We start from the raw sequence: 144,179 nt of genomic DNA, 5'->3' as shown, positions 1-144,179 counted from the left end.
GCAATATGTGTAGGTTTGATTTTTTTCCTTATTGTTTTATTTTGAATGGGGCGAAAGGGGGGTGATTTAAACTTTTATATTTTTTTATTTTATTTTTTTCATATTTTTTAAAACATTTTCTTTTAACTTTTGCCATGCTTCAATAGCCTTAATCCCCAATCCCCACAGTTTTAAGCGTGCCCTAAAAACGCATTTGTTCAGACTGGCCTACCGCCTCAACGCATTAACCTAACTATCCCTGTGTGGCCTAATAAAAAAAAAACATAATCAGGTTCCTCGCATCATGTTCTCATACACTTTATGCAGTCAATAGCCTCTGTGTCTGTACTGCTACATACTTAGGCTGTTAACTGGTTCATGCAGCTTTACATGAACACCCAAGCCTTACACTATGGCTGGTCCAAATAACTAAAGCAATTGTTACCATCCACCTCTCGTGTCTCCCCTTTTCCTCATAGTTTGTAAGCTTGCGAGCAGGGCCCTCATTCCTCCTGGTATCTGTTTTGAACTGTGATTTCTGTTATGCTGTAATGTCTATTGTCTGTACAAGTCCCCTCTATAAGTTGTAAAGCGCTGCGGAATATGTTGGCGCTATATAAATAAAATTATTATTATTATTATTATTAATAGGCTCCATGGGAGGCTAGAAGCTGGCACAACTCGATCGGCTCAGCTACATAGCAGCGATCATCAGATCGCTGCTATGTAGCTGAATTGCAGGCTTGCTATGAGCGCCGACCACAGGGTGGCGCTCACAGCAGGCTGGCATCAGTAACCATAGAGATCCTTGAGACCGTTTTCTAGTACATGACATGCTGAAACCAATGATGTCGTTGAAAAGTGCAACTTGTCCTGCAAAAAACAAGCCCTCACATGGCCATATTGATGGAAAAATAAAAAAGTTATGGCTCTGGGAAGGAGGGGAGCAAAAAGCGAGAGCGCAAAAGCGGAAAAGGGCAAGGTCGTGAAGGGGTTAACCTGCGATTTCTGAGGCTGGTGACTCGGATAAACTTATCCTCAGAAGCAGAGGTGACTCTTGGTCTTCCTTTCCTGAGGCGGTCCTCATGTGAGCAAGTTTCTTTGTATCGCTTGATGGTTTTTGCCACTGCACTTGGGGACACTTTCAAAGTTTTCCCAATTTTTCGGACTGACTGACCTTCATTTCTTAAAGTAATAATGGCCACTAGTTTTTCTTTACTTAGCTGCTTTTTCTTGCCATAATACAAATTCTAACAGTCTATTCAGTAGGACTATCAGCTGTGTATCCACCACTCCTGCACAACACAACTGATGCTCCCAACACCATTTATAAGGCAAGAAATCCCACTTATTAAACCTGACAGGGCACACCTGTGAAGTGAAAACCATTCCCGGTGACTACCTCTTGAAGCTCATCAAGAGAATGCCAAGAGTGTGCAAAGCAGTCATCAAAGCAAAAGGTGGCTACTTTGAAGAACCTAGAATATAAGACATAATTTCAGTTGTTTCACACTTTTTTGATAAGTATATAATTCCACATGTGTTAATTCATAGTTTTGATGTCGTCAGCGTGAATGTACAATTTTCTTAGTCATGAAAATACAGAAAAATCTTTAACCCTACTAACGAGAATCCCTCAGTCTGTCCACTATTTCATCTTTCTTCTCCACTAGATTTCTGAAACTTAACATGGACAAAACAGAATTCATCATCTTTCCCCATCTCACGCGACCCCCCCAACGAACCTATCCATTACAGTACATGGCTGCCCACTCTCCCCAGTCCCACAAGCTCGCTGCCTCGGGGTAATCCTTGACGCTGATCTCTCCTTCAAACCACATATCCAAGCCCTTTCCACTTCCTGCCGACTTCAACTCAAAAATATTTCACGAATCCGTACATTCCTCAACCAAGAATCTGCAAAAACCCTAGTCCATGCCCTCATCATCTCTTGCCTTGACTACTGCAACCTCCTGCTCTGTGGCCTCCCCTCTAACACTCTCGCACCCCTCCAATCTATTCTAAACTCTGCTGCCCGACTAATCCACCTGTCCCCCCGCTATTCCCCGGCCTCTCCCCTCTGTCAATCCCTTCACTGGCTCCCCATTGCCCATAGACTTAACTACAAAACCCTAACCATGACATACAAAGCCATCCACAACCTGTCTCCTCCTTACATCTGTGACCTCGTCTCCCGGTACTTACCTACACGCAACCTCTGATCCTCACAAGATCTCCTTCTCTACTCCCCTTTTATCTCCTCTTCCCACAATTGTATACAAGATTTCTCTCGCGTATCACCCCTACTCTGGAACCCTCTACCACAACACATCAGACTCTCGCCTACCATCGAAACCTTCAAAAAGAGCCTGAAGACCTACCTCTTCCGACAAGCCTACAACCTGCAGTAACCACCGATCAACCAAACCGCTGCATGACCAGCTCTATCCTCACCTACTGTATTCTCACCCATCCCTTGTAGATTGTGAGCCTTCGTGGGCAGGGTCCTCTCTCCTCCTGTACCAGTTATGACTTGTATTGTTTAAGATTATTGTACTTGTTTTTATTATGTATACCCCTCCTCACATGTAAAGCGCCATGGAATAAATGGCGCTATAACAATAAATAATAATAATAACCCCTTTCTGACCTCGGACGGGATAGTACGTCCGAGGTCAGAAGCCCCGCTTTGATGCGGGCTCCGGCGGTGAGCCCGCATCAAAGCCGGGACATGTCAGCTGTTTTGAACAGCTGACATGTGCCCGTAATAGGCGTGGGCAGAATCACGATCTGCCCGCGCCTATTAACTAGTTAAATGCTGCTGTCAAATGCAGACAGCGGCATTTAACTACCGCTTCCGGCCAGGCGGCCGGAAATGATCGCATCGCCGACCCCATCACATGATCAGAGGTCGGCGATGCTTTAGAATACTAACCATAGAGGTCCTTGAGACCTCTATGGTTACTGATCCCCGGCAGCTGTGAGCGCCACCCTGTGGTCGGCGCTCACACCACACCTGCAATTCTGCTACATAGCAGCGAACAACAGATCGCTGCTATGTAGCAGAGGTGATTGTGTTGTGCCAGCTTCTAGCCTCCTATGGGAGCTATTGAAGCATGGCAAAAGTAAAAAAAAATGTGAAAAAAATAAAAAATAATAAGTTTAAATCACCCCCCTTTCGCCCCAATCAAAATAAATCAATACAAAAAAAAATCAAAGTTACACATATTTGGTATCGCCGCGTTCAGAATCGCCCGATCTATCAATTAAAAAAAGCATTAACCTGATCGCTAAACAGCGTAGTGAGAAAAAAAATTTGAAACGCCAGAATTACGTTTTTTTTGGTCGCCGCGACATTGCATTAAAATGCAATAACGGGCGATCAAAAGACCGTATATGTACCAAAATGGTATCATTAAAAATGCCAGCTCGGAACGCAAAAAATAAGCCCTCAACCGACCCCAGATCATGAAAAATGGAGACGCTACGAGTATCGGAAAATGGCGCAAATTATTATTTTTTTTTAGCAAAGTTTGGATTTTTTTTCAGATAAAAAATAACCTAGTCATGTTAGGTGTCTATGAACTCGTAATGACCTGGAGAATCATAATGGCAGGTCAGTTTTAGCATTTAGTGGACCTAGCAAAAAAGCCAAACAAAAAACAAGTGTGGGACTGCACTTTTTTGCAATTTCACCGCACTTGGAATTTTTTCCCCGTTTTCTAGTACACGACATGGTAAAACCAATGATGTCTTTCAAAAGTACAACTCGTCCCGCAAACAATAAGCCCTCACATGGCCAAATTGACGGAAAAATAAAAAAGTTATGGCTCTGGGAAGGAGGGGAGCGAAAAACGAACACGGAAAAACGGAAAATCCCAAGGTCATGAAGGGGTTAAATGAGAAGGTGTGTCCAAACTTTTGGTCTGTACTGTATGGGGAGTTTCTGTTGTTCTGGCACCTGATGGGCTTGGCCAATGTGACATGGCACCCTCAAACCATTCCGGCAAAATCTGAACTCCAATATGGCTCCTCTTCCCTTCTGAGCTTTGCACTGTGCCTGAAAAGTAATATTCTCCCACATATGGGTTATCGACATAGAAAATGCGCAACAAATTGACGTCCGCTAATGATTCCAGGAAATTTTACATTCAAAAAGTGAAATGATGCTCCTTCCCTTCTGAGCCCTGTTGTGCGCTCAAACAGTAGTTTTCTTCCTCATATGGGGCACCGGCATGCTAAGTAGAAATTGCACTACAAATTGTATGGTGCAATTTCTACTGTAACCCTTATGAAAATGAAAAATTTGGGGCTAAAATAACATTTTTGTGGGGAAAATGTGATTTTTTTGTTTTCTTTTCACGGCTCAACATTATAAACTTCTGTGAAGCACCTGAGGGTTTAAGGTGATCATCACACATGTAAATACATTCCTTGAGGAATCTAGTTTCCAAAATGAAGTCAGTTGTGGGAGTGTTCCACTGTTTAGGCACATCAAGGGCTCTCCAAACGGGGCATGACGTCCACTAATGATTCCAGGAAATTTTACATTCAGAAAGTCAAATGACGCTCCTTCCCTTCCCAGCCCTGCCGTGTGCCCAAACAGTAGTTTCCTCCCTCATATGGGTTATCAGCGTACTCAGGAGAAAATGTAATAAAAATTGTATGGTGCAATGTCTCCTGTTACCCTTTTTAAGATGCACCTGAGGGTTTAATGTGCTCACCACACATCTAGATCATTTATTTGAGGGGTCTACTTTCTAAAATGGTGTCACTTGTGGAGGATTTTCACTGTTTAAGCACATCAGGGGTTCACCAAATGCAACATGGTATCCGCCAATTGTTCCAGCAATTTTTGCATTCAAAAAGTCAAATATCGCTCCTTCCCTTCCAAGCTCTGCTGTGCACCTAAACAGTGTTTACTTTCCCTCATATGGGATATTGGCATGCTCAGGAGAAATTGCCCAACAAATTGTGAGGTCCATTTTTTTCTGTTACATGTGTCAAAATACAAAAAAATTGGATCTGAAGTAAAAATTTTCGTGAAAAAGTTCATTGTTATTTTTTTCACATTCCAAAAATTCCTGTGAAGTACCTGAAGAGTTAATAAACTTTTTGAATATGATTTTGAGCACCTTGAGGGGTGCAGTTTTCAGAATGGTGTCACTTTTGGGTATTTTCTATGATATAGACCCCTCAAAGTGACTTCAAAAGTAATGTGGTCCGTAAAAAAATGGTTGTGTAAATTTTGTTGGAAAAAGGAGAAATTGCTGGTCAACTTTCAAACTTTTCAAACTTTATAACATCCTAACGAAAAAAAATTTTTTTAATAAGTTGTGTTAATGTAAAGTTGACAGGTGGGAAATGTTGTTTATTAGCTATTTTGTTTGACATATCGCTCTGATTTAAGGGCACAAGAATTCAAAGTTTGAAGATTGCAAAATGTTTCACATTTTGGCCAAATTTCCATTTCTTCACAAATAAACACAAGTTATATCGAAGTAATATTACCTCTATCATGAAGCACAATATGTCATGAAAAAAGAATCTCAGAATCAGTGGGATCCGTTGAAGCATTCCATAGTTATTACCTCATAAAGTGACACTGGTCAGAATTGTAAAAATTGGCCTGGTCGTTAACGTGCATACCACTTTGGGGGTATAGAGGTTAGAGTTATAGAAAATTCCTCAACAAATGTAATTTTTAAATTTGGGAGGGAATGTAAAGTCAAGATAAGCCAAGGATTAAAAGCAGCTACAAATTTGTCTTATACTGCCTTTGAGACTGCCATGATCTCCTAAATACCCTAAGTGTAATATCTACCAATACTACAGCTGTTATAGATGGAGGTCACGTGCCATTTCATAGGTGTAGAAGTACAATGCATGCTACTACAAGTAGAAATCTGATGAAGTTTCAAGAGAGCACCCACAGAGAACCTTGGACCATAGAAAGCACAGCACAGTAGGTTGATTTTGTATTTTAAGGCCTCTATTAAAAGCATTGAGATCTACTATCATCGTCCAAAATGTTTGTAGAACAGAACATTTCCACCATATATTTATGATGGTGCCATGACCATGACCACAATGCCAACAAATGTAAGATACAGGTGGAAGTGTGCAATGTAAGGTTACTGGCGCTTTGTACCATCTCATCAGGATTTTATAATTTTTTTTTGCGTTTTGCTAGAGATACAGATACAGCATGGTGGCTCAGTGGTTAGCACTTCAGCCTTGTAGCGCTGGGGTCCTGGGTTCAAATCCCACCAAGGACAACATCTGCAAGGAGTATGTATGTTCTCTTGTTTGCGTGGGTTTCCTCTGGGTTCTCAAGTTTTCTCCTACACTCCAAAGACATACTGATAGGGATTCTAGATTGTGAGCCCCAATGAGGACAGTGCCAATAATGTTTGTAAAGCTCTGTGGAATTAATGGCGCTATATAAATGAGTAAAATAAATAAATAAATTATGACAGAGTAAATGCCTTAGCCCAGTTTGTAGAATTGAAGACACAATTGAGTTTTCTTTCATAGCTTACTAGAAAGAAGGGTAAACTTTGGTTAAAAAGTCAAGGGACAAGTTATATATAAACAAGATCACTCTCACTGGGGTTCTCTTATCGACATACAATTGCTCAAAGGAGGTCATCTCTTAGTGCAAAGAAAGTCATATTTTGTTCTCATAGAAGTTTTATAATTGAAGATAATCTAAGAGCCTACACACGGAATGAGTAGACTTGGATTCTGACTTGGATTTCAAACAGGACAAATCTAACTAGCCAGGATATTGAAGTTAAGGGCAAAAGTTGCTTGAAATTGTTGTAATTTGACCTATATCTTTTAGTTTTGATGGTGGAACCAGTCCACAACTTTGGCAGACACATAGTAGAGTAGGGAGTCTGTATAAGTCAGGCCACCATTTTGCTTTTTTCTTTGAGAGAGATTTTTGGCAAGTTTCCGGAGGTTTCAGTGCCCACATAAATGTGGTAAACATTCTTCTAAGCCTGTTTAGAAAAGACATATGGAATTGTTTGAAATAGAGGAGAAGTGGAAGAATGTTCATTGTTAGCATATTGATTGTCGCCAGCCAAGAAAAATCTCTGCATTTCTATTTAGAAAGATCTGAATTAATGATTGTAATATAGGAGTGTAGTTTAAGTACCAACACTAAAAAATAAAAAAAAAACTTTTATTAATGGATGTCTAAAACCATGTTCACATTTGAACCACTCTTGTAGTTTAAAAGCATAATGTACTGTACATAATGAAGGTTATACACAGGGAAACACAGTGGAGACTAACCTACCCTGATAAGCCGTATGCAACTGTTAGCCTACCTAACCGCAGAGGTTGGCACCCTAATTAATTCCCACTCAAAGACTGCAGTTCCGGGAGACCCTAGTGCTATTCAATTCATATACACAACGTGTATATATATATATATACATATATATATATATATATATATATATATATATATATATATATATATATACCATCTACGGATCTCAAATTCAGATGGTGGCCACATGAAGGAATCACAAGAAATAATAATCATCTATCTTAAAATACACACATGTCCTCCAAAATACATATGAAATATATCTTGTTTAACCCCTTAACGTCCGCCGATACGCCTTTTAACGGCGGTAGTTAAGGGTACTTAAACCACAGCGCCGTTAGTTAATGGTGCTGTGGAAAAAGTGTATAGCGCCCCCCAGAGTTGCATTTTTTCTGGGGTCTCGGCTGCCGGAGATAGCCGAGACCCCAGAGAACATGATTTGGGTCGGTTTCTAACGACCTCGGTTTTGCGATCGCCGGTATTAATCGTTTACCGGTGACCGCAAAAAAAGTCCGATGTGCCATTTAATTTCTCTCTCCTCTGATGTGATCGCACATCAGAGAGAGAAATAGGGTCTCCGATCCCCCGGTGCTCCTTGGCCCTCCTGCCCCCCATATTTTCCCAGAAAAAAAATGGCACAACGCATGCGCCCGCTGAGATCTGCTGGCCGGTACCTGGCAGATCTTGGGGTCTCAGCTGCCAGGGGTAGCCAAATCCCCAGAGAATATAATTCGGGTCGCTTCTTATCGACCTCGGTTTTGTGATCGCCGCTACTAATCGTGTAGCGGTGGCCACAAAAAACAGTCCGATGTGCCATTTAATTTCACCTCTGATGTGATTGCACATCAGAGGAGAGAGAAATAGGGTCCCCGATTTCCCCCCGTACCTCCCGGTGCTCCTCAGCCCTCCTGCTTCCTCCGGTGGGCGCCGCCATCTTCATCTGGGAAAAAATGGCGGAAATTTCCTTTCCTTTTTGTTAGGCACACCCCACGGCTACTTCTAGTTGCGGTGTTAGTTCAGGATTTGCGGTCAGTACAGGTTCCACCGACTCCAGAGAAAGTTTTCATGCGGCTCCAAGGTCACCGGATCATAACAGTACAACTGGCCAATAATGAGTTAAATGCATCTCAGAAGAAGGGAAGAAAGGTGTTGAGCCATTTTTTTTTCTGCAGTCTGTTTTGTCTTCTCTTCCCTCTTTATTTATGGGTGGCTGAGGAGTCTTGTGCCAGCATGGATGTTCAGGAATTAGCTTCTCGTGTAGACCAGCTTGCTGCTAGGGTACAGGATATTTCTTATTATATTGTTCAGACTCCTGCTTTAGAGCCGAAGATTCCTACTCCTGATTTGTTTTTTGGTGATAGGTCCAAATTTTTGGGTTTTAAAAACAATTGTAAACAGTTTTTTGCTCTGAGACCGCGATCCTCCGGTGATTCCATTCAGCAGGTTAAAATTGTCATCTCCCTGCTGCATGGCGATCCACAGGATTGGGCATTTTCCCTGGAATCTGGGAATCCGGCCTTGCTTAATGTAGATTCCTTTTTTCAGGCTTTAGGATTATTATATGATGAACCGAATTTTGTGGATCAAGCGGAGAAAACCTTGTTGGCCCTGTCTTAGGGTCAAGAGGCGGCAGAATTGTATTGTCAGAAATTTAGAAAATGGTCTGTGTTGACCAAATGGAATAATGATGCTTTGGCGGCAATTTTCAGAAAGGGTCTTTCTGAATCCGTTAAAGATGTTATGGTGGGGTTTCCCACGCCTTCCGGTCTGAGTGATTCTATGTCTCTGGCCATTCAGTTTGATCGGTGTTTGCGGGAGCGTCAAACTGTGCGCGCTGTGGCGTCGTCCTTAGAGCAAAGTCCTGAGCCAATGCAGTGTGATAGGATTTTGTCTAGAACGGAACGACAAGGATTCAGACGTCAGAATAGGTTGTGTTATTATTGTGGCGACGCTTCTCATGTCATTTCAGTCTGCCCTAAGTGGACAAAAAGGATCGCTAGTTCATTTACTATCAGTACTGTACAACCTAAATTTCTGCTATCGGTGTCCTTGATCTGCTCATTGTCATCATTTTCTGTCATGGCGTTTGTGGATTCAGGCGCCGCCTTGAACTTAATGGATTTTGAGTTTGCCAGGCGTTGTGGTTTTCCTTTGCAGCCTTTGCAGAACCCTATTCCTTTAAGGGGGATTGATGCTACACCTTTGGCTAAAAATAAGCCCCAGTTTTGGACACAGGTGACCATGCACATGGCGCCAGCCCATCAGGAAGATTGTCGATTTCTGGTGTTGCATAATTTGCATGATGTTATCGTGCTGGGTTTCCCGTGGTTGCAGGTACATAATCCTGTGTTGGATTGGAAATCTATGTCTGTGACTAGTTGGGGTTGTCAGGGGGTTCATAATGATGTTCCTTTGATGTCAATCTCCTCTTCTTCCTCTTCTGAAATTCCAGAGTTTTTGTCTGATTTTCAGGATGTATTCGATGAGCCCAAGTCCAGTTCCCTTCCACCGCACAGGGACTGTGATTGTGCGATTGACTTGATTCCAGGCAGTAAGTTTCCTAAGGGCCGACTTTTCAACCTGTCTGTGCCTGAACATACCGCCATGCGGAGTTATGTTAAGGAGTCTTTGGAGAAAGGGCATATTCGGCCATCTTTTTCACCGTTAGGAGCAGGTTTTTTTTTTGTTGCTAAGAAGGATGGCTCCTTGAGACCTTGTATTGTTTATCGCCTCTTGAATAAGATCACGGTCAAGTTTCAATACCCTTTACCTTTGCTTTCCGATTTGTTTGCTAGGGTTAAGGGGGCTAGTTGGTTTACGAAGATTGACCTTCGGGGGGCATATAATCTTGTTCGTATTAAGCAGGGTGATGAATGGAAAACTGCGTTTAATACGCCCGAAGGCCATTTTGAATACCTTGTGATGCCATTCGGGCTCACTAACGTTCCATCTGTTTTTCAATCCTTCATGCATGATATCTTCCGGACTTATATTGATAAATTCTTGATTGTATATTTGGACGATATTTTGATTTTTTCCGATGATTGGAAGTCTCATGTGGAACAGGTCAGGATGGTATTTCAGATCCTTCGTGACAATGCTTTGTTTGTGAAGGGTTCTAAGTGTCTGTTTGGGGTGCAGAAGATTTCTTTTTTGGGCTTTATTTTTTCTCCCTCATCTATGGAGATGGATCCGGTTAAGGTTCAGGCCATTCATGATTGGATTCAACCCACATCCGTGAAGAGCCTTCAGAAATTTTTGGGTTTTGCAAATTTTTATCGCCGGTTCATTGCTAACTTCTCCAGCGTGGTTAAACCCTTGACTGATTTGACGAAAAAAGGCGCTGATGTGGCGAATTGGTCCTCTGCGGCTGTCTCTGCCTTTTAGGAGCTTAAACGCCGATTTACTTCTGCTCCGGTGTTGCGCCAAACAGATGTTTCTCTTCCGTTTCAGGTTGAGATTGATGCTTCTGAGATTGGGGCAGGGGCCGTTTTGTCTCCCAGGGATTCTGTTGGTTCTTTGATGAAACCGTGTGCCTTCTTTTCCCGCAAGTTTTTGCCTGCTGAACGCAATTATGATGTCGGCAATCGGGAGTTGTTGGCTATGAAGTGGGCGTTTGAGGAGTGGCGACATTGGCTTGAGGGAGCTAAGCACCGTATTGTGGTCCTGAACCGATCATAAGAATTTGATTTACCTCAAGGTATTTTTGGTACCAGAGATTTGGTTGGTAGGTCCTTTTGGTGGCCTTCGTTGTCACGTGATGTGCGTTCTTTTGTGCAGTCCTGTGGGACTTGTGCGTGGGCCAAGCTTTGTTGTTCCTGTGCTAGTGGGTTACTTTTGCCATTGCCGGTCCCTGAGAGGCCCTGGATGCATATTTCTATGGATTTTATTTCTGATCTTCCGGTTTCCCAGAGGATGTTGGTTATCTGGGTTGTTTGTGACCGGTTTTCTAAGATGGTTCATTTGGTGCCTTTGCCTAAATTGCCTTCCTCTTCAGAGTTGGTTCCGTTGTTTTTTCAGCATGTGGTTCGTTTGCATGGTATTCCGGAGAATATTGTGTCCGACAGAGGTTCCCAGTTTGTTTCTAGGTTTTGGCGGGCCTTTTGTGCTAGGCTGGGCATTGATTTGTCTTTTTCTTCTGCATTTCATCCTCAGACAAATGGCCAGACCGAGCGAACTAATCAGACTTTGGAGACTTATTTGAGATGCTTTGTGTCTGCCGATCAGGATGATTGGGTGGCCTTTTTGCCATTGGCCGAGTTTGCCCTTAATAATCGGGCTAGTTCGGCTACTTTGGTTTCGCCTTTTTTTTGTAATTTTGGTTTTCATCCTCGTTTTTCTTCTGGGCAGGTTGAGCCTTCTGACTGTCCTGGTGTGGATTCTGTGGTTGACAGGTTGCAGCAGATTTGGGCTCATGTGGTGGACAATTTGGTGTTGTCTCAGGAGGAGGCTCAACGTTTTGCTAACCGTCGTCGGTGTGTTGGTTCCCGGCTTCGGGTTGGGGATTTGGTTTGGTTGTCTTCCCGTCATGTTCCTATGAAGGTCTCTTCCCTTAAGTTTAAGCCTCGGTTTTTTGGTTCTTATAGGATTTCTGAGATTATTAATCTGGTGTCTCTTCGATTGGCGCTTCCGGCCTCTTTTGCTATCCATAATGTCTTCCATAGATCTTTATTGCGGAAATATGTGGTGTCCGTTGTTCCCTCTGTTGATCCTCCGGCCCCTGTTTTGGTTGATGGGGAGTTGGAGTATGTGGTTGAGAAGATTTTGGATTCTCGTTTTTCGAGGCGGAGGCTTCAGTACCTTGTCAAATGGAAGGGTTATGGCCAGGAGGATAATTCTTGGGTTTTTGCTTCTGATGTCCATGCTGCTGATCTGGTCCGTGCCTTTCATCTGGCTCGTCCTGATCGGCCTGGGGGCGCTGGTGAGGGTTCGGTGACCCCTCCTCAAGGGGAGGGTACTGTTGTGAATTCTGCTTTTGGGTTCCCTCCGGTGGTAGTAGGTGGTAATGCAGTTGTCCCTGGGTTGCAGTCCTGGTCAGGTGTGTCTGCTGATTGCAATTCTGACTGGGGTATTTAGGTGTGCAGGATTCATTAATCCTTGCCAGTTGTCAATTGTTGTTGGGAGGTGTAGGACCTCTGCCTGGTTCCTCCTGTCAGTCTGCCAAATCAGCAAAGATAAGTGTCTGGTTTTTTTTTCCTGTGGCACACATGCTGTGTGCTTCACATTTCAGTGCTATTCTTTGTGTTTTCTTGTCCAGCTTAGATTGTGTCAGTATTTTCTCAGTCTTGCTGGATTCTCTGGAGTCGCAGATATACATTCCATGTCTTTAGTTAGATTGTGGAACTTTTGGTATTATCTGTTGTGGATATTTTTGGAAGGGTTTTAATACTGACCGCCTAGTAATCTGTCCTATCCTTTCTTATTTAGCTAGAGTGGCCTCTTTTGCTAAATCCTGTTTTCTACCTGCGTGTGTCTATTCTTCTCCTACTCACAGTCATTATTCGTGGGGGGCTGCCTATCCTTTGGGGGTCTGCTCTGAGGCAAGATAGCATTCCTATTTCCATCTATAGGGGTATTTAGTCCTCCGGCTGTGTCGAGGTGTCTAGGGTTTGTTAGGCACACCCCACGGCTACATCTAGTTGCGGTGTTAGTTCAGGATTTGCGGTCAGTACAGGTTCCACCGACTCCAGAGAAAGTTTTCATGCGGCTCCAAGGTCACCGGATCATAACAGGGCGCATGCGCAGTGCGCCCGCCGAGATCTGCCGGCCGGCATCCGGCAACAATAGGAAGATTTTTCCTATTGGTTAATTTTGATCACTGTGATAAACTCTATCACAGTGATCAAAATATAAAAAAATAGTAAATAAACCCCCCTTTATCACCCCCTTAGTTAGGGAAAAATAATAAAATGTATTTATTTCCATTTTCCCATTAGGGTTAGAGTTGGGCTAAAGTTAGGGTTAGGGTTGGGGCTAAAGTTAGGGTTAGGGTTGGGGCTAAAATTAGGGTTAGGGCTAGGGTTGGGGCTAAAATTAGGGTTAGGATTAGGGTAAGGCTTCTTTTACACTTAACGTGGTTTTGCATCCCGTTTTTGCAGTCCCAATAGAATTCTACGGGGCCGCAAAAACGGGCCGCAATAATTCCATGGAGCGCTGTACGTCGTATGGCCGTGAGGGCCGTATTCACGGCTGTGAAAAAATATCGAGCCTGCTCGATATTTTTCACGGCTTACGGACACGGCCCCCATTGCAATTCAATGGGGCCGCAAAAACAACAGAAGGTTGTTTTTGCGGTCCACTGTGACTTCATTTTGTGGACCGCCATTTTTTTCTTCAATACCTTTGCCATAGTATTGCAAACCTGAAAAACGGCGATCCGCAAGTTTTTTGCGCTCCGTTATTGCGGCAGACTGTGAAAATTGCAGCAATACAGCTTGCAAAAAAGGCCCGCAGTAACAGGCCGCAAAAAACCCAGTAAGCGTAAAAGAAGCCTTAGGTTTGGGATTAGGGTTAAAGTTAAAGATGGGATTAGGGTTAGGATGAGGGTTGGGATTAGGGTTAAGTTTGGGATTAGGTTTAGGTTTGGGATTAGGGTTAGGATTAGGGTTATGGGTGTGTTGGGATTAGGATTAGGTTTGTGGTTAGGGTTATGGTTGTGATTAGGATTATGGTTAGGGGAGTGCAGGGGTTAGGGTTGGAGTTAGAATTGGGGGTTTCCACTGTTTAGGTACATCAGGGGGTCTCTAAACGCGACATGGCTCCACCATTGATTCCAGCCAATTTTGCATTGAAAAAGTCAAATGGTGCTCCCTCCCTTCTGAGCTCTGCCATGCACCCAAACAGTGGTTTACCCCCACATATCAGCGTACTCAGGACAAATTAGACAACTTTTGGGGTCCAGTTTCTCCTGCTACCCTTGGGAAAATAACAAAAATTGGGGGCTAAAAAATCATTTTTGTGAAAAAAGTTTTTATTTTCACGGCTCTACGTTATAAACTTCTGTGAAGCACTTGGGCGTTCAAAGTGCTGACCTCAATCTAGATAAGTTCCTTGGGGGGGTCTAGTTTCCAATATGGGGTCACTTGTGTTTTTTTTTTATTGTTTAGGCACATCAAGGGCTCTGCAACACAACATGACGCCCGCAGACTATTCCATCTCAGAACAAATTGCAGAACAACTTTCATGGTCCAATTTCTCCTGTTACCCTTGTGAAAGTAAAAATTTGGGGGTGAAAAGATCATTTTTGTGGAAAAAATATGATTTTTTATTTTCACGGCTCTACGTTATAAACTTCTGTGTAGCACTTGGGGGTTCATAGTGCTCACCACACATCTAGATAAGTTCCTTATGGGGTCTAATTTCCAAAACGAGGTCCCTTCTGGGGGATTCTACTGTTTAGGCACATCAGGGGCTCTGCAAACGCAACATGAAGCCCACAAACCATTCTATCAAAGTCTGCATTCCAAAACGGCGCTCCTTCCTTTCCGAGCTCAGCCACGCGCCCTAACAGTGGTCTCCCCCCCACATATGGGGTATCAACGTACTCAGGACAAATTGCACAACAACTTTCATGGTCCAATTTCTCCTGTTACCCTTGTGAAAGTAAAAAATTATTTTTGAGGAAAAAAAAGATTTTATATTTTCACTGCTCTACGTTATAAACTTTTGTGAAGCATTTGGGTGTTCAAAATGCACACCACACATCTAGATAAGTTCCTTAAGGGGTCTAGTTTCCAAAATGGTGTCACTTCTGGGTGGTTTCCACTGTTTAGGCACATCAGGGGCTCTCCAAACGCAACATGGCGTCCGATCTCAATTCCAGCCAATTCTGCATTGAAAAAGTCAAACGGCGCTCCTTCTCTTCCAAGCTCTGCCATGCGCCCAAACAGTGGTTTACCCCCACATATGGGGTATCGGTGTATTCAGGAGAAATTGCACAACACATTTTGTGGTTGATTTTCTCTTTTTACTCTTGTGAAAATAAAAAAAATTGGTTCTGAAGTAAAATGTTTGTAAAAAAAAGTTAAATGTTAATTTTTTCCTTCCACATAAAGTATTAATCAAATTCTTGAATGTGGTTTTGATCAGCTTGAGGGGTGTAGTTTTTAGAATGGTGTCACTTTTGGGTATTTTCTGTCATGAACACCCCTCAGAGTGACTTTAAATGTGAGATGGTCCCTAAAAAAAGGGTTTTGTAAATTTTTTTGTAAAAATGAGAAATCGCTTGTCAACTTTAAACCCTTATAACTTCCTAACAAAAAAATTTGTTTCCAAAATTGTGCTAATGTAAAGTAGACATGTGGGAAATGTTATTTATTAACTATTTTGTGTGACATAGCTCTCTGATTTAAGGGCATACAATTTCAAAATTTGCAAAATTTTAAACATTTTCGCCATATTTCCGTTTTTTTCAGAAATAAACGCAAGTAATAGGAAGAAATTTTACCACTAACATGAAGTACTATATGTCATGAAAAAACATTCTCAGAATCATCGGGATCCATTAAAGCGTTCCAGAGTTATAACCTCATAAAGTGACAGTGGGCAGAATTGTAAAAATTGGCTTGGTCATTAAGTGGTTAAGGTGCACGTACATCCAATTTTCAATACGATTCACAGTTTTGGTACTTATACAGTACTTTATACAGTGGGGAAAATAAGTATTTGATTCACTGCCTATTTTGCAAGTTTTCCCACCTACAAAGAATGGAGAGGTCTTTAATTTTTATTGTAGGTAACTTCAACTGTGAGAGACAGAATCTTAAAGCAAAATCCAGAAAATCGCATTGTATGATTTTTACATAATTAGTTTGCATTTTATTGCATGAAATAAGTATTTGATACAATAAAAAAGAGAATTTAATATTTGGTACAGAAACCTTTGTTTGCCATTACAGAGGTCAGATGTTTCCTGTAGTTCTTGACCAAGTTCGCACACACTGCAGCAGGGATTTTGGCCCACTCCTCCATACATATCTCCAGATTTTTCAGGTTTTGGGGCTGTCGCTGGGCAACATTGAGTTTCAGCTCCCTCCAAAGGTTTTCTATAGGGTTCAGGTCTGGAAACTGGTTAGGTCACGCCAGGAGCTTGAAATGCTTGTTATGGAGCCACTGCTTAGTTGCCTTGACTGTTTGTTTTGGGTCACTGTCATGCTGGAAGACCCAGACACGACCCATCCTGTGACCATGAAAATACAGAACAATCCGCAGGCATTATGATATACAACAGGGACAGTGAGTAGATTGATAAATATAATTTTGTGAGAAAGGATTCAGTATAAAATTATTTTTCTTAATTTAATCCACTGTTTTTTTCTGGGATTTTCCATCCAGTGCATGGCCCTACCAGTGACTGACAGCTACTTTTGTACAGTTATACAAAGCTATCAGTCACTGATAGGACTGCACACTGGACTGAAAATTCCAGAAAATTCCAGAAAGAGCCTAGGTTTGAATAAAACAGTGGTAATATATTGAATCCTTTCTCACAAAACTATATAGATACTGGCAATCAGCCAGCACAATGTAAGCTACAAGCATCTGCCTGAGATTTGAATTAGGCTATGTGCACACGCTGCAGATTTTGCTGCGGATCCGCAGCGGATTGGCCGCTGCGGATTCGCCGCTGCGGATTCGCAACAGTTTTCCATTAGTTTACAATACCATGTAAACCTATCGAAAACAAAATCCGCAGTGCACACGCAGAAACGCTGCGTTGTTTATTCCGCAGCATGTCAATTCTTTGTGCGGATTCCGAAGTGGTTTACACCTACTCCATAATAGGAATCCGCAGGTGTAAAACCGCAGGTGTAATCCACACAAAAACCGCAAAAAAACGCGGTTTACCTGCGGATTTACCAAAATCAGTACGGAAAAATCCGCACAATTTTCCGCAACGTGTGCACATACCCTTAACCCTGTGATTGCTCCTGCTGGGAGCTAGTACTTGGTTACAGATAAAGCAGTACAGGAAGGAACCTGCTACATTTGACTGCACAGTATTGAAGTGGGAATACACTGTTTTTTATGTCACTCTGACATCTGTCCTTTTACTGTCTGACCTAATGCTGCAAAACTTTGGTTCACCCACTTGGAGCTCTTTTTTCTACATATATACAGTACAGACCAAAAGTCTGGACTCAACTTCTCATCTAAAGATTTGTCTGTATTTTCATGACTATGAAAATTGTACCTTCACACTGAAGGCATCAAAACTATGAATTAACACATGTGGAATTATATACTTAACACAAAAAAAGTGTGAAAAAAATGAAATTACTGTATGTCTTATATTCTAGGTTCTTCAAAGTAGCCACCTTTTGCTTTGATGACTGCTTTGCACACTCTTGGCATTCTCTTGTTGAGCTTCAAGAGGTAGTCACCAGGAATGGTCTTCCAACAATCTTGAAGGAGTTCCCAGAGATGCTTTGCACTTGTTGGCCCTTTTGCCTTCACTCTGCGGTCCAGCTCACCCCAAACCATCTCGATTGTGTTCAGATCTGGTGACTGTGGAGGCCAGGTCATCTGGCGTAGCATTCCATCACTCTACTTCTTGGTCAAATAGCCCTTACACAGCCTGGATGTGTGTTTGGGGTCATTGTCCTATTGAAAAATAAATGATGGTTCAACTAACCAAACCGGATGGAATAGCATGCCGCTGCAAGATGCTGTGGTAGCCATGCTGGTTCAGTATGCCTTCAATTTTGAATAAATCCCCAACAGTGTCACCAGCAAAGCACCCCCACACCATCACACCTCCTCCTCCATGCTTCACGCTTCACGGTGGGAACCAGTCATGTAGAGTCCATCCGTTCACCTTTTCTGCGTCGCACAAAGACACTGGTTGGAACCAAAGGTCTTAAATTTGGACTCATCAGACCAAAGCACAGATTTCCACTGGTCTAATGTGCATTCCTTGTGTTCTTTAGCCCAAACAAGTCTCTTCTGCTTGTTGCCTGTCCTTAGCAGTGGTTTCCTAGCAGCTATTTTACCATGAAGGCCTGCTGCACAGAGTCTCCTCTTAACAGTTGTTGTAGAGATGTGTTTGCTGTTAGAACTCTGTGTGGCATTGACCTGGTCTCTAATCTGAGCTGCTGTTAACCTGCGATTTTTGAGGCTGGTGACTCGGATAAACTTATCCTCAGAAGCAGAGGTGACTCTTGGTCTTCCTTTCCTGGGGCGGTCCTCATGTGAGCCAGTTTCTTTGTTGCGCTTGATGGTTTTTGCCACTGCACTTGGGGACACTTTCAAAGTTTTCCCAATTTTTCAGACTGACTGACCTTCATTTCTTAAAGTAATGATGGCCACTCGTTTTTCTTTACTTAACTGCTTTTTTTTGCCATAATACAAATTATAACAGTCTGTTCAGTAGGACTATCAGCTGTGCATCCACCAGACTTCTGCACAGCACAACTGATGGTCCCAACCCCATTTATAAGGCAAGAAATCACACTTATTAATCCTGACAGGGCACACCTGTGAAGTGAAAACCATTCCCGATGACTACCTCTTGAAGCTCATCAACAGAATGCCAAGAGTGTGCAAAGCAGTCATCAAAGCAAAAGGTGGCTACTTTGAAGAACCTACAATATAAGACATATTTTCAGTTGTTTCACACTTTTTTGTTAAGTATATACAGTAATTCCACATGTGTTAATTCATAGTTTTGATGCCTTCAGTGTGAATGTACAATTTTCATAGTCATGAAAATACAGAAAAATCTTTAAATGAGAAGGTGTGTCCAAACTTTTGGTCTGTACTGTATATTTTTTAATAAACTGTAATTCCTGTCACATGAGGTATAGTGTGACAACCCTATGTCTTGGTAACTCCTGAGTTTTTCACCCTTCTTAAATCCCTGTGATTCCTCCTTATGTTACTGGGGACTGGATTTTTACACATCATTTCTCCTATGTGCAACAAATTCTGTTGGCAGTGCACCCCCGACTTGATGAGTTCAACCTGAAGTTCCTCCACTACTGAGAGACTGAAAGAATTTGCCAGTCATATTACACGAAAAGGGGCATGCAGCTGGAATTATTTCCCAGCTCACCTTTCCCCTTGGCCTTTGCTGTGAAACGTGCTTATAAGAAACGTGCCAAACCTCCTACTTTGGGGGCACCCCCCAGAGCACTCTTGGCCAGATTCCAAAATATTGTTGCCGTGCACATTAACCTCTTACAATCCGTGTATCTGATGGTCAACATGTCTGAAACGTTTATTTATTTGGATTTTCTGCACCAAATAAAATTATTTACTACATTTACTATCTGAGTGCTAAGTCATGTACATTATAACTATATTGCATGGGATGGGATCCTACTTGAGCACCATCCATAGGAGTGCCATGTTCTGCTATTCTATTCCTTTAAAAAGAGATGCTACAAGCTGCGCTAACTTCAGTTGTTTTATAATGGCTAAGATACGTTTCTTATCAAGGAACATAAGGGGCTTGGGAACACCTAGGAACAGGGTTCAAGTCTTTTATTTCCTCTGTAAATGTAACCCCCAGGTGGTGTGCATTCAGGAGACCCACCTCACCCCAAACACAAGTAGTGTCTTGCTGAAGCTCTGGGTACTGGGGTCCCTAGACTTCTATCACACATTTATTTTAGGGGAGTCTCAGTTCTTGTGCCTAACACCCTTAGGTTGAAGGTAATATCTTCACGGTCTGACACCGAAGGTCCCTATATTTTAGTTTGTGCATACCTTGAAGGTTCACCCTTTGTTATCCTAGCTATATGCAACCCCACTCCGGCTAATCCGGAATAGGCTAATATATATGTAGCTACATATCCCTCTTCCCTAACATTCAGTTTAGGGGACTTTAACTTGTTAATGGAGCCTCAAAATGATAAACTGTTGGTTAACATTATGCAACATGGTGCCTTCACGTCTACAGGCTTTTGTGGGTGAATTGGGGTGGCTAGACCTCTGGAGAGTGAGAAACTGTGATTCTAGAGTGTTCTGTTGTCATACTCTCCCTAGAAACACATTGTCCAGAATTGACTATGTGTTCGGAAGTGTGGAGACACTTCAGTTGGTGTCACACCTGGAATATACTCCTATAGGCACTTCAAATAATTCCCCAATATTATAGGAGCAGATCTCTCTCCCACCTGAAATGTGTAGTAAATATAGGATACATCCCTTCCGGTTGACGCTAATTGGGGAAAATGATAAAATAACTGGCCAGTTTCAAGTGTTTTGGGAAGCCCAAACTGGGGAGGGAGATGTGACAGTGATTTGTGAGGCCTATTTGAAGGGATGTTTAAGGTTATATGTCCACGTTCAGGTTTGCTTCAGGCTTTGGTCAGGATTTTATGCAGGTAAAATCCTGACCAAAAATGCACCTGAGGTCACTGGCAGGTCACCTGCGGTGTTCCTGCGTGTTTTGCTCATTGTAGCAACATGCTGCGTTCTGGAAAAACGCAACGCATGTGCGTTTTTGCGGGAAAAACGCATGCGTTTTTTAATGCACAGTGGAGACGGGATTTCATTAAATCCCCTCCACTGTGCTGTAACATCTGGGCGCTGCATTTTTGATGCTGCGGCACAGCGCTGCGTCAAAAACGCAGCGTTTCCTGAACGTGGACACATACCCTTAGATCTACCATCTCCTATATTAAAAAATCCTCTCGGAAGGAGTAAGACTCATGATGTAGGTCAACAGAGGCTGCTTTTGTGGCTTACCCCTCTGACAAAAATAAACTCAGTGGCCTGAAACTGGTAGACAGTATCTTCAACTATTAGGGTATGTGCACACGTCAGGATTTCTTGCAGAAATTTCCTGAAGAAAAACGGAAATTTTCTGCAAGAAATCCGCTTTTTTTTTTTTTTTTTGCGTTTTTTTCCCGTTTTTTTCGCATTTTTTTTAGCATTTTACAAGCGAAATTAGCTTGCAGAATGCTAAAGTTTTCCAAGCGATCTGTAGCATCGCTTGGAAAACTGACTGACAGGTTGGTCACACTTGTCAAACATAGTGTTTGACAAGTGTGACCAACTTTTTACTATAGATGCTGCCTATGCAGCATCAATAGTAAAAGATAGAATGTTTAAAAAAAATAAAAAAAATGGTTATACTCATTTGCAGACAGCTGATCTCCTCAGCGGCATCCGTTCTAATTTCGCTTGCAAAATGCTAAAAAAAACCGCAAAAAAAACGCAAAAAAAAAAAAGCGGATTTCTTGCAGAAAATTTCCGGTTTTCTTCAGGAAATTTCTGCAAGAAATCCTGACGTGTGCACATACCCTTAATGAACATGTTGCTTTTTTTCCGCGATGCGATTTTTTCGCGGAAAAAAATGCAACATTTGCACAAGAAATGCGGAACACACTGTAAATAATAGGAGGCATATGTAAGTGTTTTTTTCGCGTTTTTATAGAAAATAAACGCGAAAAATACTGAACGTGTGCACATGGCCTTACAATACAAAGCAGATAAACATATACTCTTTACCAGACAGACCTTTTGAGCTTGGCAGAGAGGGCGTCTGCCGGTCTGTATCATTAACCGTAAAGCTACCTCTCCTCCAGTCCTTCGGTTTAGTGATCCTGAGGGGGAGGGGGGTGGTTTCCGATTGTCGTGAGAGTCTGTCTGTGTTTTTTGACTTCTACCGGAATCTATACTCAGGCTGATTACCAGAGGAGACTTACACAAATATATGGACAGTACTGTATATATCTCACAATCCTCTGAGAGGAGAATGCTGCAGTTCTAGAGACTTTTATTACTGAAGAAGAGATAATGGAAGCGGCCAGAGGTATGGCAAGGGGAAGTCTCCGGGTCCAGATGGACTCCCTCTGGAAGTCTATCGAATATATTTATGCCAATCCTCCTGAAGATGGTGCATCATATAGACCCATATCCTTATTAAATTTAGCTTATAAAATATTAACCAAAATTTGAGCGAGCTGACTAAATAGAGTATCAAGGCATTAAAGTGGGTTCCCATGAGGACTGCTTGGGGTTACATGTGCATGATTTAATCCTGTTTATGGCCAAAGTTACACTGTCTTTGGTAACAGATCTAATTGATGACTTTGTCTGGTTTTCCGGTCTAAAAATAAACTGGCAGAAATCCATGTTAAGTTTAATCACTATGAGATGTAAAGTAAGTGCTGAATTCTGTAGGCTAAGATGAGTATCCCACTTTAAATATTTAGGTATACATATAGAAAGAAATCATAGTTAACTAAATATATGCCCTCTTTTGTCATGTCTGCTGGAGAAAATTAATGGGATGCCCTCCCTGTGTCAGTAGCTGGGAGAATCAACATCATTAGAATAATATTCCTCTCTAAACTCTTACAAGTTCTGGAACTTTGACCCTCCAAAGTCTCGCAAAAGGTCTTTACCTTTGGTCAACTCCCATTTAGCATCATTCATATGGGGCTCAAAATAACACAAACTGAAACTGACCCCTCTTCAGAGACTTAGGGATGAAGCAAGTGTAGAAACCCCAGACTTCTTTTTATACTACTCAGCTGGCGGGGCCGGCTCCAGGTTTTTGAGGGCCCCGGGCGAAAGAGTCTCAGTGGGCCCCTTTAACACATACCATGATTTATGATGCACAGATACGGCAGAGAAATATAGGTATAGTACAATGCCAGATTTCACTTCTTACATGAGTGATAGCTATTGTAAATTCTGCAGTGTATATATACAGGACAGGAGGAGTGGTACTGTGCAGTGTATATATACAGGAGGAGTGGTACTGTGCAGTGTATATATACAGGAAGAGTGGTACTGTGCGGTGTATATATACAGGAGGAGTGGTACTGTGCAGTGTATATATACAGGAGGAGTGGTACTGTGCAGTGTATATATACAGGAAGAGTGGTACTGTGCGGTGTATATATACAGGAGGAGTGGTACTGTGCAGTGTATATATACAGGAGGAGAGGTACTGTGCAGTGTATATATACAGGACAGGAGGAGTGGTACTGTGCAGTGTATATATACAGGAGGAGTGGTACTGTGCAGTGTATATATACAGGACAGGAGGAGTGGTACTGTGCAGTGTATATATACAGGACAGGAGGAGTGGTACTGTGCAGTGTATATATACAGGAGGAGTGGTACTGTGCAGTGTATATATACAGGAAGAGTGGTACTGTGCGGTGTATATATACAGGAGGAGAGGTACTGTGCAGTGTATATATACAGGAGGAGAGGTACTGTGCAGTGTATATATACAGGACAGGAGGAGTGGTACTGTGCAGTGTATATATACAGGAGGAGTGGTACTGTGCAGTGTATATATACAGGACAGGAGGAGTGGTACTGTGCAGTGTATATATACAGGACAGGAGGAGTGGTGCTGTGCAGTGTATATATACAGGAGGAGTGGTACTGTGCAGTGTATATATAAAGGACAGGAGGAGTGGTACTGTGCAGTGTATATATACAGGACAGGAGGAGTGGTGCTGTGCAGTGTATATATACAGGACAGGAGGAGTGGTACTGTGCAGTGTATATATACAGGGCAGGAGGAGTGGTACTGTGCAGTGTATATATACAGGAGGAGTGGTACTGTGCAGTGTATATATATATACAGGACAGGAGGAGTGGTACTGTGCAGTGTATATATACAGGAGGAGTGGTACTGTGCAGTGTATATATACAGGACAGGAGGAGTGGTACTGTGCAGTGTATATATACAGGACAGGAGGAGTGGTACTGTGCAGTGTATATATACAGGAGGAGAGGTACTGTGCAGTGTATATATACAGGACAGGAGGAGTGGTACTGTGCAGTGTATATATACAGGAAGAGTGGTACTGTGCGGTGTATATATACAGGAGGAGTGGTACTGTGCAGTGTATATATACAGGAGGAGTGGTACTGTGCAGTGTATATATACAGGACAGGAGGAGTGGTACTGTGCAGTGTATATATACAGGACAGGAGGAGTGGTACTGTGCAGTGTATATATACAGGAGGAGTGGTACTGTGCAGTGTATATATACAGGAAGAGTGGTACTGTGCGGTGTATATATACAGGAGGAGAGGTACTGTGCAGTGTATATATACAGGAGGAGAGGTACTGTGCAGTGTATATATACAGGACAGGAGGAGTGGTACTGTGCAGTGTATATATACAGGAGGAGTGGTACTGTGCAGTGTATATATACAGGACAGGAGGAGTGGTACTGTGCAGTGTATATATACAGGACAGGAGGAGTGGTGCTGTGCAGTGTATATATACAGGAGGAGTGGTACTGTGCAGTGTATATATACAGGACAGGAGGAGTGGTGCTGTGCAGTGTATATATACAGGACAGGAGGAGTGGTGCTGTGCAGTGTATATATACAGGAGGAGTGGTACTGTGCAGTGTATATATACAGGACAGGAGGAGTGGTGCTGTGCAGTGTATATATACAGGACAGGAGGAGTGGTACTGTGCAGTGTATATATACAGGACAGGAGGAGTGGTACTGTGCAGTGTATATATACAGGAGGAGTGGTACTGTGCAGTGTATATATATATACAGGACAGGAGGAGTGGTACTGTGCAGTGTATATATACAGGAGGAGTGGTACTGTGCAGTGTATATATACAGGACAGGAGGAGTGGTACTGTGCAGTGTATATATACAGGACAGGAGGAGTGGTAGTGTGCAGTGTATATATACAGGACAGGAGGAGTGGTGCTGTGCAGTGTATATATACAGGACAGGAGGAGTGGTACTGTGCAGTATATATATACAGGACAGGAGGAGTGGTACTGTGCAGTGTATATATACAGGAGGAGTGGTACTGTGCAGTGTATATATACAGGACAGGAGGAGTGGTACTGTGCAGTGTATATATACAGGAGGAGTGGTACTGTGCAGTGTATATATACAGGACAGGAGGAGTGGTATTGTGCAGTGTATATATACAGGAGGAGTGGTACTGTGCAGTGTATATATACAGGACAGGAGGAGTGGTACTGTGCAGTGTATATATACAGGACAGGAGGAGTGGTACTGTGCAGTGTATATATACAGGAGGAGTGGTACTGTGCAGTGTATATATACAGGACAGGAGGAGTGGTACTGTGCAGTGTATATATACAGGAGGAGCGGTACTGTGCAGTGTATATATACAGGACAGGAGGAGTGGTGCTGTGCAGTGTATATATACAGGACAGGAGGAGTGGTGCTGTGCAGTGTATATATACAGGACAGGAGGAGTGGTACTGTGCAGTGTATATATACAGGACAGGAGGAGTGGTGCCGTGCAGTGTATATATACAGGACAAGAGGAGTGGTGCTGTGCAGTGTATATATACAGGACAGGAGGAGTGGTACTGTGCAGTGTATATATACAGGAGGAGTGGTACTGTGCAGTGTATATATACAGGAAGAGTGGTACTGTGCGGTGTATATATACAGGAGGAGAGGTACTGTGCAGTGTATATATACAGGAGGAGAGGTACTGTGCAGTGTATATATATACAGGACAGGAGGAGTGGTGCTGTGCAGTGTATATATACAGGAGGAGTGGTACTGTGCAGTGTATATATACAGGACAGGAGGAGTGGTACTGTGCAGTGTATATATACAGGACAGGAGGAGTGGTGCTGTGCAGTGTATATATACAGGACAGGAGGAGTGGTACTGTGCAGTGTATATATACAGGACAGGAGGAGTGGTACTGTGCAGTGTATATATACAGGAGGAGTGGTACTGTGCAGTGTATATATATATACAGGACAGGAGGAGTGGTACTGTGCAGTGTATATATACAGGAGGAGTGGTAATGTGCAGTGTATATATACAGGACAGGAGGAGTGGTACTGTGCAGTGTATATATACAGGACAGGAGGAGTGGTACTGTGCAGTGTATATATACAGGACAGGAGGAGTGGTGCTGTGCAGTGCATATATACAGGACAGGAGGAGTGGTACTGTGCAGTGTATATATACAGGACAGGAGGAGTGGTACTGTGCAGTGTATATATACAGGAGGAGTGGTACTGTGCAGTGTATATATACAGGACAGGAGGAGTGGTACTGTGCAGTGTATATATACAGGAGGAGTGGTACTGTGCAGTGTATATATACAGGACAGGAGGAGTGGTACTGTGCAGTGTATATATACAGGACAGGAGGAGTGGTACTGTGCAGTGTATATATACAGGACAGGAGGAGTGGTACTGTGCAGTGTATATATACAGGACAGGAGGAGTGGTACTGTGCAGTGTATATATACAGGAGGAGTGGTACTGTGCAGTGTATATATACAGGACAGGAGGAGTGGTACTGTGCAGTGTATATATACAGGAGGAGCGGTACTGTGCAGTGTATATATACAGGACAGGAGGAGTGGTGCTGTGCAGTGTATATATACAGGACAGGAGGAGTGGTGCTGTGCAGTGTATATATACAGGACAGGAGGAGTGGTACTGTGCAGTGTATATATACAGGACAGCAGGAGTGGTGCTGTGCAGTGTATATATACAGGACAAGAGGAGTGGTGCTGTGCAGTGTATATATACAGGACAGGAGGAGTGGTACTGTGCAGTGTATATATACAGGAGGAGTAGTACTGTGCAGTGTATATATACAGGACAGGAGGAGTGGTGCTGTGCAGTGTATATATACAGGTCAGGAGGAGTGGTACTGTGCAGTGTATATATACAGGGGGAGAGGTGCTGTGCAGTATATATATACAGGGGGAAAGGTGCTGTGCAGTGTATATATACAGGGGGAGAGGTGCTGTGCAGTATATATATACAGGGGGGAGAGGTGCTGTGCAGTATATATATACAGGGGGAGTGGTACTGTGCAGTGTATATATACAGGGGGAGAGGTGCTGTGCAGTATATATATATATATATATGGGGAGAGGTGCTGTGCAGTATATATATATACAGGGGAGAGGTGCTGTGCAGTATATATATACAGGGGGAGAGGTGCTGTGCAGTATATATTTACAGGGGGAGAGGTGCTGTGCAGTGCATATATACAGGGGGAGAGGTGCTGTGCAGTATATATATACAGGGGGAGTGGTGCTGTGCAGTATATATATACAGGGGGAGAGGTGCTGTGCAGTATATATATACAGGGGGAGAGGTGCTGTGCAGTATATATATACAGGGGGAGAGGTGCTGTGCAGTATATATATATATATATATATATATATATATATATATATATATATACATACAGGGGGAGAGGTGCTGTGCAGTGCATATATACAGGGGGAGAGGTGCTGTGCAGTATATATACAGTGCCTACAAGTAGTATTCAACCCCCTGCAGATTTAGCAGGTTTACACATTTGGAATTAACTTGGCATTGTGACATTTGGACTGTAGATCAGCCTGGAAGTGTGAAATGCACTGCATCAAAAAAGAATGTTATTTCTTTATTATTATTTTTTTTAATTGTGAAAAGTTCTTTCAGAGGGTCATTTATTATTCAACCCCTCAACCCACCAGAATTCTGTTTGGTTCCCCTAAAGTATTAAGAAGTAGTTCAGGCACAAAGAACAATGAGCTTCACATGTTTGGATTAATTATCTCTTTTTCCAGCCTTTTCTGACTATTTAAGCCCTCCCCAAACTTGTGAACAGCACTCATACATGGTCAACATGGGAAAGACAAAGGAGCATTCCAAGGCCATCAGAGACAAGATCGTGGAGGGTCACAAGGCTGGCAAGGGGTACAAAACCCCTTCCAAGGAGTTGGGCCTACCTGTCTCCACTGTTGGGAGCATCATCCGGAAGTGGAAGGCTTATGGAACTACTGTTAGCCTTCCACGGCCTGGACAGCCTTTGAAAGTTTCCTCCCATGCCGAAGCCAGGCTTGTCCGAAGAGTCAAGGCTAACCCAAGGACAAGGAGCTCCGGGAAGATCTCATGGCAGTGGGGACATTGGTTTCAGTCAATACCATAAGTAACGTACTCCACCGCAATGGTCTCCGTTCCAGACGAGCCCGTAAGGTACCTTTACTTTCAAAGCGTCATGTCAAGGCTCGTCTACAGTTTGCTCATGATCACTTGGAGGACTCTGAGACTGACTGGTTCAAGGTTCTCTGGTCTGATGAGACCAAGATCGAGATCTTTGGTGCCAACCACACACGTGACGTTTGGAGACTGGATGGCACTGCATACGACCCCAAGAATACCATCCCTACAGTCAAGCATGGTGGTGGCAGCATCATGCTGTGGGGCTGTTTCTCAGCCAAGGGGCCTGGCCATCTGGTCCGCATCCATGGGAAGATGGATAGCACGGCCTACCTGGAGATTTTGGCCAAGAACCTCCGCTCCTCCATCAAGGATCTTAAGATGGGTCGTCATTTCATCTTCCAACAAGACAACGACCCAAAGCACACAGCCAAGAAAACCAAGGCCTGGTTCAAGAGGCTAAAAATCAAGGTGTTGCAGTGGCCTAGTCAGTCTCCTGACCTTAACCCAATTGAAAACTTGTGGAAGGAGCTCAAGATTAAAGTCCACATGAGACACCCAAAGAACCTAGATAACTTGGAGAAGATCTGCATGGAGGAGTGGGCCAAGATAACTCCAGAGACCTGTGCCGGCCTGATCAGGTCTTATAAAAGACGATTATTAGCTGTAATTGCAAACAAAGGTTATTCCACAAAATATTAAACCTAGGGGTTGAAGAATAATTGACCCACACTTTTATGTTTAAAATTTATAAAAATTTAACTGAGCAACAAAACTTTTTGGTTTGTAAGATTTATGCATCTGTTAATAAATCCTGCTCTTGTTTGAAGGCTCTAACTTATTTGCATCTTATTAAACCTGCTAAATCTGCAGGGGGTTGAATACTACTTTTAGGCACTGTATACAGGGGGAGTGGTGCTGTGCAGTATATATATACAGGGGGAGAGGTGCTGTGCAGTATATATATACAGGGGGAGAGGTGCTGTGCAGTATATATATATATACAGTATATATATATATATATATATATATATATATATATATATATATACAGGGGGAGAGGTGCTGTGCAGGGCATATATACAGGGGGAGAGGTGCTGTGCAGTATATATATACAGGGGGAGTGGTGCTGTGCAGTATATATATACACGAGGAGTGGTACTGTGCAGTGTGTATACTTCAGCATCTCAGCTGCAACCTGCAGCCGCCCAGCTCACCCAGAACCCCAGAATACAGGGATATCATTGCACTCACTCAGGCGCCGGTAGGAGCTCCTCCAGAATCTGCAGTTTAGCAGTGCAGCCGCCAGCCAGGGGCCAAGAGCAGAGCAGGAGAATGTGCTCTCCGCCCACAAACAGTCACGCTGGCTGCTTTCTTAACCCCTATGTGCCTGCCTGGCTGCACTGACCGAGTGAGAAGATGCTTGTGCTGTATCTATGACAGCGTGAGTGGGCCCCCCCCCGTCTCGCCAGGGCCCCGGCACTTGCCCGGGTGCGCCGGGTGCTGACGCCGGCCCTGTTAGCTGGTCAACTTTGCTTTCTACAACACTGGATAGCAAAATATTTGCCTACTTCTGAACACCACCTTGCGCACTGTTGAGTCTTCAAAGTCCATAAGGGGTCTTTGAGGCACCAGAGCAGTACTCATGCTTCTTGCCAATGCACAGACTTGTGGTTCAAATGTGGAGAGCCACCAAAAAAAAAATTTCTTATCAAGGGCAGAAATTGCAACATTCTCCTGATGCACAGTTTTGGTCAAACTATCTGAGCCAGTGTCTTGACCTTTTTAATCAATGTCAACAGCTCTATCAAACCTTGAGACATACTTTATGTCCAGCTAAGGCATGTCCTAAATACCCAGTTCCCAGACATTGGAAATTCTCTCACATCCTCATACCCTGATTGGGATTGCAAAGAGCCCAGGGACCCAAGGGGTTGATCTCCTTTTTATACATCCAACTAAGCAGTAGATGCTTCTGATTGCCATTGTAGGTTGAGGCCAAATGAAGGACAGTCATAACCTCCCTGTCAGAGGATTGAAGTGAGGCCTTGATCTCCCCACAATGTTTCACCAGCAATTAATAACATAGTAACATAGTTAGCAAGGCCAAAAAAAGAAACTTGTCCATCCAGTTCAGCCTATATTCTGGCAGAATAAATCCCCAGATACTTCTAAAGAACCTAATAACTGTAAGATATAATAATGTTACGCTCCAGGAAGACATCCAGGCCTCTCTTGAACCCCTCGACTGAGTTCGCCATCACCACTGTTGTGAAATTGGATTTTGGGCTCCCCCGGTGGCCACTGGTGGAATTGAACTGGTGTGCATCATCCTCTCTGTTCACCTGTTTCCATCAGGATGTGGGAGTCGCTATTTAGCCTTGCTCCTCTGTCACTTCCATGCCGGTCAACATTGTAATCAGAAGCCTTTCTGTGCATGTTCCTGCTGCTAGACAACTCCCAGCTAAGTTGGACTTAGTCCTTGTTTGTTTTTGCATTTTGTTCCAGTTCACAGCTGTAGTTTCGTTTCTGTGTCTGGAAAGCTCTTGTGATCTGAAATTGCCACTCTGATGTTATGAGTTAATACTAGAGTCTTAAAGTAATTTCAGGATGGTATTTTGATAGGGTTTTCAGCTGACCATGAAAGTGCCCTTTCTGTCTTCCTGCTATCTAGTAAGCGGACCTCAATTTTGCTAAACCTATTTTCATACTACGTTTGTCATTTCATCTAAAATCACCGCCAATATTTGTGGGGGCCTCTGTCTGCCTTTCGGGGAAATTTCTCTAGAGGTGAGCCAGGACTATATTTTCCTCTGCCAGGATTAGTTAGTCCTCCGGCCGGCGCTGGGCGTCTAGGGATAAAACGCAGGCTACGCTACCCGGCTACTGTTAGTTGTGCGGCAGGTTTAGTTCATGGTCAGTTTAGTTTCCATCCTTCCAAGAGCTAGTTCGTATGTTTGCTGGGCTATGTTCTCTTGCCATTGAGAACCATAACAGTTTGACCGGCCTAAAAGGGTTAAATTAATTGACAGAGAAAGGAGAGAAAAGAGAAGTCTGCTGAAGATTTTTTTTTTTTTTCTCAGTTCTGAGTGTGCTTGTAATTGAATCTCTTGCAAGTCTGCCTATATTGCAGCCTTTCTCTCTCTCTCTCCTTCTAATCCTGGAATGGCTCTGTGTTCACCTGTTTAAAATGGATATTCAGAGTTTAGCTGCAGGTTTGAATAATCTCACCACGAAAGTTCAAAACTTACAAGATTTTGTTGTTCATGTTCCTATAACTGAACCTAGAATTCCTTTGCCTGAATTTTTCTCGGGGAATAGATCTTGCTTTCAAAATTTCAAAAATAATTGCAAGTTGTTTTTGTCCCTGAAATCTCGCTCTGCTGGAGATCCTGCTCAGCAGGTCAGGATTGTGATTTCTTTGCTCCGGGGCGACCCTCAGGATTGGGCTTTTGCATTGGCTCCAGGGGATCCTGCGTTGCTCAATGTGGATGCGTTTTTTCTGGCCTTGGGGTTGCTTTATGAGGAACCTCAGTTAGAACTTCAGGCGGAAAAGGCCTTGATGTCCCTATCTCAGGGGCAAGACGAAGCTGAAATATACTGCCAGAAATTCCGTAAATGGGCTGTGCTTACTCAGTGGAATGAGTGCGCCCTGGCGGCGAATTTCAGAGAGGGTCTCTCTGATGCCATTAAGGATGTTATGGTGGGGTTCCCTGTGCCTGCGGGTCTGAATGAGTCCATGACAATGGCTATCCAGATCGATAGGCGTCTGCGGGAGCGCAAACCTGTGCACCATTTGGCGGTGTCTACTGAGAAGACGCCAGAGAATATGCAATGTGATAGAATTCTGTCCAGAAGTGAACGACAGAATTTTAGACGAAAAAATGGGTTGTGCTTCTATTGCGGTGATTCAACTCATGTTATATCAGCATGCTCTAAGCGTACTAAGAAGCTTGATAAGTCTGTTTCAATTGGCACTTTACAGTCTAAGTTTATTCTATCTGTGACCCTGATTTGTTCTTTATCATCTATTACCGCGGATGCCTATGTCGACTCTGGCGCCGCTTTGAGTCTTATGGATTGGTTCTTTGCCAAACGCTGTGGGTATGATTTGGAGCCTCTTAAAACTCCTATACCCCTGAAGGGGATTGACTCCACCCCATTGGCTAGCAATAAACCACAATACTGGACACAAGTAACTATGCGGATTAATCCGGATCACCAGGAGATTATTCGCTTTCTTGTGCTGTATAACCTACATGATGTGTTGGTGCTTGGATTGCCATGGCTGCAATCTCATAACCCAGTCCTTGACTGGAAAGCTATGTCTGTGTTAAGCTGGGGATGTAAGGGGACGCATGGGGACGTACCTGTGGTTTCCATTTCATCATCTATTCCCTCTGAGATTCCTGAATTCTTGACTGAATATCGTGACGTTTTTGAAGAACCTAAGCTTGGTTCATTACCTCCGCACCGGGAGTGCGATTGTGCCATAGATTTGATTCCGGGTAGTAAATACCCTAAGGGTCGTTTATTTAATCTGTCTGTGCCTGAACATGCTGCTATGCGAGAATATATAAAGGAGTCCTTGGAAAAGGGACATATTCGTCCTTCGTCATCTCCCTTAGGAGCCGGTTTTTTCTTTGTGGCTAAGAAAGATGGCTCTTTGAGGCCGTGCATTGATTATCGGCTTTTGAATAAAATCACGGTTAAATATCAATATCCGTTGCCACTGCTGACTGATTTGTTTGCTCGCATAAAGGGGGCCAAGTGGTTCTCTAAGATAGATCTTCGTGGGGCGTATAATTTGGTGCGAATTAAGCAGGGGGATGAGTGGAAAACCGCATTTAATACGCCCGAGGGCCACTTTGAGTATTTGGTGATGCCTTTTGGTCTTTCAAATGCCCCTTCAGTCTTTCAGTCCTTTATGCATGACATTTTCCGTGATTATTTGGATAAATTTATGATTGTGTATCTGGATGATATTTTGATTTTTTCGGATGACTGGGACTCTCATGTCCAGCAGGTCAGGAGGGTTTTTCAGGTTTTGCGGTCTAATTCCTTGTGTGTGAAGGGTTCTAAGTGCGTTTTTGGGGTTCAAAAGATTTCCTTTTTGGGATATATTTTTTCCCCCTCTTCCATCGAGATGGATCCTGTCAAGGTTCAGGCTATTTGTGATTGGACGCAACCCTCTTCTCTTAAGAGTCTTCAGAAATTTTTGGGCTTTGCTAACTTTTATCGTCGATTTATTGCTGGTTTTTCTGATGTTGTTAAACGATTGACTGATTTGACTAAGAAGGGTGCTGATGTTGCTGATTGGTCCCCTGCTGCTGTGGAGGCCTTTCGGGAGCTTAAGCGCCGCTTTTCTTCCGCCCCTGTGTTGCGTCAGCCTGATGTTGCTCTTCCTTTTCAGGTTGAGGTCGACGCTTCTGAAATCGGAGCTGGGGCGGTTTTGTCGCAGAGAAGTTCCGATTGCTCCGTGATGAGACCTTGTGCTTTTTTCTCGCGTAAATTTTCGCCCGCCGAGCGGAATTATGATGTTGGGAATCGGGAGCTTTTGGCCATGAAGTGGGCTTTTGAGGAGTGGCGTCATTGGCTTGAGGGGGCTAGACATCAGGTGGTGGTATTGACTGACCACAAAAATCTAATTTATCTTGAGTCCGCCAGACGCCTGAATCCTAGACAGGCGCGCTGGTCGTTGTTTTTCTCTCGGTTTAATTTTGTGGTGTCCTACCTGCCGGGTTCTAAGAATGTTAAGGCGGATGCCCTTTCTAGGAGTTTTGAGCCTGACTCCCCTGGTAATTCTGAACCTACAGGTATCCTTAAGGATGGAGTGATATTGTCTGCCGTTTCTCCAGACCTGCGGCGGGCCTTGCAGGAGTTTCAGGCGGATAGACCTGATCGTTGCCCACCTGGTAGACTGTTTGTTCCTGATGATTGGACCAGTAAAGTCATTTCTGAGGTTCATTCTTCTGCGTTGGCAGGTCATCCTGGAATCTTTGGTACCAGGGATTTGGTGGCAAGGTCCTTCTGGTGGCCTTCCCTGTCTCGAGATGTGCGAGGCTTCGTGCAGTCTTGTGACGTTTGTGCTCGGGCCAAGCCTTGTTGTTCTCGGGCTAGTGGATTGTTGTTGCCCTTGCCTATCCCGAAGAGGCCCTGGACGCACATCTCGATGGATTTTATTTCGGATCTTCCTGTTTCTCAGAAGATGTCTGTCATCTGGGTGGTGTGTGATCGTTTCTCTAAGATGGTCCATTTGGTTCCCCTGCCTAAGTTGCCTTCTTCTTCCGAGTTGGTTCCTCTGTTTTTTCAAAATGTGGTCCGTTTGCATGGTATTCCGGAGAATATCGTTTCTGACAGAGGTACCCAATTCGTGTCTAGATTTTGGCGAGCATTCTGTGCTAGGATGGGCATAGATTTGTCTTTCTCGTCTGCTTTCCATCCTCAGACTAATGGCCAGACCGAGCGGACGAATCAGACCTTGGAGACATATTTGAGGTGTTTTGTGTCTGCAGATCAGGATGATTGGGTTGCTTTTTTGCCTTTAGCGGAGTTTGCCCTCAATAATCGGGCCAGTTCTGCCACCTTGGTGTCTCCCTTTTTCTGTAATTCGGGGTTTCATCCTCGATTTTCTTCTGGTCAGGTGGAATCTTCGGATTGTCCTGGAGTGGATGCTGTGGTGGAGAGGTTGCATCAGATTTGGGGGCAGGTAGTGGACAATTTGAAGTTGTCCCAGGGGAAGACTCAGCTTTTTGCCAACCGCCGGCGTCGGGTTGGTCCTCGGCTTTGTGTTGGGGACTTGGTGTGGTTGTCTTCTCGTTTTGTCCCTATGAGGGTTTCTTCTCCCAAGTTTAAGCCTCGGTTCATCGGCCCGTACAAGATATTGGAGATTCTTAACCCTGTGTCCTTCCGTTTGGACCTCCCTGCATCTTTTTCTATTCATAATGTTTTTCATCGGTCATTATTGCGCAGGTATGAGGTACCGGTTGTGCCTTCCGTTGAGCCTCCTGCTCCAGTGTTGGTTGAGGGCGAGTTGGAGTACGTTGTGGAAAAAATCTTGGACTCCCGTGTTTCCAGACGGAAACTCCAGTATCTGGTCAAATGGAAGGGATACGGTCAGGAGGATAATTCTTGGGTGACTGCCTCTGATGTTCATGCCTCCGATTTGGTCCGTGCCTTTCATAGGGCTCATCCTGATCGCCCTGGTGGTTCTGGTGAGGGTTCGGTGCCCCCTCCTTGAGGGGGGGTACTGTTGTGAAATTGGATTTTGGGCTCCCCCGGTGGCCACTGGTGGAATTGAACTGGTGTGCATCATCCTCTCTGTTCACCTGTTTCCATCAGGATGTGGGAGTCGCTATTTAGCCTTGCTCCTCTGTCACTTCCATGCCGGTCAACATTGTAATCAGAAGCCTTTCTGTGCATGTTCCTGCTGCTAGACAACTCCCAGCTAAGTTGGACTTAGTCCTTGTTTGTTTTTGCATTTTGTTCCAGTTCACAGCTGTAGTTTCGTTTCTGTGTCTGGAAAGCTCTTGTGATCTGAAATTGCCACTCTGATGTTATGAGTTAATACTAGAGTCTTAAAGTAATTTCAGGATGGTATTTTGATAGGGTTTTCAGCTGACCATGAAAGTGCCCTTTCTGTCTTCCTGCTATCTAGTAAGCGGACCTCAATTTTGCTAAACCTATTTTCATACTACGTTTGTCATTTCATCTAAAATCACCGCCAATATTTGTGGGGGCCTCTGTCTGCCTTTCGGGGAAATTTCTCTAGAGGTGAGCCAGGACTATATTTTCCTCTGCCAGGATTAGTTAGTCCTCCGGCCGGCGCTGGGCGTCTAGGGATAAAACGCAGGCTACGCTACCCGGCTACTGTTAGTTGTGCGGCAGGTTTAGTTCATGGTCAGTTTAGTTTCCATCCTTCCAAGAGCTAGTTCGTATGTTTGCTGGGCTATGTTCTCTTGCCATTGAGAACCATAACACACCACCTCCTCAGGCAAGGAATTCCAGATTCTCACTGCCCTAACAATAAAGAATCCTCTTCTATGTTGGTGGAAAAACCTTCTCTCCTCCAGATGCAGAGAATGCCCGCTTGTGACTGTCACCTTCCTTGGTATAAACGGATCCTTGGAGAGATATCTGTATTGTTCCCTTATATACTTATACTTGGTTATTAAATCGCCCCTCAGTCATCTTTTTTCTAGACTAAATAATCCTAATTTTGACAATCTCTCTGGGTATTGTAGTTCCCCCATCCCCTGTATTAGTTTTGTTGCCCTCTTTTGTACTCGCTCTAGTTCCATTATATCCTTCTTGAGCACCGGTGCCCAAAACTGTACACAGTACTCCATGTGCGGCCTAACCAGGGATTTGTACAGAGGCAGTATAATGCTCTCTTCATGTGGTGTATCCAGACCTCTTTTAATGCACCCCATGATCCTATTTGCCTTGGCAGCCGCGGCCTGGCAGTGGCTGCTCCAGGTAAGTTTATCATTAACTAGGATCCCCAAGTCCTTCTCCATGTCAGGGTTTCCCGTTCAGTGGGTAATGGTGATATTCATTCTTCCCATGTGCATAACCTTACATTTATCATTGTTAACTTGGCCCAAGTTTCCAACTTTTCCAGAACCATCTGTAGCAGAATACTATCTTCTCTAGTATTGACTGCTTTACATAGTTTTGAATCATCTGCAAATATCGATATTTTAATGTGTGAACCTTCTACCAGATCGTTAATATGTTGAAGAGAATAGGTCCCAACACCGACAACTGCAGTACCCCACTGGTCACAGCAACCAAGTTAGAGAATATACCATTTATAACCACCCTCTGCTTTAACCGCTTCATGACCTTGGGATTTTCCGTGTTCATTTTTCGCTCCCCTCCTTCCCAGAGCCATAACTTTATTTTTCCGTCAATTTGGCCATGTGAGGGCTTATTTTTTGTGGGACGAAATGTACTTTTGAAAGACATCATTGGTTTTACCATGTCATGTACTAGAAAACGGGAAAAAAATTCCAAGTGAGGCGAAATTGCAAAAAAAGTGCAATCTCACACTTGTTTTTTGTTTGGCTTTTTTAGCTAGGTTCACTAAATGCTAAAACTGACCTGCCATTATGATTCTCCAGGTCAGTACGAGTTCATAGACACCTAACATTAATAGGTTATTTTTTATCTAAGTGGTGAAAAAAAATTCCAAACTTTGCTAAAAAAAAAAAAAAAAAAAATTTGTGCCATTTTCCGATAGCGTCTCATAGCGTCTCCATTTTTCATGACCTGGGGTCGGTTGAGGGCTTATTTTTTGCGTGCCGAGCTGGCATTTATTTTAATGAAATAAAGACACAGGTTGTTGTAAAATTTTATTAGACTCTTAATCCACCTGAAGACCATCGTTCTGTAACAAAGTTAAAAAAACAAACAACAATATTCCATACCTTCCGTTGTTATGTCCCACGATGTAAATCCATCTGAAGGGGTTAAATCATTTTACAGCCAGGAGCTGTGCTAAAGCACTCGCTCGTGCCTGTAAACCCCGGGTACTGAAAGGAAAGCTGGGTGATCTGTAGTTACCTTGAGTTGCGGTGATGCGCCCTCTGCTGGATGTCCTCATGAACTGGAGCCTTGGAAAAGTTCCCACGGAAGATATGGAATATTGTTGTTTGTTTTTTTAACTTTGTTTCAGAACAATGGTCTTCAGGTGGATTAAGAATATCTAATAAAATATTACAACAACCTGTGTCTTTATTTCATTAAAATACTTTGTAATAATGTGTGTGTGTTTTATTAACCATTTCGTACTATTGGATTAATAATGGATAGGTGTCATAATTGACGCCTCTCCATTATTAATCTGGCTTAATGTCACCTTACAATAGCAAGGTGACATTAACCCTTCATTACCCCATATCCCACCGCTATACGGGAGTGGGAAGAGATTGGCCAAGTGCCAGAATAGGCGCATCTTCCAGATGTGCCTCTTCTGGGGTGGCTGGGGGCAGATGTTTGTAGCCGGGGGGGGGGGGGGGCAATTACCATGGACCCTCTCTAGGCTATTAATATCTGCCCTCAGTCACTGGCTTTACCACTCTGGCGGAGAAAATTGCGCGGGAGCCCACGCCAATTTTTTCCGCCATTTAACCCTTTACTTTACAAGCTACAGCGCCCAAATTTTGCACATACACACTACTAACATTAGTAGTGTGGAATATGCAAAAAAAAAAGGGATATGCGATGGTTTACTGTATGTAAACCATGTCTCATATCCTGTCGGGTTTGGGAAGGAGAAATGAAAAGCCGGCAATTGAATTACCGGCTTTTCACATATATCGCGCTGAATTAAATATAAATACAGAATATATATATATGTGTCTCAATGACATATATATATATATATACTGTATATATGTTTTAACGAACATTTGAGCACATAAATCCATTAGATGTCGGTTTTGCAAGCCTGCGAGAAAATATTGCAGTACGGATGCCATACGGATTACATACGGAGGATGCCATGCGCAAAATACGCTGCCACACCCTGCCTACGGATGACTATCGGATCACTATTTTGGGGACTTTTCTGTGTATTACGGCCGTAAAAAACGGACAGTATTTACATACGCTGATTGTGACGCCGGCCTTATTGAGATAATCCAGAAAAACAAGCTTGTCCAAATGTATATAGTCCATCAATGCTACCTGACACATAGCAAGTTATATAAAATGGGTAGATCTACCACTGCATATTGCCATAGGTGTGGGGAGGAGGCAGCAGATTTTATACACCTGATGTGGTATTGTCCTCCTAGAGCAGACTTTTGGAAAGAGGTCCTAGATATCCTCATGGAGATCATACATTCCCCTGTACCACTCTGCCCTAAGGTGCGTTTATTAGGAATCCTTGATGAGAAGACCTGGCCTCACTTCCCTTGCACTCTTGGGAAACATTGTTTTTGCTAACAAGTGTGATGGATGGATAGAAGACCACCGTGATTTCACCCTGGGTCAATATGGTAAATACTGCAGCTTCCTATGAGAGGGTGGTATATAAACATACACATTGTCCTAAAAAAAAATTTAAGGTATGAAAACCTTGGTTTTATTCCCTCTTGACTCACATTAGTCTCCAGGCGATGAGTGGTATTCTCCCTTTATTAAAGTATGTGATATTTGGTACCTGACATGGGTGTCTTATGCTTTTGGTTAAGATATTAGACTCATAGTAAGTTAAGGGCAGGGTTAACTTTGCCAGACAGTATTAATGAGCACTGAGAAATTCTGTTTGTTCTTTGATGTAACCTTGTATAATCTTCAATAAAACGAGTTTTAAAAAAAATGAAAGGGGGTAAGATGAAGTCAGTAAAATATTAGGTAAGGCTAGTATTACACATGTAGTTTTCAGTACAGGTTTCTATAGTCAAAGCCAACAGTACGTTGGTCCTAAGAAAAGGAAATATAGGAAGAACGCTTAGCTTCTATTATTTTGTACCCACTTGTGTTTGACTTGAAAGCTGCATAGAGATTTGCATGTGTGAATCCAGCCTTATACAGTAGAAAACCCTGCTGCAGTCTGTAAGAGCTGAAAAGTAGGATTTGTTTTTCTAGAATTAGTTGTACCATATCTTCCATCTATAATCAGCCTATTTCAATGCATTATCAATTCTAATACCTCATAAATAGCTGCAAAGTAACCGAGCTTGGCACAATACAACTACAGACGAAAAGCTTGGTAATACTCTGTCAACAGACTTGGAAGAAATCATATTTTCGTGAGAAAAGTAAAAACAAGATTTCTGATGTACACCCCTGGAGACGATATATGCTTTTGGGGAATCTAATTTTAAAAGAAACTTATCTAGTGCAAGCAGTTCTAGTATTGGTTGGTGCAAATACAGGATGAAATGGAAATGCTATCGCTGTTGGAATAAAACATACAGTGGCGTAAAAGGTACAAGAAAAGGAAACTGTTGTACCAACACTAAATGTAGTCTGAAAAATATTGCCTGAGGGACATGGCCTGATCTGCTAATGCAGCGCTAATAACCCACAGAACAGTATAAGGCTATGTGTACACGTTGCAGATTTGCCTGTGGAATTTTCTGCGCAGATTCTTCCTCTCTTGGCAGAAAACTCAGATGAAAATCTGCGCGGAGTTGATGCGTTTTTGATGCGGATTTTCATGCGGGTTTGTATGCGTTTATGTAAGGTAAATAAAGATCTACAATTTAACACAAAAAAAAGAATTGTTATATCATTTCTTTGTCCAACCTCTTCTTTTACATACTCCACTAAATACCATATCATCACATACCATGTTCAAATATAATGTTTACACACGCAAAACAAATATCAGTGAATATCTATCTATAGATCTACAGTATCTATATATAGATCTATATATCGATCTATCTTTAGAAAGATCTATAAGTATATCTATCTAGATAGATAGATCTCTAGATAGATATATCTCTAGATAGATATAGAATACCAAGCCTGATGTTTAGTAATGAACATAATAAAATGGTACCTAAAAAGTTAAATAAAGGCACACACACACAAAATCTGTGTTAGGCCGGAGCGTTCAGCTGCATAGAAATACATGCAGCCGCACACTCCGGTCCCGAGTGTCAGCAGCAGTGCCGGGTATTGAGGTGCGAGACTCGTGGGAGTTTCTCACAAGTGTAACCCCGGCTTAAGGCCGGGATCACACATACGAGAAACACGTCCGTGTCTCGCATGTGAAACCCAAGCTCTGGCGCCAGCACTTGGGAGCGGAGCGTGCAGCTCCATGTGTTCCTATGCGGCCGCACGCTCCGCTCCACAGTGCCGGCGCCAGAGCTTGGGTTTCACATGCGAGACACGGACGTGTTTCTCGCATGTGTGATCCCGGCCTTAAACACAGTATCTGTTTAACTTAAAAAAAGAAAAAAAGGCAAAAAAAAATGGCATGGGCTCCAGCACAATTTTCAAAAACAGAGAGGGAAAGCCAGCGACTGGGGGCCAATGTTTATAGCCTGGGAATGGGGCAATACCCATGGTGCTTCCATTAATATCAGCTCACAGCGGTATATTTTGCCTTTATTTGCCATTAAAATAGGGGAGCCCCCCAAAAAATGAAGTGGGGTCCCCCTATAATTAATAACCAGAAAAGGCTATTCAGACAGCTGCGAGCTGATATTCATAGCCTAGGAAGGGGCCATGGATATTGCCGCCCCCCGGCTACAAGCACCAGCTCTCAGCCGCCCTAGAAATGGCGCATCTCTAAGATGCACCAATTACAGCACTTAGCCTTGCTCTTCCCACTTGCTCTGTAGCGGTGGCAAGTGGGGTAATAATTGTGGGGTTGATGTCACCTTTGTACTGTAAGGTGACATCAAGCCAGGCTTAGTAATGGAGAGGTGTCGATAAGATGCCTATCCATTATTAATCCTATAGTTGTTATAGGGTAAATAAAGACACAGCCAGAATAAAGTATTTTAATGAAATAAAACACTAAACACAGTTTGCCATCTTTATTATCCAGCTAATCCATGCGACGCTCTCGATCTCCTGTATTAAAAATAAAAAACCGACACAAATACTCCGTTCCGATGTAATCCATTTAATAATGAGTGTCCCACGACGATCTCCTATGTAGAGCTGTCACATCAGGAGATGTGACCGCTTTACAGGGGGCCTCTGATGATACACTGACCGGAGATAATGCTCCCGCACTGTACTTCATCGGCGTTCGTGCTCTCACTCTACGGCACTACGGTGCTGCAAGTGACAGTATGAACTCCGGTGACCTCTAGGCGGCGGAGTGATCCACTGCGGGAGGATCACCTCCGGTCACTGTATCACCGGAGCCCCTGTAGAGCGGTCACATCTCATGATGTGACAGCTCTATAAGGCCTCATTCACACATCAGTATTTATTTTTTGATCACTATTTGTATGTCAAAACCAGGAGTGTCTCCAAAACACAGGACAAGTGTCAATCCTTCACTTACAGTTTTTCTCTGTAAGTTCCACTCCTGGTTTTGGCATTCAATTACTGATCAAAAAATACTGACGTGTGAATGAGGCCCAAGGGAGATTTTGTGGGACACTTGTTAATAAATGGATTAAATCGGAACAGGAAGTATACTGTTGGTTTATTATGTTATTTTTGCAGGTGATCGATGGTGTCGGGGATTAGCGGTTTGGTGAGTATGTACTTTATGTGCATATGTGTTTTATTTTTTTCTTTACTATTCAACACAGTAGCCGGATGATGGGAATACTTCTGTCCGAACATTGGCTAATGCTGTCACTGTTCATAGCTGGATGGGACTAGTAGTCCCATCAGACGATGCCTGCCTACACACAGACCCGCACAAGCACACACACACAGCCATGCACACACCCGCAGACACACAGACACCGGCACACAAGACACGTACATCTTCTCCGCACACACAGTCTCCACCCACACACACACAGTCTCCGCCCACACACTCTTCCTCCTCCCTATCTGCATCATCTTTCGCAGGCACATCTGCAGCAAATCCGCAAATCTTTTTACACCTGCGGTTTTGCTGCGGATTTGACTGACTCAATGGAAGTCAATGGGTGCAGAAACGCTGCAGATCCGCAAAAAGAAAAGACATGCTGCGGAAAATAAAACGCTGCGAATCCGCGCAGATTTTTCTGCAGCATATGCACAACAATTCTAGATTTCCCACTGACTAACATTGGATGTGCACTACACTGCGGATTTGATGCAATTCCGCACGTCCAAAAACGCTGCAGATCCGCATCAAAATCCGCAATGTGTGCACATAACCTAAACTGAAAAGAAAAGCCATGTGATAGGGTGACACGCAATAATAAGTCAATGCTCTCTCCTATTGGCAGATAATACTTTTTAATGGAACCGATGAAACTTTCACATACAGAATTTGTCATCGAGCATCGGAATGAGTGCAAAGCACGGAACATGCAACTTTCCTCTTCTCTCTCCACAAGTCTCAGACTTTATTTTCAGCAAAAAAAATAATAAAAACACAAAAGATAACAAAAGCTTTAAATTAATACTTGCAGCAGGAAAAAAAATACACATTCCGTTTTATATTTTACCAAGCAAGAACTCGACAAATAGCATTACTGTGATTTACAGTATACTTGTTTGTACAAAGGGGAGTGGCTTGACACAAAGACCAGAAAGGCATATCAGGAATAAAAAGGGAAATAACAAATAGTATGATATAAATATGATAAAAAGTTTTCTAGTAATGAGGGATTAAATATTCCCAAAAGCTATACAGTACATCAGGCACGGTTAACATTCTCTCCTATTCAACAAAGGATTTGGCGCTATGGTCTGTGTACACGCAACTTGTGCCCTGTGGGGAGTAAAAAGAGGGGCGAGTATCCTGTGCACATTGGACCATGGTAACTGATGACTGTGTATTAATAAAGAGGGTACAGTGTATAGAGAGTGGGGTGCGCTGTGTCCTGTGTACTCGGAGGCTGTGATATGTGTGCATAATGGATGTTGTTTTAGTTTACCATTAAAGCATGTCTGGTACCTACAGCTTTTTCACAAAGCTTAGTCCTATATAATTACAACATGAACAGTGCTGTACTATGACACAGAGTCCACATGGCTTAGTTTGCAGCCGCAATGCAACACATTTACACCGCAATCAACTTAAAAGAATACTAATGCTAAATGTTCAGTCTGACCTGCACAGAATGCTGCAGCATGCACAGATTGTACACGGAAACATATATGAATGTGTGTCCTGTAGGTCATCATGAAAACAATGTTATATGGATAGTCACACTAACGACACTCACTAGGATGTTGCACTGCTTGGCGGGGATTAGGGCTTAGGGCTCTGCTCATCACTAGACTACAGTGTCAGTGGCACTAGCGGCACACTTTACTACTTCTGCTCTGCTTCGTCCAGGCAGACCTTGCTGATCAGAGATTGTGAAATGTTTGTAATGTCTTTTATGAGACAAATAACATATATATCAAGAATCGGCAAGATAAACTGCCTTATGGGCTACTTAAATTCACGTTTTCATAATTCATTTAGATAACATGATAAACTCTAGAAAAAAATTACAGTTTTCTTTGCAGGATTACGTTTGGCTTTTCCCACAAGCTGATTATATGAAATATACATGTTTTTGTCTCCCAAAATGATTTGAACTAAATCGAAGTTTTAAAGAGGATGTGTTAGCTCTGTTCTAGCTAATAATTACATTCGTAAAAAAACAAACAAAAAAAACCTTTTGGAATATTTTTTTTGCTGTTTTCATTAAAATGGAATATGTAAAAATGTAAAAGTAACCTCTACAAACCTTTACTTTGACTGTTGTTAGTCAGTGCAATATATAGCATGCATCTTTTAACAGCGACCTTTACTTTAGCATTAGAGTTCCTTTAAGAACACTCCCAGAAAGTCTCAAAAATAAAAACACCAGGTACTGAAAACTTGGAAGAAATTGCTGCAAATTGTATTATGAAAGCATTCTCAGAATCACACAGGAAGCCAGTCCCTGCTTCGATTGCATGAGAACACTAATTACTCTAATTACTAGAGGATAAGGATAGGTAAACAGAACTCAGAGCTTGGACCTCGCTTTGTAGGATATCTGTTTTGGAAAGGGAATAGGGCACTTGGGGAAAGTCATGGAAAGGACAGTAGACCAGCTACACAGAATAAAGGGATTCTTTTTGTGGCCTTGTGTGCTCCAGCAAACTGTATGCTAGGGAAAGTGGTAGAAGGAAGTCTAAGAACTAGGGTGGAAGCAGAGTCCATCCTCATCCTGATCCATTTAATCCTTCCAGTGCTGCAATATTCAGCAACGAAAGGGTTAAACCCCTGTCCCATGACAGCTTGCAGTCCAGCTTCTTCTGTTCAGCCAAGGGACTTGCAGGAACGGATGTTTACCTGGGCCAAAGAAAAACAAAAACCCTCAGAAATGGTGGGTTGAACTTGCACAAAATAACACTTAAGGGTCCTCTATGTCGAGGAACTCCTGTTTTGGTGGGGCAGTTCCCCGATACCAGGAGCAGGATCCATCACTACGCTTAATGCAGGCATAATGTTTTGCCTGCCGTCCATTTATGCTCTTCTCTGTCGTCCAATCTGTCCAGAGACATTCATCTTGGGAATAGACAAGACAGGGGATGGAAGGACAACGTGAGATCTGAGGAAGCAAAGTAGATAGACAACAATCAGAAATAGTTGCTAGACTTTTTACTACATGGTGAAAGCATTGGTTAAAGTTATAAGATCACACTAGGGAGATCGATACTCATGATGGAGTCAACATGAACACTACTTATTTCTTATGGATATAAGAAATGTATCTGCATACAAAGCACTGTGTATTATATTGACAATGCTAAAATAAACCTCAAAAGAGTTCAAAGGCTGAAAATATTTTGAAGGTTAAAAAAAAAACAAAAAAAAAATGTTTCATGGAAACTTTGTTAATATGATATTGGCTATGGTAAGGCACAATATGGGTTGAGTGGGGGGTTGATATCCAGCATCCCCACCGAACAGATATTATTAGCTCCAAAAATGGCAAGATGAGGAATGGAGCTGGACTGCGCAGCTCCACTCAATGTTTGCAGCCGCTGGCGAGTACTGCTCATCAACTCTTAATCTCTTTGATAATTTTATTGTGTATATTTTTACAGATGTGGAAATAGCAAACAGGGCATCAGGATAATGCCGACAGGTCTATTAGGGAAGCAAGATGGTAGATCTGAGGGTTATTGTTAGAACTCTGGATGCAATAGCGATCTGTCAGCACCCCCTGATCATGTTGGGTTGGGGTTGTGATGGGTGGACTGCATTTAAGGAGCAAGTAGTCAGGAATGGAGTTTTTCATTGTAGCATTTCAAATAATGCATATATGACATAACACAGGTCTTTATCAGATGTAAGAATTGCATGTGATTGAACAGGAACCAAGAACAAGCAATACACACTGCCGACTGTCACTCCCCCGCAGTGTGTACTCTCTACTTGGTTTCTGTTCATTCAGGTGCAATCTGTATGTCTGATGAAGTTCTGAGTTATAAGACCGAAGGGTCATATGTATTATTTTGGATTGCTACAAATAAAACTCTCAGCATTACTATCTGTATTGCCAACTTCTTTTTACATTAGACTACGGGGTTGGTACCCTACTTGAGCACCCGGATTCTTTCTGAGTGCCATATATATCTACTTTATCATCATACAGCCAGGAATGGAGCTATATCTGACAACACCAGGATTAAAAACGCATGGATTTTAATGCAGTTTTAATAAAGGATAGGATTTTAATCATTGGATTGAGCTGGGTCATATTTAATTGCTTCTCTGAAACTCCTATATGCCTAGCAAAGGTGAGGATCTTCAGAACTATCACAACTAAGAAGATGGGTGAGCTGGTACCTTTACTACATGTATTAATTGTTTCTGACCCTAGAGTAAAGTAATGACTGTCCAGTACAGCCAGCACCTACAAGTAATGACATGGGCACAGCTCATGCCTCCCTACTTATCACCATGACATAATATTAAAGGCGTTGTCCACTGGACAACCCCTTATTAAAGGGAACCTGTCACCCCGTTTTTTCAGTATGAGATAAAAATACCGTTAAATAGGGCCTGAGCTGTGCTTTACAATAGTGTATTTTTTGTCCCCTGATTCCCCACCTATGCTGCCGAAATACCTTACCAAAGTCGCCGTTTTTGCCTGTCAATCACGCTGTTCTGGTCAAAAGGGCGTGGTGAAATGGCTGTTTCTCCCCCACCTCTTGCTTATCTTCCCGGCGTTGGCGTAGTGTTTTGCGCATGCGCAACTGCCGAATGCACTGCGCAGCGGCAAAAAGCGCAATCTGCGCTATTCACCGGCTTTTCCGTGGCGGCGGCCATCTTCCTGAGGCCGCGCATGCACAGATGGAGTGCTCTGCTGCCCGGGGCTTCAGGAAAATGGCCGCGGGATGCCGCGCGTGCGCAGATGGAGATCACGGCAGCCATTTTCCTGAAGCAGAGATGCGAACTCGGCTTCAGGAAAATGATCGCCGCCGCGATCTCCATCTGCGCACACGCGGCATCCCGCGGCCATTTTCCTGAAGCCCCGGGAAGCAGAGCACTCCATCTGCGCATGCGCGGCCTCAGGAAGATGGCCGCCGCCACGGAAAAGCCGGTGAATAGCGCAGATTGCGCTCTTTGTCTGCCGCTGCGCAGTGCATTCGGCAGTTGCGCATGCGCAAAACACTACGCCAACGCCGGGAAGATAAGCAAGAGGTGGGGGAGAAACAGCCATTTCACCACGCCCTTTTGACCAGACCAGCGTGATTGACAGGCGAAAACGGCGACTTTGGTAAGGTATTTCGGCAGCATAGGTGGGGAATCAGGGGACAAAAATACACTATTGTAAAGCACAGCTCAGGCCCTATTTAACGGTATTTTTTTATCTCATACTGAAAAAACGGGGTGACAAGTTCCCTTTAATCTAAATATTTGGCCCCAATAAAATAAAAAAACCTTCACTCACCTCCTGTGCTGGCGCTGTTCCAGCAGTGTCGGCACTTACGGTCCTGGGGCAATCGTGCGGTTGTTGAAATGTGATCTCGGCACCCAATCAGCGCTGGCGTCACTGTACCCACCACCAGACATATTGAACATGAAGAGGAAGTACGGGCTGCAGCTGATCTCTCACTTCCTCTTCATGTTCAATTTGACAGGAGGCGGGGACAGTGACGCCAGTGCTGACCGGGCACCGGGGTCACGTGTCACAACAACATCACGGGAGCCCCAGGGAGAGCGAATGCCGACAATGAGGGAACAACGTCAGCACGGGAGGTGAGTATAAGCTTTTTTATTACATCAGGGCCAAGCATGGGGTATGAGAAGAGGTTGTCTAAGTAGTGGGCAACTTCTTTAAGTTCAATTGGAGAGACTAAATTGTTCCAAAGGTATAGCAGTACATCAAAGGGGTGGGAAGAGGTTACGTAGTGTCAGCTCATTTTGTTGTAATTTGATGATAACCTTTCTGTTAACAAGTTATACCTCCCTCTAGACATGTAGCATGGTTTTGGTCACCCTATGCCTATAATTTGCCAAAAACTTCAGATAATGTCACAAAAAGATTCTTTTATCCAAGCATCATTTATGGCCTGAAATAATGGAACAAGGATTTGATGTAAAGTTACTGCATTTTGTCCTCATACACTGTTGTAGAGATTTTGCCAGATGTAGCACTTTGAACTCAGAACGAAATGTTCCAATTTTGTCTCGCCTGACCACAAAACCTTTTATCACATGCTAACAGTTAAATGGTTTGTTGCAAATTCTGTGTGTAATGTGAGATTCTGCCCTCTTAGTAATGGCATCCATTTTTTGCTATGGAGCATTATAAAGCTGCATTATACATGTGTTGGGTAGTGTTGACTCATCAACAATTTTTTCTACCTAAGGTTTTAATAAGATTCATACCCTATGTATACTTCCTAACATTGCACAGGAAGACACACATGGGCCTATTTTACTAGGTTGTGTAAAATTAATGTTTTCCTGACTGCAGTCACTGCCAAAGTCTTACAATATCAACAAACAGTGTTACAGTCAAGGGCATTCAGATTAAAATCACTAATTATCTACGATTTCTCGAAAAGCACGAAGACATTTGGCTTCTCAACCAATAAACTTAACACATGTATTTCTTCATGAAGGAGTTGTCCAGCCTTAGGCTAAAAGTGACTGCACCCCTGTGTATTCTCACATGGTGCGCACTGCATGTTGTGAGGAGTCTCCAATGTCGGCAGTTACGTGACCACAAGTATGCAATTTGCATACTTCCGGCCACATCCCGACTAGACTTCCCCAGTCTCGCTTAATACTCTTGCATGTATTTGACGATCCCCCAATGCCAGGAGCGGCGGGCACCTGATTACAAGTATGTGACTTGCATGATTGTGGTCAAATGCCGACTAGATGAGATGGGCACAGACTCCCTCTATACAAGTGTACTGAGGGGTGGACGGACACAGAGCTAGATTCTCCTGCATGCTGGAAGTTTGCATTATATCTTCAGGCATTGGTGCTTATACAATATGTTTTTTCCTTGCTCTGCATGCATGTACTTTGTTTAAATACTATGTGCACTTTTTGATTCAGTACAAATACATATATATAGTATATACATGAGTATAAACCGATTTTTTCAGCACTTTTTTTATGCTGAAAAAGCCCCCCTCGGCTAATACTCGAGTGAGGGTCCCAGAAGATGGTGAGGGAGCTGCAGAGGCAGGAGCTGGCTGCTGCGGCTAAAGCTTGTGCCTGCTTGTAAAGAGAAATTAATATTCAGTGCAATGGCAGTGAATACAAATTTCTGTTTAATAGTGGTACAGTAGTTGCAGCCCCCGTCTTCCTGCAGCAGCGGGGGGGATCACGTGTGCCCGCTACCTATGGGAATGAATATTCACTGCCCTCCACGCCCATAGGCATGAAGGGCAGTGAATATTCATTCCCTTAAGTAGTACAAGTAATTTCTTGTAATTTGTACAAACAGGGGGAGCTAAGTATTTTATCTATATAGCTTCCTATGGATGGGTATCTCAGTTGAGGCCCTGTTTTGCTTTGCCTGTAAGACACATGGTAAAGTTGTAATACTAGACAGGTTAGGACCGTCCCGATGGGTACACCTTCTCGCAGTCAGTTCTCATCCACTGTGCGGTGTCACCGATCATGTATGGCCAGTTTGTAGCAGCCAATATGGAATAAAATGTGTATGACTGTGTATATGTTTTAAAGAATATGTGAAGATATGTTATCTAGATATCTTCACATATTCTTTAAACAACAGAGTCACACACATTATTTTGCATAAGTATCATGTATGAATTCAAATCATGTTCTTTGATATTCTGGAGGAGTTTGTTGTCAGGCTCTGCTTGGTTCTGACTTATAGCCACAAATCTGAATTCTTATGCTTTTTTTTTTACAAAACTATATGCCTTGATAAAAACTGCATAAAGACAATCAAAGTATAAAGTACGGAAAAAGATAGTTCTGAGACTTAGGATGTATACCATTCATGTGCATACAATTTTATTTGAGATTCTGAAAGAAAATAATGACAGTTCCACTTTCTACTGTCAAAAATTCAGCCAATGACTTACCTTACACTCACAGCCCATCTCATATCTCTGATTAAGACTTTTCTTTTGGGTTTGAGTGAGAGATTCCCATGGCACAATGAAGTCACACAGTGTGATATGCATTTTCCCATTTCCCTCTGCCTTACCTGAAAAACAAGAAGCAGTGACAATGCTTACAGGGGCTATAGCAGAATGTAATGTTTTGATGTAAATCCGAGTACCTGAATAGCTGTTATGCCTCTTGCCTTGTTTTACATGTTTCCGTTCTCCCATTGCATTGCTATGAAGCTGACTGTCAATTTAGACTGCAAAACTTTGATTCTCCTTCCTGCTCCTGAGTTGTCCCATTCCTCTCCTGTGCTGCGAATGCTAAACACAGAACAGTCTACGGACCCTCAAACATTCCCAGCCCCCCATTCACTCCTTTCACTCATATAGGATGCAGTGATATGTTGTAGAGTGCAGACAGCCTTATTCTAATTTAGTGAGAAGCACTTGTAGTATATCATCAAAAAGTGAAACTCATATTATATAGAGCCATTACAAACAGAGTGATCTATTTCAAGTGTTTATTTCTGTTAATGTTGATGATTATGGCTTACAGCCAATGAACACCCAAAAGTCATTATCTCAGTAAATTAGAATACTTTATAACACCAGCTTGGAAAATGATTTTAAAATCTGAAATGTTCACCCACTGAAATGTATGGTCAGCAAATGCACTCAGTACTTGGTCGAGGCTCCTTTTGCATCAATTACTGCATCAATGCGGCATTGCATGGAGGCGATCAGCCTGTGGCACTGCTGAGGTGTTATGGAAGCCCAGGTTGCTTTGATAGCAGCCTTCAGCTCGTCTGCATTGTTGGGTCTGGTGTCTCTCATCTTCCTCTTCACATTACTCCATAGATTCTCTATAGGGTTAAGGTCAGGGTAGTTTGCTTGCTAATTCAGCACAGTAATACTGTTGTTTTTAAACCAGGTATTGGTACTTTTGGCGGAGTGGACAGGTGCCAAGTCCTGCTGGAGAATTCAATTTCTATCTCTAAAAAGCTTGTCTGCAGAGGGAAGCATGAAGTACTCTAAAATTTCCTGGTAGACAGATGCGCTGACTTTGGTCTTGATAAAACACAGTGGACCTACATCAGCAGGTGACATGACTCCCCAAACCATCACTGATTGTGGAAACTACACACTAGACCTCAAGGATTGTGGCCTCCCCACTCTTCCTCCAGACTCTGGGACCTTGATTTCCAAATGAAATGCAAAATTTACTTTCATCTGAAAACCACCCCTTGGGCCACTGAGCAACAGTCCAGTTATTTTTCTCCTTGGCCCAGGTAAGACACTTCTGGTGTTGTCTATTGGTCATGAGTGGCTTGTCACAAGGAATGCGACACTTGTAGCCCATGTCCTGGATACGTCTGTGTGTGGTGGCTCTTGAAGCAATGACTCCAGCAGCCAGCAGTCCACTCCTTGTGAATCTCCCCGCAATTTTTGAACAATCCTTTCAAGGCTGCGGTTATCCCGGTTGCTTGTGCACCTTTTTCTACCACAACTTCTTTCTTTCCACTCAACTTTCCATTAATATGCTTGGATACAGCACTGTGTGAACAGCCAGCTTCTTTAGCAATGACCTTATGTGTCAAAGACTGCCTTCTAGACATCTGTCAAGTCAGCAGTCTTCCCATGATTGTGGAGCCTACTGAAACAGACTAAGGGCCCCTTCACACTGTGCAATCAAAGTCTGAACGAGCGTTCGATTTGTGACGTTTATCCGTCCTCGTTCCGAGGTTGCAAAGTGTGACATGGCGTTACGATTTGCGACGCAGCCCAGCATCGTACGATGTGAAAGAAAGAGCAGAACTTTCTTTCGTCGTAAATGTCTCGCTGTGGCGGTCGAAATCGTAGTATGTGACGGCGGTCATACGAGCTCGTAATGCGACTACGTGGGTTGGGCTTCCGCATACCTGTCTCCTGATTGGGCGTGACGTTTTAGCACGCCCATGCTGGTAATACGTCACGCTCGGAGTCGTAGGACTATGGCGGTGTGAAGGGTAGCGTAAGGGGACCTTTTTAAATACTAATAGGAAGCCTTTGCACGTGTTTTGTGTTAATTATTCTAATTTACTGAGATTATGACTTTCGTGTTTTCATTTCCTGTAAGCCATAATCATCAACACTAACAAAAATAAACAGTTGAAATAGATCACTCTGTTTGTAATGTCTCTATATATGAGTTTCACTTTTTCTATTGAAGAACTGAAATAAATTAACTTTTTGTTGATATTCTAATTTAGGGAGAAGCACTTGTATATGCCAAGCTCAACTGTTACAGGGTTACATTAGGCCTAAGCCACCATTACAATCCTTCGATTTTATAAAGGGGGAGTTGTGTGATGTCTAATTGCTTATATGCAACGGTCAATGTTGATCTCAATATTTATGGAGTTAAACAGCTGGATTTAGAGTTAACTCAGTTCCCAAATGTTGCAGCTACCAACTAGGTCAAGGGCCTAGTCTTACTCCATAAACTTCCTGGTTCCACTGTTGTAAAAAAGGTTAACACTGCAATGTAAAACCTGTTTTTCATAATACCTTTATAATCACCATAAAGTAAAGCATATAAATAAAATGTACATGGTGTTGATTTTATCCAAATAATGACCAAGCGTGCGTCATCCTGGCATGTAACGCCGTGCCATTGTAAATTCACAGCGCAGGAGTAAATTCCTGCTCCTATGTTCTACCAAGGGCAGGTCTGGTCTCCGGCTGTCTAACATATGTGGTGCTGTGTAGTGTACAGAGGTATCAGTATCGCCTTTCCATCTGTAGGACCTGATGATCAGGCAATTGCCGGATACTGCCTGCCATAGCAGTGCTGCTGAGTCCTAACAGACCCAGATCATCTCTGCCTTCTACCACAATGAGAATCCTATGAATGCATCATTTACAGTGGAAAAAATGAGTCATAAAGAATAATAAATATATTCCACAGAAATCTTTTATGATCTCTTGGAGGAAAAATGAAGTTCAAAATATATGTATGTATAAAACATCTGGAAAAATAAAAAAAAAAGGAATAAAAAGTCCCCAACACAAAAAAATATATATAAAATAACAGCGACCTGCTGCAGCCTTTGCTATTTTAATAGAGCAAACGCCAGCTTTGATGAGCCGATGTAGTGTCATGTGACCCGCTGAGAATAGCAGAGCTGAAATTGCTGGAATGGCGCCACTGTAGGAGGTAATTATACACTGCTTTCATATTTTTTTACAGAGCCCTGAAGCACTTAAATTGGTTCTCCAAGAATGAGATAAAATGAAGTCTCTGATCTAATTAAAACTGCAGCCCATCCTAGCCATGTGGCAGTATGGGCTGCACACTAAAGACTGCATTTTGTCTCCCGATGTAAAAAAATCTGTTCTGATCCTTCCTTATTAGGTATTTTTTATAACATTAATTATGTTAATGCACAAATGTCTTTGTATTTACATACATATATTTTTATTTTTCTATTTTTTGTGATTGTTTTTATTCTCGTTATATATTCACCTGTTTGCTAAATCAATTAAGCTGAGGAGCAGGTGTAAATCGCTGTGGAATCCGCACATAGAATTGACATGCTGCGGAAAAAAACCGCTGCATTTCCGTTCGTTTTTTTCCACAGCATGTGCACTGCGGATTTTGTTTTCCATAGGTTTATATGGTACTGTACAACACATGGAAAACAACTGCAGATCCCCAGCGTCAAATTCGCTGCGGATCCGCAGCAAAATCAGCAGCGTGTGCACATAGCCATATTGTTGGAAGAGTACTACAGCCGCGCACTGGACAGGTAAACTGATTTGTGCTCCTTTCTTAAGACTAAAGATAAGCAGCCCCCAAGACTTGTGCCTCAACTGACAAGAGCTGTATCACACAGCCAGGAGCATGGCTGTGATATGTGTAGAAATATGTTTTTACCCACACTGTATTTGGCGAGAAGACCTCCAGCTTCATAGACATCCTCTTCCTCTACCAATTTTACTGCTTTATAGCCCTTACTATACCCAAATGGAAAACATTGAGCAGGATGAAGATCAAGTTAACCCCTTATATGCTCAACTATGAAGTGATATATTTCTTCACATATAACAGCCGTGCTCCCGGCTGCCGACTCAGGTATGTGTGACACAGCTGTTGTCACACAGGTCTCTTAAGTCTTTTAGTCTGCAGCTAGTGCTGACACGTGACTAGGACGGGAATTATATCAGGGATGCCATTTTATCGCATTCTCAAGGAGATCCCCCTTAAGCAAGGGCTGTCAAAATTTTTTGATCATTTACATGATTTTGGAATGTGTTATAAGAATATCCACTTTTGTACTTGTAGGTATATATTATATGTTAGCCATTTCCACCTGTCTTACATAAACATGAATGTGCAATGTTTCCTCAATTTAAAAGGAAATGGGGCCATAACCCAATGATCTGAAGTAATAATCTCCTGAAATTTACATCATAACTGGTTAATGTTTTGTCAAGAGCTAATTGAGAAACACTTACTCAAAGTGGAAATAATCCATCGGTAAACAAACCCAATCTAGTTAAATGCCGCTGTTAGCGTTTGACAGTGGCATTATTGCGGACACATGTCAGCTGTTCAAAACAGCTGACATATCCTGGCTTTGATGCGGGCTCACCGCAGGAGCCCACATCAAAGCAGGGGATCTGACCTCGGACGTACTATCCCGTCCGAGGTCAGAAAGGGGTTGTCTATACATACTCTTCATATGACTGGCCTGTGGTGTAGGAAGGTAAGACTAGAGCCTTTTTTTTTTTTACAAAGAAAACAAAACATCAAAGCCTGGCTATGTTTTACCAAAACCTATGTCAAGTCAGTCTTAGGGTACTGTCACACTCTGCAACTTTCCAACGATCACGACCAGCGATACGACCTGGCCGTGATCGTTGGAAAGTCGTTGTGTGGTCGCTGGGGAGCTGTCACACAGACCGCTCTCCAGCGACCAACGATGCCGAAGGCCCCGGGTAACCAGGGTAAACATCGGGTTACTAAGCGCAGGGCCGCTGGTTACCAGCGTAAAAGTAAAAAAAAACAAACAGTACATACTCACATTCCGGTGTCCGTCAGGTCCCTCGCAGTCTGCTTCCCACTCTGACTGAGTGCCGCCGTAAAGTGAAAGCAGATCACAGCGGTGACGTCACCGCTGTGCTCTGCTCTTACTTTACGGCCGGCAGTCAGTCAGAGCGGGAAGCAGACGGCTAGGGACCTGACGGACACCGGAATGTGAGTATGTACTGTTTGTTTTTTTTTACTTTTACGATGGTAACCAGGGTAAACATCGGGTTACTAAGCGCGCCCCTGCGCTTAGTAACCCGATGTTTACCCTGGTTACAAGCGACCGCATCGTTGGATCGGTGTCACACACACCGATCCAGCGATGACAGCGGGAGATCCAGCGACGAAAGAAAGTTCCAAACGATCTGCTACGACGTACGATTCTCAGCAGGGTCCCTGATCGCAGTAGCGTGTCAGACACAGCGATATCGTATGGATATCGCTGGAACGTCACGGATCGTACCGTCGTAGCGACAAAAGTGCCACTGTGAGACAGTACCCTTAGTCTGTTTATGTGGGGAAAAGAGTTATAGTCTGTTGAGACCAAAGTTGACACTTTTGGCCATATTTTACACAAAGATAACACTGCACCATTTAAGGAAGCAGTATTATGCTTTGGAGCCACGGCAGCTGGAACTGGGGCTTTAGTGAAGGTGGAGGGAATTACGAATAGTTCCAAATATCAGTCAATTTTCCTTCAAAACCTTCAGGTCTCTGCTAAGAAGACGGAGAGTAATTTGACCTTTCAGCACAACAATGCTAAGTTCAAAATAAACAAAACAATGACTTTAACCAAAAGATCAAAGTTTTGGAATGGCCCAGCCAGAGCCCAGACATGAATCCAATTGAAAATCTGTGGGTTGACCTAAAGAGGGCGCTGTACATAGAAGACACCCTCCCAAGCTGATAGATTTGGAGCTACTAGAAGTAACAGTGGGCAAAGATTTGCAATTCTAGATGTACCATGCTGATAGACTCCTACCCAAAAACACTGAATTATCTCATAAATTCTTAGACTACTTCAACAAAGTATTAATTTAAGGGTATGCATATTTATACAACCCCATTATTTCAGTTCTTTATTTTTATTTTCCACCAGAAAAGATTTCAGTTTGTTTCTCAATGGATTTGTACATTTCTAAAATTATTCTTCTTGACAAGATTTTTTACAAATTAAAATAAAACAACAAAGCCTGTTAAAAATGTAAAAAATGCATTTAACAGAAAACAATTCAAATAGGTTAGTTTCTGATGAGACATTCCCCTATTAACACTTTCATAATGCATTATGCCATTTGTCTGTTAATAATGACCAGTTGTCAATTTATTCATACATTTCCATGAGAAAAAAAAAGCAAGACGAACAGCACAAAACAGTGATCTAAGAGCATACACAGTCATGGCCGTAAGTGTTAGCATCCTTGAAATTGTTCCAGAAAAGGAAGTATATCTCTCAGAAAATTATAGCAATTACACCATTTTATTACACACTTTTATTTCCTTTGTGCGTATTGGAACATCACAAAAAAAAAACAGAGGGAAAAATGCAAATAAGACATAATTTCACACAAAACCCCCCAAAAGGGCCGGACAAAATTATTGGCACCCTTAACTTATTATTTGGTTGCACACCCTTTGGAATAAATAACTGCAATCAATCGCTTCGTATAACCATCAATATGCTTCTTACACCTCTCAACTAGAATTTTGGACCACTCTTTTTTTGCAAACTGCTCCAGGTCTCTGATATATGAAGGCGCCTTCTCCTAAAAGCAATTTTAAGATCTCTACACAGATGATCAATAGGATTTAGATCCGGACTCATTGTTGGCCATTTCAGATCTCTCCAGCGCTTTGCTTCCATCCATTTCTTGGTGCTTCTTGAAGCATGTTTTGGGTACGGTAATTGTCCTGCTGGAAGACCCATGACCTAAGATGCAAACCCAGCTTTCTGACACTGGGCACTACATTGCGACCCAATATCCTTTGGTAATCTTCAGATTTCATAATGACTTGCACACAGTCAAGGCACCTAGTGCCAGAAGCAGCAAAGCAACCCCAAAACATCTTTGAACTTCCACCATATTTTTGATTGTAGGTACTATGTTCTTTTCTTTGTTGGCTTCATTCCATTCTTGGTAAACCGTAAAATGATGTGCTTTACAAAAAAAACTCTATCTTTGTCTCCCCTGTCCACAAGACACTTTCCCAGAAGGATTTTTGTTTACTCACATACATTTTGGCAACTGCAGTTTAGCTTTATTATGTCTCTATGTTAGCAGTGGAACCTTCTGAATCTCCTGCCATAGCGTTTCATTTCATTCCAATGTCGACAAATAGTTCGCACTGACACTGATGCACCCTGAGCCAGCAGGACAGCTTGAATTTCTTTGGAACTTGATAGGGGCTGCTTATCTGCCATCCAGACTATCCTGCATTGCAACCTTTCATGTATTTTTATCTACCTTCCATGTCCAGGGAGATTAGCTACAGTGCCGTGGATTGTAAACTTCTTGATTATGCTTCATACTGTGGATAAAGGAACATAAAGATCTCTGAAGATGGACTTGTAACCTTGACGTTGTTGATATTTTTCAACAATTTTGGTTCTCAAGTCCTCAGACAGTTCTATACTCCTCTTTCTGTTCTCCATGCTTAGTGTGGAACACAGACATACAATGCAAATATTGAGTCAACTTCTCTCCTTTTTAGCTGGTTTCATGTGTGATTTTCATATTGTCCACACCTGGTACTTGCCACAGGCGAGTTTGAACAAACATCACATGCTTAAAACAAAGTTTTTTATCCACATTTTTGGAAAGCTGACGACAATTTTGTCTGGCCCATTTTTGGGGTTTTGTTGGAAAATATGTCTAATTTGCCTTTTTTCTCTGTTCTTTTGTATTGTTCCAATACACACAAAAGAAATGTACATGTGTATAACAAAACATGCGTAATTGCAATAATTTTCAGGGAGAAATACACTTCATTCCCGGGAGCAATTTCAAAGGTGCAAACACTTTCAGCCATGACTGTATGTAACTTAATGAAAATAAGTGTTTAGTGAAACAGACATGTCAAGATTGCTAATGAAAAGTAGACGTCCAACGCCTTTTCATATTGAGGATTACAGACATAACATAAGACACCATTATAAGTTACACCTTTTAAATCCTCCATCTTTTCTATCAGTTTGTTTTCATCTATGTCATCAGTGGCTGGCGAGGCAAGGGATTTTCCAGGTTTATTTTGTTGTTATGCCATCAGAAGATGGCAGAATGAGTTTACCATACCATTACAAATATTGTATAAAGCTAGGATATATAACATTACCAAAATCAGAGCGAATACAGTCACATATAAAAAGCACAAACCTGCAATCAAATACTCCTTTTTGCCTCCAGTCTCCAGTGTCACTCCACATACAGCTGATGAGGGAGCAGTAAAGATGTACTGTATATCCTCGGTAGGTCCCTTGAACATCTACAAAAGCATGTAAAAAATTTATATACGGTATGAATGACAACAAATATTTCCATAAATGGATCATTAATATATTGAAGGTGGTTGTCTCCTACTTTAAGTTTATACTTCATGACCCCAGGGTAATTAAATAAAAAACAAACAATAATCACCCCCTGGACCAGCATTCCCTGCTGATCTGCTAGCATCAATAGTCAGCAGGAAATTTTATGTGACCACTGCAGCTAATTAGTAGTCGCTGATTGGGCGTAATGAGAACACTGCAGCCAAACAGGAAGAGACTGTTAGGACGGAATGTGCAGGCGTCAGCGGTCAGCAGCTGCTGATTAGGTGCCCGTCCAGATGTTGGTCACTAGACTGGTAGGGGACACAGATTAGAGCGAAGGGGGAGCTTAGACCGTTCAGGGGGTGAGTATGGTTCTTTTTTTTTTTTTTTTTACACATTTATAGTACTGGAGTACCCCTTTAAATTGGTTGCAGTGTTTTGATTTTTTTTTCAGAATAAATCACCGGTTTTTCTGTTTCTTTATTGCCACCACAAATAAAAAGCATGTTAAAAAGTGATCCTGGAGTATAATTTCTGGTGTTAGTAACGCCACAGCTCATCATGAATTACATGGGTTTTGGTGTGACAATCCCGGCCAAAAATGGGAAGAACTGGGAGAAACTACCAGTAGCCACAAAATTTGGGTGAAACTGCTTTGATTAAATGGGGCCGTTATGTATCCTCGGCAACATTCTAATATACTGTTTGTTTAAAGTCTTTGCCATTTTCAAGATGAAAGTCAGTTTCACACGTCCAACAATCAAAGTGCACCTATAACGCTAAGTCTGGAAAGACACGCCGCATGTGCGTCTCTGCAGGGAAAAAGCGGACGCTGGTGGACGCATGCATTGTGGACATGGGATTGCTTGAAATCACATCCACAATGATATAACATCTGGCTGCTGCTGGTTGGATGCTGCGGATGCACGCAGTGTCCAACCCGCAGCGTTTACTGACCGTGGGAACATACCCTAAGTCGGCTAACCTGAATATACCGGCTTCCCAGGCAAATGTAACGTTCTTCAGTTTGGGTCATGAGACCTGCAGCCTTTCCAGACATCGCGGTCCATACAGACCATTAATGTTACATGTGTGAAAGCAGTGTTAGGGCTCCTTGCGACGAGTGTGTTATGCATACGTGTGTTGTCCATCTTAACATAAGTTAGACCAATGTTATTCAATAGAGAGGTTACTGAATAGGACGTCCTTGTTTTTATGGATACATTCCAATTATTGACTTAGGAAACTGTATTTGGTCTTGTACAATTTTTAACTGTTGCTGTATAAAAACAGATGCCATATGGATGTTAATATACACGTAAAAAATGGACATAGAGAGAGAATACAAATGACACTGCAGATGAAAATGGTCCATTTTTTTCTGGGTGAAAAACAGATGAGTTCACTTACGCTCCTCTGAACCCAGCATTACCTTGAGTGACTGGGAACATTTGGACCCAGACAGATGGTCCATGTGAAAATACTTGCAACATGCACTAATCTGGTCTAATTTACAGACCAGCCTAATGCATGTCATTAACCGGCAGGTCCGGTGCTCATCAGCTATGCGGACGACCACATGAACCAGTCATGTCTGCCATTTGTGGTTGTGATGGGCCTGAGTTTTAGTATGTCCATCAGCACCCAGTTTTATAATACATGCATATGTCGATTTCTTTTACCAGGAAGTTAAGGATTTTCACATCTGCAACCCAGTTATGCTGCAAAAAAGCCGCTGATTTCACTTTTTGTATAATAAATCTGCGACAAAACTGCATGTAGCACCGAAGTCTATAAAGGCGGTCTTATGCTGGCCACGCGCATTTCAGACCCTCCACCTCCCATACAAATGTATGCTCGGCTCAGCCTGCACGGGGAGAAAAGAATCGGCAACCATCAGCTATAAATACGAACGATTGAAACAAAATGATGGTTTGTCAAGTAAAAACATAAGAACGTGCGATCATTTTTATCTATCTATATAATCGTCCAAGGTTCATTTTCGTCTGTCTGTCTGTTTGTGTCATGGAAATCCCGCGTCGCTGATTGGTCGCAGCCCTACAGGCCGCGACCAATCAGCGACGGGTACAGTCCGGCCGTGAATTGGCCCCTCCCTACTCCCCTGCGGTCAGTGCCCCCTCCATACTCCCCTCCAGTCAGCGCCTACATAGCGTTAAAAGGACTGCCTTACACCGCGGCATAACGCGGAGTAAGGCAGTCCGTCAACGCTGCCATTAACCCTCTGTGTGACCAACTTTTTACTATTGAAGCTGCCTATGCAGCATCAATAGTAAAAACATATGTTAAAAATAATAAAAAATAATAAAAAATCATTATATACTCACGCTGCGACGGCCCCCGGATCCAGCCCAGGCCTTTCCCGCTCCTCGCGCGCCGCTCCGGTCCCCAGAATGCATTGCGGCAATGACCGGAGATGACGTAGCGGTCTGGTCTCGCGAGACCGCTACATCATCACGTGTTATTGCCTCTTGGGACCAGAGTGGCGCGCTAGGAGCAGGAAAGGCCTGGGCTGGATCCGGGGCCGTCGGAGGGTGAGTATATAATGATTTTTTATTTTAATTCTTTTTTTTTAACAGGGATATGGTGCCCACATTGCTATATACTGCGTGGGCTGTGTTATATACTACATGGGCAGTGTTATATACTGCATGGGCTGTGTTATATACTATGTCGGCTGTGCAATATAATACGTGGCTGTGCTATATACTACGTGGGCTGTGTAATATACTACGTGGCTGTGTAATATACTGCGTGAGCTATGTTATATACTGCGTCGGCTCTGCAATATACTGCGTCAGCTCTGCAATATACTGCGCCAGCTTTGCAATATACTACGTGGGCTGTGCTATATACTACGTGGCTGTGCAATATACTACGTGGCTGTGCAATATACTAAGTGGGCTGTGCAATATACTAAGTGGGCTGTGCAATATACTACGTGGGCTGTGCAATATACTACGTGGCTGTGCTATATACTACGTGGGCTGTGCAATATACTACGTGGCTGTGCAATATACTATGTGGCTGTGCAATATACTACGTGGGCTGTGCAATATACTACGTGGGCTGTGCAATATACTACGTGGGCTGTGCTACATACTATGTGGCTGTGCAATATACTACGTGGGCTGTGTTATATACTACGTGGACTGTGTTATACAGTACGTGGGCTGTGTTATACACTACATGGGCTGTGTTATATACTACGTGGCTGTGTTATATGCTATGTGGACTGCTATATACTACGTGGCTGTGATATATACTACGTGGCGGTGCTATATACCACGTGGCCGGCCACGAACAGTCAGCAACAGGCGCACTTCTGCCGCGAATTGGGGCGGGATTTCAACCACGCTTCACTAATTGGTCGCGCCCGGCCAGCCGAATTCTCTGTATTCATTGTATTATTCTAAAGTCTTCATAAATAAACTTCAACCATATTCTAGAATACCCGATGCGTTAGAATCGGGCTACCATCTAGTTTTGAAATAAAGTTGGTAGTGTTTGTTTTTTCATCCTAAATTTGGATGAAAGACTATTCTAAGAAAAGTGCTCGTTTGTGGCTTGGCTTCACTTAACGTGTATGGCCAGGCTGAATGACTATGAAAGACCAATATTGAATCAAACATGTCGTCATTACAACCAACAACATACTTTAACCCCTTCGGGAACCATGGCATATTATTACACCATGGAGCGAAAGTGGTATGGAGTGGACTCAGGAACCGGGCCAGCTCCACAAAGGGCAGGTGCTGGCTGAGTTATGCAGCTGAAACGTGCTTTCAACAACAGAGCTAGGCGCTAGCCTCTGACAACAGTGATTACTTGTGGACATGTGATGTATGTTAGCACCTAACGATATTGTTTAACCTCTTAAATGCTGCTGTCAACCTCTGGTAGAGACATTTAAATGGCACAACACAGAGCTCAGCATAGTACACTATAAAAACATGAACGAGACCTAAACTTAATACTTTGCTAGCTCAATACATCAGTAGCATCATTCTTTCTCCTGGCCTGATACTGTACTTTGATACAATTTATCTGTTCAACTCAAAGAGAATTCTATAGTCTGCATACACTGTAGACAGGTCTCTCTAGGATTTAAATAGGTTGTCCACTACTTTTACATTCATGGCCTCTCCTCATTATAGGTCATCAATGTCGATTGGCCGTGGTCTGACACTCGGCACCCCCACCGATCAACTGTTATTGGTGACTGAATTGATTTCAATAGAAGGCGGATGTGTATTACCCTGCTGTGGCCACTAGTAGAAGATAAAGCAGCTGGCGGGCGACAGCCTACAATGGTAACAGCTGATCGGCGAGGGTGCCAAGTGTGGAACCCTGGCCGATCAGACATTGATGACCTATCCTAAGGATAGCTCATCAGTGTAAAAGTGGTGGACACCCTCTTTAAGACTCTGAATACTCCTACACTGACAGCAAGCAAAAATTTTGATTATAGTGAGAAATTAACACGTTAGATCAGGGGTCCCCAAACTCATGGGCTTAGTATGCGTGACTCCCGGCTCAGCTTGTTATATTAGCACCAGGTCTAGTAAACAGCTATGACGAGCAGGTATCCAAATGGTGACTTTGTGAGTAGCTCCACACAGAAAAGCAGATGTGGATGCATATATACTGGTCTTAGTAGTTTGGATATAAATTAAGTATAGTAATGTGGAGACAGGCTAATACTGCCAGTCAGAGCAAGTGCTTGAAGCTATTTTAAGGTGGGTGGGAGCAGGATGTCACTAATTTGGGGAAGGGGAGAGGTCTGGATGTGACTCGCAATCATCTCCCAGTGTTAAATGGACCACTGCATTAGATTATACACAAGAACTATAGGAACTATTCTTATTCTCAAGATGTAGCCGATACGCTACGATGCCCATCTGTCATGACACGTGGTATTGTGAACAGCTAAAGTTACCTACCTTAATTTGTTTGATTTCATACTGGATTCTTTTGATGGGATTTCCATAGACATCATTCCCGCTGTCAACCTCTTTACCCACTATGGCCTTTGCTCTGATCACTGTGTGTAAAGAGAAGAAAACATTAAAATCACAATGGCAAACATGCCCAGGTTTTTTCATCTACACAAGTTGCATGTCGAAAGGAAATTAATTTGTCATTTATATATTACTAGATGGTGGCCCGATTCTAACGCATCGGGTATTCTAGAATATGCATGTCCACGTAGTATATTGGCCATTTACGTAGTGTATTGCCCAGCTACATAGTATACAGCACAGCTACGCAGTATATTGCACAGAGCCACATAGTATATTGCACAGCTTTGTAGTATATTGCCCAGCCTTGTAGTATATTGTCCAGCCACGTAGTCTTGTAGTATACAGCAGAGCCACGTAGTATATTGCCCAGCCTTGTAGTATATTGCCCTGCCACGTAGTGTATTGCCCAGCTACATAGTATACAGCACAGCGACGTAGGATATTGCGCAGCTACGTTGTATATTGCACAGAGCCACATAGTATATTGTCCAGCCACGTAGTATATTGCCCAGCCTTGTAGTATACAGCAGAGCCACGTAGGATATTGCCCAGTGACGTAGTATATTACCGAGGCACGTATGTCACAGGGCCAAAAAATAAAAAATAAACATACTCACCTAACGATCCGAGGGCCCCTTGTAGTGTATCATACTCACCATTCTTGTCGCTGCTCCTCGGCGTCCCGTGTCTCCTCTTCCTGGGATCCTGTGCAGATGGTAGTGCTCGGCTTCAGGAAAATGGCCGCGGGATGCCGCGCATGCGCAGATCGAGATCGCGGCGGCCATTTTCCTGAAGCCGAGTTCCATTGCAAGTGCCAGGGCTGGTGGGAGCAGGACCTATGAAGACGTCGCGGTCACATGACCGTGACGTCACGGAAGGTCCTTGCCGCACACCAGCCCTGGGACGGGACCGAACCGCAAGCTGACGGTTGTAATGGAGCGGTCCGGGGAGCGTGGCGAGGAGCGAGAAAGGCGGCGGAGGGTGAGTATAGCAGGTTTTTTTTTTTATTTATTATTTTTAACATTACATTTTGTACTATTGATGCCGCATAGGCAGCGTCAATAGTACAAAGTTGGGGACACACAGGGTTAATAGCAGCGGTAACGGAGTGCGTTACCCGCGGCATAACGCGGTCCGTTACCGCCGGCATTAACCCTGTGTGAGCTGTGTATGCGGGCGCGCCGGCAGTGAGTGCGGGGAGTAAGCGGCCATTTTTTCTGGACTGTGCGCGTCGCTGATTGGTCGCGGCAGCCATGACAGGCAGCTGCCGAGACCAATCAGCGAACGAATAATGGTGACAGACAGAAGGACAGACGGAAGTACCCTTAGACAATTATATAGTAGATAATCTTCAAAAAGTGAAGCATAGCCCACATCTAAACGCTTTTGCAGACAGTGATGGGTTTATTACCTAGTGAGAAAGACACTGAAGCACACTACCGTTCAAAAGTTTAGGGTCAACCAGAGAATTTTGTGTTTTCCATGAAAACTCATACTTTTATTAATCAAATGAGTTGCCAAATGAATTGAAAACCTAGTCCAGACATTGACAGGGTTCGAAAAAAAGATTTTTACTTGAAATAATAACTTTCTCCTTCAAACTTTGCTTTCGTCAAAGAATGCTCCATTTGCAGCAATTACAGCATTGCAGACCTTTGTCATTGTAGCAGTTAATTTGCTGAGGTAATCTGCAGAAATGTCACCCCATGCTTCCAGAAGCCCCTCCCACAAGTTGGTTTGGCTTGATGGGCCCTTTTTGCATACCATACGGTCAAGCTGCTCCCACAATAGCTCAATGGGGTTGAGATCTGGAGACTGTGCTGGCCACTGCATTACAGATAGAAGACTAGCTGTCTGCTTCTTCCCTAAATAGTTCTTGCACAATTTGGAGGTGTGCTTTGGGTCATTGTCCTGTTGTAGGATGAAGTTGGCTCCAATCAAGCGCTGTCCACAGGGTATGGCATGGCATTGCAAAATGGAGTGATAGCCTTCCTTATTCAAAATCCCTTTTACCTTGTACAAATCTCCCACTTTACCAGCACCAAAGTAACCCCAGACCATCACATTACCTCCACCATGCTTGACAGATGGCGTCAGGCACTCTTCCAGCATCTTTTCAGTTGTTCTGCGTCTCACAAATGTTCTTCTGTGTGATCCATACACCTCAAACATGGATTCGTCTGTCCATAACACTTTTTTCCTATCTTCCACTGTCCAATGTTTTCTTTTGCCCATATCAATCTTTTCCTTTTATTAGCCAGTCTCAGACATGGCTTTTTCTTTGCCACTCTGCCCTGAAGGCCAGCATCCCAGAGTCGCCTCTTCACTGTAGACATTGACACTGGCGTTTTGCGTGTACTATTTAATGAAGCTGCCAGTTGAGGACCTGTGAGGCGTCGATTTCTCAAACTACAGACTCTAATTAACTTGTCTTGTTGCTCAGTTGTGCAGCGGGGCCTCCCACTTCTCTTTCTACTCTTGTTAGAGCCTGTTTGTGCTCTCCTCTGAAGGGAGTAGTACACACCGTTGTAGGAAATCTTCAGTTTCTTGGCAATTTCTCGCATGGAATAGCCTTCATTTCTAAGAACAAGAATAGACTGTCGAGTTTCACATGAAAGTTCTTTTTTTCTGGCCATTTTGAGAGTTTAATGGAACCAACAAATGTAATGCTCCAGATTCTCAACTAGCTCAAAGGAAGGTCAGGTTTATAGGTTCTCTAATCAGCCAAACTGTTTTCAGCTGTGCTAACATACTTGCACAAGGGTTTTCAAGGGTATTCTAACCATCCATTGGCCTTCTTACACAGTTAGCAAACACAAAGAACCATAAGAACACTGGAGTGATGGTTGTTGGAAATGGGCCTCTATACACCTATGAAGATATTGCATTACAAACCAGACGTTTGCAGCTAGAATAGTCATTTACCACATTAACAATGTATAGAGTGTATTTCTGAATCATTTAGTGTTAGCTTCATTGGAAAAAACTGCTTTTCTTTCAAAAATAAGGAAATTTCTAAGTGACCCTAAACTTTTGAACGATAGTGTATTTCAGGTGAATCATATGACAGTTAAGTGCATTACCGTCTGACAAGCTGCAGCTTTATGATCTTGCTTTAAACATTTCTACTGATTCATCCATAACTTTAAAGAAGATTATAGACAATGCCGTAGATGACATTTAGAAAAATGAGTGTAGTGAAGGTGTGTAGGAAGACATTAAGAAAAGAAATCGCCAGCAGTAGTGGGTGGTAGAGACAAATGATGGCTATGGGTAACGGTAAGATCCAGCTCTTTTCCTCTCGTGCTGCTGAATCATTAGACAAAAATGCATCCAAACTCAGAGAGGATTTGTGGGAAACAGAGAAGCTTTGTGGAGGGAACTGCTACTCTGCACTTTCCAAGCCAAAACCAAAGCAACAGAGCCAGGAGCTAGTGCAAAATTCGTGATGGAAGAGAGGAGAAACACAGTGAAGATGAGGAAGGGGGTTGGGAGCCAGGAGATTCAGATACAATAAGTGTAATAAATGGGACACGGTTGTACCATCATTGAAATCATGCCAACATAAAGATAAAAAAATGAAGCTTTATTCCTACAACTGAACGTCAATTCACATTTACATATCTTTGATATAAAAGTATTGTCTGTGCACATTGTTCGTGTTGACAGGAGTGTTGTAATGCGATTTGTTTTGTTTGCAGCACGATACAAATTATTTACAAAACTTACAAATGTCCACAAAGTTTTCTTGATGAAATGGTTTCTAGTTTCTGATTCACTACTTATGGATAATTATCAGAACAAGTTTAAAAATTGGCTGCGCTCCTGGAAAGAAGTCTCTAGCTGCCATATTCTTAGAAGGTTGTTTATTGTCCCCTACGTGTTTCAATGCCGAACTGACATCTGTATCTAGTGTAAAGACCAACAGGAGTACCTGCAAAAAACTTCTTTCCAGAAGGGCAGCCAATTTTTAAATCTGTTTTTGATCATTTAATTTGGTGGATTTTCCCCCAGTCACAGGGCAGTGGCAGCTGGTTATCTAAACCTTCTCACAGAACCACCCAAGAGGAGCAAACCTATTGTTTCTACTGTCGCCTTTATTAGGGATTTATCCTATTGTGCACTTCTCCCTTAAATCAAAGGCAAAAGTATGCCAGCCTTAAATCCATCTTTAGAAGTTATTATCTATCCACAGCAGAGTTGAGAATGGGGCTCTGAAATGAAAGAAGCAATGGTCAGATATGCTCACCGCTGCTCCATTCATTCTCTATGGAACTACTAGAGATAGCCGAGTACAGGAGCTCAGTGCTTTTCAAGAATAACTTCTAAAGTTGGGAATAACCCTTAAAGGGGTATTCTCATTTTGTGAAATAGGTATAGTTATTAGACAGAATGAAAATAAGCAAATTACTTGCTTTTTCTCTCTGCTGTCATTCTTCTGCAATAAGAGCTTTTATCTTACTCAGTGTACAGCTTGCTGCCAAGAAAAGCAATCACCAGAACCTGTCGAACAATGTCCAGTGGTTACATTCCAGGCCGAAGTGATAACTCATTTGTTCCCAGCTACCTCTCTCCAACCCACTGATTTATATACAGCAGTTAGCTGCTCAGCTCCCACCTTTCCCTCATCTCCTGACAGAGCTGCTGTGATCAGTTTTGCAAAATCACCATCCCCCTGCATTTTCAAAGAAGTTCTCCTAATTACTGCTTTCACACCTAAGTCATTTGATTGTTCACAACTCCTGTTATCTCTAAATGCAAACATATTAATAATAACAGTTTAGACTTCAGAACAAGCTCTGACAAACTGTTAATGTGTCATAGTAGCACTCAAGGAGGAGAGCCCATTCCCTCTAAAAACATGTAAGTACAAGACTGGAGAGCTGCTGCGTATTGCTCAAGATACAACTTGAGAAAAACCCTTTCAGGCATAGCTGTAGTTTTAGGTGCTTTATCAGGAGATACCATCCTATATGTGTACATGAGGAACAATACTATTTCAGGTCATTTGACTTGTATCCTGCACCCCCACTAGTTTCCCCTTTTTGGCCATGTGCACACGTTCAGGATTTTTCGCGTTTTTTTCCGCGTTTTTTCGCTATAAAAACGTGATAAAAACGCGAAAAAAACGCTTACATATGCCTCCTATTATTTACAGGGTATTCCGCATTTTTTGTGCAAATGTTGCATTTTTTTCCGCGAAAAAATCGCATCGCGGGAAAAAAAAGCAACATGTTCATTAAAAATGCAGAATTGCGGGGATTCCGCACACCTAGGAGTGCATTGATCTGCTTACTTCCCGCACGGGGCTATGCCCACCATGCAGGAAGTAAGCAGATTATGTGCGGTTGGTACCCAGGGTGGAGGAGAGGAGACTCTCCTCCACGGACTGGGCACCATATAATTGGTCAAAAAATAAGAATTAAAATAAAAAAGTGATATACTCACCCTCTGATGGCCCCCGAAGTGTTCCCGCCTCTCCGGTGCATGCTTTCTCTTCCGTTCCTATAGATGGTGTGGTTCAGGACCTGTGATGACGTCGCTGTCTTGTGATTGGTCGCGTGACCGCTCATGTGACTCACGCGACCAATTGCAAGCCGCGACGTCATCGAAGGTCCTGAACCACACCGGCATCTATAGGAACGGACGCCGCTGAGGAGATTGGCTGTCTGCAGAGGGTGAGTATAACCAAAAACGGAAAAAAAATGCAAAAAAAAATGCGGATTTCTTGCAGAAAATTTCCAGTTTTTTTCAGGAAATTTCTTCAAAAAATCCGGACGTGTGCACATACCCTTTCAGTTGTCTCTGAGATAGTGGTTGGAGACTAGCTGCCATGATGTCTCCCATACACAGCACACACAGACATCCTGGATTCTTTCTTTCTTATTTAATGCCTTCTGGTGGTGGTGATTTATTGGTCTCCACTGAGGCCAATGATTGGATTCAGTAATCACATACCAGTTCAGACAGAGCAGGGAGTACAGAAACTGGTGGGTGGCGAGGGAAGCATCAGAACCAGAAATGTGGAGGACTTGAAGAAGTGAATTAAGAAAAGTTGAATGAGACTAGGGGGCTCATAACTGCAAGTATGCAAATAGCATAGACCTCCCACTCCACCTCCTGCAGGAATAAGGGGATTTGTATCAACGTGCATAATGGACATTGTCAAGATCTGGCACTCTACAGTCGCATACAGAGACTGAAGACTTTTTTCTTTAATTTTAATTCCTTACAAAACCTCATGCACACCAAAGTAAGCAAGTGAGCGGACCTGTATGAGTGGAAATCTTTCAGTTACATTTAGCTGTGGAAATTTTCTCAGTTTACCAATACAGTCAACTTCTCCACTATGCAGCAACTTCCTATTTGGCCAACGACCAATGACTAAAGGGAACTTGTCGCAAGATTAAGCCGAGCATGTAGAAGTCGGCAAGGAGCCACCCAGATGACTAGTCTCCACGTTCCTGACTTTATCATTAACTACGTTTTTTACAAGCTGTGTCGTTTCTGAGTCAAGCATAGACTTTTACAATCAGGCAGCTCATCCCTGTAATTTAGGCCACATTAAAGTTTTGACAGGGTCCTTTTGAGGCTATATTCACACATCTGTGTGACAAGTCTCAGACAGCACACTGATCCATACTTTCATTGATCCATACACTTATCAGTTTTTAAAAAGGGGTGTCTACGGTTCGTACGGACTCGGCAATTAAAGTCTATGGGAATCAGTGAGGCACAGATGAAAATAGGAAGACATAATTTGTAAGGGCTTGTGCAGATGACCGTTGTGAGGTAGCGACTGGTGTGATTTGCGAGGGTCAGGATGCGCTCAGAAGCATATTAGATCCACTGGAGTGCCACAAGGGTCACAGCAAGATGCCTGTGAGTTACAAGGCAGAATAAAAGTAAGCTTGAACCTGGCCATGTTATTTGAGCAAGGAATTGTTCAGGAAATCCCGTTAAGGGCTTTTATTTTTGAAACGGACTGCAGGAAGGTAGTGGGGCCGGTCCGTTTGCTGCAGGACGGATCTTACAAGTGGCCCATGGCCACAAAGTCCAGTTTAGAGATAAAAAAACCTGCAGGAAGGGTTTGGTGTTGTGAATTTGGTTTCTGGGCTCCCCCGGTGGTTTCTGGTGGTACTGCACTTATGTGCTTCATCTCCTCTGTTCACCTGTTTCCATCAGGATGTGGGAGTTGTCTATTTAGCCTTGCTCCTCAGTCATTTCTATGCCGGCCAACAATGTTACCAGAAGCCTTTCTGTTGCATGTTCCTGCTCCTAGACTACTATCAGCTAAGTTGGACTTGTAGTCCTAAGTTTGTTTTGCATTTTTGTTCCAGTTCTCTGTGTTTGAATATTTCTGAGGCTGGAAGCTCTTGTGAGCTGAAATTGCCACTCTGGTGTCATGAGTTGATATTAGAGTCTTAAAGTAATTTCAGGATGGTGTTTTGAAAGGGTTTTCAGCTGACTGTGTAGTTCCCTTTTCTGTCTTCCTACTATCTAGTAAGCGGACCTCAATTTGCTAAACCTATCTTCATACTTCGTATGTCAATTTCCTCTAAAATCACCGACATTATATGTGGGGGCTACTGTCTGCCTTTTGGGGAAAATTTCTCTAGAGGTAAGCCAGGTCTGTATTTTCCTCTGCTAGGGTCAGTCAGTTCTCCGGCTGGCGCTGGGCGTCTAGGGATAAAACGTAGGCACGCTACCCGGCCACTGTTAGTTGTGCGGTAGGTTTAGCTCACAGTCAGCTCGAGTTCCCATCTTCCAAGAGCTAGTCCTTTTGTATGCTTTACTACGGTCTCTTGCCATTGAGAACCATGACAGTTTGGCCGGCCAAGGGTTAAAATAATTGGCAGAAGAAAGGAGAGAAAAGAAGTCTGCAGAGAATTTTTATTTTTTTTTTTCCTGAGTTAGCTCATTAGTTGATTCACTAGCATCTCTGCTTACTGCAGCCTTCGTCTCTCTCTCCTTCTAATCCTTGAATGGTTCTGATTTCACCTGATTAATATGGATCCTCAGAGTTTAGCTACAGGTTTGGATAATCTCGCTGGGAAGGTTCAAAGTTTACAGGATTTTGTTATTCATGCTCCTATATCTGAACCTAGAATTCCTTTACCTGAATTTTTCTCCGGGGATAGATCTCGCTTCCAGAATTTCAAACATAATTGTAAATTATTTTTGTCTCTGAGATCTCGCTCCGCTGGAGATCCTGCACAGCAGGTCAGGATTGTAATTTCCTTGCTCCGGGGCGACCCTCAGGACTGGGCATTTGCTTTGACACCAGGGGATCCTGCGTTGCTCAATGTGGATGCGTTTTTCCTGGCTTTGGGGTTGCTTTATGAGGAACCTCATTTAGAGATTCAGGCTGAAAAAGCCTTAATGGCCCTGTCTCAAGGGCAAGATGAGGCTGAAATATACTGCCAAAAATTTCGTAAGTGTTCTGTGCTTACTCAGTGGAATGAGTGCGCCCTGGCGGCGAATTTCAGAGAGGGTCTCTCTGATGCCATTAAGGATGTTATGGTGGGGTTCCCTGTGCCTACAGGTCTGAATGAGTCCATGACAATGGCTATTCAGATTGATCGGCGTTTGCGGGAGCGCAAACCTGTGCACCATTTGGCGGTGTCTACTGAGAAGGCGCCAGAGATTATGCAATGTGATAGAATTCTGTCCAGAAGCGAACGACAGAATTTTAGGCGAAAAAATGGGTTATGCTTCTATTGTGGTGATTCAACTCATGTTATATCAGCATGCTCTAAACGTACTAAGAAGGTTGATAAGTCTGTTTCAATTGGCACTTTACAGTCTAAGTTTATTCTATCTGTGACCCTGATTTGCTCTTTATCGTCTATTACCGCGGACGCCTATGTCGACTCTGGCGCCGCTTTGAGTCTTATGGATTGGTCCTTTGCCAAACGCTGTGGGTTTGATTTAGAGCCTCTGGAAGTTTCTATACCTCTGAAGGGTATTGACTCCACGCCATTGGCTAGTAATAAACCACAATACTGGACACAAGTAACTATGCGTATTAATCCGGATCACCAGGAGATTATTCGCTTCCTTGTGTTGTATAATCTACATGATGTGTTGGTGCTTGGATTGCCATGGCTGCAATCTCATAACCCAGTCCTCGACTGGAAAGCAATGTCTGTGTTAAGCTGGGGATGTCAGGGGACTCATGGGGACGTACCTTTGGTTTCCATTTCGTCATCTATTCCCTCTGAGATTCCGGAATTTTTATCTGATTATCGTGACGTTTTTGAGGAGCCTAAAATTGGTTCACTACCTCCGCACAGAGAGTGCGATTGTACTATAGATCTGATTCCGGGCAGTAAGTTTCCAAAGGGTCGTTTATTTAATCTATCTGTGCCTGAACATGCTGCCATGCGGGAATATATTAAGGAGTCCTTGGAAAAGGGACATATTCGTCCTTCGTCATCTCCCTTAGGAGCCGGTTTTTTCTTTGTATCTAAAAAAGATGGCTCTTTGAGGCCGTGTATTGATTATCGGCTTTTGAATAAAATCACGGTTAAATATCAGTATCCTTTGCCACTGCTTACTGATTTGTTTGCTCGAATAAAGGGGGCCAAGTGGTTCTCTAAGATTGATCTTCGTGGGGCGTATAATTTAGTGCGAATTAAGCAGGGGGATGAGTGGAAAACCGCATTTAATACGCCTGAGGGCCATTTTGAGTATTTAGTTATGCCTTTTGGTCTTTCAAATGCCCCTTCAGTCTTTCAGTCCTTTATGCATGACATTTTCCGTGAATATTTGGATAAATTTTTGATTGTGTATCTGGATGATATTTTGATTTTTTCGGATGACTGGGACTCTCATGTCCAACAGGTCAGGAGGGTTTTTCAGGTTTTGCGCTCTAATTCCTTGTGTGTAAAGGGTTCTAAGTGCGTTTTTGGGGTTCAAAAGATTTCGTTTTTGGGGTACATTTTTTCCCCCTCTTCCATTGAGATGGACCCTGTCAAGGTTCAGGCTATTTGTGATTGGACGCAACCCTCTTCTCTTAAGAGCCTTCAGAAGTTTTTGGGCTTTGCTAATTTTTATCGTCGATTTATAACTGGTTTTTCTGATGTCGCTAAACCGTTGACTGATTTGACTAAGAAGGGTGCTGATGTTGCTGAATGGTCCCCTGCGGCTGTGGAGGCCTTTCGGGAGCTTAAGCGCCGCTTTTCTTCCGCCCCTGTATTGCGTCAGCCTGATGTTACTCTTCCTTTTCAGGTTGAGGTCGACGCTTCAGAAATCGGAGCTGGGGCGGTTTTGTCGCAGAAAAGTTCCGACTGCTCCGTGATGAGGCCTTGTGCGTTCTTTTCTCGTAAGTTTTCGCCCGCTGAGCGAAATTATGATATTGGTAATCGGGAGCTCTTGGCTATGAAGTGGGCTTTTGAGGAGTGGCGTCATTGGCTTGAGGGGGCTAGACATCAGGTGGTGGTATTGACCGACCACAAGAATTTGATTTATCTTGAGTCCGCCAGGCGCCTGAATCCTAGACAGGCGCGCTGGTCGTTATTTTTCTCTCGGTTTAATTTTGTGGTTTCTTACCTACCGGGTTCTAAAAATGTGAAGGCGGATGCCCTTTCTAGGAGTTTTGAGCCTGATTCCCCTGGTAATTCTGAACCTACAGGTATCCTTAAGGATGGAGTGATATTATCTGCTGTTTCCCCAGATTTGCGACGGGTCTTGCAGGAGTTTCAGGCGGATAGACCTGATCGTTGCCCGCCTGGTAGATTGTTTGTTCCTGATGATTGGACCAGTAGAGTCATCTCGGAGGTCCATTCTTCTGCGTTAGCAGGTCATCCTGGAATCTTTGGTACCAGGGATTTGGTGGCTAGGTCCTTCTGGTGGCCTTCCCTGTCGCGAGATGTGCGAGGTTTTGTGCAGTCTTGTGATGTTTGTGCTCGGGCCAAGCCTTGTTGTTCTCGGGCTAGTGGATTGTGGTTATCCTTGCCTATTCCGAAGAGGCCTTGGACTCACATCTCCATGGATTTTATTTCTGATCTCCCTGTTTCTCAGAAGATGTCTGTCATCTGGGTGGTGTGTGACCGTTTTTCTAAGATGGTCCATTTGGTTCCCTTGCCTAAATTGCCTTCCTCATCCAAGCTGGTTCCTCTGTTTTTTCAAAATGTGGTGCGCTTGCATGGTATTCCGGAGAATATCGTTTCTGACAGGGGAACCCAATTCGTGTCTAGATTTTGGCGAGCGTTCTGTGCTAGGATGGGCATTGATTTGTCTTTTTCGTCTGCTTTCCACCCTCAGACTAATGGCCAGACCGAGCGAACTAATCAGACCTTGGAGACTTATTTGAGGTGTTTTGTGTCTGCGGATCAGGATGATTGGGTTGCCTTTTTGCCCTTGGCGGAGTTTGCCCTCAATAATCGGGCTAGTTCTGCCACCTTGGTTTCTCCTTTCTTCTGTAATTCGGGGTTTCATCCTCGTTTCTCTTCCGGTCAGGTGGAGTCTTCGGATTGTCCTGGAGTGGATGCTGTGGTGGAGAGGTTGCATCAGATTTGGGGGCATGTGGTGGACAATTTGAAGTTGTCCCAGGAGAAGACTCAGCATTTTGCCAACCGCCGTCGTCGTGTTGGTCCTCGTCTTTGTGTTGGGGACTTGGTGTGGTTATCTTCTCGTTTTGTCCCTATGAAGGTTTCTTCTCCTAAGTTTAAGCCTCGGTTCATCGGCCCGTACAAGATATTGGAGATTCTTAACCCTGTGTCCTTTCGTTTGGACCTCCCTGCATCTTTTTCTATTCATAATGTCTTCCATCGGTCATTGTTGCGCAGGTATGAGGTACCGGTTGTGCCTTCCGTTGAGCCTCCTGCTCCGGTGTTGGTTGAGGGTGAGTTGGAGTACGTTGTCGAGAAGATCTTGGACTCCCGTGTTTCCAGACGGAGACTTCAGTATCTGGTCAAGTGGAAGGGCTACGGTCAGGAGGATAACTCTTGGGTGACAGCCTCTGATGTTCATGCCTCCGATTTGGTCCGTGCCTTTCATAGGGCTCATCCTGATCGCCCTGGTGGTTCTGGTGAGGGTTCGGTGCCCCCTCCTTGAGGGGGGGGTACTGTTGTGAATTTGGTTTCTGGGCTCCCCCGGTGGTTTCTGGTGGTACTGCACTTATGTGCTTCATCTCCTCTGTTCACCTGTTTCCATCAGGATGTGGGAGTTGTCTATTTAGCCTTGCTCCTCAGTCATTTCTATGCCGGCCAACAATGTTACCAGAAGCCTTTCTGTTGCATGTTCCTGCTCCTAGACTACTATCAGCTAAGTTGGACTTGTAGTCCTAAGTTTGTTTTGCATTTTTGTTCCAGTTCTCTGTGTTTGAATATTTCTGAGGCTGGAAGCTCTTGTGAGCTGAAATTGCCACTCTGGTGTCATGAGTTGATATTAGAGTCTTAAAGTAATTTCAGGATGGTGTTTTGAAAGGGTTTTCAGCTGACTGTGTAGTTCCCTTTTCTGTCTTCCTACTATCTAGTAAGCGGACCTCAATTTGCTAAACCTATCTTCATACTTCGTATGTCAATTTCCTCTAAAATCACCGACATTATATGTGGGGGCTACTGTCTGCCTTTTGGGGAAAATTTCTCTAGAGGTAAGCCAGGTCTGTATTTTCCTCTGCTAGGGTCAGTCAGTTCTCCGGCTGGCGCTGGGCGTCTAGGGATAAAACGTAGGCACGCTACCCGGCCACTGTTAGTTGTGCGGTAGGTTTAGCTCACAGTCAGCTCGAGTTCCCATCTTCCAAGAGCTAGTCCTTTTGTATGCTTTACTACGGTCTCTTGCCATTGAGAACCATGACAGTTTGGGGTGTGTCAGTTTGGAGTTGGCAACCTGTGGAACAGTCGGCTCTACAGAAGCTCCATCTGTGTGAGCAAACACAAAACCAGCAGAGAACAAACTCCTAGCACCCTGCAGCGGTGGTACAGTTGCCCTCGGTAACCGGACATTTATGAACTGTCTTGTTTCCCGGCTGTGATCCGAAGGATACTGTGTGCTGTACACTGCGTGAGAGTGGACAAATTAAACACATTTTGCTGTGAACTGTTCCTGTGGTACCTGTCTGTCACGCTGACCCAACCCCGCTGCACTACACCGTATAAATCAAGAGTGCTATCTGTGGTTTTGACGGATCGCACTCATACCCATGTTATTTTATGGGGCTGTACACACATCAGATTTTTGCTTCAGATGGAATCGCCTGTAGAAAAAAAAGGCAGCATGCACGATTTGCCTCCGAGTATTGAATGGCAGTTGCCCATTCAAGTCTCTGGGTCTGTGAAATAAAATTGGACGGCACTCAGATGACATCGAAGACTGGTCAGATTTTCATGGACTGACATAGTAAAGAAAGTGTAGAAACTTTTTCTTTTTTCCTCTCCGAGAAAATCATATCCCACTTTCATCAAACTCTGATCAAAGTCTGATTACCATAATCAAACCGATTTTCTCGGATGAGAGCAAACGGTTGGGCGACCTTAGCCTTGATCAGAGTTCCATCTGAGTTTCATCCGTGTTAAACCGATCCATTGTTAAGAGTCAATGGATGAAAAAAGCTCAATCTGTTTCAGTAAAAAAAGGGATGAGACAAAAACTGACGCAACTTGAAGCAACTAGGATGCAAGTCGTATGACATCTGAGAAAAAATTACCGTATATACTCGAGTATAAGCTGAGATTTTCAGGGTATGTGCACTCGTTGCAGATTTCCTGCAGATATGCAGCTTTTTTTTTTTTCCGCGCAGAAATTCTGCAGATCTGCAAGTGATTTACAGTACAATGTAAATCGATGGCAAAAAAAATGATGTGCTGATGGTGAGGAAAAATCTGCACAGAAAACGCACCAGATTCAAAATAGGACCATGTCACTTATTTTGTGCAGATCTGCTGCGTTTCTGCACCCATTCCATTATAGAAATCTGCAGGGGTAAAAAAAGGAAGAAATCTGCACAAAAATTTGCAACTTGTGCACATACCATAAAAAGGCGCAGATTCTAACCAGCGTTTTCTGCCAAGAAATGCAGAATCTGCACAGAAAATTCCACAGTCAAATCTGCAACGTGTGCACATAGCCTCAGCCCATTTTTTTGGGCTGAAAGTCCCCCTCTTGGCTTATACTCGACTCCCAGGGGGTCGGCGGGGGAGTGGCAGCTGTCAAATCATAATTACCTGCTCCCAGCGCATCTCTGCATCTCTGATGGTCTCCGGGCAGCTCTTCCTGTGTTCTGCAGTCACGTTATACCGCTCATTAAAGTAATGAATATGGACGCATATTCATTACTTTAATGAGCGGTACAACGTGACCGCTGAACACCAGAAGAAGCTGCCGATGCCCGGGGACCATCTCTCACTGAGAAGCGGGGACCGCGCCGGGAGCAGGCGAGTATAACAGGGGATGGTGAACATTGCGCGATATTCACCTCTCCCCGTTCCACCGCCGGGCGCCGCTCCATCTTCCGCGTCCTCTGGCTGTGACTGTTCAGGTCAGAGGGAGCAATGACGTGTTTACTGCACGCCGCCCTCTGCCTGAACAGTCAGAGAGCCGGAAGACACAGCGGCGCCCGGTGGTGGAATGAGGACAGGTGAATATCGCAAGTGCCGGGGGCCTGAGCGACGAGAGGTGAGTATGTGATTTTTTTTAATCGCAGCAACAGCATATAGGGCATAATCTATGGAGCATCTTATGGGGCCATCAACCTTTGTGCAGCATTGTATGGGGCACATGTTTCTATGGAGCATCTTATGGGGCCATTATTAACCTTTATGCAGCATGGTATGGGGCAAATGTTTCTATGGAGCATGTTATGGGCCATGAATCTTTGTGCAGCATTATATGGGTCAAATGTTTCTATGGAGCATCTTATGGGGCCATTATTAACCTTTGTGCAGCATTGTATGGGGCAAATGTTTCTATGGAGCATCTTATGGGGCCATTATTAACCTTTGTGTAGCATTGTATGGGGCAAATGTTTTTATGGAGCATCTTATGGGGCCCTAATCAACCTTTATGCAGCATTGTATGCAGGGCATATTTTAATAAGGAGCATCTTATGGGGCCCATCATAAACTGTATGGAGCATTATATGGGGCGAATCACGAACTGTATGGAGCATTATATGGGGCTCCTGATTCAATATGGATATTCAAAAACACTTAATCTACTGATGTCTCAATTAATTTTACTTTTATTGTTATCTATTTTTATTTTTGATATTTACCAGTAGCTGCTGCATTTCCCACCCTAGGCTTATACTCGAGTCATTAAGTTTTCCCAGTTTTTTTGTGGCAAAATTACAGGTCTCGGCTTATACTCGGGTAGGCTTATACTCGAGTACATACGGTAAGTCCATTTCTCTGGGATGGCAACACTCACAAGGATGTGTAAACCTAGCCTAACTTGCACACTAAACTAATTATTACCAGTATTAAAGGATATAAACACCTTTGGGGATTTTAATTTACTTACTGTAAATGCATGTATTTTGGGCTTAGAATCATTTTGCAGCTGGTTTTCATTAAAAATGTTGCACTGTTTGTCTTTTACAAGCTATTGCTCCACTATCATATTGATGACCTATCACCATGATAGGTCATCAATATCATATCAGTGTAGTGGCCACTGCCGAGTACTGCAGATCCATTACTTGTAATTTAAATAGGGGCGGATCTGCACTACCTGGCAGCAGCCACTGCACAATTGTGCCATTCAGCTACTCCAACTGCTTACTTATATCCGCTACCGTCAATACAAACAACTCATTCGTGGGGTTATCAGGTGCCAGACCCCTACTGATATGATACTGATGACCTTCCATAAGGGCTCGTACAGACGATCGTATTTTCAGTCCGAGTGCGATCCTGCAAAATATTGAATCGCACTCATACTAATGTTATTCTATGGGGCCATGTATATGTCCGATTTTTTTCTTCGCAGCATGCTCGATTTGTATCTGAAAATCGGGCTGCATTCGGTCATGTATGTCAATGAGTCTGTGGAAAAATTGATTTTCACAGACTTACAGAATGGAGACAGAAGCAAATTTTTCTAATAAGATGTATTACAAAGGTGCTGATTTTCATGTGTACTATTGATTTAAGAAATTCTAAAAATTAAAAATAAAGGTTACTCTTTAAGTCTCACTCGAAAAGTGCACACAAAGCTCCAGCATAGGAGATCTAAGCAAAGAGGTTATTTATCAAGAAATATTTAAGTCTAAGTACTCATCTACACACAAAGCCATTGGTTTTTCATTATTGATAGACAAATATAAGCCACTCTCCAGCAGTGCCACATATAAAGAACATAACAATGGTGTGCCATTCAGATTGGTCTATATGGAATTGATGTGGGACCCAAAGGTCGGACCCCTAAGAATCAATAGTAGGAAGTTATCACTATTCTATGGGATTAAATTGTAAATTGTCACTATTCTATGGATTAGTGATAATTTACCAATTTGGAACAAACCCTAAAGAAAGAGTAAAAAGTAAGAAAAGAATGTCTGATAGCATGGAAGATTTTGACAAAGACATGTGCAATAAGAAACATGCTTGTTTGTAGGGATGGGGGGTAGGTAAACTTTTTGGCTCTGTTGGAGCCAATGCTGACGCTTAGAATGAGCTGCTATCCCTCCTAGCCACAGTGTGGTCTGTATGCTTCCTGAGAAATATATTTAAGTTTCAGGCTGGAAAACAAGGCATCATTGAAAATACTCAACATACTGTTGAACTGAACAGCACCGGGAAACCTTTCCTTTATAAGAAAATTACATAGTTACAAAGTAGTTACATAGTACAGTATGGCTGAAAAAAAGACGGCCAATAAAGTTCAAACCGGGTAAAAGAGAGAATGAGGATGGCGGGAAATGGTGAATACTAGAATGTTATTTTCATCTATTCATCCAAAGTTGCAAAAAATCATAAGGCATAATCCAATCTGCAATAGAAGGGAAAACATTCCTTCCAAATTACTAACTATCCCATTGGACTACCTTTCAAACAAGGATATTATATATTTACATAAGTGTTTATCCGATTTTGATCTAAGAAATCATCTAAAAATCCTCATTCACAGGTCTGTAAAACTGCTCATTCCCAATTATTGGCACATGTAAACATGGCAGCAATAAACCACTGAACGTTTTTAAAGGGAACCTGTCACACCCCCCCCCCCCCCCAGGCGTTTTTAACTAAAAGAGCCACCTTGTGCAGCAGTAATGCTGCATTCTGACAAGGTGGCTCTTTTAGTTCTGGGTGCTGTAACTGCCGAAATAATCCGTTTTGTAATTTGTCCTAAATACCTTGTCTTCAGACAAGGAGGCCGGCGTTTTCCCCCTGCTTCAGATACCACACAGCCGTCACTCAAATCTTCTTGGCGCCGGGCGCCGCCTCCTCAGCGCTGTTTTAATATGAGCCGGCGCCTGCGCTCTTTTCTCCTGCCTGGTGCAGGCACAGTGAGCGCTGCCCGTCCTCTGTGCTAACATGCAGTCCAGCTGACTGCGCCTGTGCGGACGCCCTGCCTGTGAATCCCAGCCCCGTAGTATGAATAAATAAGAAGACACTGCGGGGCTGGGATTCACAGGCAGGGGGTCCGCACAGGCGCAGTCAGCTAGACTGCATATGAGGACAGACGGGCAGCGCTCACTGCGCCTGCCCAAGGCAGGAGAAAAGAGCGCCGGCTATTTTCAAAACAGGGTCGAGGAGGCGGCGCCCGGCGCCAAGAAGACTTGAGTGACGGCTGTGTGGCGTCTGCAGCAGGGGGGGAAACGCCTGCCTCCTTGACTGAAGAAAAGGTAATTAGGACAAATTACAAAACGGATTATTTTGACAGTTACAGCACCAATAACTAAAAGAGCCACCTTGTCAGAATGCATCATTACTGCAGCACAAGGTGGCTCTTTTAGTTAAAAATGCCTGGGGGGGGGGGGGGGTGACAGGTTCCCTTTAAAACATTGGAGAAGTGTGCCAGGTGTGCTGTAAAAATGTTGTCTCCTTTCAAAAAGTATGGCCCCACAATTCAGGTGAATTTTCTTTAGACTGCATTGTACTATGAACATTGGTGTCGACTGCAAAAATAGAAACCGTGCTATTAAGCCTTTCCTTTGTTGATAGGTTCATTATTAGCACTCACTGCAGATCAAAAGCCTGGGACCCTTCAGAGTAGCAATCACCTATCACCACTCTCTGGATACAGACCTTGAGCCAGTGTTCAATCGAATTGCACGCGATAATTTCTCATGGTGCTGGCGGTGACGCAATGAAGGTTACAACAGATCATCGGCAGACTTAGGCAGGGTTCACATTGCGTTGGTGCAGTCCATTCAACGCATGCGTTAAACGGACTGCACCAACGCTAGTGCCTTTTAAAGATTGCGTTATGTGATCGCGATAACACAGATGCTCCACCTACGGTATCGGTGACGGACCCGGAAACACTGCAGACCGCGTCCGAGGGTCCGTCACAGAATGACGGCACATCGCTAACGTATGCCGATTATGACATGTGTTAGTGATGCACTACATAATGGCAGTCAATGGGTGCGCTGAAGCATCTGTTACATTGCGTTAGTGCCGCTGTGTAACGGATGCCGTCAGCGCATTGCCATTGACGCAATGTGAACCCGGCCTTACATTGAGCTGAGTTTGGGAACAGCTGGTTGTGACCTGCGGTAACCTCTATGACGTTACCGATCATCACTAAAGCTGCATCCCAAGCTCAGCTCAGTGTCTCCTTAATTCATGGCTGAGCGGTCGCATCATGCCACTGCAATCCAGATGTAGTGGAGCTGGAGCTCTTCGTCGGACAATTGGAATGTTGTCGGACAGGCTTAGGAATATGATGTTTTATTATTTTGATTTTTACAGTAATAAATGGGAAAAAGAGGGTGGGGTGTATTAATTTCAAATAAAGGACGCCTTATAGACACATCTCCACTACTAACCCCTACGCTTTGATGTCAGCTGACAATACAAAGGTGACATCAACCCAACCTTATTATCACCACTTGCCGCCGCACCAGAGCAAGTGGGAAGAGTGAGGCTAAGAGCCAGATTTGGCGCATATGAGCCATTTCTGGGGCCGCTGAGGGATAATGTTATTAGTCTCTTAGAGGGTCCAATATCCCTTGCCCCTTCCCAGGCTATTAAAATTAGGCCACAGCTGTCTGTTTAGCCTTTGCTAGTTAGAAATTATAGGAGGACCCCATGTCATTTTTTTCTGGGGTCCCTGTAAACTAACCAGTAAAAGATAAGCACAGCTGGTACGTGTGAAAACTGTCATCATTAGTACCAGTGACACTGATGTGTGAAGGAGGGCTTAGACCTGTTTATTCCAGCACATCCCATTCCCACTTGGCCTAGGACAACTCATAAAGTCCCATGGATTCCAGTACCACCTTTATGCTGATGACTCTCAGATCTACCTTTCTGGCCCAGACGTCACCTCTCTGCTGTCCAGAATGCCGGAGTGTCTATCAGCCATATCCTCCTTCTTCTCCTCTCGCTTCCTCAAACTCAATGTGGACAAATCTGAACTCATCATCTTTCCTCCATCTCATAGATCTTCCTTACCTGACCTATCTATCATAATTAACGACATCACGCTTTCTCCCGTACCGGAAGTCTGCTGCCTCGGAGTAACCCTTTACTCTGCCCTGTCCTTCAAACCGCACATCCAAGCTCTTTCCACCTCCTGTCGCCTCCAGCTCAAATATGTCTCCAGAATCCGTCCTTTCCTCAACCGTCAATCTACTAAAATGCATGTGCATGCCTTCATCATCTCCCGCCTTGACTACTGCAACATCCTTTTCTGTGGCCTCCCTGCTAACACCCTTGCCTTGCACCTCTCCAGTCCATCCTTAACTCTGCTGCCTGACTAATTCATCTCTCTCCTCGCTACTCCTCCTCTTCCCCCTCTGCAAATCTCTTCACTGGCTCCCATTCCCTCAGCGTATCCAGTTCAAATTACTAATACTGACCTACAAAGCCATCCATAACCTGTCTCCTCAATATATATCTGAACTAATCTCCCGATATCTTCCCTCATGTAATCTCCTGTCCTCCCAAGACCTCCTTCTCTCCTCCACACTTACTCGCTCCTCACCCAACCGCCTCCAAGACTTCTCCCAAATATCCTCCATCTTCTGGAATTCTTTGCCCCAACATGTCCGACTATCAACCACATTCGGATCCTTCAGACGGAACCTGAAAACCCACCTCTTCAGGAAAGCTTACAGCCTGCACTGACCCCGCTGCCTCCTCACCACTACCAGAGCTACCACCTCACCAACACCGGAGCTCCTGTAACCCTCAACCTATTGTCTCTTTCCCGACCATCCTGTAGAATGTAAGCCCACAAGGGCAGGGTCCTCTCCCCTCTGTATCAGTCCGTAATTGTTAGTTTGCCTACTGTAAGTAATATCTGTAATTTGTATGTAACCCCTTCTCATGTACAGCACCATGGAATCAATGGTGCTATATAACTAAATAATAATAATCCCACAAATGCTCAATTGAACTAATGGGAATTTAGAAGTCTACACAATAAACTCTTTGCCATTTTGCTTCAATAATTTCTGAACAGTTTGGCATTATCCTGTTAAAATATGCCACTGCCATTAAGAAATACTGTTACTATGCGGGGGAGTGTACTTGGCCTGCAAAATTATTTAGCGAGGCAGTACATATCAAAGTAACATCCAACTGAATGTTAATACTCAGTTGGTTTTTCAGAACATTGACCAGAGCATCACTCTGGCTTCGCTGGATTTTCTTACCATAGCGCACCTTAATATCTCTTCCCATGTAAGATATGCATGCACATGCATCCACATGTTGTAAGAGAAAATGTAATTCATCAGTCCAGGCTCCTTCTGCCATTGCTCCATGGACCAGTTCTGATGCTTACTTACAAATCAATGAAGCTTTTGTTAGTGGACAGGAGTTAGCATAAAGACCGTGACCTGCTAGCGACTATGCATCCCCTAAGCATTACGAGACGCACTGTCTTATGATTCCTTTCTATTGTAGCCAGCATTTCCTTTACAGTAGCTTTTCAGAGGGAATGGACCAGACACACTTTTCCTCCCATGCACATTACCTATCCTAGCAGATTCCACTGTTGGTAGGTACTAATCACGGCTTACTGAGTATATCATAGAAAGTCGTTACTAAATGGTGAATTTTATATTTGCAGTCTAATTTTTTGCGGTGATTTTGTCAAGATATATCCATTTTATGAATATAAAATCAACTTGTATAAAATGATAACCCCTCTGAACTCCAATTCATAGAACTGCATATTTGGGCCATAATCAAAGAAAGGGGATTTTCAGGTATATCTTATTTATCCCCTAGGTTGCCTCACTGCCACTGCTCCGGTCTTTGCTGACAGGCTGCAGCAGTGAAGTTATGACTACAGCACACTTAACCGCTGAAGCCAATCACTAAGCTTAGTGTTGATGTCGAGGTAGTCAGCATGACACCACTGAGCCTAGTGATTGGCTGTGACAATCACAAGTGATGCAGTTATGACGTCACCACTGCAGCCTGTCAATATAGGAGTCACTAAGGCAGAGCTGGATCTGCGGAGGGTGAGCAACGGCTGATTTTGTTTTTTTCACATAGAGCAATATTTTCACATAGAGCAAGCCCATAGACAAACTTATAGTAGGAAAACTACTTTGAGAAAGATTTATTTTTCTGAAAAATAAAACTGTAAAACTTTTAAGTAACTTTTGCAGTAAATACTTTAAAGCAGTTCATCAAAGTTTTTATCCTCCTAATACATTGCAATCATCATATTATACTGCACAGCGTACTTACAATTGCTAATTTTGCCTTTCTACCCAGCTAATTCTTCTCTTTTCTCTCCTCTACAGTTAAGTCCATATATATTTGGACAGAGACAACATTTTTCTAATTTTGGTTATAGACATTACCACAATGAATTTTAAACAAAACAATTCAGATGCAGTTGAAGTTCAGACTTTCAGCTTTCATTTGAGGGTATCCACATTAAAATTGGATGAAGGGATTAGGAGTTTCAGCTCCTTAACATGTGCCACCATGTTTTTAAAGGGACCAAAAGTAATTGGACAGATTCAATAATTTTAAATAAAATGTTCATTTTTAGTACTTGGTTGAAAACCCTTTGTTGGCAATGACTGCCTGAAGTCTTGAACTCATGGACATCACCAGACGCTGTGTTTTCTCCTTTTTGATGCTCTGCCAGGCCTTCACTGCGGTGGTTTTCAGTTGCTGTTTGTTTGTGGGCCTTTCTGTCTGAAGTTTAGCCTTTAACATGTGAAATGCATGCTCAATTGGGTTGAGATCAGGTGACTGACTTGGCCATTCAAAAAGATTCCACTTCTTAAATAAACTCCTGGGTTGCTTTGGCTTTATGTTTTGGGTCATTGTCCATCTGTAGTATGAAACGACGACCAATCAGTAGAGTTGAGCGAAACGGGTCGGCCATTTTCAGAAGTCGCCGACTTTTGGCAAAGTCGGGTTTCATGAGACCCGACCCCTGTCTATATACCTAATAGGAATATACTCACCCTCGGACGCGCCCTGCTTCTTTCCGGCAGCCTTCCTTCCTAAGAATGAGCGCGTGAAGGACCTTAGATGACGTCGCGGCTTGTCCATGTGACCGCTCGCGACCAATCAAAAGCCGCGATGTCACCGCAGGTCATTCACGCGCTCATTCTTAGGTAGGAAGGCTGCCGGTTAGTACCAGGGCGCGCCCGAGGGTGAGTATATCAATATTTTTTATTTTGATTCTTTATTTTACACATTAATATGGATCCCAGGGCCTGAAGGAGAGTTTCCTCTCCTTCAGACCCTGGGAACCATAGTATCCCATTGCACTGCATTGGGTTTCGTGTTTCGGCCGACCCGATTGGTAGGGTTGAGCGACTTTTATTTTTATAGGATCGGCCGATTTCACTCGACCCGACTTTTGAGAAAGTCGGGTTTCGTGAAACCCGACCCGATCCTATAAAAATAAAAGTCGGTCAACCCTACCAATCAGTTTTGCTGCATTTGGCTGGATCTCAGCACACAGTACGTCTCAATACCTCAGAATTCATTTGGCTGCTTCTGTCCTGTGTCACATCATCAACAAACACTAGTGACCCAGTGCCACTGGCAGCCATGCATGCCCAAGCCATCACACTGCCTCCGCCGTGTTTTACAGATGATGTGGTATGCTTTGGATCATGAGCTGTACCACGCCTTCGCCATACTTTTCTCTTTCCATCATTCTGGAAGAGGTTGAACTTGGTTTCATCTGTCCAAAAAATGTTCTTCCAGAACGGTGCTGGCTTTTTTAGATGTTTTTTAGCAAAGTCCAGTCTAGCCTTTTTATTCTTGATTCTTATGAGTGGCTTGCACCGTGCAGTGAACCCTCTGTATTTACTTTCATGCAGTCTTCTCTTTATGGTAGATTTGGATATTGATACGCCTACCTCCTGGAGGGTGTTGTTCACATGGTTGGCTCTTGTGAAGGGGTTTCTCTTCACCATGGAGATTATTCTGCGATCATCCACCACTGTTATCTTCCATGGGCGCCCAGGTCTTTTTGCATTGATGAGTTCACCAGTGCTTTCTTTCTTTCTCAAGATGTACCAAACTGTAGATTTTGCCACTGCTAATATTGTAGCAATTTCTCGGATGGGTTTTTTCTGTTTTCGCAGCTTAAGGATGGCTTGTTTCACCTGCATGGAGAGCTCCTTTGACCGCATGTTTACTTCACAGCAAAACCTTCCAAATGCAAGCACCACACCTCAAATCAACTCCAGGCCTTTTATCTGCTTGATTGAGAATGACATAACGAAGGGATTGCCCACACCTGTCCATAAAATAGCCTTGGAGTCAATTGTCCAATTACTTTTGGTCCCTTTAAAAACAGGGTGGCACATGTTAAGGAGCTGAAACTCCTAAACCCTTCATCCAATTTTAATGTGGATACCCTTAAATGAAAGCTCAAAGTCTGAACTTCAACTGCATCTGAATTGTTTTGTTTAAAATTCATTGTGGTAATGTCTATAACCAAAATTAGAAAAATGTTGTCTCTGTCCAAATATATATGGACCTAACTGTATGTAGAAACTGGAAGTCTCTTTTCCCTGCATTCATCATTCTTGTCTTCAACTCTTGACCCGGCTGCTCTGACCATTTCCTGGCCAAGGAATTTTGTAGTGACAGGTGAATCATACAGGGAAAATTGACCTCCTGTTTCTACATAGAGCCTAGAAGAATTCAGCTAGTCTGATGTCATAGACCTAATGGAAAAGAGAAGAATTAGCTGAGCAGAAAGGCAAAATGAGCAATTGTAAGTACACAGTGCTATTTAATGATGATTGCAATATATTAAGATGATTAAAACATTGATAGGATGAGTGCTTCTTTAAACAAGAACTTGGTAAAAGCAGATACAATTGTAGATTGTGAGATTGAGGAATCTACAGGGTAGTACATGTTCATCCAGAGAGACGCAGTGAACCTTGCTAAAACATTATAATAGTGAGGACATTCATCAAGCAATCATCAAAAACAACCACGAGAACAATTATCAAAAACAACCAATCTCTCACTAGCAACAAATGCTCTCCACCGTTAATGTTCTCTGTTGTATTTTTCCATCTGAACCTATTTATGGCTGGCGATATGATAAATAAACCAATATCAGTTCAATTCCTTTATGGAGAACACCATATAGTTTTGGTTTAATCACTGATAAAAAAGAGAAATACAGTAAATGCTGTGAAAATCTGGGTGCTAAATTAAATAGCCAATATACCTGGTTGCAGATCCTATTTTTTAGATGTCAATGTAAGTTTTATTAATTGTCCATTATATATTTAAAGCTGGTTTTCATATTGGTTCTATAGCTTCCAAATTCTCAGATATTTGTCCACCCTAACCTTGCAGATCCAACAGCACCCACAAAGACAGTTCCTGATACTTCCAGTTCCCTCCTCCTATTCCTGATGCTCCACAATAATCAGAAATCTATCTTACGTACATTGCTTCTTATATAGCTAAAAGTGCTTCTCACTAAATTAGAATATCATCAAAAGTTATGGTAATTTATTTCAGTTCTTCAATACAAAAAGTGAAACTGATATATTATATAGAGTAATTACCAACAGAGTGATCTATTTCAAGTGTTTATTTCTGTTAATGTTGATGACTATGGCTTACAGCCAATGAAAACCCAAAAGTCATTATCTCAGTAAATTAGATTACTTTATAACACCAGCTTGAAAAATGATTTTAAAATCCAATAAATGCACTCAATACTTGGCCAGAGCTCCTTTTGCATCAATTAATGTATCAATGCGGCGTGGCATGGAGGCGATCAGCCTGTGGCACTGCTGAGTGTTATGGAAGCCCAAGTTGCTTTGATAGCAGCCTTCAGCTCATCTGCATTGTTGGGTCTGGTGTCTCATCTTCCTCTTTACAATACCTCATATATTCTCTATGGGGTTAAGGTCAGGTGAGTTTGCTGGCCAATCAAGCACAGTGATACTGTTGCTTTTAAACCAGGTATTGGTACTTTTGGCGGAGTGGACAGGTGGTAAGTCCTGCTGGAGAATCGAATTTCCATCTCCAAAAAGCTTGTTGGCAGAGGGAAGCATGAAGTACTTTAAAATTTCCTGGTAGACGGCTGCGCTGACTTTGGTTTTGATAGAAGGCACTGGACCTACACCAGCAGGTGACATGGCTCCCCAAACCGTCACTGATTGTGGAAACTTCACACTAGACCTCAAGCAGCTTGGAATTTGTACCTCTCCACTCTTCCTCCAGACTCTGGGACCTTGATTTCCAAATGAAATGCAAAATTTACTTTCATCTGAAAACAACACCTTGGACCACTGAGCAACAGTCAAGTTCTTTTTCTCCTTGGCCCAAGTAAGACGCTTTTGGTGTTGTCTATTGGTCATGAGTGGCTTGACACAAGGAATGCGACACTTGGATCCCATGTCCTGGATACATCTGTGTGTGGTGGCTCTTGAAGCAATGACTCCACCAGCAGTCCACTCCTTGTGAATTGCCCCCAAAATTTTTGAATGGCCTTTTCTTAACAATTCCTTCAATGCTGCGGTTATCCCGGTTGCTTGTGCACCTTTTTCTACCACACTTTTTCCTTCCACTCAACTTTCCATTAATATGCTTGGATACCGCACACTGTGAACAGCCAGCTTCTTTAGCAATGGCCTTTTGTGGTTTACCCGCCTTGTGGAGTGCGTCAATGACTGCCTTCTGGACATATGTCAAGTCAGCAGTCTTCCCCATGATTGTGGAGCTACTGAAACAGACTAAGGGACCTTTATAAACGCTTAGGAAGCCTTTGCAGATAATGACTTTTAGGTTTTCATTGGCTGTAAGCCATAATCATCAACATTAAAATAAACACTTGAAATAGATCACTCTGTTTGTAATGAATCTATATAATCTATGAGTTTCACTTTTTGTATTGAAGAACTGAAATAAATTAACATTTTGATGATATTCTAATTTAGGGAGAAGCACCCGTATATCTTGCGTGAAGTAAAAAACAGCACAAATCTTGCCGATGTTACATTCTACACATCTAGGGTAAGTTCACACAGGGCATTTTTGCTGCATTGTTTTATGCAAATTTTCAGCTGCTTTTTACATTACCACCAAAGCCTATGAAATTTCAGAAATCTCATACACGCACATTGGTTTTTTGTTTGATCAGTATTTTGTGCTTTGACGCATTTTTTGGACATAGAGCATGTCACTTCTTTCAGAGTTTTTGCTGCGTTTTTTCACCCATTGACTTGAATGGGTGTTGAAAAAAACACAGCAAAAACACAGGTATCATTATTTGCTGTGTTTTTGCTGCTGGAAATCAAAGGACATTAGCATGGACAAAGAGAAAAAAAACGCACCAAATAGGCAACAAAACGCACCTAAACCTGCGTTTTTGACACAGCTTCTTTCCTGCCAAGATCAGGTTTTGTTGCAGAAAAAAAAGCTGCAAAAACCCCCTGTGTGAACTTACCCTAACAGTCCTTCTTTACCATACAGTTATCTCCCACCTCAGCGGGAGGATGTCTAGAAGAGCTGTAGAAGTAGTGAGATATTGTCACACCCTTCTAAATACTTTAAACCTAAAAAACATGACTTGCTAGCACTATTGTTGGGAGCTGCAAAACACTGAATCCTTCTACTTTGGAAACCATCAACACCCCTTCTCACTCAGATGGGATAACTAAAATGTACTCAGAGCGCCATTACCTACCGCTGCTACAAGTGGTACTATATCCATAATTCAAGAGGCAATCAGTATCATTTACCTACTCTCAAATCCTGGAATGAAAATCTTCCACACTCACACTATCACAGCTCTACAACACTGCACTGCCCCCTCTTCCTTGCGGACAGGCCACCACCTAGTGACAGAACCTGGAACCTCGTTTTTGATGAAGGTCCAAATGTAGGACCGAAACGTTAACAACTATAAGGATTGCCAAATAAAACTGTCACTGTAACATCCTGAGTGCCAAGTTTTTCTATTACATGATCTACGGGTTTGAACCCTACTTGGGCACCATATCTCATAACTAGGAGTGGTGTATACTTTCTTCACGCAAAATGCACTCAATTCAACACCCCGACAAGCTGTCTAGCTGGGAATCTCACACACCTTCACTGTTCCGCAAAATAGGGGCATCTAGGGCTAAGAAAGCCTTGGACCTGCTACCAAAAATAAGCATTATACATTGCACCCACCCTAAATTACTGGGCACCCCCCCCCCCACCAGATGATCTTCCTCTTTTGCCCTCTATAAGGTAATGTTATATTCTTGTCCAACCTCAGTCAACCACATTGATATGGACATTCCCGTCAATACAATTATTTGTTACTTGTTTATTGTACTTAGGCACTATCACTCACGTTGGTCTTTTAGAACCCTTTCTCTACAGGACATGCTTCTATTTTGTATGTTGTTTAATAACTAAAGAATTCTTTAGCAAAAAAAGTAGTGGGTTTCTATGAGAAGGTAAAGCATATCTGGATGTTGATCATGCAGCTGATGTGATACACCTGGACTTTTCAAAAGCATTTGATACTGTACCATACAATGGCCTTGTATTGCTTCAGAAGTAGGGACTAGGGGGCACTATATGCAAATGGTTAAAAAAACTGGTCAAGGGAAAAAGAGAAACAAAGAGTCACTGTAAATGGTACATTGTCTATGCTTAATTTTTTATACCCTCAAAAAAAATTACACCACAAGGTGAAGTGTAGTAAAGTTTCAAGTTATGGCTTAAAACGGGATATGTGTGGGATGTCCTTCTAGAATGAAAAAAGAAAAAAATCAATTTCTACCAGTGTATGAAGGGACGGAATCGCAGGGCTGTCTAGGGCTCCAGAGAGAGTGTGGAAATGACCAGTTCTCGTTTTCACCATGATGAAAGATACTTCATCTGAAACATTGCGATACCTCACTTTGTTGTGTAATTACTTTGGTTTTGGGAGAAAAAAAATAAAAATCATTTAAAAAAAGTTTATTTTTATGCCTATTCTTGGTGTACTATTTGTTTGTGCACTATTAATTTTCTCTTTAAATGAATTGTATTTTGAAGTACTTCTGCAGCGTAAATTGTCCCATGTGAATAATGCTATTTCTAGACATTGTATGACTTGTAACCTGCATTTTCACCAGTTTTTCTCTCTGCAAGCTCTATCTCTAATTTACAATTTACTGGGAGCTGGGGGGAGTAGTCTACCTGCCATGATCTCTCATACAGACAGCACAGCACACAGAGAGGGATTCCTGCTATTCATTCATTTTTTTGGACCATGTAGACAAACAGTAGCACACGGAGGAAATTAAACAACAGTGTTGAGCTGATCTGAGTCAAGCTTTGAAGTCAGGTAAAACACTTGTTAGAGAGCTCTGCACAATGTTTCTGTCTCCCTGCTTGTTTCCTCTCCTTGCTCCTCTCTCTTCTTCCCTCCTCCATAGAGTATAATGAGCTATGCCTTACCTCAGTGTTCCCCAACTCCGGTCCTCAAGAGCCACCAACAGGTCATGTTTTTAGGATTTTCTTAGTATTGCACAGGTGATGCAATTATCACCTGTGCAATACTAAGGAAATCCTGAAAACATGACCTGTTGGTGGCTCTTGAGGACCGGAGTTGGGGAACACTGCCTTACCTGTACAAAGAGATTTTAGCTGTTTTTTGTCAAGTGGTTGACAAAGGAAGAAGTGTCTGATAAGTTGGGAAGGAAGATGATTTCTCTGATAATATATATTACAAAGTTTTTTATTTGCCTGTACTATTTAAAGTTTATGGAAAGTAAAGTTAGTTCCTTTTAAGTAGAACAAATAATAAGACCTAATAAGATGTATTTTCAATTTGGAAAGGACAGTAGGCCGCTGTGAATCATCACTGACTGTGGCTTTACCATGAGAATAATTGGGCATGTTGAAATACAACAGCCTAATCCTTCTTAATATTCAACTATGCAATTTTTAAGAAGCTATGTCCATTCTGCCATTTTCTGTTCTTCGCTGATAGAAATGGGACCAGATTCAGGTTCACATTTGGTCTTCTTTTATAAAACCGTTTCCTTTACTATATTTTTATTTTGGTTATTTTCTGTTTTATAACTTCAGTGCCCCATGCTTTTCGGTAAAAATACACACATTTTGGCATATATTGTCCCCATAAATGTAAATTATAAGTTTGTACTTTTTTTGTTGACACTTTCTCTGCCAATAACAGTATGAAGAAACGAAATACTGTATATCACATTCCCTTACAGTTGCCTGCAGCTTTGTTTGTACCTTGAATTCTCCATTAAGAACGTGTAGGCCCTGGTGTTTTGTTTCCCGGGGCTGCCTTTCTGATTTTATCACGTTAGAACATATGTTAGGGGATTAAAAGGACTGTCCAAGAGTTTAAGAAATTAAACTGGTAGCAGGTAATAGATAAAGAACAGTAAGAAATATATCATTTCTTTCTACAATGTAACCAACTGTAACGTTTATCCAGCAAGAATTCTGGGTACCGTTTCCTCTGTGCTTCATCAGCAAAAAAAAATCAGCAAACTTATCATTATTGTTTGTTGAACTGTTTTTGAAGATTGTCTTTCAATCTGGATTGCTTCCAATTCTAGAAATGTCCACAAAGCACATCCACATATGTAAATATACAAATATGCTGAGCAGGCATCTCGTCGGTGTACAGTAATCTGTGCCCATGTGTCTGACTGCCCATGGAAGGAAGCATGACTACCTCTTCTAAACACAGAATGTTTCCTTTAGGTCAGCATCTCTCCTCCCCATTTCCTTTCATCTGGATATCATTACTGTGCAAAGGTGGGAGGTAGCCGGCGCTTTCTCCTAGAAGTCATGCATAATTACTGAGCATGCATATATCAGGTATTTCTAGCCCATACAGCAATGACTATTGCCTCTACAATCACCTACTTCAGAGGAGTTATTTAATAGCTGACATAAAGGAAAACTCAGCCTAAGCGGAGCACACAATCCAGGTTACACAAAGATCCGCTCACTCACATGTCTTGAAGGGTTTTCCGGGGGTCACTGTAACTGGAGATTAAATAAGGACATCAGGAGGACTCTCCCCTTCCATCTTGTCGTGACAACTTATCTGCACTCCCTAGAGTGCCGCTACCTTCCTCCCATCTGGCCATTCTGAGTATTCCTCTGTACACCTTCCAAAGGGTACTCTCATGTTTCTAGGTTATCCCCTATTCTCAGGATAGGAGATAACATCTTGATTGCTGGGGGTCTGTTCGCTGGGCCTCCCACCTACCCATTCATTCTTAATGTAAGTGCCGATGACAGCCAAATGCTGCGCACTGATGGTCTTCAGCACTCCCAAAGCACTTCCGTTATTCCATTCAAATGACTCTCAGGATCGGTGGGGGTTCCTTGAGGTCAGACCCTCAGCAATTGGGAAGTTATTCCCCATCTGATGGACAGGGGATAACTTCCAGATTTGGGAATACCCCTTTAACATGCTTTCCCTGCATAGTAAGACTGGTGGAACCAAACATTGGCCAAATCACTGCAAAGGCAAAGAGTGACCCATTGGCTGGTTTAAATGGAATTTGCCACCAGGTTTTTGCTACCCCATCTAAGAGAAGTATCATGTAGGAACAGAGACCCTGATACCAGCCACGTATCACTTATTGGGCTGCTTGCTGCAGTTTTGATAAAATCAGCGCTGATCTGCCATTTCTCTGAATGCTGAGCTCTGTATAACCCCGCCCACACCACTGATTGGCAGCTTTTTGCCTACTCTGTGCCAATCAGCGGTAGGGGCGGGGTTATACAGAGCTCATGAATATGAAGGACTACATGGCAGCAGGCTTACTTGTGCTCTAGTGATAAAATCACTATTTTATCTGAAGGAGATTATTAAAACTACAGCAAGCAGCCCAATAAGTCACACATCACTAGAATCAGGATCTCTGTCACAACATCTGGTGAGAGATTTCTCTTAAAGGAAAATAACAGTAATGAAAATTGCCATGTTTCCCCAAGAGAATAAAAATGACTTGTGGGATATACGGTTGCTAGGCAATTGTACAATGCCTGCCATTTACAAAAAAACAAACTGTTAACAGGTCACAAGTGTCCAGTACTTGCTCTTATTTTGTTCGCCTGCTCCCCTTATTTTATTTTTAAATCCACTATACGGTTCCAGAGATGTGAGAATTTTTATTTACTGCTAGTTATGTTTTTTGCCAATGGGGCATGGCTCAGATGATTCTCTGGAGGCGTGTCTTTAGTATGATCCGCATTATTACCATGTGATCTACGCTCCCTTTTTAAAGATAAGTATTAAATATAAAGGCCCTTCGCTCTGGAACCGTATGGTAGATTTTACAAGAAAACAGCGGCACACTCAGGGAAAAGCAGGAATAAAATAGGAGCACAAACTGGCCATTTCTGACTCAGTGACGGATGTCTTCAAGGCTTTTTAAGGGGACACTTATGGCATTGCATGGAAGCATTGGGAATTGGACCGATCGCTCTCCTGCCTCATCTATTAAACTTTCAGGTGGAAGTAAAGCTGGAATCGCCCCTTGAAACAAAATCTGAGCTGCACTCTAAAGCTACATTCCCACGATAAGCTTTTTGGTGAGTTTTTGATCTTGCAGACTTTCTGCACCTATTAAGTAAAATAAGTTTCTTGTATTTTTTCGAAAATAAGCAGCATCAGAAACTCAATTGTTGGAACATAGCTTAAGGCTAAAGCAGGTGTGGACAAGATAGTACAGACTTTAGGGGTTAGTTGGCCAATACTTTGTTTCAGAAGCCAGATAATAGGATCGATCTTATAAGAAGTTTCATAGATCAGCAGAAAACAATCCGTCTGGTCAGATTCCAATGGCTACTTTTTGGGCACAATGGCTAACTGGCTATTCAATGTTTTCAAGTCAATGCAGAATGGTAGAATAATGCAAATGACGGGCATCCCACACTATCTGCATAGTAACATAATACTACTGAAAACAGACAAATGTCCATCAAATTCAACACAGGGGTGGGAGAGGAAACAAGGAAGGGGTATACGCACATCCATAATAAGTCAGCCTAAAGAGCAAGTTGTTCCCTTCTGATCCCATGTTGACTGATACAAGAACTTTATATATTGTACATAAACATTTACCGTATGTTATTCTCTTATAAAGATACTTTTTTTTTCAACTATGGATGGTTCCACCTGTGACCAGCTCCTGAGCAGGACTATTCCACGGATTAATGGTTCTCGTGGTAAAGGAGCCTTGTCTCCTCTGGGGATTGAACCTATCTTCCTCTAGGTGGAAGGAGTGCCCCCTTGTCTTTTGAATGGAGGTTTATCTACTTTTTCAAGTTAATAGATGTTCCTTCTCAGGACTAAATACATGAAGTTCTTTAAAGATTCCCCATGCTTCTTATAAGCTTTGTGGCTCTTGTTTTCACTTTTTCTGGTTTCAGGGCAACCTTTTCATGAACTTGTGCCCAGGACTGATCATTCTAGTCATATCTTAAAAGTGTGTTTTCTCCGAAACTTCAAAAAGTTTCAAAAGAAAATATACAAGCCTGAAAAAAACAAGCTGGTCTCTTAAGTCACACTTTGGGCAGCATGAATCATGTGACAAATAAAAAATAAGTAGGAAGAATGCCCAGAGGCCATCATCCTATAGGGCAGGCTGTACTGTTACCCACCGCCTCCCGCGCTGCACACAGACCTTCCTTCTGATATATGGATGCGGGCTGTGTGCGTTGTCGCTGCGTCTGGGAATATTCTATATTGTGCAGAAGAGAACTGTTTATAACCCGCAGAATGCAGAGGATTTCACAGGATTCATCCATATACAAGTACAGCCAGAGCTCAGGGCAGCAGGAAGGCACAAGTCCCGGCATATAAGGAGCTGCTTCTACTTGTAGTGCTGAGCACAGACCTTGAGGACCGCCCCTGGGACTGGTGAACAAGTGGCAGCACAGACCTTGGGGACCATCCCTAGAACTGGTGAACAAGTGGCAGAGCAGACCTTGGGGACCACCCCTGGGACTGGTGAACAAGTGGCAGAGCAGACCTTGGGGACCACCCCTGGGACTGGTGAACAAGTGGCAGCACAGACCTTGGGAACCACCCCTGGGACTGGTGAACAAGTAGCAGTGCAGACCTAAGGGACCACCCCTGGGATTGGTGAACAAGTGGCAGCGCAGACCGTGGGGACCACCCCTGGGACTGGTGAACAAGTGGCAGAGCAGACCTTGGGGTCCACCCCTGGGACTGGTGAACAAGTGGCAGCACAGATCTTGGGGACCACCCCTGGGGCTGGTGAACAAGTGGCAGAGCAGACCTTGGGGACCACCCCTGGGACTGGTGAACAAGTGGCAGCACAGACCTTGGGGACTATCCCTGGGACTGGTGAACAAGCAGCAGCACAGACCTTGGGGACCACCCCTGGGACTGGTGAACAGGTGGCAGAGCAGACCTTGGGAACCACCCCTGGGACTGGTGAACAAGTGGCAGCACAGACCATGGGGACCACCCCTGGGACTGGTGAAAAAGTAGCAGGGCAGACCTTGGGGACCACCCCTGGGACTGGTGAACAAGTAGAAGGGTAGACCGTGGGGACCACCTCTGTGACTGGTGAACAAGTAGCAGCACAGACCGTGGGGACCACCTCTGGGACTGGTGAACAAGTTGCAGGGCAGACCTTGGGGACCATCCCTGGGACTGGTGAACAAGTAGCAGGGCAGACCTTGGGGACCATCCCTGGGACTGGTGAACAAGTAGCAGGGCATACCTTGGGGACCATCCCTGGGACTGGTGAACAAGTGGCAGCACAGAACTTGGGGACCACCCCTGGGACTGGTGAACAAGTGGCAGCGCAGACCGTGGGGACCACCCCTGGGACTGGTGAACAAGTGGCAGTGCAGACCGTGGGGGACCACCCCTGGGACTGGTGAACAAGTAGCAGGGCAGACCTTGGGGACCACCCTTGGGACTGGTGAACAAGTAGCAGGGCAGACCTTGGGGACCACCCTTGGGACTGGTGAACAAGTTGCAGGGCAGACCTTGGGGACCATCCCTGGGACTGGTGAACAAGTAGCAGGGCAGACCTTGGGGACCATCCCTGGGACTGGTGAACAAGTAGCAGGGCATACCTTGGGGACCATCCCTGGGACTGGTGAACAAGTGGCAGCACAGAACTTGGGGACCACCCCTGGGACTGGTGAACAAGTGGCAGCGCAGACCGTGGGGACCACCCCTGGGACTGGTGAACAAGTGGCAGTGCAGACCGTGGGGACCACCCTTGGGACTGGTGAACAAGTAGCAGGGCAGACCTTGGGGACCACCCCTGGGACTGGTGAACAAGTAGCAGAGCAGACCTTGGGTACCATCCCTGGGACTGGTGAACAAGTGGCAGTGCAGACCGTGGGGACCACCCTTGGGACTGGTGAACAAGTAGCAGGGCAGACCGTGGGGACCACCCCTGGGACTGGTGAACAAGTAGCAGGGCAGACGTTGGGTACCATCCCTGGGACTGGTGAACAAGTGGCATGGCTGCTGACCCCTGACTTTCTGCTGATGGGGTCCTGTCATGCAGGATAATGGAGGCTGAGTTCATGTTCTCAGCCTTGGCCCCTGGGGACCACAGCAGAATACATTGCAAAGCATTGGTGTCCTTAAACACGTATCGGTCAGCAGTGCCCCCCACCGAGGTCCCTGCCAGCTGCGGACACTTCTCATATACCCAAGCAGTGGCCGGAGTCCTGGGCACAGACCAGAGGGCACACAGCCTCCTGTCATCATGCCCAGCACCCAGCTCTGCCTGCACCGCAGTGTTCTCCTCTCATCAGCAGCCAGTGCCAGCACCTCCGCCGCTGCCCATCACCCCCTGCCCGTCCACACAGGCGCACCGCCGGCCTCACCTATGTCCGCGTTACAGAAGGCCTGCTGTGGGTGCACGGGGGAGCAGCTGCAGGCGTCAGTCACTCGCTCTGAGGGCCACAGGAGAAGCAGAAGGGCCACGGGGGCCAGGAGGCCGGAAACCGGGGCCGTCCGCATTCTCAAAGCCGCATGTAGGACCAGGTTGGAGGAGAGCTGATGGCTGGATGTCCCGGGCTGTGGCTTCTGTCTACGCCTTGACTGGAGCGAGAGGGGCTTTGGGGCGCAGACTCCGCCTCCTTCTGGGCAGCCGGCCAGGATCCAGGGAGTGCGAGAGTCACGGGGATGACGGAGAGGAGGGACGGAGGAGACGAGCGGAGATGCGGCTACCCAAAATGTCTGACAGAAGCCGCTGACAGCGGAGCCCTGTGTGCACGACTTCTCACAGGGACGTCTGTCTGTCATGGCTCCACCAGGCTGCTGTCACCCCAATCATGAGGGAACCACGGCCATAACTCCCTTGTCTGCAATTTATCAACATTGTCTTCTACCTGCCAATAGCGAGTACAGGTCAGATGTCGCGATATAGAAAAACGGCGACATAAAATTCCACTGTATTCTGCAGCACCATAGCCTGTGTTATCCTGAATTAGAGGACAGTGCCCCCCATAAGGGATAAAGCCTCAGTGCCCCCCATAAGGGATAAAGCCTCAGTGCCCCCCATAAGGGAGAAAGCCTCAGTGCCCCATAAGGGAGCAAGCCTCAGTACCCACCATAAGGGATCAAGCCTTAGTGCCCACCATAAGGGAGAAAGCTTCAGTGCCTCCATAAGGGAGAAAGCCTCAGTGCCTACCATAAGGGAGAAAGCCTCAGTGCCCACCACAAGGAAGAAAGCCTCAGTGCCTCCATAAGGGAGCAAGCCTCAGTGCCTCCATAAGGGAGAAAGCCTCAGTGCCTCCATAAGGGAGAAAGCCTCAGTGCCCCCATATGGGAGAAAGCATCAGTGCCTCCATAAGGGAGAAAGCCTCAGTGGCTCCATAAGGGAGCAAGTCTCAGTGCCTCCATAAGGGAGAAAGCCTCAGTGCCCACCATAAGGGAGAAAGCCTCAGTGCCCACCATAAGGGAACAAGCCTCAGCGCCCACCATAAGGGAGCAAGCCTCAGTGCCTCCATAAGGGAGAAAGCCTCAGTGCCCACCATAAGGGAGAAAGCCTCAGTGCCTCCATAAGGGAAAAAGCCTCAGTGCCTCCATAAGGGAGAAAGCCTCAGTGCCCACCATAAGGGATCAAGCCTCAGTGCCTCCATAAGGGAGAAAGCCTTAGTGCCCATCATAAGGGAGAAAGCCTCAGTGCCTCCATAAGGGAGAAAGCCTCAGTGCCTCCATAAGGGAGAAAGCCTCAGTGCCTCCATAAGGGAGAAAGCCTCAGTGCCCACCATAAGGGAGAAAGCCTCAGTGCCTCCATAAGGGAGCAAGCCTCAGTGCCTCCATAAGGGAGAAAGCCTCAGTGCATCCATAAGGGAGAAAGCCTCAGTGCCCCCATATGGGAGAAAGCATCAGTGCCTCCATAAGGGAGAAAGCCTCAGTGGCTCCATAAGGGAGCAAGCCTCAGTGCCTCCATAAGGGAGAAAGCCTCAGTGCCCACCATAAGGGAGAAAGCCTCAGTGCCCACCATAAGGGAACAAGCCTCAGCGCCCACCATAAGGGAGCAAGCCTCAGTGCCTCCATAAGGGAGAAAGCCTCAGTGCCCACCATAATGGAGAAAGCCTCAGTGCCTCCATAAGGGAAAAAGCCTCAGTGCCTCCATAAGGGAGAAAGCCTCAGTGCCCACCATAAGGGACAAAGCCTCAGTGCCTCCATAAGGGAGCAAGCCTCAGTACCCACCATAAGGGATCAAGCCTCAGTGCCTCCATAAGGGAGAAAGCCTTAGTGCCCATCATAAGGGAGAAAGCCTCAGTGCCTCCATAAGGGAGAAAGCCTCAGTGCCTCCATAAGGGAGAAAGCCTCAGTGCCCACCATAAGGGAGAAAGCCTTAGTGCCTCCATAAGGGAGCAAGCCTCAGTGCCCACCATAAGGGAGAAAGCCTCAGTGCCCCATAAGGGAGAAAGCCTCAGTGCCTCCATAAGGGAGAAAGCCTCAGTGCCCACCACAAGGGAGAAAGCCTCAGTACCCACCATAAGGGATCAAACCTCAGTGCCTCCATAAGGGAGCAAGCCTTAGTGCCCATCATAAGGGAGAAAGCCTCAGTGCCTCCATAACGGAGCAAGCCTCAGTGCCTCCATAAGGGAGAAAGCCTCAGTGCCCCATAAGGGAGAAAGCCTCCCTCAGTGCCTCCATAAGGGAGAAAGCCTCAGTGCCCACCATAAGGGAGAAAGCCTCAGTGCCCACCATAAGGGAACAAGCCTCAGCGCCCACCATAAGGGAGCAAGCCTCAGTGCCTCCATAAGGGAGCAAGCCTCAGTGCCCACCATAAGGGAGAAAGCCTCAGTGCCCACCATAAGGGAGAAAGCCTCGGTGCTCACCATAAGGGAGAAAGCCTCGGTGCCTCCATAAGGGAAAAAGCCTCAGTGCCTCCATAAGGGAAAAAGCCTCAGTGCCTCCATAAGGTAGCAAGCCTCAGTGCCTCCATAAGGGAAAAAGCCTCAGTGCCTCCATAAGGGAAAACGCCTCAGTGCCTCCACAAGGGAGCAAGCCTCAGTGCCTCCTTAAGGGAGCAAGCCTCAGTGCCTCCATAAGGGAGAAAACCTCAGTGCCCACCATAAGGGAGAAAGCCTCAGTGCCCACCATAAGGGAGAAAGCCTCAGTGTGAACCATAAGGGAGCAAGCCTCAGTGCCTCCATAAGGGAAAAAGCCTCAGTGCCTCCATAAGGGAGAAAGCCTCAGTGCCCACCATAAGGGAACAAGCCTCAGTGCCCACCATAAGGGAGCAAGCCTCAGTGCCTCCATAAGGGAGCAAGCCTCAGTCCCTCCATAAGGCAGCAAGACACAGTACCCACCATAAGATACCTAGCTACAGCGCCCCCATAAGGAAGCAAGCCTCAGTGCTACAGCGCCCCCATAAGGAAGCAAGCCACATTGCCATCAAAAGGGAGCAAGCCTCAGTGCCCACCATAAGGAAGCAAGCCTTAGTGCCCCCATAAGGGAACAGGCCACAGTACCCACCATAAGATGCCTACCTACAGCGCCCCATAAGGGAACAAGCCACAGTACCCACCATAAGATGCCTACCTACAGCGCCACATAAGGAAGCAAGTAACAGTGCTACATCGCCTCCAAAAGGGAGCAAGCCTCAGTGCCCACCATAAGGAAGCAAGCCTCAGTGCCCCCATAAGGGAGCAAGCCACAGTGCCTACCATAAGGGATAAAGCCACAGTGCCCCAATAGGTGAGGGAGCCTCAGTGCCCCCATATGGGAGCAAGCCACAGTACCCACTATAAGGGAGCAAGCCTCAGTGCCCCTGTCGGGACCACACTCACTCGGAGCAGCCTTTGGAAGTGGGGAATCACCAGAAATAATACACAAGACACGTCTCGTATAGTATATCACTGGGAAGCCTCTGTGGTACGCCTGCCTTCAAGGTGCTATCCCCTCTTTATATAGTTGTACAGGTAGTTTCAGTGGTTATACAAGTTTTGCTTGTTTAAACAAAGAGAGAAAAGAGAAGACAAAAAAAACAGTTTCGGCTATGTGATAGTTTCACAAACAAACAAAACAGTACAGTTTCGCCTAAGTGGCAGTTTCACAAACAAAAAATAGGATTTCACACTATAGCTAAAATGTCCTTGAATGGACAGGTCAATATTGATCACAAATTCTTTTTGGTTCATTGAGGTAACCATTTTTGTTCCGCTCTTCACACCCCCATAAGGGAGGGAGTCTCAGTGCCCCCCATAAGGGAGCAAGCCTCAGTGCCCCCATATGGGAGAAAGCCACAGTGCCCCCATAAGATAGCAAGCCACAGTGCTTACAGAGCACCCATAAGGGAGAAGCCTCAGTGCCCCCATAAGGAGCAAGCCTCAGTGTCCCCGTAAGAGAGTGAGCCACAGTACCCCCCATAAAGGAACAAGCCTCAGTACCCACCATAAGGGAGCAAGCCACAGTGCCCCCATATGGGAGAAAGCCACAGTACCCCCATATGGGAGAAAGCCACAGTGCCCCCATAAAGGAGGAAGCCTCGGTGCTCTCATAAACACAGACTCAGTGCCCACCATAAACGCAGCCACAGTATCCACAATAATGGAGGAAGCAACTGTGCCGCCCACTATAAGGGAGCATGTTACAATCCCTCCATAAAGGAGTATGCCATCGTACCCACCATAAAAACACACTCAGTGCCCATCATAAACAGACTCAGTGCCCACTATTAATACAGCCACAATACCCGCCATAAAGGAGTATGCCATAGTGCCCACCATAAACACAGCTAGATTGCCCCGTAACTAGTGCCACAGTGCCTGGTAAGCGTGCATAAAGATGGTTGGAGTGCCCCATAAGTGACCAAGTTATGCTACGTTCACATTTGCGTTGTGCGCCGCAGCGTCGTCGACGCAATGCACAACGCAAACAAAAACGCATCAAAACGCACGCACAACGCAGCGTTTTGCGCCGCATGCGCTCAACGCATGCGGCGCAAAACGCTGCGTTTTTTTAAACGCAGTTGCGTTTTGACCAAAAAACGCAGCGTTTTGCGCCGCATGCGTTTTTTGTGCAGTGAGTCATTCTTTAGTCCCACCCACCAAAAAAAAGGGGCTGCACAATAGATAAGGACCACCAATGGCTAGAAGAGGGTTGGTGTTTAGGTTGTGTATATATACCCTGGCAGAGATGAATTCCTACCATTTTGCTGGTATTCATGATGGAGCGTCCCATGGACAGTATCTACATGGATATGGAGATGGAATTTGCCTTTGCTCATGCCTATGCTGTCGCCTGTTTTCATCAAAGGGAAAGGGAAAAACGGAGATGGAGTCGTTGCCGCTTTTGGATACACCCTATCGTGGAAGTCCGGGAGAGCCGTGGAGCCTACCATTGCTTGTTTGGCGAACTGAATGACAACCTGGAGAAATATGTCGAATATACCAGGATGTCTCAGGACAGCTTCCGCTATCTTCTGCGTCGGGTGGAAGGATCCATTAGCAGGCAGGACACGCAGCTCCGGAGAGCTATTTCCGCAGAGGAACGGCTGCTGGTGACTCTACGGTACGTAGCTGTTTGAATGACTGTGATATGTTCTTCCCTTTTTTAAAATTTTGTTTAAATTTTCTGGGGGGGTTGTTATGGTCAATGTACTTTTATAAATTACAATGTACTTTAATGTAATTTCTTTATCTTCTTGGCAGTTTCCTGGCTACCGGAGAGACCTTGAGATCCCTTCATTTTCAGTTCCGGATTGGAGTCTCCACTCTTTCCGGAATTATTGCTGAGACATGCCGCGCTTTGTGGGATAATCTCAGGGAGGAATTTTTACCCGTCCCTACAAGCGAAATCTGGTTGGCCAACGCACAGAAATTTGAGCAAGTGTGTTCTTTTCCAAACTGTATTGGCGCGGTGGATGGCAAGCACATTCGGATTACCAAGCCTGCGAAAAGTGGATCCCTTTTCTACAACTATAAAAAATACTTTTCCACTGTTCTCATGGCAATTGCCGGTGCGGACTGCCGTTTTCTCGCAGTGGACATTGGTGCGTTTGGCCGTGCAAATGACTCGCGCACATTTAAAGACTCGGATATGGGCCAAAAATTATATGGGAACAATTTTAATTTCCCACAGCCACGACCTCTTCCCCACACCGAAGGCCCTGCGATGCCATTTGTTGTGGTTGGGGATGAGGCATTCCAAATGTCTGCCAACCTATTGAAACCCTACTCCAGTCGGGGCTTGGACCATACAAAAAGGGTTTTCAATTACAGACTGTCCAGGGCCAGAAGGACTGTGGAGTGCGCCTTTGGCATCCTTGTCTCCAAATGGCGGATATTAGGATCCGCCATCAATCTGAAAACTGAGACAGTGGATGAGGTGGTGAAGGCTTGTGTGGTGCTCCACAATTACATTATGGCCAAAGAGAGACTGAATGTGGAACTGGATGAACCCATAGCCAACACATTGCCCGATTACCAAGATCATCCTCTGAGGACAAGTGTGGAAATTGCGCAGATGAGGGATCGTTTTGCGGCCTATTTTGTGTCAGATGTTGGCCGTGTGTCATGGCAAGATCAAATGGTGTAGATGTTACTGTTGGACTGTGTTCTGGTTTTAACTACACCAATAAATACCTCTACTGTGACTGTGCTAAAAATGTAATATAATAATAAACTCATTCTCCAGTAAATGTGCAATAAATGTAATCCGTTTAGGTTGGTTTGGTTATGTCAGATTTGCCATCTACCTATAGTTCACTAATGTAATGTGCCTTATGTCAAAAAATTTGAAGCCTTTGTTTTAAAAATGTTGTTGTTCACTAAAAGTTTGTTCTAATTTTTCTACACTGCTTCAAAGAATAAATTTAGACCATACCATATAACATATTTGGTTGTCAGATCGCCGTGTATCGTTGTGTTTGACAGCAAAAGCAACGATACCAGCGATGTTTTACAATGGTAAGCAGGGTAAATATCGGGTTACTAAGCGTAGGGCGGCGCTTAGTAGCCTGATATTTACCCTGGTTAGCAGTGTTAAATGTCAAAACAAAAAAACAGTCCATATACTTATCTTCGCGTCCCCCGGCGTCCGCTTCCTGCACTGAATGAGCGCCGGCTGTTAAGTTTTAATGCACAGCACAGCGGTGATGTGACGGCTCTGCTGTTAGGGCCGTCACTCAGTCATTGCAGGGTAGCGGAAGCTGTGGGACGCAATTGTGAGTATATGTCCTGTTGTTTTCTTTACATTTACCACTGTTAACCATGGTGCACATCGGAAGCGTGGCCCTGCGCTTAGCAACCTGATGTTTACCCTGGTTACCCGGGGACCTTGGCATAGTTGGTCGCTGGAGAGCTGTCACACAGACAGCTCTCCAGCGACCAAATAGCGATGCTGCAGTGATCTGCATCATTGTCTGTTTCGCTGCAGCGTAAGTGTGAAGGTACCTTTACGGTATGTGTCCACGTTCAGGATTGCATCCGGATTTGGTCTGGATTTTTCATCAGTATTTGTATGCCAAAACCTGGAGTGGAACAATTAGAGGAAAAGTAGAATAGAAACATATGCTCCACTTCTATATTTGTCACCCACTCCTGGTTTTGGCTACAAATATTGATGTAAAATCCTGACCAAATCCGGATGCAATCCTGAGCGTGGACACATACCCTTAGTGTTTGAAAACACCTCATACACTTTAGTGTTGTGAAACACCTCATACAGCAATGATAGACACCAAAAAAAAGGTAAAATTTCCAAACACAAAAATAATGTCTGACATTGCATATATGAGGTGTTTGAAGCCCAAAATTTGTGTAGACGGCGCACGGCGTGAATTGCCGAGAAGTATACTGTAAAATAAGACCAAATATTGTTTTCCAAAGAATAATTTTTATTGGGGGGAAACAGAAAAAAAAAGGGGAAAGAAAATTATGGGGTATCAACATCCGCTACCAGCGGTGAATGGTACGTCAGGGATGTTTGGGGACGGGGAGAGGAAGAGGAGGATGAGCCATAATCCAGGAGGCTGGAAGGCAGGTCCAAACCCTCCGCAGGGTAGACTGGGGAAAACGGCTCATCTGTAGGGGAGGGAGGAGGCAACACAAGCCTTTGCCAGCTTGTTGGTTGGCCCTGGCTGCTCCTGCTGCGACTAGAGCCCCCACGCGACCTCGTTGTCGGTATTGGAGCAGCCAGAGCCTCCGTGTGTGTCCTTTTCCTTTTTTTCCGCCCTCCCGCTGCAGCTCCCCCAGAATGACTGCTACGGGAGGATGAGGGCCTGGCAGGAGCAGGAGTCGGCGGCACACTGCTATGGTGCCTGTGGTGGCGTTGCTCGGCACTTGGACCAGGGTGGGGTGGCTGGAGTGGCTCTGCAGCAGGAGTCGGAGTCATGCTAGCCAGCGACGGTAGTACGGGCATTGTCGCTGACTGCATGACCCGAGCCTGCTGCAGAGCCCTCACGTAGGCATTGTTGCAGGACTGCATCACCGAAATCTGGAGTTCCGGCGTAAGGTGTTCCACCATGCCCTTACCAATCGTACTTAAAAAATGTTTTGCCGGATTTGAGAGCTCGGCTTCCAGATTTTCAAGGCACCGTTCGATACTGGCCAGACGAGTGTCCATTTTATCGCTCAACGCCTTGAAACAGTTCTGGAAAACCGTGCTCAAATGCAAAAATTCGGGCATGGCTGGCCTGTCCGAGGCCCGCTGGCGCTGTCGGGAATTCCCGAACGAAGGTGCGCCAGAGGCCTCGGGCAGGGGAACACCTGATGGACCGGCTGCCGGTTCTCCAGATGGTGGTGCAAGCCTGCTGTCGCTGTGGGAGGGCTGTGACGGGTCAGATGGCGATTCATGAAGGGCCGCTCCTGCGGGGCGAGCTCGCTCGAGGGTGCTGCTGTGTGTCCTGTGAAAAGATAATGAAAAAATTAGTCTTCAATTAATTACCTATCACATACGCCAACTCCTGTAATAAAATTAACATTACATGACACATCAATACATTACAATCCCCTGTCTCTCAGTCTGTGTGGCCTATAATAAATTGCTGATTGTTATCGCCAGCTGACCATTAGGGCTGACGCTAACAATCATGGACATACCTACGGCAGAAAATGACTGTTCATGCCCGCTGCCAAAGCCAATGCATACCTCTGTCATCGTTTTTAAAACTTTTTGGCCCAAAAATCTTTCTTGATGCTGCCTATGCCGCCAAAATAGTCTAAAATTTAAAGTCAAGAAAAACTTTTTGAAAAAAAACAAAAAAAAAACAGTCACTTTGCTGATCTGATCGCAGGAACGGCCATGACGTTAGGATCATGTGATCGAGACGTCATCATTATTCCTGCGATCAGAACTACCCTGACTCCAAACGTAACCTGTCATGGACTACAATGACTCACGCCTAACCCAAAAAATAACTAATGGGCTATATACCATTCCACTAGGGTAAAAGGATGGCCAATATGCTACGCTGACTACATGGATGGCCAATACACTATGTTCCTTTGGAAATATACTACCGTATATACTCGAGTATAAGCCGAGATTTTCCACCCAAATTTTGGGGCTGAAAGTGCCCCCTCGACTTATACTCGAGTCACGGTCGGCGGGTGAGGGGGAGAGGGCGCTGAGGCATACTTACCTAGTCCCGGCGATCCTGACGCTCCCCCTGCCCGTCCCACGGTCTCCGGGTGCCGCAGCTCTTCCCCTGTTCAGCGGTCACGTGGGACCGCTCATTAGAGAAATGACTAGGCTGCTCCACCTCCCATAGGGGCGGAGCCGCATAATTCATTTCTCTAATCAGCGCTGCCGGTGACCGCTGACAGAGGAAGAGGCTGCGGCACCGAAGACCAGCTGTCCATGGGAAGGAGCAGGACGCCGGGAGCAGGTAAGTATCGCATATTCACCTGTCCTCGTTCCACACGCCGGGCGCTGTCTCCATCTTCCCGGCGTCTCTCTGCACTGACTGTGCAGGTCAGAGGGCGCAATGACGCATATAGTGTGCGCGCTGCCCTCTGCCTGATCAGTCAGTGCGGAGAGACGCCGGGAAGATGGCGCGGAGGAGCTGCAAGCAAGAGAGGTGAGTATGTGGTTTTTTTTTTTATTGCAGCAGCAGCACAGCTATGGGGCAATAATGGACGGGGCAGAGCACTATATGGCGCAGCTAGGGGGCAATAATGGTGCAGAGCACTATATGGCACAGCTATGGGGCAATAATGGTGCAGAGCACTATATGGCACAGCTATGGGGCAATAATGGTGCAGAGCACTATATGGCACAGCTATGGGGCAATAATATGCAGAGCACTATATGGCACAGCTATGGGGCAATAATGGTGCAGAGCACTATATGGCACAGCTATGGGGCAATAAGGGTGCAGAGCACTATATGGCACAGCTATGGGGCAATAATGGTGAAGAGCACTATATGGCACAGCTATGGGGCAATAATGGTGCAGAGCACTATATGGCACAGCTATGGGGCAATAAGGGTGCAGAGCACTATATGGCACAGCTATGGGTGTTGTGAATTTGGTTTCTGGGCTCCCCCGGTGGTTTCTGGTGGTACTGCACTTGTGTGCTTCATCTCCTCTGTTCACCTGTTTCCATCAGGATGTGGGAGTTGTCTATTTAGCCTTGCTCCTCAGTCATTTCTATGCCGGCCAACAATGTTACCAGAAGCCTTTCTGTTGCATGTTCCTGCTCCTAGACTACTATCAGCTAAGTTGGACTTGTAGTCCTAAGATTGTTTTGCATTTTTGTTCCAGTTCTCTGTGTTTGAATATTTCTGAGGCTGGAAGCTCTTGTGAGCTGAAATTGCCACTCTGGTGTCATGAGTTGATATTAGAGTCTTAAAGTAATTTCAGGATGGTGTTTTGAAAGGGTTTTCAGCTGACTGTGAAGTTCCCTTTTCTGTCTTCCTACTATCTAGTAAGCGGACCTCAATTTGCTAAACCTATCTTCATACTTCGTATGTCAATTTCCTCTAAAATCACCGACAATATATGTGGGGGCTACTGTCTGCCTTTTGGGGAAAATTTCTCTAGAGGTAAGCCAGGTCTGTATTTTCCTCTGCTAGGGTCAGTCAGTCCTCCGGCTGGCGCTGGGCGTCTAGGAATAAAACGTAGGCACGCTACCCGGCCACTGTTAGTTGTGCGGTAGGTTTAGCTCACAGTCAGCTCGAGTTCCCATCTTCCAAGAGCTAGTCCTTTTGTATGCTTTACTACGGTCTCTTGCCATTGAGAACCATGACATATGGGGCAATAATGGTGCAGAGCACTATATGGCACAGCTATGGGGCAATAATGGTGCAGAGCACTATATGGCACAGCTATGGGGCAATAAGGGTGCAGAGCACTATATGGCACAGCTATGGGGCAATAATGGTGCAGAGCACTATATGGCACAGCTATGGGGCAATAATGGTGCAGAGCACTATATGACACAGCTATGGGGCAATAATGGTGCAGAGCACTATATGGCACAGCTATGGGGCAATAAGGGTGCAGAGCACTATATGGCACAGCTATGGGGCAATAATGGTGCAGAGCACTATATGGCACAGCTATGGGGCAATAATGGTGCAGAGCACTATATGGCACAGCTATGGGGCAATAAGGGTGCAGAGCACTATATGGCACAGCTATGGGGCAATAATGGTGCAGAGCACTATATGGCACAGCTATGGGGCAATAATGGTGCAGAGCACTATATGGCACAGCTATGGGGCAATAATGAATGGTGCAGAGCACTATATGGCACAGCTATGGGGCAATAATGAACGGTATGGAGCATCTATTTTTATTTTTGAAATTCACCGGTAGCTGCTGCATTTTCCACCCTAGGCTTATACTCGAGTATATACGGTATGTGGATACGTGGCTATAACGTGTACTATGTGGCTGCGTTATAGTGGCCTGGCAATATACGATGTGGATGCACAATGTACGTGCCTGTGCAATGTACTATGTGGCTGGGCAATATGCTATGTGTCTGGGCAATGTACAATGTGGATGTGCAATATGGTATGTTGACAAAATACTTACTGTCGGCGGCCAAGAACCGGTCTTAAGAACTCGAGTGCCCTGTTATATTTATAGGGCACCGACTTGGACGCAGCAGCACCACTCCGAGCTTGCTCCTCCGCAGCACGGATCCCCTTATTGAAACGGTCCTTCATGGATCGCCATCTGGTCCTCAACTTTTTCACTGTGAATGTAAAGACAAAAAAATGGTTACATATTTAGCATTTTAAAAGGATAAAACAACCGTGTGCGATGCAAAGTTTAGGCGTTGATCGCATCACACACGGTTGTGTTTATCCTGGCAAGATGGGTCATAGCAGCGACTCTGCAATACTCACTAAAGTTGCCTTTGTCCTTCGCTGAGGCACTGTCAAAGCCATCCCACAGCGACTTTGCCACCTCTGCCCACAAACGCCTCGACACCACCTGGTCCATGTGCCGAGGGTCACGGCTGTCCCACAACGGGCCACGCTCCTGGATGCTGGAGATCAGGAGGTCCACATCTATACTGTCTCCTTGGGCCCGTTGTGAAACCTAGAAAAATTAGAAAACAAATAGGTTACAAATATGCAAATATTAACAACCACCAGCACCTGGCATGATAGGTACCTTTGCCCTATCCTTTGCCATTTGATGTATGTATATTGATGTTTTCTACACCTGTATTTTGGAATGTTTGTGTGCAGGCAGTTCAACTTTATTTTACCTTCCCCCAATACTTGCTTCCCTGAAAATCTATAATGTAATTAAGCTTAGTAAACCTCCCTAGTGAAACCAGGATGCTCCTCAAATGTAATGTTCCTCACAGCAGGATGCTACTCCAAAAAAAACAAAAAAAATACTCACTCGCCGGCCTGACGCCACATCTTGGCCCCGATCTCTCTGCTCCCGCTGTGTGCCTTCTCCCTCACTTGAAGAAGCCTGGAAAAATTGTATACAAAAATTATTGTCAATGCTACAAATGGCAGCGAATAGTAAGCAACTGGACATAATTACTCACCGCACTCCCCCGCGCCGATTGCCCAGATGCTGAAGAACTTGGCATTCTTGCAAGTTTGTTCTGCAATAAAAAAATGAGCAAAAAAATCACATCCAATGCCACATACAATTAAATAGGCCCAAAACATTAAAACAAACACAATTGACTGTTGACTGATAGGACAATGCAAACTCAAAAAACGACACCACAACGCCATACATTGCAAAAGAAAACAATACAAGAATAGACCCAAACAAAATTAAGCCAAAATAGACACCTATGTCCAAATTTTTAAAGATACAAACTTACAAAAAAAACCTTCCATTAAAAAAAAAGGCACAATGAAATAGCAAACTAATGAACGCCATAATTTTCAATTACAACAAAACATGATCCAAAACAACACCATCTGGTGTCATCCACCGAAATACATCAGAAAAAGGCGATAAATACAATTCTAGATAATAAGCAATAAACATTACGGGACAACCGCTGTTACAATATACAGCAACCCAAAAGATAACCCATAGTCAAATAGAAAAGAAAACAAAAGAAATTTTAAAAAAAGGGCCCCAACTAAAAAACAAAAAAAAAATAAAGGCCATACTACACACTTGGCAATGGAAACATTCAAGAAAGGAGATACATACGGAAGCCATACGGAAAACGACGTAAAAACATCATAGATAAAACCAAAAAACAACAAAAGGGAAAATACAATTGAAAATAGAAAGGCATAGCAGCACAGAACAATACAATACAAATGAAACATCATAAATGTAGCCCCCCCAACAGCAAGAAAAGACACTCAAGGAAAGAAAAAAAAATGCCAACAGCATAATAAAACACAGCATGACATGAGCCAAGAAAATGCCATACGGTTACCCCCAACAATAGAAACCATAAAAAGACATGCACCAGAAATTTAACATAAAAATCTGCAAAATTAAAGACATTGAACAAGCGCATGACACCAGAACAACCCAAAACCAAGCAAGGCCGAAGCCAATAAACGCCAGCATATAACGCCAGAAGTACATCATAACCAGATTAAAAAACACAATTTTGCAATAACAACCCACAGTGCCATAACCGTACAATAGTACACACCAAACATTGCACAAATTTTAAATCAAAATCAAGAAATAAAACACAGAATAAAAAAATATGCAAAGAGAAATATATACTTACAGGTTTGGAAAGCAGGTTTCTTCTCAGTGACTTGTCTTCTGTGCTAGCCTTGTGAAAGACAATGCCAAACCCCTTTTTTTTTCTATATATATAGTGTTTTTTTTTTGTCTAGACAAAGTCTAGACAATGTTTTGCATTTTTAATTGGAAAACGCATGCGTCGTACAACGCACCACGACGCAAGTACTTGCGTCGTCTGCGTTGTCAATACAAGTCAATGGGAAAAAAGGCGCATCGACGACGCAAACACGACGCAAACACGACGCATGCGTTTTTTCAAAAGTCTGCGCCGCCCAAAAAATGCAACATGTTGCGTTTGCCGCGCCCTGACAGGTGCGCCCTAACGCCGCATGCGGCGTACAACGCACCAAAACGCATGACAACGCATGTACATGCGGCGCCAATGTTAAAGATAGGGCCGCACGACGCATGCGTTTTGTTGCGGCGACGACGCTGCGGCGCACAACGCAAATGTGAACGTAGCATTACTACACTGACCACAAACACCTAAGGAGCTTCCCCCAGCGCTCACCATGCACAACCATCACATGCTGCAACACAAACACATCTATTATGTCCCAGGAAATAAATATTCTAAATATTTTTCTATTATGTCCCAAGAATTCTTATTTCCAACTGCGGGGTCTTTAGTAAGAACACAGAACTGGCAATAGGTCTCTGAGAAGAAAATATGCAGAAGTGCTGGCATCAGTACCACGATTTAATATGTTGATCCAGGGAATTGAATGGCTGCCAGTGTAGGAACGGGAAGGAATTTTTCTCTCAAAGCTTCAGGAAGGATTTAAAATATTTTTATTGATTTAATGGGATTATATTTTCGCAGTTCAGCTACAAGTTCATGTGTTTGGGAGGCTTCTTAGTTCTCCTGACATTCACTTTAGTAAATGCTAATATTCCCCATGAAAACAAGCAATACTAGAGCTGTGCAGTGAGGTCCCGCTGTTATTCCTCCTAGAAATGTATTAACAAACTGGTTACTTGTTATCTGAGCCGAGGTTTCTCAGTGTCAGCACCGCGTGATCCGATTCTTGGATGAGAGAACTGTCGCATAGGTGAGGAGAAGATGGAGAACAAGATTTCTCCATTGTGTGAATCCGCGGAAATCAGACTCCACTCAGATGCCATCAGAATGCAGTCTGAAGTTTTCAGCGCACCCATAGACTTGAATGGTGAGGTCTTCAGAATTCAGGGTGAAATCGCAATATGCTGTGATCTTTTTCATAGACAGATTCCGTCAGTAAAAAATATCGGTAATCAGCGCTGCCCCATTAAATAACATTGGTCCGAGTGGCATTTGATAAAATGTCAGATGGCACGCATACAATTTATACACTCGTGTGACGGACCACAATGTGGTCCATGCTAAGACGGATTTGCAGGAGCAAAACCAAAGACAGAAACATAATGATTGAATATGGAGCTCCCTGCCTGGGCCGTGGGGTACTCGTTACCGAGTCCGGTCTTAAAGGGGATGTCACGGTGGCTGCGACCCGGTCCGTGGCCCTGGGCGTCCAATAAAAGGGGAAAGGTCTTTTAAGGGAAATTGTGGTAAAGTCTGTCGTGACGCCACCTGTGGAGTTCGGTCAATAGTGGGACCGACGCTGCATTAAAGGGGTCCTCTGAGGGATGTTGTCGCAGCAATGATGGTGACGCTTCCCACAGGTGAAGCGGGGTCCCCAGAGGTCCTGAAGTGTATGGCAATAGTGGTGTAGGCCGGTAAAATGAGTAAAGGACACAAGTTGTAAGTCTTTACCTGGTTTACTGGTGGTGGTCCGGCCGGCTCAGAGGCAATGGGAGAATCTCCTTCCCAGTTGAGGTCCGTAAGCCTTTCCAACTAGTGCTTGCTGTATATGAAGTCCCTGCTGCCTGAAGCTTTCTGCAGAGTCCTCTATTCCCCCTGTCCTGAGACAGGTACAGTACAGACCAAAGGTTTGGACACTCCGTCTCATTTAAAGATTTTTCTGTATTTTCATGACTATGAAAATTGTACATTCACATTGAAGCATGGGCGGACATACCGCCTGTTCAACCTGTGCAGCTGCACAGGGGCCCGGAGGCTCCAGGGGGCCCCTGCAGGCCAGCGTTAGGTCCTCGCTCCCCCGGGGTCCCCAGCTAGCGGCACATCACGCAGCTGCTATGGGGCCCCTGTGAGGCAGGGGGCCCGCCTGCCCCCAGCGCCGACTCACCCGCCGCATTTAACTACACCGGCGTCTGCCGGTACAGTTCAAAGCAATGATGGAGGAGAGAGCGTCAGCTGATGCTCCCTCTCCCATCATCCTCCCCTCTGCCTCTGACAGACACTGCCGCGCACTCACTGTGTGCCGGCAGGAACTGGAAGCAGCGCGGGCACGAGGAGAGGTGAGGAGTGTGCTGTGTTGTTGTTTTTTTTACACTATAACAGTGAGTACTTGACTGTGGGGCCATTCTGGGGGGGAGAGCTGCGCTGTATACTATGAGGCAGTGTGCTGTACACTATGAGGCTGCACTGTATACCATGAGGCTGTGTGCTGTATACCATGAGGCTGTGTGCTGTATACCATGAGGCTGCGCTGTATACTATGAGGCAGTGCTGTATACCATGAGGCTGTGTGCTGTATACCATGAGGCTGCGCTGTATACTATGAGGCTGCGCTGTATACTATGAGGCTGTGTGCTGTACACTATGAGGCTGCACTGTATACCATGAGGCTGTGTGCTCTATACCATGAGGCTGTGTGCTGTATACCATGAGGCTGCGCTGTATACTATGAGGCAGTGCTGTATACCATGAGACTGTGTGCTGTATACCATGAGGCTGCGCTGTATACTATGAGGCTGCGCTGTATACTATGAGGCTGTGCTGTATACTATGAGGCTGCGCTGTATACTATGAGGCTGCGCTGTATACTATGAGGCTGTTCTGTATACTATGAGGCTGCGCTGTATACTATGAGGCTGTTCTGTATACTATGAGGCTGCGCTGTATACTATGCGGGCAGTGCTGTATACTATGCGGGCTGTGCTGTATACTATGTGGGCTGTGTTGTATACTAAGGTGGGTACATTATACGTTATCTTCTATGGGGGAGGCTGTGTTATATACTATGGGGGGTGCATTATATTCTATGGGGAAGGCTGTGTTACATACTATGGGGGGCTGCATTATATTCTATGGGGGCTACATTATATTCTATGGGGAGGTGGACTGTATTATATTCCAAGGGGGGCTACATTATATTCTATGGGGGGCTGTATTAGATTTTATGAGGGAGGATTGCATCATACTCTTTGATGGGGCTACATTATATTCTATGGGGAGGTGGGCTGTATTATATTCTATGGGGGTGTTGTATGTTTGGTATTTTTCGTTACCCCTGTTCGTATTATCTTGTTAGTCTGGTTGGTATATTACGGTACACTATTAATCACCTCCTTCCTGCGTGCGGTAAGGGTGCAGACTGAGGGTGGAGCTAAGGCAAGGTATGTGGCAACAGCATCTTCATCATCAGAAGTAACCTGGGGAACAGGGCAAGCTAGGGGCCCCTAGTGTTAGGGACAGGGAATGAGCCCCTGGTCCCAGGACACCCGACAACAGAGTTGTGACAAATACACTCCTCAGTCCTCCAAATAGTATAGTAAACTAATTTTAGTCCTCAATATTGTATAATGCACCCCCCATAGTCCTTCATGTAGTGCAATCCACCCCATAGTTCTTCATATAGTATAATGCAGCCACTACATAGAGTATAATGTAGGCACCCCATAGAGCAGTGTTCTCCAACTCTGGTCCTCAAGAGCCACCAACAGGTCATGTTTTCAGGATTTCCTTAATATTGAAGAGGTAATAATTGCATCACCTGCACAGGCAATAATTCCATCACTTGTGCAATACTAAGGAAAACCTGAAAACATGACCTGTTGGTGGCTCTTGAGGACCGGAGTTGGGGAACACTGCCATAGCGTATAATGCAGCCACCCCATAGAGTATCATGTAGCCCAACTGTCCTGCAGTATTATGGCTGCACGTACTCACTAATATGTGAAAAAAAATACAATACTCACCTCTCCTCCTAGTTCCCCCGCTGCTGCAGAGCGTCTCAGCAGCTCCACTGCCCGGCATAGCATGGTGCGCGATTAATTGACGTCATCGCGTACCCACTGCGTCAGAAATAGAGGGGAATGATGGGAGAGGGAGCTTCAGATGATGCTCTCTCCTCTATCATTGCTTTCAACTGTATCGGCATCCCCTGACCCACGGAACCCATAGTGGCCTCATGGTGTGCCGGTATTAGCGGCTGCGTGGTATGCCGCTATTAACGGTATGCCACTGGCTGGGGGCCCCTGGAGGAGTGAGGGTACTAGGCAGATGCCAAGTCTGCCTACCCCTAATGCTGACTGTCATGATTCTCAATGGCGAGAGAACATAGCCCAGCATATATGAGAACTAGCTCTTGGAAGATGGAAACTATACTGACCATGAACTAAACCTGCCGCACAACTAGAAGTGGCCGGGTAGCATGCCTACGTTTTTTAACCCTAGATGCCCAGCGCCAGCCGGAGAACTACCTAATCCTAGCAGAGGAAAAGACAGTCCTGGCTCACCTCCAGAGAAACTTTCCCAAAAGGCAGACAGAGGCCCCCACATATATTGGCGGTGATTTTAGATGAAATGACAAACGTAGTATGAAAATAGGTTTAGCAAAATCGAGGTCCGCTTTCTAGATAGCAGGAAGACAGAAAGGACACTTTCATGGTCAGCAGAAAACCCTATCAAAACACCATCCAGAAATTCCTTTAAGACTCTAGCATTAACTCATAACACCAGAGTGGCAATTTCCGATCACAAGAGCTTTCCAGACACAGTAACGAAACAGCAGCTGTGAACAGGAACAAAATGCAAAAACACACAAGGACAAAAGTCCAACTTAGCTGGGAGTTGTCTAGTAGCAGGAACAAGCACAGAAGGCTTCTGATTACATTGTTGACCGGCAAGAAACTGACAGAGGAGCAAGGTTATATAGCGACTCCCACATCCTGATAGGAGCAGGTGAACAGAGGGGATGATGCACACAAGTTCAATTCCACAAGTGGCCACCGGGGGAGCCCAGAATCCAATTTCACAACAGTACCCCCCCCTCAAGGAGGGGGCACCGAACCCTCACCAGAACCACCAGGGCGATCAGGATGAGCCCTATGAAAGGCACGGACAAGATCGGAGGCATGAACATCAGAGGCAGTGACCCAAGAATTATCCTCCTGACCGTATCCCTTCCATTTGACCAGATACTGGAGTCTCCGTCTGGAAACACGAGAGTCTAAGATCTTTTCCACAACGTACTCCAACTCACCCTCAACCAACACCGGAGCAGGAGGCTCAACGGAAGGCACAACCGGTACCTCATACCTGCGCAACAATGACCGATGAAAAACATTATGAATCGAAAAGGATGCAGGGAGGTCCAAACGGAAGGACACAGGGTTAAGAATCTCCAATATCTTGTACGGGCCGATGAACCGAGGCTTAAACTTAGGAGAAGAAACCCTCATAGGGACAAAACGAGAAGACAACCACACCAAGTCCCCAACACAAAGCCGAGGACCAACACGACGATGGCGGTTGGCAAAAAGCTGAGTCTTCTCCTGGGACAACTTCAAATTGTCCACCACCTGCCCCCAAATCTGATGCAACCTCTCCACCACAGCATCCACTCCAGGACAATCCGAAGATTCCACTTGACCGGAGGAAAATCGAGGATGAAACCCCAAATTACAGAAAAACGGGGACACCAAGGTGGCAGAGCTGGCCCGATTATTGAGGGCGAACTCCGCCAAAGGCAAAAAAGCAACCCAATCATCCTGATCCGCAGACACAAAACACCTCAAATATGTCTCCAAGGTCTGATTAGTCCGCTCGGTCTGGCCATTAGTCTGAGGATGGAAAGCAGACGAAAAAGACAAATCTATGCCCATCCTAGCACAGAATGCCCGCCAAAATCTAGACACGAATTGGGTCCCTCTGTCAGAAACGATATTCTCAGGAATACCATGCAAACGAACAACATTTTGAAAAAACAGAGGAACCAACTCGGAAGAAGAAGGCAACTTAGGCAAGGGAACCAGATGGACCATCTTAGAGAAACGGTCACACACCACCCAGATGACAGACATCTTCTGAGAAACAGGCAGATCCGAAATAAAATCCATCGAGATGTGCGTCCAAGGCCTCTTCGGGATAGGCAAGGGCAACAACAATCCACTAGCCCGAGAACAACAAGGCTTGGCCCGAGCACAAACGTCACAAGACTGCACAAAGCCTCGCACATCTCGTGACAGGGAAGGCCACCAGAAGGACCTTGCCACCAAATCCCTGGTACCAAAGATTCCAGGATGACCTGCCAACGCAGAAGAATGAACCTCAGAGATGACTCTACTGGTCCAATCATCAGGAACAAACAGTCTACCAGGTGGGCAACGATCAGGTCTATCCGCCTGAAACTCCTGCAAGGCCCGCCGCAGGTCTGGAGAAACGGCAGACAATATCACTCCATCTTTAAGGATACCTGTGGGCTCAGAATTACCAGGGGAGTCAGGCTCAAAACTCCTAGAAAGGGCATCCGCCTTAACATTCTTAGAACCCGGTAGGTACGACACCACAAAATTAAACCGAGAGAAAAACAACGACCAGCGCGCCTGTCTAGGATTCAGGCGCCTGGCAGACTCAAGGTAAATTAAATTTTTGTGGTCAGTCAATACCACCACCTGATGTCTGGCCCCCTCAAGCCAGTGACGCCACTCCTCAAAAGCCCACTTCATGGCCAAAAGCTCCCGATTCCCAATATCATAATTCCGCTCGGCGGGCGAAAATTTACGGGAAAAAAAAGCACAAGGTCTCATCACGGAGCAGTCGGAACTTCTCTGCGACAACACCGCCCCAGCTCCGATTTCAGAAGCGTCGACCTCAACCTGAAAAGGAAGAGCAACATCAGGCTGACGCAACACTGGGGCGGAAGAAAAGCGGCGCTTGAGCTCCCGAAAGGCCTCCACAGCATCAGGGGACCAATCAGCAACATCAGCACCCTTCTTAGTCAAATCAGTCAATGGTTTTACAACATCAGAAAAACCAGCAATAAATCGACGATAAAAGTTAGCAAAGCCCAAAAATTTCTGAAGACTCTTAAGAGAAGAGGGTTGCGTCCAATCACCAATAGCCTGAACCTTGACAGGATCCATCTCGATGGAAGAGGGGGAAAAAATGTATCCCAAGAAAGAAATCTTTTGAACCCCAAAAACACACTTAGAACCCTTCACACACAAGGAATTAGACCGCAAAACCTGAAAAACCCTCCTGACCTGCTGGACATGAGAGTCCCAGTCATCCGAAAAAATCAGAATATCATCCAGATACACAATCATAAATTTATCCAAATAATCGCGGAAAATGTCATGCATAAAGGACTGGAAGACTGAAGGGGCATTTGAAAGACCAAAAGGCATCACCAAATACTCAAAATGGCCCTCGGGCGTATTAAATGCGGTTTTCCACTCATCCCCCTGCTTGATTCGCACCAAATTATACGCCCCACGGAGATCAATCTTAGAGAACCACTTGGCCCCCTTTATACGAGCAAACAAATCAGTAAGCAGTGGTAACGGATATTGATATTTAACCGTGATTTTATTCAAAAGTCGATAATCAATACACGGCCTCAAAGAGCCGTCTTTCTTAGACACAAAGAAAAAACCGGCTCCTAAGGGAGATGACGAAGGACGAATATGTCCCTTTTCCAAGGACTCCTTTATATATTCTCGCATAGCAGCGTGTTCAGGCACAGACAGATTAAATAAACGACCCTTAGGGTATTTACTACCCGGAATCAAGTCTATGGCACAATCGCACTCCCGGTGCGGAGGTAGTGAACCAACCTTGGGTTCTTCAAAAACGTCACGAAAGTCAGACAAGAATTCAGGAATCTCAGAGGGAATAGATGATGAAATGGAAACCAAAGGTACGTCCCCATGAGTTCCTTTACATCCCCAGCTTAACACAGACATAGCTCTCCAGTCGAGGACTGGGTTATGAGATTGCAGCCATGGCAATCCCAGCACCAAAACATCATGTAGATTATACAGCACCAGAAAGCGAATAACCTCCTGGTGATCCGGATTAACACGCATAGTCACTTGTGTCCAGTATTGTGGTTTATTACTAGCCAATGGGGTGGAGTCAATCCCTTTCAGAGGTATCGGAGCCTCCAGTGGCTCCAAATCATACCCACAGCGTTTGGCAAAGGACCAATCCATAAGACTCAAAGCAGCGCCAGAGTCGACATAGGCGTCCGCGGTAATAGATGACAAAGAACAAATCAGGGTCACAGATAGAATAAACTTAGACTGTAAAGTGCTAATTGAAACAGACTTGTCAGGCTTCTTAGTACGCTTAGAGCATGCTGATATAACATGAGTTGAATCACCACAATAGAAGCACAACCCATTTTTTCGTCTAAAATTCTGCCGCTCGCTTCTGGACAGAATTCTATCACATTGCATATTTTCTGGCGTTTTCTCAGTAGACACCGCCAAATGGTGCACAGGTTTGCGCTCCCGCAGACGCCTATCGATCTGAATAGCCATCGTCATGGACTCATTCAGACTCGCAGGCACAGGGAACCCCACCATAACATCCTTAATGGCATCAGAGAGACCTTCTCTGAAAATCGCCGCCAGGGCGCACTCATTCCACTGAGTAAGCACAGACCATTTGCGGAATTTTTGGCAGTATATTTCAGCTTCATCTTGCCCCTGAGACAAGGACATCAAGGCCTTTTCCGCCTGAAGCTCTAAATGAGGTTCCTCATAAAGCAACCCCAAGGCCAGAAAAAACGCATCCACATTGAGCAACGCAGGATCCCCTGGTGCCAATGCAAAAGCCCAGTCTTGAGGGTCGCCCCGGAGCAAGGAAATTACAATCCTGACCTGCTGTGCAGGGTCTCCGGCAGAGCGAGACTTCAGGGACAAAAACAATTTGCAATTATTTTTAAAATTTTGAAAGTGAGATCTATTCCCCGAGAAGAATTCAGGCAAAGGAATTCTAGGCTCAGACATAGGTGCATGAACAACAAAATCTTGCAAATTTTGTACCTTTGTGGCGAGATTATTCAAACCTGTAGCTACACTCTGAAGATCCATTTGAAACAGGTGAACACAGAGCCATTCAAGGATTAGAAGGAGAGAAAGAGAGGAAGGCTGCAGTATAGGCAGACTAGCAAGTGATTCAATTAAGAGCACACTCAGAACTAGAGGAGAAAAAAAAAAAAAAAAAAAAAATTGTAGCAGACTTCTTTTTTCTCTCCTTTCTCAGCCAGTAATTTAACCCTTTTTTGGGCCGGTCAAACTGTCATGATTCTCAATGGCGAGAGAACATAGCCCAGCATATATGAGAACTAGCTCTTGGAAGATGGAAACTATACTGACCATGAACTAAACCTGCCGCACAACTAGAAGTGGCCGGGTAGCATGCCTACGTTTTTTAACCCTAGATGCCCAGCGCCAGCCGGAGAACTACCTAATCCTAGCAGAGGAAAAGACAGTCCTGGCTCACCTCCAGAGAAACTTTCCCAAAAGGCAGACAGAGGCCCCCACATATATTGGCGGTGATTTTAGATGAAATGACAAACGTAGTATGAAAATAGGTTTAGCAAAATCGAGGTCCGCTTTCTAGATAGCAGGAAGACAGAAAGGACACTTTCATGGTCAGCAGAAAACCCTATCAAAACACCATCCAGAAATTCCTTTAAGACTCTAGCATTAACTCATAACACCAGAGTGGCAATTTCCGATCACAAGAGCTTTCCAGACACAGTAACGAAACAGCAGCTGTGAACAGGAACAAAATGCAAAAACACACAAGGACAAAAGTCCAACTTAGCTGGGAGTTGTCTAGTAGCAGGAACAAGCACAGAAGGCTTCTGATTACATTGTTGACCGGCAAGAAACTGACAGAGGAGCAAGGTTATATAGCGACTCCCACATCCTGATAGGAGCAGGTGAACAGAGGGGATGATGCACACAAGTTCAATTCCACAAGTGGCCACCGGGGGAGCCCAGAATCCAATTTCACAACAGCTGACCATGGATCTATGAGAGCTTTATGGCACCTCTGTAACAGTGGTAATGTGAGGGGATGTGTCATTACACCATGTACTGTTCAGGGTGTATGAAAGCTTAGTGATGTCCCCTGTAGGAGCGATAATGGCGGCCATTTTGATTGTCATCCTTTATTTCCAGATACAGATCACTAGGAAATGACACAAAAGCTGTTACTATCACATCTCTTGCTGTGGACGCCTCTCTGCAGGGGATTCTCCTTCTTCATTAATCTTTTCTGGAGGATCTAATCAGACTGGCTGTCTATGATATGGGGGTCTGGTATAGGAAACCCATTCTTCTCTGTCCTGTTAGGAAGTTCTGAGGTAATAGAGGATGGAGCGGCTCAGTGTTCTCATTTATTAGCGGAAATGGAGAAAGGCCCCAGAGTCTCCTGCTCTGGACCTGACACTCCCAGGAATCAGAGCAATTACCTGATTTATCCCCATTGGATATAACGATATCGGGGCTCATCCAGCTTTATCTCATGTGTGACAATGATCCCCAAACTCCAGTCCTCACGGCCCAACACATCATGGTGTCAGGATTTCCTTCATTTTGCACTGAGGATGGAATTATTATCGAGGCCTCAGAAGCTGCCACAGGTTTTCTCCCCCGAGAAATACGAAGGAAATCCTGACACCATGATGTATTGGGGCCGTGAGGCCTGGAGTGTGGGGGACACTGCTGTATGCACCCACCAGACATAGGGGGCAGTATAATAATGACTACATGGATGAGCAATGGAGTAAAGACAACACAAAGGTATAGGGGTAAAAAGATTTTATTTATAGATGAGGTTATTATATATTATATATCATGTATATGTGTAAATTATTCATCTATCAGAGTAAATCTATCTATGGGCCGTGTTGGTCCAGAGGAAGGCGAAAACCCCCTGTGAGGAATCGGCCAATTATCCTCATATTAGGGGGAAAATTCCTTCCTGACCCCAAATATGGCGATCAGAATGAATCCCAGGATCAAGGGCTCATAGCTAATGTGTATACGTAAGTTTAACGTAAAAAATATATATTATTTAAAATTATTATTATATTATTATTATATAAAAGTTTATTATATAAAAATATAAAAGTAATTTCTATTTTTCGGCTAATTTACGTTTATATTTGTGTCGACTATATTATTGTAAATCCAAAATATTATATTATTATTTTACATAAATTATATATTTTTTATTATAAACATAAGAAGCTACTTATTTATTCTATTTTACTAAACCTATCTATGGGCCGTGTTGGTCCAGAGGAAGGCGAAAACCCCCTGTGAGGAATCGGCCAATTATCCTCATATCAGGGGGGAAAATTCCTTCCTGACCCCAAATAAAGTATGGCGGTCAGAATAAATCCCAGGATCAAGGGCTGATAATGAACCGATGAGATTAAAGTAAAAAAATGTGTTGTATTATTTTTTTCCTACTAATATGGTAGCATGTTTGGACTAATTTATGTCTATATTTGGTTAGGAAACATTTTTTCAACTAATAATATTTTATTTTGTATCTTTTTTATGCTCTAAAAGTGTGCACTTACTTATTAACCTATGACACTAAATGTATGTATCGGCCATGTTGATCCAGAGGAAGGCGAAAACCCCCTGTGAGGAATCGGCCAATTATCCTCATATCAGGGAGAAAAATTCCTTCCTGACCCCAAATATGGCGATCAGAATGAATCCCAAGATCAAAGGCTGATACCTAACCTGTGTAATGTACCTAACCTGTGTAATATACCTGTCATGTAAAATAATATATATGTTTCTTTACTTGGACTAATTATTATTCATAGGAACTATTTTTTCTTTTAAAGTAAGAACATTTTATTTTATTATAACTTTTTTTGTGCTACTAGTGTGTGATTCTACTTATTAATCTATTATACTAAACCTATTTAAGGCCGTGTAGATCCAGAGGAAGGCGAAAACCGCCTATGAGGAATGGGCCAATTGTCCTCATATTAGGGGGAAAAATTCCTTCCTGACCCCAAATATGGCGATCAGATTAAATCTCAGGATCAGAAGCCGATCTATGTCCTACATCTATGTGCTGATATGTACTGTGTGCTATGTGTGTGTCTGTACTGATGATGTAGTGTGGGGACCTGCACTGACCATGTAGTGTGGGTGATGTGTGATGGGTGCGATACTTACCAGGCCTGTGCTAAGGTGAGTTCAGGGATAATGGCCGCTCCTTACATGCTGCTGCTCAGCGGCCCCAGGACTGAAAGGTACGACTATTGTTCCTGAACTCACCAGATGGAAACTTAGAACAGGCCGCTCCTGGGGTAGAAGATCTTCGGGCTGGAGGGACGTTAGATGCCAGCCCAGGAGGTCAAGGGTCTGGGGCAGCAATGGCAGTGGTCCGGCATGAAGATGGTATAGAGAGAGATGATGTTGAAGGGCAGCCGAGGTGACGTACAGCAGCAGAGACGTGAGGCACGGGTCAGGAGGCATGAAGTTCTGGGCAGTTGGCACAGGCTCATCCTGCAAGATATTAGAGGAAGACAGGAAATCTATCTACCGGATCTTATGTTATATTAGGGGAATGGTCTTTATAATGAACCATTCTGCTATATAACATCAGATGCCATGTACTGACATAATAGTTGTCCTGTGTGTACATCGGTCACTCACCAGATGGTCGTGAATTCTTTCACAGTCCAGATCTTTTCATCCACCTAAGAAAAATAGAAACATAAAGTCACTGTCAGAAAAAGTGAAAAAAGGTAAGATCGATGATGATGATTACCACAATGAGAGAACAGCACCTGATGAGTGTTATCCCCAGAGGAGGAGATACTTACCGGGTCCAGCTTGGTGACACGTACGTAAATCCGGCCACGGGGTGAAGGACTGTGTGCTCCGGCCACTGCAGATGGTGGTTCTCCAGAACTGGCCTGAATGGTGTAAATGGTGGCTGTACTCTCCTTTCCTCCAGATCCTCCCAGCCGATGGTGGTAAAGAATGGATGCTCTCTGATGTTCCCGCTCACATACAGGCGTGTCTGAGGGTCTTTGCGCAGCAGCTTCTTGATGAGATGTTTCACGTCAGCATCAAGCCAAGTTGGAAATTTTGGCTTCTCGTTGATGATGGATTTGAAAGCCATTTGCTTGACGGGGCCGTTGTAAAATGGATATCGCCCTGCTGCCATCCTGGACACCACAATCCCCAGGCTCCACCAGTCCACTGCTGCGCCATACCGTTTTCTACGATGCACCTCAGGGGCCATGTAATGGAAAGTGCCCGTCACTCCAGAGATGTTTTTGGAGGAGGAGACGCCATCTTGGGCAAGCCCAAGGTCGATGATACGGATGTGGCCATCTGCATCCAACATGATGTTATCCGGCTTTATGTCACTGCAATGAAAGAAGAAAACAAAATCTGTCCAGTGATACAAGAGATGGAAAATGGGTCACTACAAAATACGGCAGAATAGGCGGCAGGACACCAGGGAAGCCGGGGGCCATATCTACAGCTTGTAAAGGGGACAGAGAGAAGGAGGAAAGTTCTGCTTACCGGTGGACAATGTTGTGTCCGTGGAGGAACTGGAGGCCACTTACCATCTCTGCTGTGTAGAATCTGATGGAGAGAACAGAGTGCAGAATCAATGTCATGAAATCCTTCTCTGGCAATCCCCAAATACCATGGCACCCCACCTCCTGCTTCCAGCACCCTAAATATATGCCCTGCCAGTGCTCTCCTAGCTGCACCCCGACCTCAGGTTTTTTCCCTTTCTTAGTTCTCTTTTAGGTACATTCTCTGCTTTCTCACCTCACATTGCCGATGTTCAGGCAGCCGCACATCCTGATCAAATCCTCCACGCTGCCACCGGACAGGTACTCCATGATGAAATATGCCCTGTGCTGAGACTGGTGTGCGACATAGAGGTGGCACAGGAATGGGCAGTGTCTGGCCGCCAGGAGTATCCGCCGCTCTCTCAAGATGGTGTCCTCGTTGTCCCTTTTGGTGATTATTTTGACGGCCACGTTGATGTTACTGCCGGGGACAGATGCCAGGACCACCTGAAAAACACAAATGGAGAATACTTAGAAGGTGTCTGCAGGGGTGGAAGGATCTGGATTTTATAGTCCACAAGGCGCATGAGAAAAATGAGTGATCGCTCAGTCTGCTAGTGACCAGGACCATATAGAGGAGCAGATCTATCTATCAGAACAATGCACTGCCTGCTCCACGGATGGGCTATGGAGAGGTCTTAATAAATATTCGTAATTTTAATATTTAGTTCATAAAACAATAATACACATGAAAATATTTAACTTTGTAATACATTTTATCAGCCAAATCGGCTTCTTTCTCCGCCAGGACTGATTTTTTATTTTCAAAATTCTATGTACCTGGGTAAACTCTGTATTTAGTGAAGGCAGATTGTTAGATTACTGAGGGGAGATGACAGTTGGTGCTGATAATATTCTATGCAGAAGGGAGGAGGAGGGAGGAGTTTTGCATTTAGCCCCTCCTCTCCTCTACATAGAATATTATCAGCACCAACTGTCATCTCCTCTCAGTAATGTAACAATCTGTCTTCACTAAATACAGAGTTTACCCAGAAATTGAGAATATAGAATATGAAAAATCAGTCTTGGTGGAGAAAGAAGATTTATCTGATTAGAATTATTACAAAGCTGCTTATTTTCATGTTTGCTATTGATTTATGAAATAAAAATTAAAATTACGATGACTTTTTAAAGGGTTTTCCTCTGTAGAGGTTGGCATTTGTGGAGATCAGACTGAACCAAAGAATCCATCTTGTCTTCCTCCTGAGAAATCTGGTTTACAACAGGAAAATTGAGCAAACTTGACATTTTCTTTTATGGAAAGTAATCACGCGCGCATTTCTCCTTGAAATTGTAGCCTTTCATCCACATACCAGATATTGTAACTTTTCACTAGAATAGATTTGCTTTGTAAGTGATTGTGAAATATGAGCGCTTGTGCGCATGTCTGTAAAATGCCTAACTTTTTACTATATAAAGAAGGGGCAGCGCCCAGTGAGGCAGGCGTGCTCCAGGGCTAACCCTGTTTATGACCACACAACCTTTGTGCTGCGTGTCATTTACTTGGATCCCTACATCCAGGAAGCCAGGGACGGAAAAGGACTCAACATTTCTTGGCCGCCCGAACAGGGACCCGAGGCGAGAGTATCTGCTCGAGATTCACCTGCGGATACGGACAACGGAGATCTGGGATAATGGACGGCAAAGGAACTGAAAAACCTGGCCAGGTAAGAGACATTATTAGTTCTCTTTTATCTGCCCTGTATTATCCGGAAGATCTCTACGAGCCGTGTCACGCTGGGTTAGTCTAGTAGTGAGTAGATACCTATAAAACTCGGGTTACCATATTGTATAGATTTATGAGTCTTGTCCCTGGCAGTGTGTGAACAGTGTGAAGGTTGTGGCATGTTGTGAAAGAAGAGCAAAAGTACGTAGAACAATAAGCCAAAATATTTGGGACACAAGCCTTATACACGAAAGTCAGCCTAACTGGGTCATGTGGTTGCGTCCTTTCGGGGAGACCTCCGCCCATGCTTGACTCTCTCTAAGTGCTTGAAACCCTTTATTTCTGGATAAGGTTTGATAGAATGAGCCCAGGACGCGGACCCATGAGCCTGGGACAAGTATGATATCTGAGACTGAGAGTTTTGTGATCTGTATGGTGTTGCTAGGTCTGTTTGCATGTGCAATAGCACTCAAGTACGTTTTACACGTTAGAAAAAACGGAGCAGACAAGCCCTTCAATATTTTAGCTCCTTAGGAGAGAAGGCAACGAGACGCCACCAACAGAGGAAGTGGTTGTCCAAACGTCACCTAGGGTAGTCATAGCTAGTATTGGGACAAAATGGGAAATAAACAGACAAAAACCGTCTTAGGACAAGTGGAAGCAGCAGATATCATACAGGAAAGATGTGGAAAGACAGTCAGAAGACAGATTAGAAGGGTAAGAGAAAAATTGGGAATTTCAGAAGCTCTAGTGTTTAGCACTGAATGGGAAAGAGCAAAGAGAGAGAGAGGAGGAATAATTAAAGATAATGGATGGGAAGACATCGTGCACTGCATGATACAAGTCTCAAAAACAGCGAGAGAAGAAAATTGGAAGTACGATCCAGACACTTCCAAATGGATCATGGGGAAGGGAAAATGTTGTGGTATCCCACCCCCTTACCTAGATCCAAATGCCCAATCATTTGTACCATCTGGAGGAGCAGAAGGAGGAAAACAATTTCCAGCCTTGTATCCCAATCTTGGTGGGGTAGGAGGATGGGTATGTTCACACTGTGGACAACAAAATCCAGATTGGAGGAATGATTGCCTAGCCTGTGGTGCGCCTAGACATGGCACTGTACTTGCTCCTGTTAGGGTAGTACCAAGACCTTTTAGGGAAACAAATGCTGACGGGGTAATGGGAACTAGGTATCATCAAACTCGGCAATATTTCCCTTGGTCCCCTGCTGAAGGTATGTCTCTCTTGCATAACGCGCCAGACCCCACCCAGTTTCCAGTCAGATTTGCACAATATATACAGCAAATTATGCAGAGTCTGGGCGGATGGAGAGGAATTATGTAGAATGAAAATGACTCCTGGTCTCTTCCAGGAATTACTGGCATATCTACAGGGACATAGGCCACAGGCAGGACAAGTGGGACAGGCAGGACAAGTAGGACAAGCAGGAGAAGGTGCCCTACAAACGGTAGAATCAGGCAATCAGTTCGTAGACCACTTAATAATTTTCATGAGGCAGAAACAGAGGCAGAGAGGAACAACGGGAGTGGTGGCTCAGAAACCTGGTCAATCAGTAGATGAGTATTATCTAGGGGTAGAAAATAGCTTTAGAGATGAAGGAATAGATCTGACCACTCCAGGAATGATGAGGTTAATTACAAAAACCTTCATAGATGGATTGTCTCCAAAAGTGAAGGAGAAACTTAAGGCCGCAACTCCTGATTGGAGAACCTTGGAAGACCCACACTTGGCTAGGCAAAAAGCCGTAGGGATAGAGTTGGATTTAAGAGAAAATCATAAGCCTGTCAGAATTGCGCAAGCAAACACAACAGGAGGGAGAGCAAGACACAATTTTCCTTGTCATTACTGCAAGAAACCAGGACATTTCCAGAGAGAATGTAGAAAGAAGCAGGCAGACATAAAATCAGGAAAATTTGTACCAAAGAATAAACCCTCAGACATCCAACAGACATCCATAGTGGATGGTCCCATACCAGATTCAGATTGACTCAATGTGTTACAAACCTCCCTACCAGCTAGAAGACCTATGATACAGGTGAATGTAGGGGGGAGAGAGATTCCATTTTTGATAGATACAGGTGCAACTTCCTCAATTTTGAATCAAGATTTTCTTCCGAATCCGGAAGATATTTCACAACAAACAACTTTTGCTGAGGGTTATGATGGGGTAATTCGAACACTGCCATATACTGTGCCCCTAGAGGTCTCATTAGGACCTAAATGTTTTGCATCCAGATTTTTGTATGCCAGAGGTGCCCCAACATGTTTGTTAGGAACTGATGTCCTAAAGAAATTAGAAGCTAATATCAATTTTAGGGAAGATGGCACAGTTATGCTGACTATCCCTGATGATGCAGAAACATTAGAACAATATGTCAGAATTCAGGCTTTTGAGGATTATACTGAAGAAAAAGAGTACACCACAGATCTAGACCTCTCAACGGTCCCAGAAACACTGTGGGCACAGGGAGATACTGATGTAGGACTATTGCATATAGCTCCTGTAAAACTATCTGTGCAACCAGGAACTGTTCTCCCACAGCTCAGACAATACCCTGTGAGTGCCCAGCAGGAACTAGCGATCACAAAACAGATAGAGGAATATAGAGAGAAAGGAGTTTTGGTAGAGATACAATCACCTGCTAACACTCCTCTGTATCCAGTCAAGAAGAGAACTCTTGATAAGAGTTATATGCCCAAATATCGTATGGTACATGATCTAAGAGAAATAAACAAAGTTCTAGATCCAATCACCCCAGTTGTACCCAATCCTCAAACGTTACTATCACAGATACCAGCCAGTTCTCAAGTGTTTACTGTATTAGATCTTTCAAATGCATTTTTCTCGGTTCCTTTACACCAAGACAGTTGGCATTTGTTTGCATTTACATTTAAGGGCAAACAGTTGGCGTGGACACGCCTTCCACAGGGAATGATACACTCCCCTACTCTTTATTCAAATGCCCTACAAACAGTCCTTCAGAGGTTTGAACCCGAACCACAGGTAGTAATTTTGCAGTATGTGGATGACCTACTACTTTGCTGCCCAGACCTAGAAACTGCAGAAAGGTCCACTGTAAGTTTACTATGTTTTCTAGAAAAAGAAGGGTGTAAAGTGAATAGACAAAAGTTACAAGTTTGTCAGACCAAAGTGGTCTTTCTAGGTCATTGCATTTCTCAAGGTAAAAAGCATCTTACACCTCAAAGAACTGAAGCAATAAGACAGATGAATGAGCCTAGAAATCATAAACAGCTACGAGCATTTTTAGGAATAGTGTCTCATTGTAGACAATGGATTATACATGCCAGTCAACTAATGCAACCACTGTATGACTGTGTAAAAAGTGAACCTTACCTGTTGACAAAAGAAGGTCAGATTTCGTTCCAACAATTAAAAGATGCCCTTGTTTCAGCTCCAGCGTTAGGGCTACCAGACTACACTAAACCATTTCAGCTTATGGCTGCAGAAGTTGATTCCCATGCTACAGGAGTTCTTACCCAGAAGCATGCAGGGAAACAAAGACCAATTGCATATCTTTCAGCAAGGTTAGATCCCGTAGCTAGAGCAGCGCCAACCTGTGTACGTGTAGTTGTTGCTGTCTCACTATTGTTAGACAAAGCATCAGAAATTGTCCTAGAGCATCCACTCACAGTTCAAACCACACATGATGTTTATGGGATATTAAACCAGGTCCAACCAAAACACATTTCCATGGCCAGACATTTGCGGCTGCAGTGTTCTTTGCTGCTCCCCTCTACTATCACATTTGCAAGGCTTCAGACTCTCAATATAGCTACACTGCTACCTCTCGAGTCTGAAGGGGGGAATAAGGACACTGATCCACACGCAAATTTTTTCCCTACAGACACACATGATTGTACAGAGCTCATTTTACAAGAAACGGTAGGCTTACCCAATGTATCCGAAACACCACTTCAAAATCCAGATTTAGAGCTGTTTATAGATGGTAGTAGGTTTGCAGATGACACAGGTAACTTCCATACAGGGTATGCAGTTGTGTCAGAATCTGAAACTCTCAAAGCAGAACCACTTCCACCGAAACAGTCTGCACAAGAAGCAGAACTAACAGCATTGATTGAAGCGCTAAAAATAGCTGAGAATCAGACAGTTAATATATACACTGATTCTAGGTATGCACATGGTATTGTGTTTGATTTTGGAGTAATCTGGAGAGCTAGAGGTTACATGACAGCGTCAGGACAACCTGTAAAACATGCTTCTCTGATCAAACAGATTTTAGAGGCTGCACAAGAAACAAAAGAAGTAGCAGTAATCAAGGTAGCTGCACATGTGAGACTCGACACTAGGGAATCTAGGGGAAATGATAGGGCTGATAAAGCAGCCAAAGCAGCAGCAGTCAAACCCTTACAACAGGTTCATACTGTAAACCCCACAGAAAATACTGAAGATAGACTGAGACAAGCACAGGAAGATGCAGGAGAAGAGGAGAGGGACAGGTGGAAAAAGGAAGGGGCAGAAGAACAAGCAGGAATTTGGAAGAAAGATGGACTAATATGTCTACCTAGAGCCTGGTACCCGATTGTAGTTGGTGGATTGCACCACCCTACTCATGTGTCTGCAAATGCAATGACACTACTGGCAAAGCAAGTCTGGTTGGCTCCAGGTTTTGGCAACTATGCAAGAGACTATTGTGCTGCATGCGTTATATGCCTGGCACATAATCCCGGACAGACAACAAAGACCCCTATGAAGCACCACGTCCGACCTCTCTACCCGTTTCAGCGATTACAGATAGACTTTATCCAGCTGCCAAAAAGTAATGGGTATGAGTATGTGTTGGTGTGTGTGGACATGTTCTCGGGGTGGCCAGAGGCCTATCCAGTTCGGAAGGCTTCAGCTAAAAACACTGCTGTAAAGCTAGTTGCCGAACTGGTGCCCCGTTATGGTCTCCCTGAAGTGATCGAGTCAGATAGGGGTACTCATTTCACTGGAGAAATATTTCAAAATGTACTGAAAATGTTGGGTGTTGAAAGTCAGTTACACACTCCGTATCATCCTCAAAGTTCTGGTAAGGTGGAACGCATGAATGGAACTTTAAAATTAAAAATACAGAAAGCCATGGCTGAAACAGGAAAGCCTTGGACAGAATGCCTTCCACTGGCCCTTTACTCAATACGCAATACCCCAAGGGGTAAGACTAAACTGTCTCCATATGAAATTTTGTTTGGCAGGACTGCCAATTTAGGATGTTATTTTCCACAACAACTTGTGTTAAATGTAGAATCATTGACTTCTTATGTGCAAAATCTTCAGAAACAATTAACTAAGGTGCATGCACAAGTTTTTGCTTCCCTTCCAGATCCTGACAACACTGTAGGAAGTCACAAGTTGGAACCAGGTGATCAAGTCTATGTAAAAAGACACACCAGAAAGGCTCTTGAACCAAGATTTGACGGACCCTTCCAAGTCCTGTTGACAACACCTACATCAGTCAAGCTTGAAGGAAAGGCATCATGGATACATGCAAGCCATTGCAAAAAAGCAGGACAAAACTCATGATATTGATGTTAATAATGTTAACCTCAACGGAGGCATGGGATAGACTGAATTCTCTAGCCCCTTTGAACAATAGATTTGTACAACATCATAGAAAATTAGTACATGACTTGTTAAATAATACGCAACCCCTGGCAGATTGTTGGATCTGTACCCATTCACCAGTATCAGCCACAAGTATACCTTTTCTAGCAGTTCCCGTGTCAGTTGAAGAAATATTCGCTTGGCCTAATTGTTCAGACAACCTGGCCAACAACCAAACTGGTAATACTAGGCTGTGGAATACTACAATCGCCATACCAATTGTGGGATGGGTAGAATTTCCTTGGTGGCAGGGTAATCTCTCAGGGACTGGTACACATCTACAATATTTGGCCTATAAGGGTGGGGCCTGGGTACCTAGGAATAAAACTGGATTAACTAATTTAGGACAGGTCCCCACAGAAAATCTACAGCTCAGTTTCAGTACAACCGCCGATCCCTCTGATGCTTTCAAACCTGTAGTATTGGAAAGATACATACATAATAGAAAATGGGAACATTCTGAGTTGTTCCCCCAAGGTGATGCAAACAGTTGTACAAGTAAGCCAGGGAACCTGGTTTGTAATGAATCCGATGAGTATGTCAACGGAATGCCTGTATGTGGGAATCCCGCAGCCGGGTACTGTAGCCCCTTGGGACAAAAACCCTCTTGGTGTATGCTTCAGAATGTATCTAGTTTTGTGGATTTGGCTCACAGATTGGTATTGCAGCACTCAGCTCTATGGGATCTGCCTGAAGGTACATTTTGGATATGCGGAGAAGGAGCATATAAATGGCTTCCCGTAGGTATAAAGGGTACTTGTACATTAGGACGCCTAACCCCGGCTACTTTCATAATTTCAAATAAACAAGTAAATATGCAAGCCGTGCCCAAGCACACACTGTATAAAAGAGCTGCAGATAACTCACCACGCCCCTCGGGGAGGCCGCATATAGTACAAATGGGAATTCCCAACAAAATTGTTAGTACCATTTTTATTTATCCTATGTTAACACAAATGTGGGATAAATTAGTTAGAGCCACAGATTATCTAGATGATCAGATCTGGGATATATTGGATATACTAAACACTAGTATAGCTGTACAGAATCAGCTTATAATAGTCGTCAACCAACATACCCTGGTATTAGATTACCTAACTGCCTCACAAGGGGGTATGTGTCAAATCATTGGACCCACCTGCTGTCATTATATAGACCCGAATAGTACTATGAGTATGACATTTAAATTAAAGGACGTACAACGACTCAGAGATCAGTATGACAAAGACAATGACCAGAATAAGGATAGCTGGTGGTCAGATACCTTCTCTTTTCTCAACCCAGCCAACTGGTTCAGAGGGATCGGTGGGTGGGTTGCTGGGATTATGCAGAGCATTATACATATAGTTATGATTATTGTAATCATATATGTATTATTCAAGATTGTGCTCAAGGGTATCTCAGTATGCACCGATAAATTTTGTGTAATAGATGCAAGAGTATAAAGTTTTTATGTTATCTTTTAGTGATTCTAATTATTGCCGAACTAATTTTTGTTTTTATATTTTAGTATACTGCTGTATAAAGAAGAAAATGCATAGACTTTATGCAAGAATTTGTGATAGATTATAAAAGAATATGTCAAAGGGGGGAATTGTGGAGATCAGACTGAACCAAAGAATCCATCTTGTCTTCCTCCTGAGAAATCTGGTTTACAACAGGAAAATTGAGCAAACTTGACATTTTCTTTTATGGAAAGTAATCACGCGCGCATTTCTCCTTGAAATTGTAGCCTTTCATCCACATACCAGATATTGTAACTTTTCACTAGAATAGATTTGCTTTGTAAGTGATTGTGAAATATGAGCGCTTGTGCGCATGTCTGTAAAATGCCTAACTTTTTACTATATAAAGAAGGGGCAGCGCCCAGTGAGGCAGGCGTGCTCCAGGGCTAACCCTGTTTATGACCACACAACCTTTGTGCTGCGTGTCATTTACTTGGATCCCTACATCCAGGAAGCCAGGGACGGAGAAGGACTCAACACATTAGTATGGTCCAAATATCATTGATTATCTAGATTTAATAAAAACACAGAGACAAATGTATGTACAATATGGCAGCCTGATAGGAGAAAAAAATAATGTCCCCTGCCCTCTACAGCTGTGACCCCTGAGATGAACCCTCCAGTATAGAAGAATACCAGGTTATAGCAGCACTAGCCCTAACTATGGTGATGTCTTATACCTCATCTCACAGAAGGACACTACAATGAGCAATAACAAAGCAAGAGATGGCTGATAACAGAGAACAATACATGGGGATACATGAAAAATCTCAGATTTCAAATAACAAATATGTAGGCCTTACTTTGCCAAAGGCGCCTCTACCTAGGACCTGGTGGATGTTGAAGCAGCTGATGTTAAGCCTGGCATAGGGGCAGGATGATCCAGGGTCTCCGCTGCATCCAGGTGTTGGCTCCTCCAATCCGCTGTTGTCTCGTCTCCTTTTCTTCTTTAATCCGGTCACGCTGTCCTCTTCCCTCTTCCTCTTCTCCTCGCGCCACTTCTCCTTGCTCCTCTTCTCGCTCTCTTCTCCTCGTCCAGTAGTCGCCATTCTCCGTAATCTCTTCCTGCCTGTAGACCTCGGTCCAATCGCTTCAGCCGACAGTTGAAAGTAAACGGCAGTTGGTTGTGTGCAGGTGACCAGAGGTCAGAGGTGACGGAACCCTCAGGTGGCTCCTGCCAGGCAGCGGCTCCTGGCCATGCTCTGCCCTATACACTGTGATGTGGGCATCATGGGTGACAGTTTAGAGTCCAGAGGAACGGCAGAGAACTTCATGGCGACTTCCAGTGGTTTATTTATTAGATTATTAATCCCTCTATGTGTTTCATCATCGTTCCATTTTATAACTTACATTATTTTTGTATTGTAAAGTTAATATTTTTGTTAGTTTTTCTATGTTTCTTATCACATATTTCCTCGATGTCCCATTTCCCTTTATCATTTCTCCCAAGAGTCTATTCCACCAAAGTGGTGCGCACCTATTACCCCCAGTGCCACCCAGCCGGCTCTACTGCACCTCATGGACAGAATACACGGAGCTGTAAACTCTTCCTGAGCTTTTATAGTCTCTGTATAACCAACACTTTCTACCAATTATTACCTCTTACCAGGAATATGGTGATATTGGGTCAGTATATAATAAAGCCATCAGTGCTATATATAATACAGGTTGTACCGTTCCCAATAACCCATCACATGTGATTTACAGTAATCCCACCACAACCCATGGGAAGGATGGGTCACTGCTGCTCATCTCTGGGGTCACCGAAATCTTCTTCTTCCTCTTTATAATATCGCTTTATTTACATGTAACACAAAGAAAACAATTAAAACCCCCATAAATGAAAATGACCCTGTTATTACGGCTTCTTTGTGCTATTGTGTCACAGTCACAGGCAGTGAATACACCGTACCATTTACTGCTGCAGTCAGCGATTAGTTATATACTGGCGGATTGTCACCGTTATTGAAATGCAGGTCCTGTCGCCCTAAATCTATAAACATTAATCCCCCAACATGTTTCGCTCGCTCTCAGGCATCATCAGGAGAAAGGAGATTAAAGGAGTAAGATGTCACCGCTCACTCCCATATTATTTGTGGTGCAGACGTCTTATGACGTCACATCCACACAGACATGTGAAGACATAGCACAATCAGCAGGTGTCCTAGTCTCATAAACAGGACAGGACACAATTATTGACAACTATGAACACACCTGAGAGGGCTACCTTCAGGGGAATGTCATTAAATTAGACATATGACATCAGACACCATTTAATGGGTGATCTATCACGCCCGATGTCCAGGTGGGAAAATCTACATTGGTCTCCTTGCTAGAGAACTTCACGTATGTATCAAGGAACATGTAAGAGACATGGACAAATCTAGGACAGAGGATGATCCTGAACAATTTAAAACCCTACTAAGATATTTTCAACAATTCCATCATAGGGATTCAAGTCTTCTCAGAGTTCTTTTGGGACCGAGAAGTGGTGATCTCAAGAAAACTCTCGCTTACGTTGAGAGCAAGTGGACTTTTAGATTGGGTACCGACCAGGCTTAATGAAAATCTGGGGTTTGGTTCATTTTTAGAAATATGGAGGCATCTTTTGGGAGGTGGGTTTGTGTTTTTTTATTGATTTTAACTCATATTTGTTTGCTCTGCAGTATACAGCCATGAAGGCCGGATTTTAATCCACCTATCTATATCCATGTATGTGATGATTTCTACTTTGTGAACATTTTTCATCCTATAAAGAGATGGAGAATTGGGGGAGGAAAGTAGACTGTGAATTCTTTATTATTTTTTTCTATGAGACATTATGGAGCCTTGATAGACTGTTGAACAGCCGGGATTGTGAACCTCTTTATGGACTTGATTTAATTATGATAGATGCTTGTGGACAATCAGGTTACGGATTTTATCATTTGATTTAAAGAATTGATAATTGATATTATTAGCTTTCTACAAAATTATTTTCTCTATTATATGGCCATATGGTATGTTGACACATTTAGACCTATTTTTATCTGTGTTATTGGGGACCATACTTTTCACTTTATACTTTTCCCTATTGTTGCTCTGCCTTTTTCACATCTTTTAACCCTTTGTAACTTACCTCTGTTTACATCAATTTCACTTGTGCAATTTTGGCAGAGCCTTATGCTTTGCATACACTTATTTACATTATATATTTTTACCCCTTTTTATACTTTCTCTTATGATCCCCTAACTTTCCTGCTTTGGTAGTGATAATATGCTCAGATTTTTAAGTGTTAATTTCTATTAATAAAATTGATTTTATAGTTGAACATATTCTTTGATTCCCCTGTTACTTTAATTACACCTATTGGGGTTTTTGTGTTCATAATGCTTTTTGAATTTGGACCTGTTATTTTTGATATTTATCTTGGGAAACTTCTTGTTTAACTACTGAAATATGTCATCAGTAAATACACTCAATACTTTGTCGGGGCTCCTTTTGCATCAATTACTGCATCAATGCGGCGTGGCATGGAGGCGATCAGCCTGTGGCACTGCTGAGGTGTTATGGAAGCCCAGGTTGCTTTGATAGCAGCCTTCTGCTCATCTGCATTGTTGGGTCTGGTGTCTCATCTTCCTCTTTACAATACTCCATAGATTCTCTATGGGGTTAAGGTCAGGCGAGTTTGCTGACCAATCAAGCACAGTGATACTGTTGTTCATAAACCAGGTATATTGATACTTTTGGCAGTGTGGACAGGTGCCAAGTCCTGCTGGAGAATGACATTTCCATCTCCAAAGTGCTCTAAAATGTCCTCGTAGATGGATGCGCTGACTTTGGTCTTGATAAAACACAGTGGACCTACACCAGCAGATGACATGGCTCCCCAAACCATCACTGATTGTGGAAACTTCACACTAAACCTCCAGCAGCTTGGATTGTGGCCTCTGCACTCTTCCTCCAGATTCTGGGACCTTGATTTCCAAATGAAATGCAAAATTTACTTTCATCTGAAAACAACACCTTGGACCACTGACAACAATCCAGTTCTTCTTCTCCTTGGCCCAGGTAAGAGGCTTCTGGCATTGTCTATTGGTCATGAGTGGCTTGACACAAGGAATGTGACACTTGTAGCCCATGTCCTGGATACGTCTGTGTGTGGCGGCTCTTGAAGCAATGACTCCAGCAGCAGTCCACTCCTTGTGAATCTCCCACAAATTTTTAAATGGTCTTTTCTGAACAATCCTTTCAAGGCTGTGCACCTTTTTCTACCACACTTTTTCCTTCCACTCAACTTTCCATTATTATGCTTGGATACAGCACTCTGTGAACATTAGCTTCTATGGCAACGACCTTTATTGGCTTACCCTCCTTGTGGAGTGTCAATGACTACCTTCTGGACATCTTTCAAGTCAGGAGTCTTCCCCATGATTGTGGAGCTACTGAAACAGACTAAGGGACCTTTTTAAACGCCTTTGCAGGTGTTTTTTTTGTTAATTATTCTAATTTACTGAGATAATGACTTTTGGGTTTTCATTGGCTGTAAGCCATAATCATCAACATTAACAGAAATAAACACATGAAATACATCACTCTGTTTGTAATGACTCTACATAATATATGAGTTTAACTTTTTGTATTGAAGAACTGAAATAAATTAACTTTTTGATGTTGCACATCCCTGGAATCAGGGTTTCTAGCTCTTCATTATGCTGCTCTCACATTACAAAAAAAAATTCCCTTTACGGGTGCATGTCTTTAAATATGTGTAAGTTGTTCTGTGTATAATATTTAATTTTTTTCGATTTTTACATAGAAAAGCATTTTTGGGGATTTTGGCCCGGAGGCTCCAGAGGGCCCCTGCAGGCAGGGCCGGCGTTAGGGGCAGGACGCTGCCTAGGTCCTCGCTCCCCCAGGGGCCCCCAGCTAGCGGCACATCACGCAGCTGCTATGGGGCCCCTGTGAGGCAGGGGGCCCGCCTGCCGCCAGCGCCGACTCCCCCGCCGCATTTAACTATATCGGCGTCTGCCGGTACAGTTCAATGCAATGATGGAGGAGAGAGCGTCAGCTGACGCTCCCTCTCTCATCATTCCCCGCTCTGCCTCTGACAGACACTGCCGCGCACTCACTGTGTGCCGGCAGGAGCAGGAACTGGAAGCAGCGCGGGCACGAGGAGAGGTGACGAGTGTGCTGTGTTGGTTGTTGTTGTTTTTTTTACTCTATAACAGTGAGTACTTGGCTGTGGGGCCATTCTGAGGGGGAGAGCTGCGCTGTATACTATGAGGCAGTGTGCTGTATACTATGAGGCTGCGCTGTATACCATGAGGCTGTGTGCTGTATACCATGAGGCTGTGTGCTGTATACCTTGAGGCTGCGCTGTATACTATGAGGCAGTGCTGTATACCATGAGGCTGTGTGCTGTATACCATGAGGCTGCGCTGTATACTATAAGGCTGCGCTGTATACTATGAGGCTGCGGTGTATACTATGAGGCTGCGCTGTATACTATGAGGCTGCGCTGTATACTATGCGGGCAGTTCTGTATACTATGAGGCTGCGCTGTATACTATGAGGCTGTTCTGTATACTATGCGGGCAGTGCTGTATACTATGCGGGCAGTGCTGTATACTATGCGGGCTGTGTTGTATACTAAGGTGGGTACATTATACGTTATCTTCTATGGGGAGGCTGTGTTATATACTATGGGGGATGCATTATATTCTATGGGGAAGGCGATTTAATATACTATGGGGGGCTGCATTATATTCTATGGGGGCTATATTATATTCTATGGGGAGGTGGGCTGTATTATATTCTATGGGGGCTGTATTAGATTTTATGAGGGAGGATTGCTGTTATGGACCTGGTGGTTAGGAGCACCCAAAGTGACCTGATGGTTAAAACAGAAAACCTGGGACAAGCTCTGAGGAGGTGGTAACTCTACTGACCGCAATCCCTAATCCTATCACACACACTAGAAATAGCCGTGGAGCGTACCTAACTCTCCCTAGACGCCTCTTCACAGCCTAAGAGCTAACTACCCTTAAAGATAGAAATAGCAGCCTACCTTGCCTCAGAGAAATTCCCCAAAGTAAAGGTAGCCCCCCCACAAATATTAACTGTGAGTTAAGAGGGAAGTGACAAACACAGGAATTAAACAGATTTTAGCAAAGGAGGCCGAATCTTCACTAGATAGTCAGAGGATAGGAAAGGGAACTATGCGGTCAGTATAAAAACTACAAAAACCACGCAGAGTGTGCAAAAAGACCTCCACACCGACTCACGGTGTGGAGGTGCAGCTCTGCACCCCCAGAGCTTCCAGCTAGCAAGGAAATATCATAATAGCAGGCTGGACTGAAACATAGCATGTACTGAAAAATATATTCAAAAACCGATGAACAGCAAATGACTAGCAAGGACTTAGCTTCTGCTGGAGTAGACAGGTCATCTGAGAAATCCAAGAGATATCTGAACCAGTACTGAGACATTGACAGCTGGCATGAACTAACGACCTGGGCAGAGTTAAATAGGGAAGCCAGCAGCAGCAATAAACAAGGGCAGCTGAGAAAGCCAACCTCAAAGATCAGCAGTTCCACTCAAAGCCACCAGTGGGTGCCCAAGGATAGAACTCACCAAAGTCCCATTCACGACCACAGGAGGGAGCCCGAGAACGGAATTCACAACAGTACCCCCCCCCCTTGAGGAGGGGTCACCGAACCCTCACCAGAGCCCCCAGGCCGATCAGGACGAGCCAAATGAAAGGCACGAACCAAATCGGCAGCATGGACATCGGAGGCAACAACCCAGGAATTATCCTCCTGACCATAGCCCTTCCACTTAACCAGGTACTGAAGCTTCCGTCTCGAAATACGAGAATCCAAAATCTTCACCACATACTCCAACTCCCCCTCAACCAACACCGGAGCAGGAGGATCAACGGAAGGAACCATAGGCGCCACATATCTCCGCAACAACGACCTATGGAACACATTATGGATGGCAAAAGAAGCTGGAAGGGCCAAACGAAACGACACAGGATTGATAATTTCAGAAATCTTATAAGGACCAATGAAACGAGGCTTGAACTTAGGAGAAGAAACCTTCATAGGAACATAACAAGAAGACAACCAAACCAAATCCCCAACACGAAGTCGGGGACCAACACAGCGACGGCGGTTAGCAAAACGTTGCGCCTTCTCCTGAGACAACGTCAAATTGTCCACCACGTGAGTCCAAATTTGTTGCAACCTGTCCACCACAGAATCCACACCAGGACAGTCAGAAGGCTCAACCTGCCCTGAAGAAAAACGAGGATGAAAACCAGAATTACAAAAAAAGGCGAAACCAAAGTAGCAGAACTAGCCCAATTATTAAGGGCGAACTCGGCCAATGGCAAGAAGGTCACCCAATCATCCTGATCAGCAGAAACAAAGCATCTCAGATAGGTTTCCAAGGTCTGATTGGTTCGTTCGGTTTGGCCATTTGTCTGAGGATGGAACGCTGAAGAAAAAGACAAATCAATGCCCATCTTAGCACAAAAGGACCGCCAAAACCTAGAAACAAACTGGGAACCTCTGTCAGACACAATGTTCTCCGGAATGCCATGCAAACGAACCACATGCTGAAAAAATAATGGAACCAAATCAGAGGAGGAAGGCAATTTAGGCAAGGGTACCAAATGGACCATCTTAGAAAACCGATCACAAACCACCCAGATGACAGACATCCTTTGAGAGACAGGAAGATCAGAAATAAAATCCATGGAAATATGTGTCCAGGGCCTCTTCGGGACAGGCAAAGGCAAAAGCAACCCACTGGCACGAGAACAGCAAGGTTTGGCCCGAGCACAAGTCCCACAGGACTGCACAAAAGAACGCACATCCCGTGACAAGGAAGGCCACCAAAAGGACCTGGCAACCAAATCTCTGGTACCAAAAATCACAGGATGACCAGCCAACACCGAACAATGAACCTCAGAAATAACCCTACTAGTCCATCTATCAGGGACAAACAGTTTCTCCACTGGGCAGCGGTCAGGTCTATCAGCCTGAAACTCCTGCAGCACCCGCCGCAAATCAGGGGAGATGGCAGACAGAATCACCCCCTCTTTAAGAATACCAGCCGGCTCAGGAACTCCCAGAGAATCAGGCAAAAAACTCCTAGAAAGGGCATCAGCCTTCACATTCTTAGATCCCGGAAGGTATGAGACCACAAAATCGAAACGGGAGAAAAACAGTGACCATCGAAACTGTCTAGGGTTCAACCGCTTGGCGGACTCGAGGTAAGTCAGATTCTTATGATCAGTCAGGACCACCACGCGATGTTTGGCTCCCTCTAGCCAATGTCGCCACTCCTCAAATGCCCACTTCATA

The 144,179-nt window shown here is 44.1% G+C and overlaps 3 protein-coding genes across 3 annotated transcripts; all 3 read right to left on the bottom strand.

Annotated features, from left to right (window-relative positions):
- Positions 1 to 43,084: 43,084 nt before the first annotated feature.
- TIMP2 (TIMP metallopeptidase inhibitor 2) lies at positions 43,085 to 100,017 on the bottom strand. The gene is made up of 5 exons (XM_077251465.1): positions 99,499 to 100,017; positions 63,968 to 64,068; positions 58,852 to 58,960; positions 50,380 to 50,504; positions 43,085 to 45,401 (listed from the first exon to the last, which is right to left on the bottom strand). The coding sequence occupies exons 1-5, from the start codon at positions 99,917 to 99,919 to the stop codon at positions 45,204 to 45,206; spliced, it is 954 nt and encodes a 317-aa protein (XP_077107580.1). The 5' UTR covers positions 99,920 to 100,017; the 3' UTR covers positions 43,085 to 45,203.
- A 10,935-nt stretch (positions 100,018 to 110,952) lies between these two features.
- LOC143767909 (uncharacterized) lies at positions 110,953 to 112,149 on the bottom strand. The gene is made up of 4 exons (XM_077256429.1): positions 112,105 to 112,149; positions 111,951 to 112,025; positions 111,443 to 111,638; positions 110,953 to 111,288 (listed from the first exon to the last, which is right to left on the bottom strand). Exons 1-4 carry the CDS (start codon positions 112,147 to 112,149, stop codon positions 111,122 to 111,124), a joined length of 483 nt encoding a protein of 160 aa, XP_077112544.1. The 3' UTR covers positions 110,953 to 111,121.
- A 12,321-nt stretch (positions 112,150 to 124,470) lies between these two features.
- LOC143768993 (protein kinase C-like 1) lies at positions 124,471 to 136,873 on the bottom strand. The gene is made up of 6 exons (XM_077257601.1): positions 136,628 to 136,873; positions 127,206 to 127,456; positions 126,995 to 127,013; positions 126,239 to 126,790; positions 126,069 to 126,112; positions 124,471 to 125,918 (listed from the first exon to the last, which is right to left on the bottom strand). The coding sequence occupies exons 1-4, from the start codon at positions 136,871 to 136,873 to the stop codon at positions 126,788 to 126,790; spliced, it is 519 nt and encodes a 172-aa protein (XP_077113716.1). The 3' UTR covers positions 124,471 to 125,918; positions 126,069 to 126,112; positions 126,239 to 126,787.
- Between the last annotated feature and the right edge of the window lie 7,306 nt (positions 136,874 to 144,179).

This window comes from Ranitomeya variabilis, chromosome 4, assembly GCF_051348905.1.
Source record: "Ranitomeya variabilis isolate aRanVar5 chromosome 4, aRanVar5.hap1, whole genome shotgun sequence".
Lineage (NCBI taxonomy): Eukaryota > Metazoa > Chordata > Amphibia > Anura > Dendrobatidae > Ranitomeya > Ranitomeya variabilis.
This window is presented reverse-complemented; position numbering and strand designations above follow the sequence as displayed.

Bases quoted from the DNA above. Each gene is read 5' to 3' on its own strand.
- LOC143768993 (XM_077257601.1), bottom strand. From the start codon at position 136,873: ATGGCGACTACTGGACGAGGAGAAGAGAGCGAGAAGAGGAGCAAGGAG. The intron at 127,457-136,627 runs GTAAGGCCTACA...TGTGTTTTTCAG, and splicing joins GTAGAGGCGCCTTTGGCAAA to GTGGTCCTGGCATCTGTCCC.
- LOC143767909 (XM_077256429.1), bottom strand. From the start codon at position 112,149: ATGCCAAGTTCTTCAGCATCTGGGCAATCGGCGCGGGGGAGTGCG. The intron at 112,026-112,104 runs GTGAGTAATTAT...CAATTTTTCCAG, and splicing joins AATCGGCGCGGGGGAGTGCG to GCTTCTTCAAGTGAGGGAGA. The intron at 111,639-111,950 runs GTGAGTATTTTT...TAATTTTTCTAG, and splicing joins ATGTGGCGTCAGGCCGGCGA to GTTTCACAACGGGCCCAAGG.
- TIMP2 (XM_077251465.1), bottom strand. From the start codon at position 99,919: ATGACAGACAGACGTCCCTGTGAGAAGTCGTGCACACAGGGCTCCGCT. The intron at 64,069-99,498 runs GTGAGGCCGGCG...CTTTACACACAG, and splicing joins CTTCTGTAACGCGGACATAG to TGATCAGAGCAAAGGCCATA. The intron at 50,505-58,851 runs GTTTGTGCTTTT...CTTGTTTTTCAG, and splicing joins AAAGGAGTATTTGATTGCAG to GTAAGGCAGAGGGAAATGGG.